Raw genomic sequence first — 144,179 nt, 5'->3', positions numbered from 1 at the left:
AAATTATTATGTATATATCTGAAACTATGTAGATATCTAAAAGTACAAAAAAATCAATTCACTCTTCCTTTCCATACCCATATATTCATTCAACATTGGTGAAGGGAGTACACAGTGATAATAATAAAAGAAGCCCTTTCATTGTTCAATGGCTCTTGTTAGATCAATAGTGTTTTCCATTTAGTATAATGTGATGTCTCATGACTTTTCATAGCAATGTGTATAATTGAAAGAGATTCAACTGATTAACGCAGAAGGATGGTAAATTCGATATGAGGCACCACAATGAGACACAGAAAAGTTTATGTTGATAATTTCTAACTGAAACAAGACCACCCTTCCAGTTATTTTGATGCTTACTGGTTTTCCTAGCTGATTATTTCAGTTATGAAACTCATACATTTCCATTTTCTTTCTCAGTTATAGGCAGACTCCTTTGCTCAACATTTTAAGCCCTGGATAAAATATAAATGAGCAACAGCTTTCTGCTAACCACAAATTCTCATTCTTGTTTTGCTTTGTCTAAATGTTCTTCTTGAATGCCCAGAGGACTTTCTCTTCTTGCTTGGCACAGTCCTAAATTAGTTTGAATCACATTATTCTTGCATTCAGTGTATGTACCTGCATGATGATTCCAAGGGTAATTTGTGTCCTTTAACCAGAGTGTGCTTATCATCAATGCTTCAAGGGATTACAATCTGGCCTTGATCTTGCTCAGTTCATCAAGGTTGCTTGGGGGTGGAGCTGGCACAATATTGGTTGCATACCATGACAACTCAGAAATCTATTTTTCCACCAAGACAGAGATTACTAACAGAGTTTTGTTTTATTCTAAATTGCATTTGCAATCTGGTTCTGATTTTTTAATGACTAAATCTATTTTTTCAAAGCAAACAATTTGTGTTATTGGCTTTTCTTGAACTTCTATCCTGACCTAAAAATCCAAACCATGAGCATCAGATTAAAGCCTACTTTTGTGTTTCTGTCTGTCTGGGTTTTTAAATTAGGTATGGGTTTAATTTGCAATGTCTCATTAAAAGATTAAGTAGTTTAATTGAAATACATAGATGATAGATTTGCCTTGTTTTTAGCTCATTCATGCTTTTATCTTCTCCAGGCTAAATTGCCCTCATGCTGGGTCAGTTGGTCTGCCAAAAAGATTGATTAAAAACCCTTTTATAAAATCTCCACTGTCTACAAAATATGATTCAGAAGTACTCATCCATGCCTGAACTACCAGAGTACTATTATGTATTTTGTGAATAAACAGAACTTGCTTAGGAAAGTATATGTGATTTATAAGTTTACTGTTATAAATGGATCCCAACAGTGCCTTATTTTTATTTCTGTGTCTTATCCCCATTGTTATCACCACTGCTCAGAACTATCATCACAAATGCAGGTATAATAGCACTGAAAGATAAGTAACATTCTCTTACAGTCCCTGAAATTCCCAGTCCATAGTACCTTGTCTTACATCTATGCAACCTCAGAAAACTAACTTATCTGGGAAAAAAAATCATTAAAGCTTTCATTTTGGAGTCATATGTGGGGAAATATTTTTATGAGTTCTACTTTGTGTATTCTAAATTCAGTCAAGTCAGTTTTGATGTGAAGACATCTCAAATAATAGATATTTTAATACAGAATGTATCAGTGGCTTTTGCAAACATGAAAGTAACAGAGCTTGGATTTGTATTCACGATATCAGTCATGGTTTTCATTGCATTAGAGCTCAACAGACCTGAACCCTAGGTCCAGCTTTGTCATTCCAACTAACCACATGATCTAAGAGCAGCTAGGCTGGTGGTTCCCTTTCTATAAAAATGAGGATCAACAGCTCTTTCTGGAACCTTGGAGTATGAAGTCCTGATTCTGTCATCAAATACAAGGTTCAAACCTTCAGCATACATCTTCTATCATAAACTGTGCAGCCAACAGTACAGCAGAGCGTGTGGCAGATGTGAAGTGTGTGGTGAGTGGTGGTGCATAGCAGGAGATAACGAGATGAAGAAGCAACCCCAGAGAAGATGATGAATGGGTTATTGTATAAGTCTCCCACCTGTGATACATCATTGCAATAAAGAAGAATGATTTTCCACCTAAAAACTGAGATATTCAACTCTAAACTTGGAGCTGTGTCATATGTCTTAAATTTTTCAAGATGCTATAGCAAACTACCACACAGTTGGTAACTTATTAATAACAAAAATGAATTTCTCATGATTCTGAAGATTAGGAAGTTCAAAACCCCAGGTCCTTACCTTTGGTGTCTGTTGAAAACCAGTTTCCTGGTACAGGGACATCACTTTCTGTGTCTCTCCCTGTTTATAAAGAGAGTAGCCATTCTCATGAGGCACCGATTTGATGGGCATCCTATACGAAAGCCCCATCTCCTAAATACTACCATATGACAGTTGGAATCTCAACATACAAATTAAGGTGGCATCAAAATACTCAGAACCTAGCACCATGTAGAAAATATAGTACAGTTTTTAAAGATAGATTATTTAATTTGTGAATGAACTATGAAGTAAAATGGTCACTTCACCACCACTTTCACTGGAAGATGGAGAGCCTTTCATGGTGCTTAGTAAATATTTACTAAGCCCAGATAACGACTAAATACCTTTCCAGAACACAGCCTCTGACTGGCAAGTAGCACCATTCCAGTGACAGAGGAAAGAGTGTTTTCAAGCAATCAGCATACTGTGTGTTTGTGATAAACTCTGAGGCTCTGAGGAATACACCTAAGAAGAAACTTGAGCAAAGGAAGTGACCTAGACCATTAGGAAAAAGGTAGGTTATACTATTATGTTTTGTAAGCATATCTCATTTTACTGAATTTTTGCTTTATTATTCTCTGCAGATAGAGAACAGTTTCTTTTAACAGCTGAAAGAGGTTTGATTTGATTTGATTTGATTTGATTCCTCTTTATCAGAAAAGTCAATGGGCACCATCAGCAAGCAGTTACCGTTCACTGAAGGCTCATATGATAACTACTGTTTTTACAATTAGGTATAATGCGAGGACATGCTTAATAAAATGCAATATAGCATAAACATTTTGTTGTGGGGCTTGAGTTCTGGGCCTGGGCACTTTCCTTGAGCTCTTCACTCTAAGCTGCCATCCTACGCCTTGAGCCACAGCCCCGCTTTCAGTTTTCTGGTAGTTAATTACAAATAAGAGTCCCATGGATTTGAGTGCCTGGCCTGGCTTTGAGCCACGCTTCTCAGATCTCAGTCTCCTGAGTAACTAGGATTACAGGCATGAGCCACCATGCAGTATAAACATTTTTCAGAACCCAATAAAGCAATTTATATAACTCACTCTGTTGAAATATTTACTTTAGCACAGAGATCAGAAAGTAAGCCCATAACACTAGTGAGTTATATCTGTATTGTACTTAAAGAAAAGGGAAAAGTTGCCTAAACTTGGAGAATTAGAAAGGTACACATATGTGAATATGTATATATTGGATGAGAGAGAGAGAGAGAGAGAGAGAGAGAGAGAGAGAGAGAGAGAGAGAGAGAGAGAGAGAGAGAGAGTGCAAATAGACAGAGACAAAGAGGAAACTGATAAAAGGGAGGCTGAAAGCATAGAAAGAAAGTAAGTTCTTATAGAAACAGAATCTGCATGTTATCTGACAGTGTTCAAGAATCCTTGTATTACACATGTGAAAGGGTATCAATATATGTGAGTTAATGCACCTTCTATGTGGCAAATATCATGTAACCCTTTTATTAATTACAATAAAAATATATAAAAAAGAATCCTTGTATTGTATTTTTATAGTATTTGTTTAAAATTTTATCCTTATTCTCTTATTTATGGCTACAACTACTTTCTAAGAGGGAGGTGAATGGAATGGAGGTGAATTTTATCTGTGATTGGGTGGGCGTGGTTGTATAAAAGGTTGGGATAAGGGTTAGCTGAATTGTTCTGAAATGTAGAAAAAAAGTTGAAGATGAGAAACAGAGACAAAGAAAAAGGACAACTTAAAGAGAAGCAAGAAATACATTCAGAAACAAGGTTAGAATATCCATGGTGTAAAGGAAAATGAAAGATATTTTAAGAACAATTAATTATCTTTCTGCTCCTTTTGAACTTATTTGCATTGCTAATGTTTAAAGTATTCTTCAGCTTTTCTCTGAACTCCCCAAGTCTGCCTAAGTTGTATTGATGTCAGTAGGAACTTTAGTGTTGTGAAAATCCAGGGGTGAGCTGAATTAGTGAACTATCACACAGTAGGGGAAGTAGGATACCAGAGGATGAAAGTGACATAATAATTTGATTTTTACAGGCATAGGTGAAATGTTTGGTGACAGCTTTGGTCATCAACAAGTCTACTAGGGAACAGGAAGAGGATTTTTTTTTTTTTGCCAATTTCATTTACAAGTCCTGTGTGGGGAGGTGGGTGGACTGGAGACACGTTTTTCAGTAAAGAATCAGCATAGCCAAATTCATTTTTAGACTGCTTACCAGGATGGCATTCGACGCAGGGAGAAACTGTATGAAGGGCAATCTTTTTTATTATTTATTTCTGTTTTGGTTTTTTGTTTTTTGCCAGTCCTGGGCTTGAGCTCAGGGCCTGAGCACTGTTTGTGGACTTTCTCAAGGCTAGAGCTCTACCACTCGAGTCTCAGCACCACTTCCAGCTTTTTTCTACGAATGCGGTACCAAGGAATTAAACCCCAGTCTTCGTGCATTCTAGGCAATCACTCTACCACTAGACCAAACTCCCGGCCCTATTTTTTATTTTTATTTGTTTTGCCAGTCCTGACCTTGAACTCAGGGCCTGGTCAGTGTCCTTGAGCTTTCTCAAGGCTAGTACTGTACCACTTGAGCCACAACACCATTTCTGGCTTTTTCTGTGTATTTGGTACCAAGGAATCAAACCCAGGGTTTCATTCATGCTATGTGAGCATTCTGCCTCTAGGACACACTCCCAGCCCCTGAAGTGCAATGTTGACATTGAATTAATAGAAAGTAGTATTAAATCCTTTAGTGCACTTATACATATTAACCTGGAAGATCTGGGAAATTTAGTTACTGTAGGGAGCACCAAGAGGCAAATAGGTAGGAAGAGAACTGATGAATGAGGTTTGGAATATGTTGACTTTGAAGTGATTGTGGTATGGGCTAAAGAGAAATGCCCATTAGGAGAGAGTGAAATGACCAAAGCCTGTTTGTTATCAATAGTACTTGGTTTAATAAGATTAAAGCATAAATAGTATACTTATTTCCTCTTACTGAGTTATATATTTCTCTTTTTCTTTTATTTTTCAAAGCTTTTTCTTTCCTTGTTTCTTTTTCTTCTTTCTTTTTTTAAATTCTGTTGTTCTTGGAATTTGAACTCAGGGCCTACCCTAACCCTTTTTTTGCTTAAGGCTATTTATTGCTCTACCACTTGAACCACAGCTCCACTTCTGGCTTTTGGGATGCTTAATTGGAGATAAAAGTTATGAACTTTCTTGAAGGAGCTGGCTTTGACCCAGGATCTTCAGATCTCAGCCTCCCGAGTAGCTAGGATTATAGGACTTCGCTACCTTTGACCTGCTACCTTTGTTCTTTCATCCTTCCTTCTTTACTTCCTCTAGCTCCTCTTTTTTCCTGCTTCCCTCTTTACTCCTTCAGAAAACATAGCTACTAGAGAAAATGATTGTTCTCTATCATTTGCATTTTTTAAAAATTTTGGTGTGTGTGTGTGTGTGTGTGTGTGTGTGTGTGTGTGTGCTCAAATCAACTCAGAGATTTTTTTCCTGGCAAGGTAAACATTCTTAAATTGAACTACACACTCAGCAAAAACAAAAGCAAAAATACTATTTTTATTTTACCCATGAAATTTATGTGACTTAGTGAAAACATTTGCACTCAGATATGCCAGATGAGTTAATTGTAATAGTTTTTAAGTGACAATATCTTTTGTCATTTTATAAGTATTGTGCTTCTATCATTTCTGACATAAATATTTTATAAACAACATATTTTTATAATTTTGTTCTTACAAGGAAAATTGTTCTTAAAGCTCTTCTTCTGTTATTGTCTACGAACATGATTTTCTTTTCTTTTCTTTTCTTTTTTTTTCTTTAACCAGTCCTGGGCTTAAGCTCAGGGCCAGAGGACTGTCCTTGGATTTTTCTCAAGACTAGAACTCTAACACTTGATCCTCAGCAACACTTCCGGCTTTTTTCTATCTATGTGGTACCGAGGAATCAAACCCCGGTCTTCATGCATGCTAGGCAAGCACTCTACCACTAGGCCAAACTCCCGGCCCTATGATTTTCTTTTCTTAAAACCTCTTTTTCTCTTCCTCTTCCTATTTGATCTTCTCATATTAATTAGTGATTTTCCAGGTCCTCTTACTTCAAACTATCAAACTGTAAATAGATGATGGGATGATGTCACTGTGCATTTATGAAGCTTTAATTACTTTTTGGCTCTGTTATCATCATTCTAAGGTTATGTAAATGTTCCATTAAAATCATTTAAAATTCAATTTATTAAGCATGTCATTTTTCCTTAGTTAGAAATGAAAAAGCTTGTGGTTCCCACCATCACAATGATATATACAACATTAACATTGTTTCTTGTTTAAATGAAGCAAAAACCAAAGCTGAGCCTAGCATGTTAATTAAAATGTTCATTGGGAAGTATTTGAATCTGGAAAATAATTAGAAATTAAATTTAAAATTACCTTTTATTAAAGAGGAAATTTTAAAATGTAGCTTTTTCATATGTTTCATATACTTACTGATAAAGTAATAAATATATGAAATTATGAGTAAGTAAAGGTTAATACTTGCATAAAATAATCACATTTTAGTGAAAAGATCAAAAGTATAGAAATTGGTGGCAGATGATAGGGATTACATTGAATTTATAAAAGTGATATTCCAGCCACGCGCGGTGGCTCACACCTATAATCCTAGCTACACAGGAGGCTGAGATCTGAGGATTGAGGTTCAAATCCAACCTGGGCACAGAAGACCGTGAGACTCATCTCCAGTTAATCACTAGAAAACAGAAAGTGGGTTGTGGCTCTAGGAGTAAGGTGGAAGTCCTGAGCTGAAGAGCTCAGGGACAAGGCCTAGGTCCAGAGTTCCAGCCTCATGACCCACGGAAAAAAAAAAAAGTGATATCTGTCTCATTGGGTCCACCATTAATGGACCCAATGAGACAGATATTATCTCCACAGAGATGACACCATATTTCCCTTCAGCAAATCCATTCCTAAAAATGTATTCTAATACATATAATACCAACAAATTACACTGATTGAATTTTAAAATTAGGAGAAAAACATTTTTTTGGGGGGGTTGACAATATAGGATTTAAACTCAGAGCCTTGTGTTCTAACACTTGAGTCACTCTTCTACCTTTTTCTGCTCATTTTTGCTCCACACCAGCCTGCACTGTGGCTATTCTATTTTACACTTTCCAGTCAGCCAGTAAAACTGGCACACATATACCTATACCCACTGGTTGAGATGAAATCTTAGAAATTTTCTGTCTAGGTTGACCTTTTCTTCTGTCTCAGCCTCCCTATTATCAAGAATTATGATGAGTCATAGAGATGCGGCATGCATTCTATATACAACATATGAATAAACAATTGCATATTAAAATGAGATTCAGAATAGTTATAGATAAAATAAAAGCCAGGGGCCAGGAGTTTGGCCTAGTGGTAGATTCCTTGCCTAGCATTCACAAAGACCAGGGTTCGATTCCTCCATACCACATACATAGAAAAGCCAGAAGTGGTACTATGGCTCGAGGGTCAGAGTGCTAGCTTTGAGGAAAAGCCCCTGGGCAGTGCTCAGGCCTTGAGGTCAAGGACTGGCCAAAAAAATAAAATAAAATAAAGTAATAAATTATTTTTGCCGTTTAAGTACCTTCATATAATTTCCTCTGAGTGTCCTTTGAAGCCAGTAATCAAAGTGTGGTGGTGGTATAGCGCTTGCCTAGTATGCACTAAGTCCTGGGTTCAGTTCCTCATTACCACATACACAAAAAGCAGAAGTGGTGCTGTGGTTCAAGTAGTAGAGCCTAGCCTTGAGAAAGCTCAAGGCCAGTGCCCATGTTATGGATTCATGCCCCAGCAATGGCAATTAGATGACAACAAAAAAGAAAAGATGCAGTGGTTCAGTATTTCCACAAATGATACCAATGACATGTAAGGGTACCCAAAGTGCTTTCCTTTAGGAGACCGGAATGAAGTGTTCATTCATTTGTTAGTAGCAAGCTGAAATAGTCTAACCAGTAGCTCTCCCACAAATTGTTCATGGAGATCTCATTGTCACTGGAACTCACCCTTCTCTTTCCCTTGCTACGTATATGTGTCCCTTAGCATGGAAAGCCACTGAGAACTTCTAAGATCCCATTGTGAACTCTGCTTAGTGATTATCAGGATGTGAGGATTCTAGCAAGTCATATCTGTAAGCCTGCCTGTGTTTTTTTTTTTCAGCCTCAAGATGTCATTACCTCTAAAATTAGCTTGGGGAAAGTCTTAAAACTGTACCCTGACAGTTATACAGCCACAGAGTTCTCAATACCGACTACCTGTGGTACTGCTTTAATGAATTCCACGTGTTTATTTAGGTCTGTCAATCCAAGAAAAATTGCTAAAAAAAAAAAAGAAGCCAAAAAAATTTTTTGCTTTTGCTTTTAGTTTTTCTCAACTATGAAGATCTGGAGGCATTAAGATGTGTTGGTTTGCATCCTAACTGAAAAACACAAATTTACAGAGCCTTCTAACATCTTCTGTTGTTTTCTTCTCCCTGCCCCAAGAAATTATCATATTTGGCAAGATGAAGTTCAATTCCACTTAGAATGATGAAATTAAATAGTCGGCTCATAGAATGTGTAGAATCTATATACTCTTAGAAGCATAGTTAAATTTAATTAGATATTAGACCATAAAACTAATAGTTCTACATTTGGAACCCAACAGATTTTTGAATTTCATTTGATATTTAAAGAGGAAGTTAACATAAATATGTAGTAGAACATCAGGCTGATTAAACCAAAATATTTATTGATAACATTTTATGGTTTTACAGTAATGTAAATTTCTGGAAACAAAATAAAGAAAGCATATGGATAATGTGAAGAAATGATTACACCATCAATAAAAATTTGCTACTAATGAATTAAAGACAATCCATGGAGTTTTCAGTGGATACTGTAGTGAGTCTTTTGGTCCACTAACCATCCCTTAAATTTCAAGAAGAGAATTCAGATGTTATCTTACAAGGTTTTAACAAATAGGATAGATAGGTATATACCTATCTATTGAAGTGGACTATATCTTTCATTCTTTCTAAATGAATGTAACATGTATTACCAACTTCTGATTCTTATTCTCATTCCTTACCTATGTCTTTAAGTATCCTATTTGTTTTGGGGGAAGAGCTGTCTCTATTTGAATATTACCTCCACTACTCCAATGTTGGAGGCCTGTTACTGGATGCAATCTTTTTGACAATTTAAATATTTTTCAAAAAATGACTGCACATTTCTAAAACACAATTATCCTCAAACCAGTACATTAAGAGTTTCTTGTCAACTTTGATAAATGAACTTAAAATTTGAAGGCAATTTGTCTTACCTGGGTTTTCTTTTTTTTTTAGTTTTTCTCTCATTTTCAAGAATTAGAATCTAATATTAACCTTGTTGGTTGAAACATCACCATTCATAGCTTTTTTTTTTTTTTTTTTTGCCAATCCTGGGCTTGAGCTCAGGGCCTGAGCACTGGACTTGGACTTTCTCAAGGCTAGAGCTCTACCACTTGAGCCTCAGCACCACTTTTGGCTTTTTTCTATGTATGTGGTACCGAGGAATCGAGCCCGGGTCTTCATGCATGCTAGGCAAGCACTTTAACCACTAGGCCAAACTCCCGGCCCCCATTCATGGCTTTTTTCAGAGGAAAAAGAATTGTGTTTTCAATCTCCCATCAACTGAGTAGGGACACTTAAACTCTAACTTCCCAAATATGGTGGCACTATTAAGGGAAACATATTCATAACATCACAGTTTTGGTTTTGACATGGACTTTCACGTTTTCTGCATGCTTTGGCATGGAATGTACCTTTGGCAGTCTGATAGGGCCTCATTTTATCTAAAAGCATTTGTGTTCATTAAGGTAACTTGGAGGGAATTCAGCAGAAGACAGGCCATCAGTTATAAAGAGATGAGCAATATAACAAGAGATGAAATAGATGTCACAAAATCACATAGTCAAAAGTTTTTGTATCTAGGAGAATCATTAGTGGTGATGTTCTTCAAATGTCTTATCAATTATGAAAAACTTATAAACTTTATACAAATACACATACATAAATAATCCTTGGGGAACGATGAACCGCTTATGTTCATTTCATAGACAAAGAAACTGAGATTCTGAAAGATAAAAGACTTACATTGTCACATAACTATACCAAGACAGGCCAAGAGTTATGAAAAGTACAAGACATGATTTCTAAAGGCAACAGGCAATAGTAATATAACTTTCTATAAAATAAAATTATATATGTTGGCACAATTTGTCAGCCTTTTGTTGACAATCTTTCCTAACTCAAACTGATTTATGATAAATTGCTGGCAAAGCTTTCACTTCTGTCCTTCTAGTTTCAGATTTTCATGTGTTTAGCATTAAATACTAGTTTGTTCTAATTGTATGAAATCAATACTAGGTGTATAATAGAGTATAAATTTCTAAATCAATCCGCAACTTCGGTAGATGCCTGTTATGAAAATACTGATAAGCCAAGAAGAGATAAACAACAGAGAGAAGGAGGATTAGATTCCGGGATTCTCTCTAACTTGAACAGAGTATCCATGGTTGTATATCTTCTTATTCCTATATTTTAGTACATTTAGTACATTTAGTATATTTCTCTCATTAACTATTCTCTAAATATTTAAGAAATTGATTAATTTATTAAATGAGGCACTAAATTACTATTTCACGTTTTGTTGTTTTAATCTCTGATAATCTTGTTGTTTGAATTACTATGTAGCATAGGTTGGCCTAGAACTGAACAGCTTTGCTTTCTCAGTTTGTTATTCGGCATTCTTTTTTTTTTTTTTTTTGCCAGTCCTGGGCTTGGGCTCAGGGCTTGAGCACTGTCCTTGGGCTTTCTCAAGGCTAGAGCTCTACCACTTGAGCCTCAGCACCACTTCCGGCTTTTTGCTATGTATGTGGGGTACCGAGGTATTGAACCCGGGTCTTCGTGCATGCTAGGCAAGCACTCTACCACTAGGCCAAACTCCCAGCCCTATTCGGCATTCTTTATCAATATATTGCTAAGCAAAAACCTCTCTTACGATGTAGGTGCTAGACCTGATAGCTTTCAATTTAGTGCTTCCCATTAATTTTCATATACAGAAGTATAAGTTCTTTTCTAAGTGAGCAGAGGAAAGAAAAGTTTTTGTAAGCCTGATTTTAGAATTATGTTTTAATGAGCCATCTCAATTAAAGACTACCACCCATCCATCTGCAAACTTGTATTCAAATTTGACCATCACATTATGTGCAAACAGTTAGACTAAAATTTCAAAAATAAAAGAGAACCATCTGGATATCTGAGATAACACCAAAAAACAGTTTTTATGATACAATGTTTGCGTTCAGTTTCTTCTTATTTATTCATTTTTGTACCTTTGTATCCAGAAAAAGTTGTGATTTTGCATAATTTTGGCACCACCAAAAAATGACTCATTTTGCAAACCAGAATTACCTTTATCTCATTCCTTAAAATACAATGGCTTATACAAATGTTCATCCAAGCTTTGTTTGTAATATACTTACACTTAAGACAAATGTCCTTCAACTGCTAAGAGGTTCAACTCTAATGAATCTAGGATGGAATACTACCTGGAAAGGAGAGTGAGGGAGAATTCCTGATAACACACAACTTGGATGTGTGTTAGGGGGTCTCATGATTAGTGAAAAATATTCAGTCTTAAGAGATTACATAATGCTACTAATGAATAGAAATAAGGATGGGGGACTGGCTATCAAGAATTAACCTGAAGCCAGATGCTGATTGCTCATGCTACTCAGGAAGCTGAGAACTGAGGATTAGGGTTCAAAGCCATCTGGGGCATGAAAATCCATGAGACTTTTACCACCAATTAATCATCAGGAACTGGAAGTGGAGCTGTGACCCAACATGGTAGAGCTCTAATCTTCAGTGAAAAGGCTCAGGGACAGTGCCACAGCCCTGATTTCAAGCCCCATGACTGACAGAAAATAAACAAACAAGCAAACAAATAAATAAATCTAAAGAAAATCTTTTGTGATGGGCTGGTTCTCTACCCCACAGTGGTGGTGTAGTTTACATGAATATTTGCTTAAAGTCAAACTTTATATATGATATACACATACATATGCACATACATATGTGCACACATACATTTGGTTGCATATAAAAATGGTGGAAAATGAACAAGGACCATAGTCTTCTAACAAGTTATATTTTTCCCCCATTTTACTTTTGTAGGCAATAGAGGAGGGGGCCACCAGGGTACAAACTAATCAGCAGTTCTGTTTTATTTCAGAGTTAAATTTAAAGGTGTATCAGAATCCTCACCCATATTCTTTTTTCTATTGAGACCATCCTTCCACTGTTATAAGATTAACTTTGCTTCCCACTGTTACATATTTTTCATTGTTTAGGCTAACCAAAAGGATTATTAGGTAACTCTATTGAAGTAGTTTGTAAAGGCACTGATTTTCATTCATGACTGCATTCTAGCACTTGAAAAACTTCTTAAAACACATAGGTCCCTTGTCAGTATTTGTTGAAATTAGAATGCAGAATGACGCAACACATAAAAATGAATTTTTGTAAATCATAACTAGCCAAATTTAGTCCGACTAAAAAGATGAGATCACGGGGAATGTCAGTCTACAGCTGAGAAGTTATACATCACATTTTTTATGGATGTCTATAACCATAGAAAGTATTAGTAGTCATTCACATCATGCAAGAAAGTTCATTTAAACTTCAGCAGTTTGGGTCATTTGATCATTTCCATCTTGTAAGGAAGTATATTTTGACTATTTTATTGGGTGGGAAGAAAATCCAGACAGACACCAGTGGTTCATGCCTATAATCCTATCACTCAGGAGGTTGAGATCTGAGGGTCACAGTTCAAAGACAGCCCAGGAAGGAAAGTTTGTGAGACTCCTATCTCCAGTTAATCATCAAACCATGGAAAGTGGAGCTGTGGCTCAAGTGGTAGATTTACAGCCTAAGATGGAAAAAGCAAAGTGACAGTGCCCAGTGCCCAGGCCCTAAGTCCAACCACAGCACCAGCTCCAAAAAAAAAAAAAAAAGAAAGAAAGAAAGAAAGAAAGAAAAAAAAAAATCAATCAATATCTATCCATTTTATCTATTCAGTAAGATATTTCCTCAACAAAATGAATTAGGGTAACTCCTGGTTATGAGAACGTAATAGATAAAAGTACAAAGAACTTTGCTGTTCCATGACTTTCAAAGATCTTGCTGCTCCTGAAGCTTGAATAAAACACTGAAAATACTATTGATGATATCAACACTATTGAGACCTTTCATTTCAACCCTCATGTATAGTTATAAGTCAGATGTCTGTCTCGGTCTCTCTGTCTCTCTCTCTGTCTCTCTCTCTGTCTCTCTCTCTCTGTCTCTCTCTCTCTGTCTCTCTCTCTCTGTCTCTCTCTCTCTGTCTCTCTCTCTGTCTCTCTCTCTGTCTCTCTGTCTCTGTCTCTCTCTCTCTGTCTCTCTCTCTCTCTGTCTCTCTCTCTCTCTCTCTCTCTCTCTCTCTCTCTCTCTCTCTCTCTCTCTCCTCTCTCTCTCTCTCTCTCTCCCTCTCTCCTTCTCTCATTCTATCTCTCTCAGAGCTTCATCTTCCTTTTCTGGTATCTCCAACAAATCTCCAGTTCTGGTATACCCATAAGAGGAGAGAATTGCACTATACAGATTAAAGTAAGGAGGAAACACAATCCCTTCAATAGTGCAGAGAGTTTTTAGAGCAGTGGTAGCAAGCAGGCATTTCATCCTGATCACGGTTCCCATTTCCTCATCAGACTCTGCAAGCATAAGAAGCTCATTTCTGAAATGTTTCCAATGCCCAAAGTCTAAATCAAAGGAAACGTGTAGGAAACATCTGGACACCTAAAACTTTGCAGTGCTAATGTGTATGTTCTGGAAGTAAGTACATAGAGATAGGATAAGATCCCAGTCTCTTTCACAAAATTAGTTCAGAGATATAAAATGAGGATGTCTAGTAGCAAAACCCAGATGCCAAGCAGCTCTACAAAAAATTTTATAGAAAGCCATAGATGACACTCCAATATTTCTAAAAACTAGTTCTTACATAAGTAAACTTGATTTTACTATATTGGCAGTCTAGTGAAGAAGCTAGATGTCTGTGGACATTTTTTCCTTTTCTTTTCTCGGATATTATTTTTAAATATCATAAGTGGAGTGCTTTGATTTTTTTCGGTTTGCATCTGCAAAGCATACAATATTTTCATTTTCCAATACTGAATCATCATGTCAGGTAGTGATCAATACAGGTCAAATCTAACTTTGGAGTAACAACCCTGTTAATCAATAGGAAAGAAACAAAATCAAATTAATTTGTTAAGCAGAATTTTCAGACAATTTGTTTTTATCTGGAATAACAAGTCTTTATTTTTATCTAAATTTCATTGTTTTAAGGACAATCCATAGTTTTTAGTATAATGCTTGTGCTGGTTTACATTCCCACCTGCCACTTGCAATAGTTCCCGTAGTTTCCATATGCCCACATCCTCTTCAACAGGTGTTCACCTTTTGTCTTTTTAATTATAGGCATCCTAATTGAAGTGAGATATCTAATATTGTTTTAATTTACATTTCTCTGATAACAATGCATGTCATTTTTCCATTCACCTCTAGTCCAGTTTTCTATGCATATCCTTTGCCTATTAAGTCTTTTGTTTTTTCACCTCTGTATTTGGCGTTTTTCTGTTTCATAAAACAATGACCATAATTTTTTCTTTTACTCATCAGTTTTGATCACATGCAAACTTATTTACTCCAATTTCAGGTCTTGTACTATAGCTAGAGAATTCATTGATATTCAATCATAAATCACCTGCCTGTCCTCTTTGTTCTCTTTTAAGACATTTTTGTAACACATTTTTGAAAATAATATTATTAGCTTTAACCTATATAAAAACTGTCCAGAAAAGAAATGAGTCCAACAAATATAAAGAACATATTGTCATTTATTCTATTATATTCATACACTTATTGTCAGAAACAGAAAATTATTATAAAAATAATAAGACTGTAAACTCCATCAGGAAAATGAATTGTGCTCCCACATGTTATTTGTAAGCAAGTTGTTTAGAACACTGACACCTATAATAGAATGATATTCTATAGCATCATTATGGCCCTCAGGCATTCTATATATGCCTGTTTAGTCTTCCTAGAACAAACTATGAGAATTATATTGCATAAATGTATTCTTGGTCCCCAAAGAAGAGAAGAAAGGACAGTTAAAGGATAAATGTATTATCAACTGTGTTGCAAGCCTAAACTCATTATTAAAATAAGACATCTTAGAACCATGGCATTCTCTCACCTCCCCTGTGGTATTCCTTGTCTGCATTTGGTACCTTTACTTTCCAGTTAATACTTCACCTTTATCATTCCTTAATACTACATCATAGAAACTATATTTTTTCATGAACCATGTGTTCCATGGTAAAAAAAATGAATTAAAAATATCATTTGTTATCTCTTTCAGGTAACATCTACTCACTGCCATATCCCGTGCATGTAGAAAAATGCTTGTCTTACATTAGTTTCTCCATAAATATCTGTTGACCTAATAAATAAACTATATCTGCTAGGAACCCCAAGTACAAGAGGAATTTTTCAATTTCAGAAAACCCATATTTGTTTTGGTTTGGAGGTCTTAGCTTGGTTTAATTCATCCAGAATTCATTTTGATCTTACTGAACTGTAGGGAAGTTGTATAACCGAGTAGTTTTCTTGAATATATTCATAATAATAGTTACAGGTACAGTAAATAAGAACATGTACAGTATTATTATTTTTTTAGCTCCTTTAACCATCTCTTCAAACCTAGAGGTATGTGTCAATAGCATTCCCATTTTAGACATAAGCAAGTGGAAGCAGAGTATTAATGACATTGAGAATGTCACACAGCATATCTATCAGCTACATTCATTTGCTGCCTTATGGAGATCTGTTTTTTCTATTTACAACCTTTCGATCTTCATGTAAAAGTTTCTTAATGAGAAGGATCATTCATACAAATCTATCTGGGACAATGGTGTGTAGTGAAGAAGTCTCCACTCCAGGTCAATTCATCCTAAAAAAAGAAAAGACAGCAATCATGTGCAAAAAGGATTCAGAGGGCTCTTCAGATTTCTCAGCAGTATTCTAAACATTAGGAAGAATTAACAATTTTTTTCCTTTAGAAGTTGACAATTGAGCCAGATGCTGGCTGGCTCATGCCTGTAACCCTAGCTACTCAGAAGACTGACAGCAGAGGATTGAGGATTGAAGCCAGTCCAGGTAGGGAAAGTCCATGAGACTCTTATCTCCAATAAACTCTCCTGAAAAAAAAATTGACACTAGGTCAGGAAATAGGAATGTGTTCTTTTTAAATGATATTTTTACTATTACTTATTTCTGTCATCAAAGAAGGCAGGCAGCTTTACATGAGTATTTTCCTGTTCTACTTCAATCTCCATTCTAGGACTAACATTGAGATCATTGGTTAACTTTGGACTCAGTAGTCAAAATCAAAGCTAAACTCTTAGGTAAAATTTCCATGTGTTTTTTAGCATAATTTTTCAGCTGTTTTAATTTATGTCTAAGCATTCTAAGGTTTCAGTTCTCCTACTGTGTTTCTCCATGTCAGCGTAGTTGATACTCACACCACTGTGTTTGTAGATAACAGGCATCTAACACTTCACCCAACCCAGTGGTTGAGATGAAGTCTTCTAACAACAAGTAAACCTGCTTGTGCCTAGACTTGCTTTGAACCATGATCTCCCACTCTACTCAAGTAGCTAGGATTACAGGCTTGAGTCACTACACAGGAATAAAAATACATTTTTTGCTACTTAAAAAAGTTACTAGTCTTTCATTTGAAGATTTAATCTATTAGTCTAACACTTCGCTTTAGTGTTTGTTCATTGATATTTTTAAAAACCACAACCTAACTTTATATGTTTCATTCTCTCCGGAGTGATTTGTACCAGTCTTCTTTTTTTTTTTTTGCCAGTCCTGGGCTTGAGCTCAGGGCCTGAGCACTGTCCTTGGACTTTCTCAAGGCTAGAGCTCTACCACTTGAGCCTCAGCACCACTTCCGGCTTTTTTCTACATGTGGTACCGAGGAATCGAACCCGGGTCTTCATGCATGCTAGGCAAGCACTTTAACCACTAGGCCAGACTCCCGGCCTGTACCAGTCTTCTGATTTTATTTTCTAGAGAATATTTTAATATATATTATGAAATAAGTCATCTTTTGGACCTTTAAAGAATCCTACATTCATAAGAGCAATAATATCTGTTCATAAATTTTGAACCCAGATTCACAGACCTGAAAACTGTAACTGATTGCATAAGTTCTTACTGGATTCTGAACCACAGGATGCCTCTTATTTATATGCGAGTTATTCAGACACTAGTAGAATATTTCATTTGGGCCATGCAGTTCATATTTATCATTCCTTCTTGTTAGTCTAATATGAAAATCAAAGGCTGTCATAAACATCTTCTAGAACACAAACAAGAAAGGGAAGCACATGCTAAGATAAGGAAAAGAAAAAGTTTCTCATACCCTACATCCATTATTTTCTGCTTCTTAAAGGCAAGGGATAATAAAGAATTTATTTTCAACATTAAAGTCTAAGCCTACAACTGAATATAGTACAATATAGATATGCAATATTTTAGATGACTCATTGAATTAGTTTAGATACAGAACCCATATGAATTTATTGGCTCTTGGCAAGGATATTTATCTCTAGATATTTTCACAATTTCCATCTTATGAAGAAGCCATTAAAGAATTCAACCCCTCAATAAGTGGGAGGTTCACATAATGGGTTTTTCTACCTTATTCTACAGACTCATGGATTTTTGAGCCTTTCTTGGGTGGTTCTTAGCAGACAGCAGTTTTTTCCCATTAGTATTCTGAGAATCGTCATTTATTGAATAGCTACAACAATGCGTGGGGCTGTAGATTAATCCACATGTGGACTGAACACAATATGAGGCATCTAAGGAAGAGTTTACCAATGAACAATTGATAACTGTTTGACTAGACAAGTGAAAGTGCAAGGTACCTCTCTTTTTACTTTTGTCTCCTTTCTTCTCTTTCTTTCTTTTCTTTTCTTGTGATACTAGGGTCTGAGCTCAGAACCTTGCTAAGCTGTCCACTACTGAGCCATACCTCCAAGCTCTTCTTTTTGCTTTGATTGTTTTTGTGGTAGGGTCTTTCTTCTTGCCCAAGCAAGTGCCTGGAATATGACTCACTTATTTTAGGCTTCCTATTACAGATGGTTGACAATCTTGGGAGACCATGCCAGCTTCTTTCTGCTGAGGTAGATTGTTACAGACTTTTCTGACCAGGGTGACCTGAAATAGAGAGGCTCCAATTCTCAGCTTCTCTTGTAGCACAAGATGACATCATCTTCTGCTATGGGCTGAGAAGGGGACTTGCAAACTTTCTTCCCAAGTTGGCCTCAAACTATAATTCTCCAATTCTGAGCCTCCAAAGTTCTTAGGATTACAGGGGTGAGCCACTGGTATCTGGTTTCAGTGCATGATTCGTTGGCACCATTCACTGTTGGGCCTGCCTCAAGATAGAGTGATAACAGAGTGACATGTATGGTAATTATTCTAGCATTTAAACTTTGCAGTAAAGCCAAAATGCATGACCTATCTGTTTCTAAAAAGTGATTCCAAAATAAACAGAATTTTTAAACCAAATTGGAAATTCTGTCACTAAAGGATTATTTTGGAAAGAGCTGGAACTCAAATAAAGATGTCAGATCTTTAACTGGGTGTAAATTCTGGATGTTATAACAAGGTACTGTGTTTTTATTGTAACCACGTGGGTAACAGTCCTAAGCTGTTGGCTTGGACTTTGACCCAGTCCCCTGGAGACTCAATGCAGGACTCTTAAAGTTCAAGATTAAAAGCAAAACATTTCACATGCAAGTAAGAAACATTGAGCATTAAACAAAAGAGGCATTTCCCCCCTCCACCATTATCTAGAGTTGTACTTCTGATGAATTTCTAAAGTTACATTTTTTTCTCTCATTGCTGTCTTATGTCATAAGAGTGAAAACAAATACTCTTTTCTCTTAAGACAGAAAATAAATTTAGCCTCTTCCTTTGCTAATTCTGAACCTGTCAACATGCTGCTTTAAAACAAATGTTTTAGTGTCAATGAATGCTCACTAAATCATAACAAAAAGTTACAAGAATTCATAAATTCCACATTAAATGCTAAAAATTAAACCAGAGGTCTGAAGGCTATGAATTCAGTCAGGCTGATAATAACATTTTATGAGATTGCATCTCAAACTAGTAGCTGGTGTGGAGATGCTATACAGAGAAACATAAGAAAGAAGACTGCAGTTCAAGCCAGCCCAAGCATAAAGCAATAGTCCCCTACCTCTAACATAACCAACATAAAAAGGGGTTGCAGGCCTAGTTCAAATGGTAGAGTACATGCCAAGTGATAAGAGTGATGCCCTCCCTTAGTTAAATTTCCAATCATATAAATTATTTTAAAGTTAAAAGTCAGCTGACTTTGCCTTGACAATGTTTATAATTGTTGATATATACACATAATAAATCTCTACTTCTCTCTGCTGGGTTTTAATTCTTAGACCTGATTATAACTTTGGACAATTTAGAAGTATCAAACATATTCTTTTTCTGATTCATTTCTCCTTGAATTCCATGTTTCTACTCTTGAATCATAAAATGGAGAAGATGAATGTGAAGTCTGATTAAGATAGAACACAAAAGTCTCCTTAAATTGGTTTTTGTAAAACGCATCTTACTAATTGTTTTATGCTGAAATTTACTTGTAAAATTTTTTATACTACAGTGTTATATCTAAACCATTTCCACTGACATTTTGGACCAATCTCCTCTAATATAAGTCACCAGGCAGACATTTGATCCTGACAAAGCCAGTCACATAGGCCTGAAGCAAGAGATTTCATCACGTGTCTAAGTGTTATAAATGAGTGCTGCTGCTTGCATGATAGAGCTCCACAGATTTGTGGAGCCCAAACAGTCCTTAGCCTATGGCTGTCAGGTCAGCACATGCCTAAGGGAACCTGCCAAGGGTGTGAATAGTGGTGAAAGCTCGTCCACATTTCATTACTCAAATGTCAACCCACAAGACCAGATGTCTTTCTCTACTTCATCCAACCAGGCGATTCTCCTTTCTTCTAAGAGTCTGTGCACCAGTCACAGTTGAGATCTTTAGTAACACACCTGCAACCATCCAACACAGCTAATCAATCATGCTTAGCTCAGTTTACGTGGCTCTTTTGATGTTTTCTTGATTCATGTTGGTCAATCAGAACATCTCAAACTCCACTCTGTTTGCAAAGACTCTATGTATAGGGATTGGTTTAGCATTGTTTATCTTAGCGAACACTACCAATTACAAAGAAAGAGCAAGAAACACATTTAAAAAAGAAATAGTCTTAGTGTATAAAAAGAAATATCCTGTGTGAAAAAGTTGAATGTATCAACCATCAAATCACACCATAATATATTACATAGCCATTGTTTTATCTATTTTTTTTGTTTTCTTCCCTTTCTACAATTTTCTTTTCAGTATGTTTTTATTTTATTTTATTATCAGAGTGATGTATAGAGGGGTTACAGTTATAGTTATAAGATAGTGAGTACATTACTTCTTGAACATTGCTTACCCATTTCCCCTATTTTTCTCCCACTTTCCTTCCTCCCAAGTGATTATGATATTTTAATAATGATTTATTCTTTTACTTTCTTCTCAGTTTGGGAGAATTTGGAAAGGAAAAATAGGTCTTGTTTCATATCCATTTTGGAGATAGTAGAAGTTTAGAGAAAATTACTTGGGAATTATATGTGGCTATTATGCACAAATATTATTCTGAAAGTACTTAGCCTACACTTTTGATGTTCAATGGAAGTCTTTTTAATTTACCTATATTTCAGGGAGCAAAAGCTTCGGGGTTCAGCACTCTCTGCTGGGTGTGATTTGATCATAAGTGAGGTGATTAGCTAATTTGGCAAATTGCTGTTTGAGCTTATTTTTATCTGAACTTCTGCTGAAGGAAGAAAGAACACACAGGCGAGCAGAGACCATACTATATGCATCACGGAAACTTATTGCTTATCTTTATTGCATTTAAGTAAATGCTCTTTTTTTGTGTTGCCAAGTAAGTCATCATATTTTAGTTCTGCACTGAATCCCTCAGTGGGAGACAAGATTTGAATAGATCCAAAGCACAGGAAATAAAAAGCCTGCACACCAGCCTAAAATGTTCCTGTTCCCAGGCTCTTTTCCACCTCCTTCCCTGGGGATCTGCACAATTTTTACTAAGGATATTATACTAATCGATATTTTAGAGATATGATATTGGAGTTTTAAGTTAATAAAAAATCTTTTTTTCTTCCATTAAAAATAATTGAGAAAAAAATGAGGGGAGAGGGTGAGAGAGGGAAATGGGGACAAAACATAAGAAGGGATATCAATGTGTGAGAAGTAATGCACCCTCTATCTGGTGAATATAACTGTAACCCCTCTATACATTGAAATTTTAAAAAATCTCCCCCCAAATAATTGAATTTTGGGTTTAAAAAATACAGAAATATATCAGAAAAAGGAGTAATATTTATTTCAAGTTTTACCTTTCAGAAACTCTCTACTATCTAACTAATCATCTCTCGACATCTATACCTTTGTACATCTATCTATGTGCTATTATTTAAATAAAATAATTCCAACATGACATATTTTGTTGAATGAAAATGCTATTTTCCTACATTATTTACCTTCTTTCCCTTTCCTTCTTCCGTTGACATCTTTAAACAAATATTTGTAAATGCATGTAAAGAACTTGACTTGTCTAATAGTTGCCTGTATATTGATTTCCTATCTAACTACCTGTTGCTAAAAACATTCGAGGGACAACATTAATTTATTCGGGTTGAGAACAACCCTAATTCAAATGTTCCACAGTGTATTCAATAATTTCCTACTTACAAATATTTAAGATTTTTTTTCAACTTTATTGCTATCACAAGCAATGATTCTGTAAATACCTCTGGTTAGTTTACTCTGTTAATAAACAAAAATATCTTCATGTAGGATGTTCAGCCAGAAGTACATGTGTATTTATAAGCACATATATATTTGATGTTGTATAATGCCTAAGTACTTCACAAGGTAGTTTAGACAGTTCACGTGTCATATTTATTTTTTCGGTTGTTCTTGAGTCATGAACTCAGGGTCTGGATGCTGCCCCTGAACTTTTTCATTAAAGGCTACTGATCTACTGCTTTAAGCCACAACACCACTTTCATTTTCTGGTGTTTAATTGGAGATAAGAGTCTCATGGACTTTTCTGCCCCTGCTGGCTTTGAAGCATGATCCTCAGATCTCAGCTTCCTAAGTAGCTAAGACTACAGAAATGCGCCATGGGTACCTGGATTCACATGTCTTTAGTAATGCGCAATCCCACAACCCCAAACAGCAGTTGAAGAGAACCTGGATTGTGTGTGTGTGTGTGTGTGTGTGTGTGGTGTGTGTATACACTCTGATGAGTCAGGAACCCTATCTAATTGTCACTTTGCTTTCCACTTCTCTTACTTCTAGTTAGGTTGAGGAAGAACAACTTCACTGTCCTCACTGGTGACCCTGTTATGTGATCACTCATTTCCCTATTTCACATAGCCATTAAAACTCATAGTGATGGGTATTTAAAAGATCTCCACATTTGTCTTTCCTGGCATTGCTTCGTGTTCTCATCTTTCCTTTTTGGTATCATCAAGACTTGGTGATCCAAGACTTGGTATCACCCAAAACTGCTCTCTCTTTCATCATATTTACTTGATTGTGCAGCATCTGAATACCCTATCTTTGAGGCAACTTATTTGGAAAAATTGTTTGTTCTGTCCTTGGCTTTGGAGAATTCTGCTTTGCGGCAATTATTCTCAATAGATTATAACAATTATTTTGTGAACAAATAGGATTATGTGCTCTATTTGTCACTCTATCTCTTAGATGTCCAGTTATTTATTTACTGTACAATAAGAAATTAATGTATTTTCTCACTGTCCTAGAATTAACAGTATTTACTCGATCCATCCCCAGTCTGAGCTAGTGGTCCTCTGTGCTGTTCGTTGCAAATAGGCTTCATAGAGGATATTACTTGACCCAGTTTTTTTAAAAATCTATTCCAGGTCATTGCTAACCAGATAAACACAAGTTGTGTAGAAGGTTTAGTTTTTGTGTAGGCATGGGTTCTGTATCAAGTCTGAAGCTTTGAAAGCATTAAGTATTTTAACAAAGTAGATAAAGGTTTGAGAGTTTGTGGGCAACAGAAATATGTGTATATTTAGCTCTGTTTGTTCTGGCAAACTTCAGAGATCTGACTGGGTCATCTCAGCTCCTAGCATTGTGTGGCTGGACTTTTCCTATGTCTCTGATCATATTTGACTTTTCACTATGTAGCAGCTGTTTCATTTTCATCTACTTCATGCAAGATGGGTCTTATACTACCCAGTTCATAAGTGACAGTACCCATTTAGTGGCTGGCTAAACCTCCAGAGGAGATGCCAGCTTCCAAACAATATAGCCAAAGCAAGTACGTCAGAACTGGAAACATAATATGTTCCCTCATTCTCAGTACTCTCTTCTAAAAGGTAGTACACACAGATGCTGACAGCAGAGCAACTTTTTAAGGAACTCAGAGCCCTGCACAAGAAACAAAATGAGACTCTTTTCTCAAAGGCATTCAGGTATGCATTCCCAGATATGTGCTGCACGGCACCGGAATTGTGAAGCTTTTCTAATTTACTCATAAATCTTGCACTTTCTTGAAGCCATTCTTTCCCTTGAAGGGATCTTTTAATTACCATCCTCTGAACTAACCACCCAAGCTGCAAAAGCCTTAAAGCAGCTGAAAGTCCTCCTTCCACCGCTGTCATGCAGCCTCAGCAGGTTTCCCTGCCTATGGAAGCAATTTCTATCAGCCACTTCCTGCCAAAGCACGGAACTGAATGAAGTGAGTTGTTTCAGATGCCACTTCATTATCGAGAAGAACAAAAAACTTTAAAAGGAGTATTATCAGAATGTGAAAATGGACATAAGGCTTTTATTTAAAACTAAACAAAAGATACCAGAGGCCTTTTGGGGTTAATAATAATATCACTTTCTCTTGAAAGAGGAAAACTGTTAATATTTTTCTCTAGTGTGGTGTGATGTTACTATAGGAAAAGCCACAATGTGACTTACTCTGCAGAAACAACCATGAATTTGCCCTCTTATAATACTTTTTTTTGCTGTGTGATTCTCCAATGTAAAGATGTAACACCATCATAAAAGACAGTGAAAGACAGTAATACTATCTATTATTAAACTTGTGTTTATTAGCACTTTTCTCTTATCATCTGAGCTACAATTACATTGCTGCTGAATGTAGACAAAAAAACTGTAAATGAGTTTGAATTGTGAGGATTATTTTTGTCCATAGTTTTTTTTTTTTTTTTTTTTTTTTTTTTTGCCAGTCCTGGGCTTGGGCTCAGGGCCTGAGCACTGTCCTTGGACTTTCTCAAGGCTAGCACTCTACCACTTGAGCCTCAGCACCACTTCCAGCTTTTTGCTATGTATGTGGTACCGAGGAATTGAACCTGGGTCTTCGTGCATGCTAGGCAAGCACTCTACCACTAGGCCAAACTCCTGGCCCTGTCCATAGTTTTGTAGGAGACATTTTTAACACAAAACGCTATCACCAAACAATGAGATACAGTCTACTGGATTCAAGCTTCATATCTCCATACAGAGATTGAGGCTAGGTAAAAGGTTATGATCCGTGTGTAATAAGATGAGTCATTGCATCAAACTTACTCATGAAATAATAGAACTTCAAGAAGCTTGTAGACAAACTCCTGTTTTTCTGTCTACCCTCAGGTTAATGAAACCATCTAAAAGCTATATTTTTGAAAGTATATCTCCTAAAGCCCAAGCTAAGTAATATACTTAGCCAGAAGAAGAAATTATTTATTACAGTACAATCTAGTGTTTTACAAAAAAAAAATAAACTACAGAACCTTGTTGAAAATAAGAGCCCTGCTGAGATTCCCATGGAATTAGTTACATAGATCAAATTGAGCCATGTTAATCAAATGATTTTAATGACTAGAAGGATGTCAAAGAAAATTTAAGCAGTCCATCAGAGAGCTATGTTAGTTCTTCCTGGGTTTAAGTGAAATCTTCCTTTCAGTAAGAGATCAGTATCCATGGGTAGTGGATATATTACTTTGTACACTCACCTGTGATATGTGAGCCTTGGGATAGGATAGATAGCTTTAAATACTGACTGTAGGGTTGTGAGTGGAAGAAAAAGCAGGGATACAAAACTTCACTTGGGTCTCAGACTATACTGACCAACACAAGTGAAAGTGGATTCTATCCTGAAATTCTCACTTGGTCGCTTTTATCTGTTCTCATTTTGGTTCTGGAATTTTTAGAGCCGGAAGTGAGGAAGGAAAATAATTAATTGGCTTGCTCAATCCCCAGTACCTATTATCCTTATGATACCCCTTCATCAGTTGAAAATGATTATGAGGTCACCCTGCAGCAATTTCTTCTCCAGCTCAAATAATTCCAAGTTCTTTTCCCTTTTGTTCCCCACAGGTCTATTTGCCAACACTAATTATTTTTGTTGCTCTTCCCTGGTTCATATCCAAGTTTCCAAATCACTTAAAAAAATATAGAGCCCCAAATGGGACAAAGCCTTCTATGTGCCTGGCTTCATTTGAGCTTCTAGATGGTTTGTTGGCTATTGCAGTATTTTATGCTTTTTGGTAGATGCAAGTTCATCCTCATGGTATATCAGCTTTTCATAACCATGTACTCACACCACACCCCTCACTGTGGCTGACTATTAAGTTGAACCAACTGCTCTGTGTGGATAATTAATAGCCATGGTGTTGAGATTGTGGCTGCAGCTATGTATTTCTTAATAAGAAGGGTTGATATTGCTCACTTTTCTATTGCTTTGTTTGATATTGTATGCTATTCTTATTGGATTTTACAGGATTTCTTTTTTAAGGTATCTCAGATACTCCCTGCTTTGACATTTCTCGGTGCTCAAGGCTAAGAAAATTTGTTCATTTTAGAATCTACAAAATAGCCTAATGTCATGTTCAGCTCCTATCTATTACATTGTTCTGCTAATACACCCTTAATGCATAAAGCTTTGCACACATAAATAATGCTTTATAGCACTTTGCAGTTGGCAAATTGGTTCATGGTATACATTCTAATTTATCCATTCCCTGGACAAATATTGATAATAACTCAGAAGTTTGGCTGGGTACTAGTGGGATAAAGAAAAATAAAACATTATAACTGACCCCAAGAGTCTTAAAGTCTAGGAGAGTAAATGATAAAAAGTGATTGAAACACCACGTGGTAAGTGCCCTGACACAGGGCCCAAGCGTTTACATGGGTTGGTTTGACAGTTTGTAGAAAAAATAGAAAGTAAATGGGGATCACAGAAGAGATTATTCAATATGCTGGAGAAAGAAAGGGGTAGAAGAAAAGAAAGTTTAAAACATACAGTGGGCACAGATTTTAAATGACTTCATATTCCAGGTGTTAATCCGATGCACTAACTCATTAGGGAGATAGTGTATTATCACTCAGTTTTACAGATGACAAATCTGGGAACTTGGAAACCACAAAAAATAAGTTAGAAGAAAGCCAATTTGAATCTTTTGACTTATTCAGCAGTTTGCTTTCTGCATGAAATCTCTGTTGTAAAAGTAAATGGAAGACTGCAAAACTGTTTACAATTCTAGCGTCCAATTTTTTTCCTGAACTTTTTTATTATGGAAATTAAAACATGTTTATTGTAGGACATTTACAAAATAGAAATGAGTGAAGAACAAATAAAAATCATAAGGTAATAACATTTTAAACTATTCACTCTGTCATTTGTATATATAAACTTGCATACATATTTTATAAAATTGGCACTATTATATATCTACCACTTTATAGCCTGCTCTTGAACAAAATGTATTGTGAATATTTTCCTTATGCATGTTAATAAACGTACTCCACCGGTATGAATGTCAATGGCTGCAACATATTCTATTTTTAAATGGTTGTAGAATATTCCATTGTAGGGATACAATGACGATTTGTCTATATCATCATAGTTAGAGATTTAAGCTGTTTCTAGTAGTTTATTTTGTGACTAACACTGCTGTTAACATTTTCTTTTTTTTTTTTTTTTTTTGCCAGTCCTGGGCTTGAGCTCAGGGTCTGAGCACTGTCCTTGGACTTTCTCAAGGCTAGAGCTCTACCACTTGAGCCTCAGCACCACTTCTGGCTTTTTTCTATGTATGTGATACCGAGGAATCGAACCCGGGTCTTCATGCATGCTAGGCAAGCACTTTAACCACTAGGCCAAACTCCCGGCCCCTGCTGTTAACATTTTCTCTGTTGTGTTCTTTACCAGAAGGAAACATTGCATTAAAAAATACAGTGCTTTATAGGCTCATGAAAGTTATTAGCAAATTGCCCAGTTTCACAATCATTGCCATACCATATAAGTACAGATATATAACATTATGTAAATATATATATATTACACATTTGTGTATGTAGCATATTACACATATACTTGCCTTGGGTGGATCTGCAGATGTAGAGCCCATGAATCGAGTGGGCTACCTGTACTCTTCTGGTCACCACTCAAATATAACAAATAATAATACTTTACCAAAGATATTTTACTTCTTAAATGTTAAGAGATACTATTGCCCTTCATATCATTTCTGATTCTTTTCTCATCCTTTTCCCACTCATTCACTTATTCATTTGCTCCTTAGTTACAGCTGCTGTCCTGAAGGAGATATCTTTAGTAATCATTTTATTATAAAAGATAGCACCTTATAAATAAGGTATATAAACAATATATTTACATACCATGTAAATATAAACAATATACTGAAAAACAATCTATCCTCCTCTCTCTCTCTCTCTCTCACTCACTCAAGTGAATATTTGTAGACTGATGTTCAAAGCACAGGTACTAATTTATTGTTGTCCTGTGGTGTTTAAAAAATGTCCTCTTTTTGTGTTTCCTCCCAGATTTGTATAACAAAACCCTACATTACATTACAGGGGCCTGGAGTTTGGCCTAGGGTAAGAATATTTGCCTAGCATGCACAAAGACCTGGGTTTGATTCCTTGGTACCGCATACATAGGAAAAGCCAGAAGATGTGCTGTGGTTCAAGTGGTAGAGCACTAGATCTCGAGAAAGCCCAAGGCTTTTTTTTGCTTAGGCAAAAAAATTATAAATATACATACATGCATGTCACATGTCTACATGCTGAGTTTTTTTAAGGGATGTAAAAATCAGTGTTAATAAAATCTTTTAATAAAAAAGGAAACTAACAAATTACATATGTAATATGAAAATATACATGCATATTCAAATATGAAAATCTTTAAAATAGGATGGAAATACAGATATGTGCATGTACTTGTGTGTATACATTTATCTATGAGAAAACAGGATAAAACACCAAGGTTGCCGGGGCCAGCCGGCAGCGAATGGGGATTCCTGATTTAGGGGGTAAGGACTTGCAAAAGCAGAAGACAAGAAAAAGATTGGGTCGGGAGGTCTACAGCTCAAATCAGCTGCCCAAGAAGGCTGTGAGCTTAAGACTGTAGCCCCATGTATTTCTTTGTTCCAATCTTACTTTTCTTAAAACCAAGAAACTGCCAGGTGTTGCATTTGTACAAAACAGCAATCAAGTCTCAAATATGTTAAACAAGAAGAGATTAACATAGCCCAAAGTCATGCTAATAGCTCATTTCCTTGTGTACTCAGCTGTGCGAGTCAAAGGTCACTCTGACCCCACACTAGGCCACCAACACAAGGTCAAGATATATAACTTAATAGTGGAGCACTTGCCTTTTGTGCATAAGTCTCCAGTTTCTCTCTGATTTTTATGTAGAAATATAGACCATTCTCTAAGTATCTAAACATGTGTGTGTGTGTAAGAAAATAATACAGACAGGTTGACTATTTGAATGTAATTTTGCAATTTTGCATTCCTTTAGCAGTTTGAGAAGAAAGCAGCTTATATGAGATCCGAAATACATACTTTGAAGCCACAAAATCTGGAAAACATAAATGAATGGAGGCAAAGTGAACCTTTGTACTGAATTTGCATGAAGAAAGAAGACTCCAGTGTAGGCAAAACAGCTAATTTTGAAATTTCAATGGTCTTTTCATTGAATCAGGTTGGATAAGTTATTAATATGATCAACTGAAGACACCTAAATGATCAAGATGTCAGAGGAAGAGCGAGATTCAGATAAAAGTAATTGATCCAGTGTCAACCTGCAGACAGAATCAATTTTAATATCAAGCTAATGAGAAAGTCAGAGCAAATACTTGTTTTATAGAATTTATTCAAATATGCCTAAGACCAAACATAGATTGTTCTAGCTTTTCAGAACAGCAATTATTTGAATTGCTAGTGAAATAAAGCCACAAAACCAGTCAAAAGAGGAACTATAATATAATTTTGACCAGTTTTTTTAATTTCATGTCTTCAGCTTTGAACTGTTAAAGATTGTTCTCCCTTATGAGTACTTAACATCTTTCCTTCCTTTCTCCTTTCTTTCACCCTATAACAGTAGCGCGTGCACAGTGGAGTCCAAAATGCGATGTTTGCAAAGAATTTCCTGTGAGAGTGGGGGAAGGGAAGCTATTGGTCTATATTCTTTTGCTTTTATGGCTACTGCAGGAATTTTTTTTCACAAAATTTTAATTTCTGTCCGCATTAAGGTGAAATTTGGGTTAATTCAAACTGACTAGGTAATTATCCTATAATGAAATTCTGGTTGCAAGTCATAATAAAACTTATGTCACCCTTGGGTAAGAATGAAATGTCTCAATCAAAGAATTGTATATAATATTTATATTTATATATTACATATATAAAGATATTATCATCATGTGACTTGCCCAGATTATGGCCAGAATTTCCTAAATCTCAATCTACTCCTTTCACACCACCACCCCCATACACACCAAGCAAACAACAAAACATGATTCTCCTAAAGAATTCTTTAGAAGATCCTTCTTCTCAGTTTGTGTACAAAATCCAAGACAAGCCAAGTGGACATTAATGTCAAGTGGACACTGCATCACATCTGGTTCTAATAGTGCTGAAATCTGTCCAAATGCTTTTCGAATAAGAATATATCTTGGCTGTCTAATCTACATTATAACTGACCAGTACAAATTAGTTTGTGAGACAGGTGAATATTATCGTGTTGAGAGAGAGAGAGCTCTTCAATTTCAATTGCTTTCAAAAAGACTTCTTTAGTATTGGAGTCTACCATAAAATTGGTGATTATTGTATGTCATTATAGCAGGCAACCTCTTATGTGAAAGATCTATTTTGCTGATTGCTGAAGGACTTTTTTGTGTGTCATTGGGTCACATATAGCATATATGCAATCTATTATTTTAGAGGTAGTTAAAAGTTTCTCTTTTCACAGTAATAGTAGCAATCAATGAAGCTTTGAAGAAAGATTTTTTTCAAAAATAATGACTCATTGCTTCTAGGGGTTTTTTTCCTCCCTACTGAGATGGAGAAAGTTTGATCATGGGGAAAAGTGATCAAACATGCTTTCATTTTTTCCAGAAAGGTGGATGATTTTGCATTCTGAAATGATAATATACAGCAATAGTTTCTAATAACAAAGACTACAAAGAAATTTGGAGATAACCTGACAGATGTCAATAATAATACTGACATTGAAAAAATGGGCATTCTTTTTCCAGGAAATTTCATCTCTTTTATCTTACTGGAACAATAGGATAATTTTAAGCTAGAGCGTGGTCAATTATCTTGCCAGGTAAAGACTCAGTATTGAGTATTTGGGAATTTCGTTTCAGGTCAAATTCTTATGTATTGAGGAACAATACTGAGAAACAATTTTAACTTTAGTCTCATCGCAAGAAAAAGATTTTTCTAACTTACATTTGCATTTATGAAATGTACAGGTTTGCTAAAGGAAATAGTTAACTTCATAGATCATTAACTTTTTACTTTCTGTTTGTGCTTAAATTAAATAATTTATCAAGTCTGTAGACCTGTTCCTTAGTCTACACATGCAATTTTCCCTAGCAGTGTTTTCTCTTGAAAAGGTTGAAAGATTTACATCCCTTTGTTGACATAGACAATACCTAAATGAACTACTTGTTTAACCATCTCTTACAAACTTGTTAGAGCATCATTACCCACTGTGCCTATGACCCAGTGAACCTTGCTGGCCTGCTTTGTCCTTACTTTTTCCCATTCTCCAAGAACAATCTGTGAAGATGTAGCCAACATTCATGCCTGGCAGCTAGGAACTGTGGCACTAGAGTACCAGTTTAAAATTTGGAAATTTCAAACTGCACGAACTGCTTTGAATAGAAGTAGCTAAATTAGAATCCTTTATATGCATATGTCCAATCTAAGGGCATGAGAGAATGAGAATTAAGTCAGGTCCTGTTTCATACTTCATTACACCCCAAGTGGAGAAGAAAACCAAAGGATGTACATGTTATGGAGAAAAGCTAGAAGGAAGCTATGTCTACATTTGACCTGCGTTGACTTAGTCATGTGGACCTAGTGTTTAGATAATGCTTTAAAGACTACAGGTAGGGAACTCTGAAAGCACAAATGATGTGCATCACGATGGGTCTATAAAAATATTGTTATTTATAAGTCCCTCTTAGCAGGAATATCAAAGTTACATGAATAAGGCTAGTTAGTGAAAACGTATTCAATCCCATAGCAGCCCTTTTGAAAATAAGAGAATACTCTATTTGCCCTATCTGTAGCATTAACTTTTGATGTCCCTACATACATAGACCTCATACATAACACCTCATTTTCTGCCTTTATACCTTAATTGTTATGATGTGAATAATCTAGTTCATGCATGATCGTTTAGCATTAGAACAAGTAGGTAACTAACTCTTTTATGCCAGTGTTTCCTGACCTTCCACCAAGACTGGGGCTCATACCACTGTTGCATCATGACTGAGGAAGTGTCCATGCTTGCCTCTCTAGAAACTAATTCCCATCTAAAATCATCATGGTTTATAGAATAGGAAATCTTGACAGTCCATTTGAGGTTCCAGTCAAATCCCTAAAGAAGTAATAAGAAGATTCCTTAATACTGTTGGTTAGGAGAGTCGAGATAGTCAAAACATAGTATAAGATGGTAATATTCTTCAAATCCTTCAACACCAAGCAGATACAAGCTCTCACAAACTAGCAAATCTTAGTAGAGAAGCCATTTTCCTAAACACTCCTGGAACTTGGGGACCTTCAGACCTACTCAACTAGACCCTGTATCAACTAACCAAGACCACACATAGAAATGCCTGATCAGTACCTAACCAAGACATTACCCAGGATCTTTCTCATACTTCACAGGATCCCTATTATCTCAGAAAAGCGGCAGCATATCCCAGCAGAACCATTAACAATAGCTCCTTATTCTAGGCATGTCCTGGATTCCTGCCCAAGCCCTGATCTATTGCTCTGCTCTTTGTCTCTCTGGCTCCATTTTCTAGCTTTAGTATCTGTAACCCTTATCATTTGGCAGCTTTCCTTTTGGCATTTTGGGCCTTAGGTTCATTCCTACTGTAGAAAAATGAAGGAAAGAAATCAAAAGCAAAAATAATCCCAGTTGTCTTTTAAGAGATAATCTGTTACTATCTGCACCACATATGACTTTCCATTTATGTACTTATGTAAAAGTATATGCATATGAGATAACACAGGAAAGGCACATGTATCAGTGACTTGAACACAGAAAATTTTCAGTGAACATGATCTGTTATTGTACTTTTGATTTGTAACTTGATTTCATCACTTGGCTACATATGTTAAATATGTTTGCTCTATATTGCTAAAACAAAAAAATCTTTATCGTAATTGTTAGTTGATACATATGTCCTACTATATTTTAATACTTTTGTTAAACATAGGTTGTTTACATTATTTTGTTATAAACACAGCTATAATAACCACTATTATAGCTAAAATTTTATTTTCTCAGATAAATTCCTGATGAGGAATTTCTGGTTCAAAGAATTTGCATAATTTATATTTTTGAAATAAAGGTGATAAACTCATTTATAGATAATTTTATACTTGTTGATACCTTCCCATACATCCATAATAGCATGTCACTTACATATCATTTTTTTTTTCAGAATTATAAGTGCTAGAGGTATTTGGGAGATCAAATGTATAAGATTCTTTCTCTCTGGATATGCATTTCAAAAGGAAAAAGAATAAACGCATTAAATATCACCATGATTAATTACAAAATGTCATGACTATAAAATAAGCTATTAGATATGTACTGATTATATATATTAGTATTACCCAAAAGCATAATAACTTAAAGCTACAATAACATCCTGTCTTTTGAATGAGTCAGAAACAAGGTACAATTTATCCATGTGTTTTGGAAAGATTTAACATACCTATTTAAAGAACAATTTGGGAGTCAACACCATGGTAGCCTTTAGTGTAGGTTATGCTCTTGTCACTTTACTTGGTGGGTTTTTTGTTTGTTTTAGTGTGTTTTGAAATTTTTCACATATTCTTTTGCATATGATAGCTATTCTAACTCCTGGAAGTTACTTCCACACCTATTACCATTTTTGTTTTTTGAATTGCCCATGCTTGGGTATAAATGGCAGAAAGTTGAATGAGCTCCTTAGTGTTCTTTATTTAGACAATACTTAAAAATCTTATGCTGAAATAATTCTACATAGGGGCAGATAATATTTTTGAGTGGGTCACAAAAAAGAAAAGCTCATGCTTGTTAGTAGTTAGAGTGCATCAATGTGAGAGCACTAGAAGTGAAGTGAAAAATAATAAATTAAACTTATGGAAACTACTCATTTTAATCACCACACTAAATGTTTTTTCATAAAGCCATTTTCATATGTGCAATTAACAATAACAAATAAATTTGAGTTTTGCTTTCCTTTTATGACCATGCTCATTGGAGCTGTTAATGAGTAGGAAATGATTAAGTGGCAGGTGGCAGAGGAGCCAGCGTTATGAATCAAAGGGTATAGATACAGTACAAGCTCAATAGCAAGTAGTAAATAATTGTTACATGGATGTATATAGTACACAAGTAGAATATATTAATACACAGAAAGGTTTCAGGTTGTCAGAAATCATTTACTAATAATGATTGTTTTAATATTGCTGCAACAGTATATGTTTGAGAAAGCATACACTAAAATGAATTCTACTAGAGGCCTTTTGGTATACTTATCATATCCAGTTGATAAAATAGCCAGCAGATAACAAGAGCATTAAATTGTAAAATCTCTCATATATTTATTTAAGCAAAACCGTAAGATATACCTATTATAAGTATAATATAATTTTGAAACTTATATCTGCATATGATATTAAACTCAAAAGATAGATGAGATATACAGGGAAATAAATCTTTATCTCCCAGCTTCTCAGTTATTTTAAGTATCCTATTATAGACAAAGAATTTGCAAATACAAGTAATCTAGAAATATACATGTGTTATTATATTTGTACCTAGAAATATCTTACTAATATATATTAACACTTATGAATACTTATTAACATTTATTAATATTATTAAAACTTATTAATGCATACTAATAATTTCCAATGGTTTAGTTACTAACAAAGTAGTTAATATCTAATTTATCCAATTTTAATCTTTAGAAAAAAACTGCACTTACTATGATAGTCAACATAAAATAGCTCGGCACTGGTGACCCATGCCTATAATCCTAGCTACCAGGAGGCTGAGAGCTAAGGATCACAGCTGAAAGCCGAAAAATCTCTATGAGACTCTTATGTCCATTCAACCACTCAAAAACTAACTGGCACTGTGGTAGAGTGTTAGCCTTGAGCACAAAGAGGCTCAGGGCCAAACCCCAGGCCCTGAGTTCAAGCATTACAACCAACAACAACACAAAAAATCATAAAATAATTAAACCAAAAGGCCATTTGATCGATAAACACATTAAAAGAAATTTAAATTTCAAACTAAGCAAGAATTATTACCTATCAGAAGTAAATAATAATAACATCTATAATGCTTATAATCAATAGCTTAAGCCCAAAACCTAAAATTATTTCTGATTCCTGATTCCCTTTCTAGTTTTGTGTGTGTGTGTGTGTGTGTGTGTGTGTGTGTGTGTGTGTGTGTGTGTGGTATGCCAGAACTGAACTCAGGTCCTGGTGTTCTTTTTCATTTGGGTTTTTGCCTCATGATTCATTCCCTACCACATGAGCCATAACTCCAATTCTACCTTTTGCTGGTTAATTGAAGATAAGATTTATCCGCCCAGGATGACTTTGAACCTTAATCCTCCGATCTCAACCTGCTTGGGGGCTATGATTACAGTTGGATCCACACCCAGTGAGGGCCTTCCCTGTTTCTTCCACATTTAAACTATTATTGAAAGAAACAGGGAACAAAAAATTATCCTTAATATGAATACACAGAATGGATAATATAAAATGGCGCTACAGTGCACATCTGTTTGTTAGTAGGTACCTAATATTTGATCACCCTATTTTGTAATTTTTTCTCCATTTACCTATGTGGAATATCTATGCTTTTTTCCCATCTCAGTTCTTGGAGTCTCTGGAGAAAATTCTACTCTGACTCCCAAGGTGGTATATGACTCAGACAAATCTACATCATATATTCCTGGCAACAAGATTCAGTTCCTAGTGACCTCATAGTAGAAGTCAGGCCATTCAGAGCCAATAACAATGATTTGGGAAAATTTATTACTTGAGAAAAATAGAGAAATAAATTATACACACAGACATATATATAACTATGTATATGTATATATATGTACATATGTCTGTATATATGTTTATATATATTGTATTGGGCTAGGAATTTGGGGAACTAAAATCAGGAGAGAGTTCTACTTTTATTTCCTCTGTGATTATAACAAACTTGACAAGGGTGGAACCACTGATCTGAAAGCAAATGTGACCTGCATAGAAGTACATCAGCTCTTGCTTAAAGCAGACATGCATGGACTTGTGACTGTACTATTGCATTTCTGAAGTACCTGATATAATCCATTTTTTAAACTCCTTTAGTCAATTTAGACTGAGTTTTCATTGAACAGAGAAATGTCCTAATAAGTAGGATTTGATCATGAGTGATAGAAACATGACCTCAGTTTTGTTTTGTTTTTAACCATCATAACAATAGACAAGGGGCTGGGATAATATGTTACAAAGATGGTTTTCTAGTCATTTCTTTGGAAGACCTCACCTTAACTCTGGTGGTAAATAATTGTTAGTGTCTTTATTTTCAAAACTTGGCCAAGTGGTAGATTCCACCTATTTCTTTACCATCCCTAAGAAAATAGCTGCCACTGGCTTCCCTAAATTTTAATAAAGGGAAAATATTGATGTGAAAGAGTGTAGATATGAGAGTGAGTGAACAAAATGTGAACCAAATTAAAGTTAGTGGCCATTCAAAGAGATGGAGCAATGAAATTCATAAAAGGAAATGGGAGAAATAGAAACAGTTCTCCCATCCCCAACAGAATAGAAATCTCTTTGAACCTGGCAGGATAAGGGATGCTTGGAAAACATGATAAATTCTACTGTGGCATTGAAAGTTGCTGATCTGTAACACTTTGCTTCGATCACACTTTGAAATCATCATCCCAGACTTGAACTCTTAGGCAAAGTTGAACAAGATCAAAAATTCTGAGTCACTAGTGTGATAGCTCAATGCCAGGAAGCAATGACCTCTTTGAAAAACCGGGACAGTGACATCAGTTTGCATAGGGTCACTAAATATTGCTCAGGGTGGCAAGTTTTTGTGCACTGTCCTGTAAGATGCTTCTTACATGAAATATGAGACTTCTGATTCTAACAATATTATAAACAAACCTATGCAATTAAGGCCTAGGCCGTGACTGGAAGCAGTGATAAGCTAATAAGATTATGAGAGAACTAAATAGATCCTGAGACCATATGATGATATCATGAAATTTTAGAAGATACAGCTGGCTCTCCATGATATTTTTGCAACTGGAAATATGTGGCATCTGGCACTTTCTTATCATTCTTTGCTGAAATAGTCTTCATTTTAAGTGTCTTTTATCATGTAGATGCGTTACATTTAAAAATAATATTGAAAAAATCCGATGGAACATGTCATCCAATTTCAAATGAAAATAAGCAAAAATCAGTTACTGTTTCATAAACAAAATACAAGGATAGGGAGTAGCCTGAATTCTTGTACTGTCATTAACTAGGTTTGTACGTCTGAAGAAACATTGAACTACAGAATGACTGTCTCCTAGAATAGAACATTCTTTCATTCATTCTTACATTTTCTCAATAGAAGGAGGCAGTATATATATAGGTTAAGAACTCTGGCATTTTGGTCAAATCCCAGTTCTACTAGCTACCAAGTTAGTAACATTAAGTGAGTTATTTACTCTCAAGTTCTGATTTACCTACTCATTAAATAGAAAGAGTAGTAACTAGTATTAAATAACACGATATTTATAGTTTGCACCAAGTCTGACATATACAAACCCTAAGTAAATATGATTTAGTATTAGTCCTTCAGTTAACCAATATTTACTGAAGCTTATAAGTATCCTGGGTACTATGCTAATTAATCCCTGACAATACTTGACTAAGGAGAGAGAAACAGCCTCTCAACAATGACCTAGTATAAAGGACATTCTCTGACATCCTTGTTTGATACCAAGCTGCTCCTGATCCCCAACTAAGTAGATTCTTAAGAAACTATTTTCCTAGTGGTAAGAATGGAGGAAATTCAACCAGAAAAATAATGGTTGAATTTAGTCTAGCTGGGTGCAGTGGCTCATACCTATAATCCTAGCTATTCAAGAGTCTGAAATCCGAGGATGGCTGTTGAAAGCTAACCAGGGCAGGAAAGTCTGTGAAACTCTCATCTCCATTTAACGACCGGAAAACCGGAAGTGGCACTTCAACTCACTATGTTAGAGCAGTAGCATTGAGGAAAAGATCTCAAGGACAGCTCTCAGGCCCTAGTTTTGATCAAGCCCCATGCTTCCCCCGACTGACCCCAACCCCCAGCCCCACATGCCAGCAAATACATCTGAATCTATTTCTAGTGGAGGGACTGCTGCTCTGACTCATCTTCTCTTGCATCTTGTCTGTTTGTTCATGTTCTGTCACTGGTGGGGCCTCTGGCAGTGATGCGTTTTAGGACAGCTTCTCCCACTTTGCCATCTCAACTGTTGTTTCTTTAGCTGCTTCCAGATCAGTCACTATCACTGCCTTCCAAGAGCTTCCAACCTAACAGAACAAAGAGAATATGGAAATAAAGTAAGCATAAAAGAAGAAGTATACGGGACATACAATTCAGGAAGGAAAGTATCTTACAAAAAGAGGGTTATGTGAACTTACATTCTAAGTAGAAAGAGATTTTTAGAGGCAAGGAAAAATAGAAGACCATTTCAGACTAGGATAATGGCAATTGCTGCCAAAAGGTCATCATTCTTCTATTGTTCTAATAGTACAAAAACCTGAAAGCAACAAAGGCTTTCAACACAATATTCTGCCTGGTTATGTTAACTGGAAGGGCATATATAGGGCAGTTGTTTCAACTATACATGTGAGAGTGAATCTGTTTTACAGAGTACAAGAAGATCAAAGTATAGCTTTTTAAAATTTTCTTTATGTCCACTAGTTACTTGGCTAATTTGATGTGAGTGGTAGATGCTAACACAAAGCAAAGTTTAAACAGTAATTTACTAATTTGAAAACTGTAAATTTTAAATAAAATAGTAGAATATTGTTGATAAACTTGAAGTCATTTCTGTCATACACTGTTAGTATCTACTGGATTGACTTAGTTTTCCATGCCAGAAAACGGTATTTTCACATGAACTACCATAGGCTAATTCAAAGAGATTTACACAGTGTTTGAACACTAATTACCAACTTTTATTTTGATGGCTTGATTACTATTGATGACTCGATTATTATTATTATTCCATATCCTCATTTTTCACCTGAGCTTTATGACCACATTCATTTGATCCAGAAGATATATAGAGATAGGACATGATGGAGTACGACAGTTCAGGCTCATGGCATTTAGATGTGGCAATGAGAAAACTCTAATACGATCACAATAACATTTCTTATCTCTCTTCACCAGAGTAAGACACAACAGAGCATGAGGAATGCATATGCCCAGGTTTCAACCAAGATCTCATTACCATATTAGACTTAGCTGTGCTCAGTTAACTCTGAAGGCTCAAAAAACAAGCAAATGATCCAAGGAGTGCACTTTATTGCCCAATGTTGTCCAAATGAAAGATATTATTTTAGCAAATGTTTCATTTGCATTTGACTTAGCAGATAAGCCGCTGTTTTCCCTGTGAACAAATCAAAATGGAGAAGGCAACAGATGCAGTTTGATAGTTTTCAAATCTATACTAAAATTTCTCCCACCAGCAAATACATTCCCTTAAAGGTGATATTAAGAATTCTTATGCTCAAATTATATAACTCAGTTCACTTCAGAGCGTTCTTGCTATTTTATGTGAATTCTTTTTCACACATCATTCAAATAGGATTGAATTATACATGCTTTAAACATACAATGTGTTCAAGAAATGAAAATCTGCCTGGCTTCCTGGATAGATTAATTAAGTGCATCAGCTCTTTCCTGGGTAGAAAGAGCTATAAATTTGTTCTTTTGACATAGGTTTGAGAAACATTCTCCAGAATGGGCTTGGAAAAGTACTACTCAAAAGTAGGGTTATCTTCAAATCAGAATATCCTGTTCATACTAAATTGTTGAAGAAACTATTTTAAAATTTGGGCTCAGGAAAAAAAAAACACTTCATTGTCTTTAGAGTGCATGAAATTTCTACTTCTTAATTTATTTGTTATGAATTTTCAATGGACTCTAGTTAGTACTCTAATAGAGTAACTTGCCAACTTACTAATAAGAGTTAATGTGTCTGAGCCACTGCCATACCTATAAAATCAAAGTGATTTTATATTTGTTTAATAAATGAAACTCAAGCAAAATGTTGCTATATTGAATTAAAAATGTTTTCTCTAAGTGTGGTACTTTATGAAACAAGGTGCTAGTTTCATCAAATGTTAGAAGCAATAAGAATGTTTAAAGGAAATTAGATAAAAGTTTAACTTAGAAAAATTACCTGTTAGTCAATTTTAATCTTCTGCAAATTGGGAGATGATGACTATTATTTGATTTTTAATAAGAAGAAAAAAATTAGACATCAGTGCTTTCTGGAATATAATGAAATTGTTTTTATTATTTGAGACATTGAGAATTAGACTATGGATCTCTGTATAGCTAAGAAATATAATGAGAAATTTCCAATATGGCAGGAAAAGCCATTGAATTATGAATGAAATTCTCCAGTATTACTAAGGATAGTTCCATAGTTTTGTGTCTTTGGACCAAGTTCCTTTCATTTTGAGGCATGCAGTACTTCATTTATGAACATTAGAATCTACATCTACCTGACATAATATTATTATGACTAAAGAGATACAATACATTAATCCTCTGGAAGTGATCAAATGATGCCACTTGTTCATGTTTGATTCTATGTCATGACAAATAGATATTTGGATATTTTGACATCTCTGAAATGGGACATGCCATATTCATTTGATTGTGGGGTTATTTGGCATATATCTACATCAAACTATATCCCAAACTATGATATACACTGGTCATCATTGTCATCTTGTTCAGGAACTTAGGAAAAATCAACTCCAGAAACTACGGTACAGCACTGTTAAGAAATATTGTATCAACCCAAGCATTATTTGACGGTAAAAAGAACTTCACTATGCTTAAGAAAATCCAAACATTGATGACTACATCAAAAATTGATTCTTGATATGATAATGTTTTAGTTACCTTTAAGAGTATATTTGAAATAGGGAGGAAGGGTGGGCAAATAGAATGATAGTATTCAATGTACATATATGATAATGGGACTGGATGAGTAAAGGGCATGTGTGGGGTTAGGACAGATGGAGGAGAATGATGAAAGCAACGACATTGACCAAGATACATTCTACTCATAAACTGACATGTTGAATTGAAATCCTTTAGTACAATCACTTAAAGGTCATAAAAACAATAAAAGATAATATATTTTACTTATATTGCCTTCTTATTTGTATGTAAAGTGATATTAGACTAAAAATCTATATAAAATAAATTTAAGAAAGCTATTCCAGCAGGTATAAAATTATGCTTCTATATGACAAGAAAGCACTTTGCCATTGTTTAATTGGTTAAATCTTCTTTTTTAGGAGTCTATAAAATGATGATAATATGTCAGGGCCAAGAATATGTGGCCTATAAAAATGCAATGTTGCTATGGAGTTATTGGACATCAAAACAATGTCATATTAAAAGTCATTTTCAAAAGAACATATATTGATATTAAATGTAAGTTCAAATACTCCACAACTTTAAGGCTAGCCTTGACATCAAGGAAAAGATCAAGAAAATAACCACAACTAGTAAGGGAACCTGGAAAGTTTTGAGATGTGTGTAACACATAGGATTATTACCAAAAAGGAAAAAAAATGTAATGGGAGGTTTCTAAATCTGCTGTTATATAATAAAATATTATTAAGACAAATAGATTGGCACATCGTGAATCAATAAAGATCCTGGTAGAGGAGAAGCCCCTGAAAAACATGACTAGATAACAATGTGTTATGATGAGTATATAAAATAAAATGGCCACAGAATAAAGCCTGTTTGCAAATCATCATTTATGATTTTCTTCCAAAATCACTTCTTCAAAGGGTAAAAATATTCATTGAATTCTTAAAATATGAACTGGTATATTCCTTGTAATAGCTAACTAAATTATGCCTTTATTTTTTTAAAGTTCATCTAGCTAAATATTTCCTCCTCCTCTGGGAACCACAAATGAAGTCACCATGATTTGTTTATTTGTTATCAAGAAACTTGAAATAATATACAGCAGGGTACTTAGTACACAGGATGTAAAGAACTGGTAAAATAATAAAAACATGAAACTTATTTTTACATAAGACACATGCATTAATTATAAGCAGACTTTATGTAAGATTGCTTTTTAGAATGCTATAAGTTTTAATTTATGTGATATAAAAGATAATGATTGTTAAAGACAACTTATTGATCTACCATGCGTATTTCACTCTTCTAGCTTTATCAGCTCTGTGATCAGGCATGGGAATATTAATCCTTTGAACAAAGTGAATTCTCCTTCATCTCTGTTGCCTATGGCTATTTAGACCAGGGTGTGTACCTGTCTGTAAAAGAAGTAGTGCATTACTGTGCAATAATTAATCAATGTGATATATTGTATGCACATACAGAAACATCACATTTGAACCTCTTACCATGTATCATCAATGTAAACTTAAAAAGTACTAGGTAACAATAAAAGTAGGCAGGTGTCTATTTTAATACATTTAGTAATTTATTATTAATAAATTTAATAATAAAAATATTTTTTGCCAGTCTTGGAGATTTTCAGGGTCTGGGAACTGTCCGTGAGCTTCTTTTGCTCAAGAATATCACTCTACCACTTGAGTCATAGGGCTCCTTCCAACTTTTTCTGTGTATGTGATACTGTGGTATCAAACCTAGGGTTTCATGCATGCTAGGCAAGCACTCTACCACTGAGCTATGTTCCCAGCCCAATAAATTTATTTATCATTGGTAATCATTGCAATCAAATAAGATGATTTTCCCAGTTGAGCGTAAAAACTTTGTGTATGTTACTATAATGAGGTTACTTATCAGTAAAAGTAGCTAACTACCAATCCATGCAAAAGAATAAATACATTCTAAATATATATTGTTACCATTTACAAAAGTCTACTGTAATCCCTCTATATATCACCCTGACAATGAAATAAAATTAAAGCAAATAAAATAAAAACAGTCTAAAATTTAAAAAAAATTAATCAAATTTTCTTTTTGGAGAATTGGACCAATGTGCAAGGCTGGTGAATAATGGGGGAACATTAATAACTGAGAATCTTGAAAAGTGGTGATACAGCTTTTTTCTTTTTCTTTCTTTCTTTCTTGCCTTCTTTCTTTCTGCCTTTCTTCTTTTTTCTTCCTTTTTTATCGACTCCTTTTTGGAACTTGAATTCTGGGCTTGGGAGTTGTCCCTGAGCTCTTCAGCTCAAGGCTACCACCCTACACCTTGAGTCACAGTGCCACTTCTGGTTTCTGTAATTAATTGGAGATAAGAGTCTCACAGACTCTTTAGTGCCAGAGCTGGCTTTGAACCAAAATCCTCAAATCCCAGACTCCTGAGTAGCTAGGTTTGCATGCATGAGCTCCTGCACCTGATTTCAGCTTTCTATACATTTCACAACTTGTCTTAAATTTTTCTTTTCTGAAGCAAGAGGGGTAATTCATAAATGAATATGATCAAAGTACTTTATATTCGTCCATGAAATTTTCTCAATGAAGCCCATTATTTTGCACAATTGGTATGCACCACTACTAATAATAGTAAAATTAATTTCTTCTTGATAAGTTAATTTGCATAGGTATCACTTATAATCAAAGGAATCCTATTGAAGAGTAAGTATACATATTTGTATCCCCATAAGAGCATTATAAAATGTATTGATCAACAGTAGTCATCCAACTTTCTGAGACCTAGAATGTAATGAACTATAAATGCAAAATGTACCTAAACTTAATGAGTGTTGGATGAGTTATTATTCATTTTATGATCTAAAATACTCACACACTTCAGAAACTTTGTCTTGATCTTTCTACCAAAGAGATGAATTTTCATTCTCCCTTAATTGTGACTTGTGTTCACTCCTGAATGAGACTGTATATTGACCACCATGCAAATATGATCCTTGGTCTCAGCTCCACTCTATACTCAATATTACTATTACCAGCTCCACTATGGGGTCTCACACCATGTTCCACTCCTGTGTTTTTACTGGGAAGAGTTAGGGGCAAAGGGAAATCCCTTTTTAGTATAGAAAACTGTGGGAGTGAGCGATGCAGGTATTGATTCATCTGCACAAGGAAACACATACACACACATACATATATAAGTAATTTTTAGAATATTATTAGTGGCTTTAAAACAGAAACAGAAAAGCTACAACAGCAACCACACAGGTCTTGATTTATGTGGTGTAAAAGATAATGACTCTCTGAGAAAAATTAGTTTATTGATCTTTTATACCCATTTTACTCTTCTAGTTTTACCAGTTAGAAGAAAAATAAAGCTGGTAAAAAGGGGGAACTAGTGAGTCAGTATAATGTGTTTATTAATTTTACTATACAGGGCCTTATGATGATCCTCAACCTTGACAATGTTAAATTATAATTAAAATTCAGAAATAAACATGAGGTCATGGATTGACACTGCAGAAAAATACACTGAGAAATATTCTAATAGCTTGCTAGAGTACTCTCTGATTCCCATTACATGCAGTTCACAAACTTAAACGAAAATAAGGTTTTATATCCTTCCTGATTTCCATCAACTGAAGGTATAAACAAGATAATACATGGAAGATGGAAATACATGTTACAAGGCAGGATGTAAAGTGCTATTTGGCAGGTGAGGTGGGTAAAGCCAAGTGCTTGGTTCTATATGCTGAAGTAGAGGTACTAGTATATAGCTAGATCTGGAATGTTCTTCCAAGGCTCTGGCGTTGAGGCTGATAGTGTAATTGAAGGTGGGAGAAATGGTGGAAATGAGGCTTATTTGATGAAAGTCGGGGAGTGGCCCTTGAGAGGTATATTGGGTCCCAGGTCCATCCTCTCTGTCTCTCTACTTTCAGATTGGTGAGCATCTTTGCTCTACCCTGTGATTCTGTCACGTTGTTCTTCCTCATTGTAGACTCTGAATAACAGGGCCAAGTAACCATGGATTTCAATCTCGAAAACCATTAGCCAAAATATGTCTTTCATTCCTTATGAAGGTTACCCTATGTGTTTTGTCACTGTAGTAGAAAGCTGAATGATATATAATTCTAAGTGACTTATGATATGGTTGGGCAGAGCTTCTACTTGGTAGACTTAGAAGTATCACTGATTTAAGGGGAACAGTTTGGCAATATACAATGAAAGTCCACCTACAACATGGCAAGGAGTGAAATGATTGGCTGGTTTTTACTTGCTTATCTTTGAAAAGTAGGCTGTTTGCTGATAGAGGCTTTAACATGAAAGAAGATGGTATGAAAACTTTACAGTATTGTCAGATAATGATTCATATTTGTCATTTGCAGTTGAATGAGATAAACTAAGCTTATAGCTAACTATTCTGGAGGTCCAAATCAAGCGATTTGGACCTTGCCGTGTTAAAAGTTATCTGTTCTGTACCTAAAATTGAAGAAACTTTCAGCTGTGACCACGAAACTGCAGGCTTAGCAGGAGGTAAGAGGCTTGCTGTGATATTGCTGGCAAGGGGTGATAAATTGTATTTTCTCCCCACCTAAGCCTATTATTTCAGGTACTCTCAAGGTAGCCACCATTAATTTAAAAGGAAAGGCAGAGCCTAAATAAAAGCTGAGAATCTGTGGTGTTGAAAAACCATGCCTGGCAAGATGTTGGGCTGTGATAGCTTGTACACCGAGTGGAATGGAAACAAACCAAACTTACTACACATTTAAAAGAATTGACTTCCCAAAGAGATCCCAAACTTTTGCCATAACTCTGAGATGATTAAAATTTAAACTTGGGTCACAATATTAGAAAACCCATGCCATCTTCAAGAAGATTGTGCTACTCTGTGCCTAACTCATGTATATTGATTGAGGGGGGTGTTTACACATATGAACATCCCAAGGGCAGTTTCCAGGAATAAGAGAAGAGAAGGCAACAGAACATTTGAGATAATCTGGTGTGAACAGGCTGGTAAACTGTGAAAGTTTCTGCTGTTGTAGAACAAGGCTATTGGCTATTCTTGCTCGGTAGATTTTGAAAATTATTGTGGAATGGTGACTTGTGCTCCCTTTTCCTAATACACAATAGAGTGATTCTGTTCCTTTCTTGCCATTGGAAACTTAAATGGACTGGTAGCCTAATATGTCTTTAGTTTATTAGTTGGTCTCCTTCAAGAGGCCCTGATCCAAGAGAATGTTATACATCCTTCAAAAATCTTGGGCAGTGGATTTGATACTCTACCAGGAAAATACTTAGATCGTTTTCTCCTAAGGAAACAGGGAACCTGTTACACGTATGGAAACAAGGTTGTGAATGTTCATTTGGAAACATCAAAGAGATCAGCCATGACAAAAATAAAACCTTGCCAACAGCGTACTGCAGTGGTTTTAAACACATGTTCAAAAATTATTTGATAACCTTACTTTCAAGATGACTTTCCCCTTGAATGTGGAATGTGTGACTCACTTCTAATTAGAATACAATGAAAATAATCAGGCATGAATTAGAACCTGGTCAGGTCACAGCACAGTATGACTTTATTATTTTTTCTCTTGGATCTCTGCTTTATCTGTGATGTTGTTCAAGCAATCTGTGGAGACTGTTCTGGAGCATTTTTTTCACACTAGAATCTTTATGGTAGTAAAGTGTTTAGTCTTTAATCCACTAAATTTTGAGGAGATTTGTTATTCTTCAACAAAGAATAGTTGAAGGTTCCAATTACTCTACATTCTCACCAGTGGCTTGTTTACTTATTGCATCATTATGATCACCATTACTATTATAGCCATTTGTACTGAATGTAAAGTTGTATCACACTATAGTTTTGATTTATATTTTCCTGATGGTTAAATAAATATGTGGAACAGCTTCTCATGTGATCAATGTACATCTTATTTGGGGAGAGTTAGTTTTTTGTATATGATGGGAAGATGGATTCTAACTTTTTTTTTTTTTTGCCAGTCCTGGGCTTCAACTCAGGGCCTGAGCACTGTCCTTGGACTTTCTCAAGGCTAGAGCTCTACCATTTGAGCCTCAGCACCACTTCCAGCTTTTTTCTATGTATGTGGTACCAAGGAATCGAACCTGGGTCTTCGTGCATGCTAGGCAAGCACTCTACCACTAGGCCAAACTCTCGGCCCCTCTTTCTTTTTTTTTTTTTTGTATACACAGTTCTCTTAGTCCCTCAGTAATTATTCTTCGCCCATTGAAGTATGTGAAATCTTAAAAGCGTTTATGTGTGTGTGTATATGTGCATGAGTATGTATCTGTATGTGTGAGAGACAGAGAGACAGACAGAGCTAAAGAGACAAAGACAATGCATGCTTGAAAGTAAACATTTAAAATTTTAATATCTTGAAGGTAATGATAATTTTGACTTGGCCTTATGAAAAGTAAACTATATATAAGATATTTTACATTTTCAACCTAAACAAGTTAGAAACAGGTCTACTTCAGTTTCTTTAGTGAGTCAAACAACTGCATAAATAGCAAACGGATAGACAGATAGATAGATAGAGATAGACATGCTTTCTTTCTAGCTTTCTTTCCTACAGAATCCTGAGTAATTGTGAAAACATACTTTGTTTTAGTTGAATGCTGAGTAAATTTCTAAAACTTTGGATCTTTTTACAGTAATTAAGATTTATCATGTGTTTTGTAATATATGGTCACATATGATTGTAAAATCCTGTAAATAAAATTTTCCATTCATGGGTGACAAGGCTGTTAATAAGAGTTCTAGGATCCATTTCTACACAGAAGGCAAAGAGTTGAGTAATACTTTCCCTTGTTTATACAAATTGAACTGATACATCATCCCACCTGATAGAGTCTTCTTGCTTCTCTGGAATGACTTAGCTTTCTGGTCCAATGAGCTATCTTACATATTCTCTTATTTTGGAAGAAATGACAAGGCATCCTAAACATTTGCATTTTACTGAACCATGTGTCCTTTTCTGGTTTTGCCAGTTGTTGGCACTCAAGTAAAAGTACTCCAATCCCATTAGGGAAAACGCATTTTACTGAACCATGTGTCCTTTTCTGGTTTTGCCAGTTGTTGGCACTCAAGTAAAAGTACTCCAATCCCATTAGGGAAAACGGCACAGAAAGCTGAAGCCAAGATGTCTAAATATCTTCATTTTAATTCTTAGGATTTTCCTCAGTATTCAAGGAACCAAATATTCTTACTGCTGCAACTGAGATAGATGACTGCCCAAAATAAAGACAGGGCTGGAATCTGAAGGCCACGAGTAAGTGGGCATGGAAGAATTAAAACGCAACTCCCTGATGTACAGCTGGAAGATACTTGACAGTAAATGGAATAGAGGCAGTTTCTTGTTCTAAGGAAGAATTTTCTAAAGCTTATTCAGCCCACAATTTATAGCATTTTATTTCTGCCATAAAGCAGTTTACATTCCACCCACCAGAGTTAATAGACATTGGCGTGATTGTAACCACAGTATGGTTAATGAAGACACAGTGCATAAAATGGAAAGTTTGCTGATTGTCTAATTGGTGTAAAAGTCTAGATGTACAAAAGTGGGCTTTATGAGATAGTATTATTAAAAACCAGTGATCAATACAAATAAAATCTTAAACTTTACAAGATTCAGATTTTCATTGTAAGAAAAAAGAGCCTTCCTTAACTATACCACTAAATATTTTATACAGTTTCCAGATTGTCTGAAGTTATGTTACACAGTACTGCAGACAGTAGCTACTCATTATCTGCCAAACACTTGAAATACAGTTTAAAATGAGATTTGGGGTGTGTGTGTGTGTGTGTGTGTGTGTGTGTGTGTGTGTGTGACTGTGTGGCTGTGAAAGGCACTGGAATTTGAAGGCTTCATCTTCAAACGAATAAAATATAACATATTTAACTATCTTTATGTGGTACACACACTGAAATATCTTGATACAGAAAAATTATTCAAATTAACACTACCTGTTTCTCTGTTCTCTTTGAATGTGGTGACAAAGAATTTTTAAATTATGCATTTACCTTACATTCGATCACTTCATGTTACTGTGTGCCTGTGATCTCATAAAAAATATGAATTAAAAGGAGAGTAGCCTTATTGTCCCAGGGTTCTATTTGTATATGATCAATTCTCTACTCCCTCCCATATGTCCTCATTCAATCTGGTGTGTTAATGGGGCACGCTTTTCAGGACATATGTTTCTTTTCTTATACCTCTTTGGTGTTCAACCGCCTGCCTGAGAATCCCTTTTTTATTTTGCTCATTAGGCAAACTTTTAATAGCCATGAGAGTCATGTTTCTCACTGTAAAAATATTCTTTGGACTCCTCCAACTATACACCATCCATACGTCAAGCAGAAAATAAACACTATGCTGGAGGATGACATTATCTTGGTTGACAACTACTGAGTGGCTTCTGTGCATTGAGCATAGGGACAGGGGCATAAAATCATCAAGGAAGGTACCGTGTATCTGTACTATATGCAAGTAGGACATCAATGAGTACATACTCAGACATGAAATATTTTGGAAAATGCTGTCCATGAGAGATTTAGCGAACAGATCAAAAACCTATCTTTGTAGAGTCTTAGTAGCAGGCATATATGTGTAGCCTAAACTATAGCATCAGATTCCACAAGAATGATGACCCTAGGGTAATACGATATGGAATGGCATATTTCCCTGTCACAAATCATTCAGTGAAAGTTGCCTGCAAACTATAAGTTACTGTACAGACATTTTTGTTTTAATTCTATGCCCTAATATTGCAGTGACACTCTTAGCCTGGCAACATGTTTATTGATTTTTTTAATAAACAAAGAACAACAACAAAATAATCTCTACATAATTAGCACGATTAGGTTAAAATGAATTCTACAAGAGGTGTGCAATTCATTTAACACTAATCCACCATCAAATGGAGTACAGGATTTCAAGGACTCTATTTCTGTGGGGTTGAAAAGATAAATTAGTAAGAATTGAGTAGCTTCTTCAGGAAGTCATTTAACATATGTCAATAGATTTTGAACATTTAGGAATGCAATGCCAATGTCTGGCTTGCTGTACAATCTCATTTTGAAATAACATTTAAACAATTCAAATATGCATCTGCCTTACTCTTTGGTAAACATATCACTTTTTTACCTAGACCCTATTCAGTTATACTTTAGACAGACTTGTAACAAGCTAAGCTCTCAAAGATCCCCGACTCAAAGATGCCAATCAGAAGAGGAATCAATGTTAGATGTACCAATGCTAGAAACAGGGACAAGAAAATACATTATCAGCCTATGGAGAGATATTACCAAGTGTGGAGATAATCAAGCAGTCAGAACATAGCATAGTCACAGACAGAAAATAGAAGTAAATATTTTAACATTTCCCCATTTCCCTATATATCTATCTCTTGCCTTTTTATAACAGGTCTTGATATGTAACTCGCACTAGCCATAAACTTGCTATATAACCTAGGCCTCTAACTTGCTTTCTCATCACTTGAGTGCTGAAAATATGATGCCTGACTCTCTCTATATATAGCTAATAGACAGATATAGGTATATATATTTATATATTTCTTTTTGTTTCTTTGTTGGCAGTACTGAAGTTTAAACCTAGGGTCTTTTCCCTTGCTTGGCTTGCTTACTCCGTTGGTTTTCTACCCCTGGTGCCATACCTCCACCTCTGATTTTCGATGTCTATTTTAGAGATGTAAACTCACAGGCTATTCTGTTCAGGTTAGCTTTGAATGTAATTTTTTTAAACCTTGGCCTCCAGTGACTACTTAATATCACTGGGCTCCTATCTGGAAAGCATTTCTTGAATTCACTACCATTATACTCATTACTTTCAATACCATTGGCACTGGACTTCCTAAATAAAAAGAGCAAAATGAAGCCCAAGAAATACTTGAGAAAGCAGACATATATTTTAGAAAGTCTTTGTATTACAATAGTTTAAAGAAATTTGACCCCCTTAGACGGCCAAGCTCTGATCTTACTGATTATTTATATAGAGATATAGATATCTTTATATAATACATACTTTAATATTATATTGGTCCACTCAGTATTCTTGCTGATTATTATTTAATTGGAATATTTACTTCGTATCAATTTTGGATAAATGATACAACATAGAAAAAGAATCTTTACTATCTTACCTTTTGAGGATTCTGAACTGTAACAAATGTAAACAGTACATTGTTTAATATATGGGGACTACACTATATTACATGGCAATGGATTCCATAATTGAATGTTTTAAAATTGACCATTGCATTAGGCAAAAACGTTGCTAATCGGTGTCCAGAACTATTCTAGGACTTAGATTTACTAAGAATCAATTACACTTCCCAGATTGAGAAGGTGTTCCAGAATTCATTCACATTTTCAAAGGTTCAATTTTGAATGCACAACACAGTGATTGCATAACAGGCATAGAATACAGTTTTAGAAGTCGGGTGTTTTGCTGTGTTTCAAAGTGAACTAACAACTTTTTTTGTTTCTGAATGCGATCAAATTCTTTAGGATATGAAAACCTACGGAGGAGGAGCGAGCGCTTCATGCACGCTTCATGCGCTCATTCATCTCTCTAGTAAATGTTTTCACATAGGCATGCCATCTCAGAGCACAGGGTGAGACGGAGCCTTACACTTCAGCGTTTCTGTGTCAAGCTGAAACCATTTCTGCAACAACAAGCTCTCATTTTCCCCCTGGCACTTGTATTTTCTATTTTTTTTTTTTTCACGGCGAGTTACCAAATGCTAGATGCAAAAGTCAGAAAGAAAGCTGGCGTCTGGGGAGGTGTTGAGGGGGCGTTCATGGTTCTAGAGGGATGTTTGGGGCCCGTGGAGAATATGACGATTTTGAAAAGCAGCACATACAAGAAGCGGGGTAGCTGGGGCTACGGTTTCCTACCACTCTTCCTCCTTCTACTTTCTTCCTTCACCAATCTGTACCCCTTTCTTCTTCATCCCCCCCCCCCCACACCATTCAGAGGCGGGGTTCAGCAGCTCGACTCAGCTGAAAGAGAATTAAGAAGGTTTCACAGTACTGCCTCCCGGGGCCTCGTGATGTAATTGTTATTTATTCAGAAACGGAGCCCAGCAGAACTGTCCAAGAAGTCACAGCCCCGGCTCCCCCGTGCCTGGTCTTGGGGGTCAGATTTCCCTCCACTGGGCAGAGAGGAGATGGGCCTAGAGACTTCCTAGGGACAAAGCAGCTGGACTTGAAATCCAGCCTGGGGAGGGGGGGTGGTGGAGAGTGGAGTGAGGGGCGGGGTGGGGGGACACCCCCACTCCTCAGGTCTCCTTTCCCGGGGGTGGGGTGGGGAGAGTGTCTGAACATCGATTACCCGCTGCGGCCTCTCAGGTGCTGCGGCTGGACGTGGGGTGCTAGGGGTCCCCCTGGGTCATTCCCATCCACCCCAGATGACAGCAGGACACAGATGACAAGGTGGACACTGAGGGTGGCTGGAGAGAGAAGCCAAGGAGACGCGTGTGTATGTGTGTGTGAGTGTGTGTGTGCGCGCGCGGGGGGAGGGTAGGTATGGGAGGAGGGGACACATTTCAGGCGCCAGCATCCAGGCAGGGTCCCCTGGGGAGGACAGGACACCCCGATCCCTTACTGTGACACTCCCCCAACCCTTCCGCTCCACCCAGCGGGGCGCCTTTAAGCCTGGTCACTAAAAGTGTCTCCTGTCCCCCCATCCCCCCCTCCTCCGCCACATTTCCCCCCCCCCCACCGGGAGGATCTGTCCAGGCAGGGGAGGGGGGATGAGAGACACCCCCCCTTCCTCGGGAATCTTGAGTACTCACATTTCCTAGTTTGTACCCCCAAACCCCCCATTCCCGGGGAGGGGTGGGGGAGGCCCTGAGGTCCCAGCCAGGTGACCTGGATGACGGGGACCAGAAAACAATTAAAAGATAAAAAGCCCTCCCCCTGTCCCCCACCCCACCCCCACCAGCCAGGCTCTGGACCCGAGCGCGCCCTCCCGCCCGGGTGACAATGGGCGGAGGGGGAGGAAAAGGGTTAAGAAACTTGGCTGAGGAGCTGAATGGCGTGGGGCGGCGAGGGGAGGGACCGGGCCGCGGCGGCGGCGGCGGCGGCGGCGGCGGCGGCGGCGGAGTCGCGGGCGGGCGGAGGGAGGAGCGCGGCCGCGGGCGGGCGGGCGGCGAGCGAGGCGCTCAAAGTCAGCCTCGCAGACATTGCAGCAGAGCCCCGAACTCGGGAGGCGGCGGAGGCAGCGCCGGCGGCCGAGGCGGCGGGGAAGGAAGGCGGCGGGGAAGGAAGGCGGCGGCCCAGGCGGAGGCGGCGGCCCAGGCGGAGGCACAAGACCCAGCCGCGCGCACCCGGCCCGGGGCCTCGCGGGTCCTCCGTGTGGCTGCGCGCTCGGCGGCGCTGCGGCTCGGGAGGCACCGGCGACCGGAGCGGCCGGGAAGGACCGGACGGGGCGGCGGGGCGCGGTGGGGGACGCCTCGGTGGAGCGAGTCTGACTGGAGCCCGGAGAGACCGAGAGCCTCGGAGCCCGGCGGGCCTCGGGTGAGTGGCGATCGCGGTCTCCCCCGGGGGTGGGGAAGCTCCGTGGAGCCTCCGCCGGCGGCGGCTGCGCCGGAAACGAGCCGGGAGCGCGGCCCGCGGCGGAGGCGGCGGTGGCCGGCAGGGCCGCGGGGGCGTCGGGGCGGCCCGGGCGCGGCGATCGCGGGCGGCGGCTGAGGAGCTTGGCCGCGGGCAGGGACGGCGTATCGGAGCAGGGTAGGCGTGGGGGGGGGGAGCCGAGGAGGAGCGGGGGGGAAGAATCGTGCTTCTCCACCGGCTTCCGAAGCTCCTTCTCGGAACTCGGGGTAGGTGAGCGGTACCCGGGGAAGGCAGCGGGGCTGGCAAGTTGTGGAGTTCCACCTCTGTCCGTCCGTCCGTCCTTCGGTGCCCAGCCCTGGGTCGTGGCGCGGCTGCCGTGGCGCCCTGAGCCACCGGGGGTTGGAGATGGTGGTGGTGGTGGGGAGGACCAACAAGCGGGGCTGGGGTCGGGTCTTTCCCCCCCCACTTCGCCCCCCTCCCCATGTCCCGCCGGCCTTTCGAGCACCTCGAGTCCCGGGCTACCCTGCCGCGCGCGTCCTGGGTGGCGCTGGGCATCGCTCCCCCCGCCGCCTTCCGCCCGGGCGCCTCCCTGCCCTGGGCTCGCGCGATTCCCCGGCCTGGAAGAGTCGGATCTCAGACTCTGACCGGGCCTGTCCGCGCCTGGCCCCCCTAGGGCCGGGTCCCTGGGAGCCCACCCCCACCTTACCCACCCTCTCCTAGGCCGGTCGGGGGTTTCACCCCTGGGACGGGGGTTGGGGGGGGGTCGGGCTCGCAGTTTAGCCCTGGCAGGCTGCGTCGCCCACTTTTCTGACGGTCTGCTCCTGACTCCTGCGATCCAATGATTGGTTAGTTCCAGGAAGGGTTTCTGTGGGTTACCTCGGGCCGGAGACCCTTCCCGCCCTAACCCAAAGTTAGTTTCCCCAATTTTAACCCCCACCGAGTTTGGTGTTGGGGCTAAAAGAACAAAGGGAATGGCCGGGGTTGGAGAGGCGGACGCGTCGGGAGTCTGTGACACATGTTGATCTCGGGAGCGGTCTGGGAGTTCCTCCCTGCTGGCAGGAATATCGTCCGATGCTGAAGAAGGGCGCAATGATAGGTACTTTACAAAAAAATGCTTTTTTAAAAATAAGACATTTTATTTGAGGAAAACTTGAGGTGATTTTAGGTGCAGGAACTTTTAATTCAGCTGGTGGAACTTAAGTTCGGCTTTGGTAAAGTAAATAAATGGATTAAGTGTGATATAGTGAGGCCATGTCTACTGATGGCCAAAGTACACATATATTTAGGTAATCTATATGTATATGTGGTAAATATTTTTTTCTTTGCTTCTCAGGGGAATTCGTAAAGCAGAGGGTTTAAGTAATTCATTCTTTTAAAGTTATGAATTGAATGGAACCTGCTTATTAGTGAATCACAGGCTTAGCAAGTGGGTGGCATCTTCCAGATGTGATTATGCAGTGTTTAATCATCAGTTAGTTACCTTTGTTGAAGAGACAGTGAAATCAGTTGACTTTTTAAACAAATGGTGCTTCATCTGCCTGGCCCCTAAGTGTAGGTTTGCTGTCTGCAGTATGTTGAAATGTTTTTCAACTTCCAAGTGAGTTGCTCCAGTTTTTCCCAAGTGAATTCTCTGGTTTTTGACTGTTCAATGGAACAGTGTCTCCATCACTCATGGTAACTTTCTCTGCCTATGTTCCTAGAGACAAAGGAAGGAGCCAGTCGATGGAGCAAGCACTACTCTAGGCTTTCCATAGCTCTGGTGTGGAAAAACTTCTTTCCAAACTTACGCTTAAAAGTCCTTTAGAAAGGAAAGACGTTACATTTAAAATAGAAAAGGGGAACATCCCACACTGAATTTTACTTATAAAAGGCCTTGAAAGTAGTAGAAATCAGTTGAGTGCACATAAGAAGACCTAACTTAGAATCATGTCTTACTTGTACCCTGAAATGCTAAAACTTAGATCTTCCCTAATTTAAACACCCTGAAGTATTGTAAATAAAAAAAAAGAAAAGAAAAAGAAAATATAAATGTGTATATAGGAGGCAAAGGGCCTTCTGATTCCTGCAGTTTTAAGAGCAAAACATTGTGATAAAAAATAACTTATACCACCACCTAGAGTCTGTTTGTTAGTTTATTGCTCCTGAAGTTTGCTGAAATTGACATGCCTCTTGTGGTTCCAACATAGTAAAAAACCAAAAATGATTAAGAAGTTCAGGCTTTCAAGGCCATCCAAGGAACAGTTATTTAAGTAATAAATAGCAACTGCCAATTTGAATTATCTGTGCCACCTTTTGAGTAGAAAATTATTATGACATATCAAGTTGAGTGGGCTATTCTCCAAAAGATACTACTTCAAAAGAATTTAAAAGAGGGAATTTTCTGTGTGTGCTCCAAGGTAGCTGTCTGTGAGTGTTTGAAGATTTTCTGTGATACTGGCTGCTCAAGAAACCTTACAAATAAAATGCTATTAGGGCTTGTTCAGTCCAGCAGAAGCAAAAACCATGAGTTCCTGAGAATTATACAAATTTCTGGAACTCAAAAGGTTAAGAGGAATGTAGGGAAGAGCAGAGGTGTGGTTCAGAGATGGGAGTCAGGTCAATGTGAGATAAAGTAATAATCCATTTTGTTTGTACTTTATATGTACTAAAGCAGAGTCTGTTACTGGAGACTTGAGGGAGGGAGATTTGCTGCCATGTGGCTTACTACTTTGTCCAAGGAGGAAGTGTTGTTCTGCCTTTAAATGGTGTAGCCCAAGAGAAAGATGGCCTCCAAGGTTGTTAATTAAATATCAGTTGAACAGAGAGAACTAGAGCACTGTATTAATTCTGTCAAACATCACTATTTTAGAACATTGAGGACAACTAAAAATGAATTAACTCATCTGAAAGCTGAGTTTTATGGGAGGTGACAGATGAGGCAAAATATGTCAATCTAATGGAACAAATAGGAAGATAAAGAGATGCCATCCTCAGCTTTATAGAAAGACGAGACTGAGGAAGGCTATTATTAATTGCACAGATTCCTTTGCAAACCAGCATTTAGGAGATTATGATGTAGAAGTAATTTGAAATCAGAGTGACTTAGGCTATATGAGGTTAAAGAAATACAGTCTTTATTTTTTTTTTAAACGAAAGATTGTGAGGCTCTTGTTTTTAAGAGGTCCATAAAAGTAATAGTATTTAGTGTATAATGTTAAAAAGGCAATTCTGATTAAAAACATATTTATAAAATATAATTCTTAATCAAGAAATAAAACAAAACAAAACTCCATTCACTTTGAATTGTGAAAAGGCTCACTTGTACTTTTCAAAGTTTAGATGGCCTGACTTAAGTTTTTAAAGTGTGGGTTCTTGGAGAAGATTTAATTTCTCTTTCTACCGTTATTTTTCTTTTCTAAAATAAAAAGATTCTGTAAGTTTTGATGTTTTCTTCTTTTCCCTGCCTTAAATTTGTAGCTTCTCAAATTTTATCTGAGGAGGTCAGGTCAAGTTTCTTCAGTACTATTTTAGGTGACTGATACACAACCAGGTATGGATTTTTTTTTTAAAATAATGTCTTACTATTTACATGCATGATGACTGAGGAAAAAGCATTTGCTGTCTTGATGCCTTATATGCTCAGTTCTTCCAACTAGAAAAAATAAGTATTAAAAATAAAAAAAGTTGGTGACTTGTGAAAAGTCAAATATTTTTAACAGGCCTAAGGGGTTGGGTGATTTTCAGGGTGTGGTTATTTAGATCTGTTAAATAAGATTCATTTCCTTAAGTAGTATTTTTGTTTTTTGTTTTTTGAGATTGTGGGAGTAAGGGATGAGCAAACTCATTCAGTAGTATTTAGGTAACACAACAATCAGAAATACATCAATAAGGTTTGAGGAAAGGTAAAAGCTAGGAGTCTCAGATAGTGAAGCAGAGCACTGGAAAGGATTTTATCCAGAGGGTGAAATGAAGAACAAAAAGTAAATGGAGGAGAGAGATCTTGTTTCTGTATCCTGTTTGCATCTGATGCTGAAGCAGAGACATGAATTGCTGATGGGAATGGATTCCCTTTTATGAGGCCAGCAATATTATATAAATAGTGGTTGTCTGAGGCAGAGGAAAAAAAAACAAAACAAGTTCCTCATTTGTGCATATGCACACTTTGCTTTTGAATACCTCTTAAATATATCTGAAGTAGATGTTCAAAATTAAGGACCAGCATGAAACCAGGAGTCAACGTTGCTTTGGAGAAAAAAAAAACACCATTAAGTTTCTTTTCTTCTTTATTCTTTGAAGATTTGGAGTTTGGAGTTTCACACGTATTCTTTGTCAGACAAGGTTCCATGTTGAAGTTTGGGTGTTGAAATGAAGAAATCTTTTATAGGATCTTTGATAGTGATGACTTGATATAAATATTTATAGAAGAATGCTTTCTTACTGTTCATGGAGAGGAGAAATGGATACCAAAGAGAGCTGAAGTCTTACCGGAATTTCCTTGCAAACTGTTAAATAGTTGCCTATTTTTTTTCTTCCTTGAGATTTAATGTTCAATTTGATAGATGTTGAATGTGCACCATTGTGAAGATTAGAACCAATTTCTCACTAATTGCCTCATGTTTTGCTACAGGTAGAAAAGGTTGTTATATGTTGCCATAATGAATATAGATTTAGAGATGAGTAGGATAGGACAGTAATGTGTATGACTTATACTAAATGCTTTGTATCATGAATCTTGAAATTCAAATTGACCCCACATTTCCCTGAAAATATTAATAAAACACTACAGAATTTGTGATACTTCAGAAAATCATTGCGCCAGAAACTTACTGTAGTTTTCCTTAAATTCATGAAGTAGAGAACAGTAATATAATTTTAAAATGGGGTAGGTTTACCATGGTATTAAGAATTTGTTTAAATTTAACCTTTGAATTATGCTGGAGATGAAAAGTTAGCCTAGAGCTCTGGGAGGAATAGAAGAAAAGCAAAGATGAAGAATGTAAGAAGGTTGGCAATTTAAAAATGTGGAGAAAAAAAGAGACTAATATCACTCTATTGAGTAACATTAGAAAAAAAGATCCTCAGTGGGTATACTTAGTAGTTTTAATTTTTTTAAGTTATACCAGTTTTTAAGATAATGGTATGAATAGTTATCTTTTAAAATATAATCTATTTTTTGGTAGAAATAATTAAAACACCATCATATGTTGAAATTTAATCTAGAAAGGTGATTGTGACATCTATCTATTATTCACCCATTCTCTCTTTTCGTCCTTTCCTTCCTCACTTTGAGTTACTAGGGCTGAGGCAAAAGGATTTTGTTCAGGAACTTGGAAGTAAACTTGCCTCTGACAGAGTTAATAGCTGTGTTTGAAACTATAAGCTATCATGGCTCAATCTCTTTAGAAAAATTTTAACTTCTTGCACCTGAAGCTCGAAGTTAAAATCCACCTTGCCTCTTTAACTTTGACAATGAAAGGAAGAAATCCTTATTTGCCCTGAATTCTCTGTGACTAAGCCCAGGGTTTCAAAAAATATTAAACTTGAAGCCTGTGAGGAATTTGAGTCATCAACTTAAGATACCACTGGGACAGGGCAACTCTGATTGACCTGATGTAGGTGTTTATTCAGAGCTTTGCTGGTAAGGAGTCTCTCATTCACTCTTAGACTCTTAATGAAGAAGGTCATTTCTCAGCCACTTGGTCAGAGTTAGTCTCGGCCACTGCTTATTTCAAAAGTGCAAGGTATTGATGACAACTCAATGGAGTTGGGAGCTTGTGTAGTTAGTGGTCTGGTTTGATTGGTTTACTTTCTATTGTTTACCAGCTAAGTGAAAGTTCTAGATAAAGATCTGATGATTAAGTCACATGGAGGGACTAAGCTAACTTCTTATACTTAGGTGCTTTTAATTGTGAAGTTTGTCTATAGGTAATGTATGAATATGTTAAATATGTGACTGCATTAAAAGTCAAAAGGTCATTTATTGTTGTATTAGTGAGAGAGGGGACTATGTTGATATACAGTCTTTCAGTGCTTAATGACACATGTAACAGCACATGTCTGAGAATTAGAGGTCCAGAATCAAATGTGACTGCTCTCTTGATGAATCAACAATTCACAAAGAAGAAATGCATAAAGGATGCTACTTGGCTTCTGAAAGTACCCTTTCTTGAATGGTTTGGCCCCTTAATTAAGAATTTATAATCATGTATAGTAGAGGAGTAGAATTATAATGGGGAAGAAGGATAGAAGGTAAGGTGAATCAACAAAGTATTTGGAGGTATATGAAAAACCCCAAATGGGAAAATAGTATCTATATGAATTAATCACCTTTGCCATGTTTGCCCTGAATGCACTATTTATTTACACAGTGGGTCATGTAAGCTCAGGTTTGATTTTTGAATACAATCTAGAAAAAAAATTCTCTTTTTAGTCAAATTCACTTTTTCTTTTAGGTTTCTCTACTAACTCAATAAATGGTACAAAAGATAGTAAGTTCTTGTTATCTCCGTAGATAATAATGACGTGTAGAGTCTGAAGTTTGGACTCATGTCAATATATGCTACTGTTGACTCTAAAAAGTAATGATTTCAAATGTATGGTTTTTCAAAGAAAGAGATGTGGAGTAGAAAGTTGTCCAAATGCTTGGTTTTTCTTTTTTTCTTTTTTTTCTTTTTCTTTTCTTTCTTTTTTCTTTTTTTTTTTTTTTGCTTTGGGGAGAGTCAGAAAAGGAAGAGAACTGTTCCTTTGAGGGCAAATATTTTGGGCCTGCCATTGTATGGCTCCTTTATATACATGTTCTCAATCCCTACAAACTCCCTGAACTACCTTTGCCATTTTTTCTGGTTTAAGAAATAATGTGAGTGGTGTTAGTAACTTGCCTGAGGCCATACAGCTAATTTCACTGATAATTTACCATCTTTTTTTTTTTTTTTTTTTTTTTTTTTTGGCCAGTCCTGGGCCAAAGCTCAGGGCCTGAGCACTGTCCTTGGACTTTCTCAAGGCTCGAGCTCTACCACTTGAGCCTCAGCACCACTTCTGGCTTTTTTCTGTGTATGTGGTACTGAGGACTCAAACCCAAATCTTCGTGGATGCTAGGCAAGCACTCTACCACTAGGCCAAACTCCTGGCCCTAATTTACCATCTTTTGAGCAGAATTTTCAGGCAGTCAGGCTCCCTACCTAACTTGTGACAGTAAAATTCAGGCTGGCCTCTTGGAAAGGCACATGTCTGTTGATCCCACACCTTCGTTCTCTCAGAGCTCATGTCCTGCTGCCTGTACCACGCATGTGAGAGCACAGAGAACCAGGGTACCCAAGGGCAGTGGCACCTTGCTCTCCTGAGCTAGCTCTTGAAGTGTACTACAGAATTACTGCCTTGCTCTTTGAGGCAGTGAAAGCAACTATGTTTCTTGATATAATTCATTAAAGTAGCTTGTCATGGTCTTAATCTCATTGTTCCCAAGGCTAATTATGTTTGTCCACTTCAAGGAGCAGTTGTAACAAATTCAAAGTGGTAGTTTTTCCTGGCTTGACTACCAAGGTTCTGTTAGTTTTATAAAAAATTATTATTATTATCTTGGCTTCCCCCATAATAATTGTGCTAAAGATGCTGCTAATGTTGATAATCTCTGCAATACAAACTAGAGTTTGTGAGTTGATTGGAAGTAGAGATACAGATGGTTGGTTTCATGGTGAGATTAGAACTTTGGAGGAAAAGATTTCTGTCTGCATTAGTCAGATTTGTGGTAAGTTCTGTATTTTTCAGCACACACCATGCTTGTGTATTTAGTGTTGAGCGGTGAGAAATGGAGCTCCATACCTCTCTACCTCTTTTTCTTTCCTCATTTAAAATTTATGGAATTTTGAACCCCAAACTACTCTAGCTGAGTAGTTCTCTATACGTTGAAAGGTACAAATTGAAACTATAATGGAGACGTAGGATGAGTAATAAGGCCCATACTTGTAATATTTTCTAGTGTGCTTTGGATGTTGAATTTCTGAGTAAATGTTGGGAAAACAAAGGATTTATATAAAGCTGAAAGGAATGCTTTGTTTCTCTTTTTTATGAGGAGAATATATTTTGGCCAACCAAGAGAAACTGTCAGTGTGAGGTACCTGAGAGACATGTTTTATTCAGCATTATATACTTGTATTATTCCTCTAAAGCATCCATGCCTCTTTGAGAAGAAAGAAAAAAAAAAAAAATCTCTGATTGAAATAGACTGAGTGTAGCTAATGCCAAATATGGGGTTGAAATAAGAGTCTTTAATTTATCATCCAGCTCTTTCCCAATGGCTGGATATTTGGTATTATATGAGTAAAACCCAAGGTAATGCTAGGCCCTAGGGCTGAAAAAAAATCTTTCACCTCTCCTGGCAATACTTGACTGATACGGATCAGTGTTATGTTTTATTCAAAACATTTTTTTCAGTGTTATATTTCTTTTGCCTGGACTTTAACAAGTTGAAGTAATTTCGTAGAGTACTGTGACCAAAAGTTATGGATGCTTATAAACTTCAGCACTCTTGCCTTAGAGGCACTTTTCCTATCTTCTCCATTATTACACAACCAGTTTATGGAGGCATCTTTTCTGTAGAAGGGCATGCGATAGAATTTATAAACCAAATAGTGTTAAAGTACTAAAGAATACTCAGCACATATGTGTCATTTTCTTTTTTGAACCTCTTTTCTCTCTCTTTTTTTTTGCTTCCTTTTATATTTCCCTTAATTTTGCAAATTGTTTTGTTTGTTTGTTTAATTGACCAGGATCCATATGATACATGTGGGTAAATATTTAATCTTTTAGTGGTTTCTGTTCTTATTAATTTACAGTTTCTAACAAATTATCATATGCATTTTACAGATCAAGAAATTGAACCCCTGAGGATTTAAATGGCTTTGGAATGTTTTTCAGGTGTCAATTAGACTGACCCAGAGTGAGAAGTCAGTTTTGGCTTACTTGACACAATTGATTTTTATTTAAGCAGTCTCAGGAAGAAAAGTTTGGAGCCAGGGTGAAGTCAAGAGTTAACCCATCTTTGTCAGTGGACCCAAGAATAAAGCCCAAACTAAGACCAAGATAGAATCTATAGTAATCTGTAGGGGTCCTGAAAAGGGGGATGTGAAAGGGTCAGTCATTACCTTGGATCTAGTACTTCCAGTCCTTGTGATCTTCAGAAGAAGTCCTGAGTCTATTTGATGATTTTGCTACTTCAATATAATTTGTAAGCTGAGAATTTTGAAGAGAGAAGTTGCATAGTACATCTGTGTATGAGCTCATAGGCATTTTGAGTTCTGTTTTTAAAGCAATCCGGGGGAAATGGGACTGGATGCTGGTGAATCACACCTGTAATCCTAGCTACTCAGGAGGCTGGGATCTGAGGATCACAGTTTGAAGCCAGCCTGAGCAAGAAAAAGCTGACTCTTAACTCCAATAACCACAGAAAACCAGAAGTAGAGCACAAGTGATAGAACCCTAGCCTTGAGCACAAAGAAACCAAGGATAGTACCCCGACTCAGCACACAAACACACAGTAGGGCAGCTTTCTTTTAGTAGACCAGCAGTCAGGCACCTTTAGTTGTCTGATGTAATCAGAACACTGGTCTTATTTATTACCTACAACTATCAGTGGAGGTGTTTTGAGTCTTTAGTTTAACTGGGCACATAACATGAAGGTTATGACCACATTCTTGCTTTCTGTTATAAGAAAATTATAAAGGAACATGCAAACAAGCAGTGATAATGTACCTTGCACATAGATGATCACACTTCTTGGAAGAAAGAAGAGAGTAACCCAACCAATAGCACTTTCTTCATATGGCCACATGCAAATTGCTCAGGGGACACTAGGCAAGAATATTTAAAGGATTATTGCATTTCCCAAGTCTGAGTCAATATTTTCCTCTGTGCACACTATTGTGTGTACCACAGTCAGATTTGTCAGTGTCTGCTTTCTCAGTAGACTCTAAGCAATACCAGCTTACTCATTGTTGTGTTGCCCATTCCCCTATGTGTTGCCAACCTACAAGGCTGTCTGGAAGCATTGGTGATTTGAGCGGTGCCCATCTCAACTAATGGTAAAATCTGGCTCATTTAGGTCAGGGGGTGGAATCTATATATTTCCAAGAAACAGCTCTTTATTATGTACAGCTTGCAAACAATAGTTTCACTATATTTTTTGGGGCTGTTTGATTTAGTCCTCTTTCAAGAATAACATTATAGTTTAAAAAAATGATCATCTAGGTTAGGAGTTTGGCCTAGTGGCAGAGTGCTTGCCTAGTATGCGTGAAGACTCTGGTTTGATTCTTTGGTTCTATACACATACAAAATTGCTGGAAGTGGTGCTGTGGCTTAAGTGAGAAAGTCCAAGGACAGTACTCAGGCTCTGAGTTCAAGCCCCAGGACTGGCAAAAAATGATCATCTTTCCAGTCATATTAATTTTAAAGAGGAAAAATGAAACTGCTGGTGACAGTGCAGTTGCCACTTGAAGCAATTTGCTACAATAATCTTGAATCTATTCAAAATAGCAACCTTGTAATACATTAGAAAACATGTTCAGCAAAATTTTAGAGGCAACATTTAATTTCTGTGTCCTTTTCATTGTTAAAGGAGTGAAGCAGAGTATTTTAAAGACTATTAGGTAATATCCTTAGGTCACTGTTAGGAGTCCAGAGAACCCACCAGCTTAACACATTTAATTATGTTATTGGTAACAACATGAAATCATCTTAAAATTTCCTGCCTGCAATTAATTTTTGTATTCAATAACCTTGAAAATTAGAGGCTGTCAAGAGTGACTGATGGTCCAGTGCCTGATAAAGTTGTGGGAATTAAGTAATAGATGAAACCCTTTTATTAGGTTTAAAAATATAGGATTTTATAACTATGAAAATATGGACTATTAAACAGAATAATAATCAGAACAATAGACACAGAATCTTGGATATTCTGACTATAGTGATATTATCATGCTCTTTAATGATTAATTATTGCTGATGAAAGGCAGAAAATAAAATTAAATTTAAATTGAGCTCAGAAATTCTAGATGAGAATTTTTTTCCCTCAAATCTTAAATAAAATGCATTGCCTGGATAAGTATTTATGGCATTGTTTTTAACAAGTGCTTTCAAAATAACTTTAACCTAGTTTTCTGCTTCTGGAAGACCAAGTTTTTTCACCAGAACTAACTTTTATCTATGCTTGGCAATGGATGTCTCTCAGCAAGTGTTTCTTTCGATTTGACCACTTACTTATTTGCATATTTTACATCTTAAACAGTGTTGTATTATACATGTTTCATTTAATAAAGTTTCTTTACATGTGTACAACTTAGGGTTGTAAAGGCAAAAAGATGACTGCAACCGTTAATATTGAGACTAGTTTGCAAAAATGGGCCCTTGGGCCATCCTCACAAAAGACAAAACGTTAAAATCTTCCCAGAATTTTAATGTATTAAATATTGTTTTTCGTGTTTACCATAGAATTTTAAATTTTAAGTCACTGATCTTCGGTTTATGTTACAAGGAAGGTGGGAAACAGTTTTGTCTAGTTATATGAAATGAGTGGGGGGAAAATAGTAGCACATATCACAGAGTGATAGAACCATTATGCTGGTGGAGAATACACGTGAAGTTACAGTGCTTTACTGTGAATTTTAAGGGGTTTTGTTTTTTTAGGATTGCTATGTGAACAGCATCTTTAGTGTGGAAGTGTGAAAAGTACTTGTCCTTAAACCTGTGAATTTGCCCAATCCTTGTGATCACTTGTGGCTAGTACTTCAATGAGTGTTGCAGGACTTAGCAATTCTCAGTGACCATGGTGTGTGAGAGGAGATAGGAAAAATATTGCTAGACTGTATTGAAGTCATTACTCATTTTGTTTTAGATTTGTCTTTAACATGTTCTGGAAGATACTGAGAGATAACGAAGTATGGTGAAAAATACTAATACCGTTAGAGTGCTGAATGGTTTACGTATTGATTACATATGTCATCATCATGATTAGCATCATTGTCATTGTACCCTATTTAAAATTTTCTGGTTGTGGCTTCTTTTGTAAAAAAAAAGGGGGGGGGGTGGAGGGGTGTTGGAGGAGTTGTACTAGAAGAACAGCAGTGTAGTCCTAACTCTGCAAGTGTCAGAATTACCTCGAAGGAACATGAGGTTTTATTTTTTGAATGCCTGGAGTATCAGGGTGCATAGAACTTAAGGCTAGGAGGATGTTCCTTTTGATTTTTGAACTTGACATTTAATATTTTACAGCAAAGTTTTTAGTTTAACATAATTGAACTTGTACTAGATAGGGTTAATAGGCTAGAACAAAAGGTCAAAGCATAAGGCATTAGGCTTAATTAAGGGAGAGCAGGAGTGGCAGGAGTGTGTGACAGTTAAATGGGTTTCCCACAGACTAATGTCGGTTACAGTGCAACCATGCCTCAACTTAAGTGGGTTATTTTGTGCAAAGGGCAGCCGTGATTAGCAGTTTGACATGCCAGACACTTCTGGCCAATCCCATCTGTTTTAGAGGTTAAAAAAGCACACCTTTATGAGCTGATGGATTGATTTGTGTGCCCGTCTGGTAAAGATTAGAAGTCCAAGGCCAATGGCAGTAAATGTCAGTTATAGAATATTGTACTTTCTTGGTTGGCTCATTGTTTTAACCGTCAACTGTTTTATAATGGGGGATAACTGCAGTTTATGGAGTTGAATGCAGGATGGGTGGGGGAACAGGTGAGGGAAGAAGAGAAATATTTCCTAGATTAAATTGAGTATTAACATATTCCATAGCAGGTGTTTCAAGGTTTATGAAGTGTTTTTGACCTGTCCCTTGCAGTTTGAGTTACACAGTCCAGGATTTAACTTGATATACAGAATTGAATTGCTAGTGTTTGGGTTTTTTTCTTTAAGTTACCTTCAGTTGGATCTTATATTTCTATATCATTATCTGTATTTTAAGAAGTGATCAGTTTGTTTATTTTGACATCCTGGTGAGGGAGAAAAGTAAAGAGGAAATGGAGATAGGTGTATGTACACATTCCCCTCCCCCCCCATACACACCCAGAGTTCTGTTCTTTGATGTGGTTAGTCAGGTGCAGTCTCAGAGGAGGAGACACCAGAGAAGTTCCTGAAAGTGGCTCTGACTAGACTTATGGGTCATTGGAGATATGGCATGCTATACAGGCAAAATGAGAGAATGGCAGCATTGATTAGTGCAGTGGGTAGAAGAGCCAGTAAAAAGTTCGATTGTAAGGCTTAGTGGAAAAGCAAGGCAGAACAGAGTAACCTTTAGGAGTTGTACCTGTTTGTGTTTTTGTGTATACTCAGGACCTGTGCTTTCCCTTTTCTTTTTCCTTCATGGCTTGTGCCACCCAAACCACATCTCCAGTCAGGCATTTTTGCTAGTTACTTTTAGATAAGCATCTCTTAGACTTTTCTTTCCTAGCTGATTTTAACCCTACTGTCCTCAGATCTCAGACTCCTGAATAGCTACATGTTTATAAGCATGATCCACAGGCACCAGTCTCCTGTGCTGTCTAATGGCTAATGAGTCTCACAACAGAGCAGATATTTTGAGTATCAGTCATGATGACAATTTCTGTAGAAAAGAACCGTAAATGGAAATTGTTTTGAGATCCAGCTCATCGTCCTCACAAATATGGCCACATGGCAATAAAAATGATGACATACTGAAAAAAAAAAAAAAAGCAGGCTAGCCCCCTAAAGGGCAGTGATAAAGGCCATTCAATTGTTGTTACATCATTCTTTACTGCAAGCAAAACTTATCAATATATGGATGGTACATGCATTTTTCCAGGGTTTTGCTGTAGTTACCCAAGATTGTATCTTATCCAAAACTTGAATTTTTAACTTTTTTCTTCATTGGAAGCTATGAGAGTGATGTTGGCATTCATATAATTTATTTTCAGTTCAAAATTGTCGCTCATTAAAAACTACACAGAAATTAAGTTGTGGTTATAAAAACAGGTTTCAGCTATTGTCCTCATACACAGTCTGCTAACAGCATAAAGTAAATCAGTCTTTTTGAGTGGGCAGAAAAAGTATTGCACTGTATCAGAGGATAATCTTCAGTCAGAGATGAGATTTCATTTTGGGGAAAAAAACTGAAAAGTAAACAGGAACAGGGCATTGTTAACTAGGTTCCTAGCTTCTAATTAACCTCAGGTACACTTACATTTACCAACAAGTGGGAACTAACAATTTCTTTTTGCATAGATAGGAAGTTGCCCCTTTGACCTTGAATTGCTTTTCTTACAGAAGGAAACAAAAACACCTAAAGATGTGGTAATTTCAAGTTACATGTACATAATGATAACAATTAAGATTTTCTGGTTATGTATGTATTTATATAAAAACAGCTTATCCACAGTGAAGTGGCTCAATTCATAGGTAGAAATTGAAGTATTATTTTGTTTCTTAAAAAGACAAAGTAATGACCATGGTATGGGGGTTTATTTAGGAGAAATCTCAAAGTAAACATGTATTCATCCTGTGTTCTTTGTATAGTAGGATAAGCTGGGATGACTTGGATGTATTATTATGTAATTTCATGGAACAGTTTTGTACTTCTTTGTAGGGAGAGAATGTACAGAAATATAAACTTTCCAATATCATTGCATCTCTTTCCCTAAGTCTTTTTTAAATTAAAAAAAATTCAGCTTCAATCATAGGAAAGTGCTTGGGTCACAAATTAAATATGAAAGATTTACCTCGTTTGATAATAGAAGCCTTTTAAATTAATGTTCTGGTGACTTTACATTAAACCTAATACAAACACTTGAGGCTCCACCTTTGTGCTAATATTATATATATATTTTAAAAGTGCTTTGGAGCTGCGGGTGGTGGCTCATCCCTGTAATTCTAGCTACTCAGGAGGCTGAGATCTGAGGATCCGGGTTCAAAGCCAGTCTGGGCACTAAAGACCTTGAGACTCTTATCTCCAATTAATCAACAGAAAACCAGAAGTGGCACAGTTGCTCAAGAGGAAGGGTGATAGCCTTGAGCTGAAGAGCTCAGGGTCAGCGTGCAGGCCTAGAGTCCAAGCCCTACCACTGACAAATAAAAGTGCTTTGTCCTAATTCTTTCAGTCTCCTTTCCTAATAAAATACCAATTATATGTAGCTTGTGTTAGGATTTCACTAAAGGTAGCCCTTTCAATCGAGTTGTTTTTGATGTGTTTTGATATATTCAAATTTATTTGACAGAATACATATTGTCCCCTGTAAGTTTATGATAGCTGTTTTTTGTCAGTCTTTTGTAATTTGTTTAGTTTTTAATGTGATATCATTGGATATGAAATATGTACCTCATACTCTTAAACAAATTAACAAATTAGCTGAATTAAGTTTTAAATAATGAAACTAGCAACTGTGAGTATAGTTAACATGCATTGTTTGCCAATATATTCCTAAAGGTATGGGTTTTGTTTTGTTTTGTTTTTGTTTTTGTCGGTTGTGGGGCTTGAACTCTGGGCCTGGGTGCTGTCCCTGAGCTCTTCAGCTCAAGACTACTGCCCTACCCCTTGAGCCACAGCCCTACTTCCAGTTTTTTAGTGGTTAATTGGAGATGAGTCTTATAGACTTTGTCTAGGGCTGGCTTTGAACCTTGATCTTCACATCTCAGCCTCCTGAGTAGCTAGGATTACAGGCATGAGCCACCATGCCCAGCTTCTAAAGGTATAGTTTCTTACCTTGGGTTTTATGTTTCTGAAATGCTTACTGAAAAAATAAGGAAAAAGAAATAAAGAACAGTCCTATTTTGTGCCTTAATTTAAGTGCTGATAGGCTCTAGATTAATTTTAATAAGAAAGCCATAATATGTGATGCACTTTTTTAAATATATATTCTTAATATGTTATATGCACTTATAAAATCAATGCATGTGTATGTATGCATGTGATTTATTTCAAGAAGAGATGGCAACACTTGTTGATTGTATTAAGCAGCTAATAATTCCTAATGAGATCTAAAGAAGGTGCTTCTACACTGAAAAGGATTGCTGTTCCTCAGTAGAATGTATATATTCTGCTTTTTTTGTATTCTGTGACCTTGCAATGACTTCAGCCCAGAATAGTTTCAAAGTCATGTAAATGAAGGCAATTAAGGTACTGCTTATCATCTTACATAGTTCAGATGGAACCTTATTGGATAGAGAGATCTGTTTGCTTTATGAGGAAGGTCAATATAAGGTTAAATTTTATTACATAAAATGATTTGGTTATGTTTTTCATTTAGCTGCTGAAAAAGTGTCCTAATAGAAAATGGTAATGTGTACTACCTTTCTTTCTCCCTCTTACCTCCTCCTCTCTCCCTTTGTCTTTATTTCTCCTATCACTTGGAGATTTTTTTAGGGTTTATTTATTTATTTTTTAAAATTTCTACCTGATTACAAACTTTTTAGGAGATATGGTCTATTTCTAAGATCTTAGAGACATTCTTGACTTAGATACAATTCCATCTGTAGTTTCTGTATACATGTAGGCAATATTGCTTGCTACTGGTAGAAGGAAGCATTAGTGTGACTAATGCATGTACTTTTACTAAGCCAATTGTTGCAGGATTTCAAACAGTAGAATTTGAAGTATCAAATAACCTGGGCAAATGGGAGAATCTATAACACAATATGACCAACCATAAGGGTTGGTATTGCACCAACATAGACATTAGAAATTTTACTCATGAAAAAATGGATGAATCGAAGAACTGAGTAAATGACTGTGGAAGTATATAGTAATAAACAGATAGGCAATGGCTTTTCATTGAAGTTGGTCCATATAGCCACTCCCTTTCCTTAATGTATTAATCGATCAGGTTTTAAGATTTGTGATTAATTCATCAGTGACAGTGAGGAAAGCATTAAGGAAAAGCAACCGTGAGAAAAATAGTGGTTGATGCTTGATTAAGAAATTTGGTGTCTATATGCTTTCAAGGAGAATGAAATGAAGTAATGGGGACAGGTAGCTAGTTTGGTGAGGCTAGATTTCGTGTGTGTGTGTGTGTGTGTGTGTGTGTGTGTGTGTGTGTGTAGATTTAATTATATTCAAGGCTATGATGTTGAGAATTGACCATAGGCTAGAAATTGAAGAGGCTAGCTGTGTCAGACAGATGTAAATGGCTGCTTTCAATGGGACCCTACTGTAGCGGAAGCAGAGCAGCTTTCGTAACTTCCTTTACTTACTACCTACTAGCTTCACTATTCATTAGCATGCTGACCAACTTAAAAGTTTATTTGTGCCATCGCCATCACAGAACTAAAGTGAGCCTGTCTCTTGCAGGCCAAAGATATTATTGATTCTTTTTTTTTTTCTTCTGAAAATATAAACTTGCTCATGTGTTTTTGTCGGTAGCAGGGTAAGGTTAATAATTTCTGTTCCTTCTGATCCTGGGGAAAAATGAGTCCTTTTTATCTTGGCACTAAACTTCTCACATCCCCAAGAAGAGGAGACAGTTTTTAAGCTAATGTAAAGACAAGATATGTAGTGTGATATTTTACATTTTTTCTTCTCTTTTTGTAAAAAAAATTTTATTGTTGGGTAATATATTGTAGTGTAATTTTTGTAAATAATTAAAAATTTTATTAAAGAATTTATTAACATTGATTTTTACATCATATTTCAAATGACGTGTTTAATAAACAAGAATTCAAGAAGGGAAATCTATACATTCACTGGCACTTAGATTTTAGAATATAATTAAAATTAGGCTGAGGGTTTGTATGTCATAGATACATATTAATCTATGTAATAAAACATGTCTAGAGTCATAAATTTTTCTGTCTATGTAGTTGTTTTGTAAATAATTTTGAAGCATAAATTGTCATCCGCAGTAGTCCTCTAGGGAAGCATGTATGAGAAGTTACAATCTTAACATCTTTTTAGCTAGTTTTTGAGATGACAGATTTTAGTCAGTAGTGGAAATACCATTTTAAAACACCACTGAAATATACTGAGAGTAGCTTAGAGTACTGAGTTGCACTTAGAGTAACACATATTTCTTTTAATTTTCAGGAAGTATTTGGATTGAGACCTTTCAAAACTGTTATCAGGTCGCGTTATTTTTGCATTTGGGAGACACAGAAGGTATTGTATTTCATCTTACCATTCTGCCTATTTTAATCACCCGAAACATTTATTTCCTTTACCGAAAATTTGTGGTTATTAGAGCTTAGCAGAATAGATCAGGAATAAGTTTAGTGGTTGCTACTAGGCAGTAGAGAATTCATATAAAGACTGCCTTGATTAGAAAATGAGACATATAAAGTCTCTGTTTATTCAAGACAACATGACATCTACACTGAACATTCAGGCAGGTAATCTCAGTCTTCCAGTCATCCCTGTCCACAACAGCTCTCCCCTCCAGCGTAGAGATCATCTGCCATCTGTATTTCTGTCAGCCTGTTGGCAGGGTCCATGGCCTTTTCTACCAGGCCACCTGGCTCTGCCTCTGAGCTTCCCACTTAGCATTTTCACCTTTCTTTCATTGATGTAGATTTGTAATTGATCTGCTTGTAGACCCAGTAATATGTGATGTGTTAATGAGAAAAAAGGATATTAAGATCATTAATTGGGAAACGTACCTGCATTTTCTTTGCTTCTCTTTTTAATTTTTTTCTCCCAAACCATGTGGGTAGTTATAACAAAATGGTATACAATGGATAGCTTTTAAAGAACAAGTTTATTTCTCAGTTGTGGAGGCTAGCATTCCTTGTTTGGTGAAGACTTTTTATCTTCATAGATGACCATCTTCTCACTGTAATTTTTCAGACCAGAAGTAGGCAGGGAATCGCCCAAGCCTCTTTTTCAGGGTATTAATTCCTTTTCATGGTGTCACTGCATCCAGGACTTACTCGCTTCTTAAATACCCATTCCTATGTATTTTCATCTATAAATCAGTTTCAGTGTATGATTCTGAGCGATACAAACATTTACTCTAGTATACCCCAAAGATTCCATGTGTATAGTTCAGATGATCTGGATAAAATCTGTGGTAAACAAACTCCTACTGGTATGCATCCAAGTGCTTTAGATACCTTTTCATCGCTGTGGCAAAACAACCTCAGATTTCTCTTTGGTAGTAATAGAGCTTGCACTCAAGGCCTCCCACTTGCTAGGCAAGTGCTCTTCTTGAGTCATCCTCCAAACCCTTTTTGCTACGTTTCAGGTTAGATTTTATTTTTCCTACAGCCTGGTCTCCTTTGTGATCTTCCAACTTGTTCTCCTGTGATGCTGAGATTATAGGTCTAAACCTCCATGTTCAGATTGTTGGTTGAGGTATGGCTTTATCTTCTGGCTGGCCTCAGACTGCAGTTTCTACCTCCAAAGTAGATTACTCCCGTGTGCTTACAACCAGGAGGAAATATTTGGTTCCTTTATTGGTTTTGGTTTTGACTGGCTGGCTGCATTGTTTCTGTGCCTGCAAAGAAGCCATAGATCATGGTGGCAGTAGGACATGATTTTGCAAAAATGTTCACCTCATGGTGGACAGGAAGCAGAGAAAGACAAGGAGAGAAAGATACAACCTTCAAGGCTACACCACCAGAGACATACATGCTCCAAGCAGGCCTCACACCTAGTAGTAGTAGCCCATTCACTTAGGAACTCGTCAGTTGATACAGGTTACACCTTCATCCTAATAAATAACCCTGTTGCAAACCAAACCACTCACACAGGAGCCTTTTTCAGGAATACTTTATATTCAGATCATAGCACCCTGGCTTCCTTCTACCTTTTTATTTGCCCTGTTGACTTGCATCTTTTCTGTAAAAAAAAAAAAAAAGTTTGGTGAAATACTGTAACAATATGAGATAACCAAGGGACAGCAAAAGAGATGAGAGATAACATTAAGGACAACAATCTCTTGATATATTGTATATATGCATATTTGTTTATTTGAAATAGAATAAGGAAGGGGGGAAAACAAGATGAGGAGTGGGGGTGGGGGGAGGGAAATGGGAACCAAGACATAAGAAAGGGTATCAATGTTTGTGAAGTAATGCACATTCTATCTGGTGAATATAATGTAACCCTTCTATTAATTACAATAAAAAATATAGGGAAAAAATAAAGACTCATCAGATTCAGCCTCCCAACCTTGGATTTACCAGCTTCCAGAAACTTTGATAAGTAAATGAATATTTTTTGTAAATTGTAAAAAAACAAAAAAAACTTTTGGTAGATCTCTCTTGGAATAGACACAGATGAAGGAAGGGTATATAAATACATTCAATAAAATAATATTTATGTTACACTAGCTGGGTATTCATGATTTCCATTCACATGAAATAACACAAACCACTTTTACACATTTTTCTGAAGCACTTGTCACTATGCATTTTTTGCGATTTGATGGAAGTAGTTTTTTTTTTTTTTTTTTCATGTAAAAAGGTGAATTTTTGGGGAAGTAGATGGTGAACTGACTGGCCAGGGACACAGTGCAGACTCGGGAGCTGACACTGTGACCCTGAGTGGCTCTCATGCTGGGTTTTTAAGGGTAAAACCCATGTGGTCGAACCTGACCACACAGGTGACCAGTGGGATAGTTACATACACAGAGGGACCATAGTCAGCTCCAGCCACACACAGGTAGCCAATAGGGTTATAGCACAGGGTTTGAATTTACCTATCACCTTAGTTGGAGTTGGCGCACAAATTGGGAAGGTCTCCACACAAAGCAGGCCCACCCCCACCCAAGCGGGTATCCATCCTCATGGCGGGGTGGGGAGAAGGTCAAGGTAGTTTTTTTTATGGAAATGAACATTTGAAAAAGTGTGTTCAAGCATATTCACTACTGGCAAAGAAGCATTTTTTTTCTTCTGCTTATCAGTCGCTTATATGCCTAGGTTAGATTGAATCTTTATCTTTCTATTACATTTCCAATTTTTTGTTCATTCAGTTAGGTTCTGGCAAATTTTTTGCTCAAATCTGACCTTAAAGCTTAATCCTCTATATATCAATCTCCTGAATAACAAGGATTAGGAGAGTGACCCAACTGGTCTTTGTTTATGTGCCAAACTTGTATGAAATGAATAGAGCTGATCTTCCTTAATCCATGAAAGGTACATTCTAAGACCCTCAATGGATCCCTAAGGCAATCACACTGATGATTTTCATATGGACAGTGTGTTCATTCCTAAGCATAAACATACAGTGCTGTGTAGTTCCCAACTGTAGCTTGATATATGGCAGCAAAGGTAACATATTTATTTTTTCTTCTTAATCATTTTATGGATAGATTGTCCTTATCTCAGCAGTTTATTAAGTGGGAAACTTTTTCATTTAAAAGTATGTTTTTTATTTTTTATTTTTTTGCGTATTCAAAGAGTTTCACTCTTGGGCTTTGTACTCCTAGTAAGTAAAATAAATGTTACTTGAAGACCTGTACTGTGAGAGGAGGGTTACTACGTAACTGATGGGAAGTAATGAAGAACAGAATGGATACCCTGGACCAAGAGGTGATTCTCTTTGTGGATGTAGAATGAAATTCCATCACGGCTCATAACGTGTAAAGACTGGTGCATTATTTATTTCTGAAATTTTCTATTTAATATGTTTGGCTCATAGTTGATCTCAGAATAATAATGAGTGCGAAGTGAAGCTTTGGATGGGGGGCAAAAATCTATTCCAGACATTAGAAATAACATTTTCTGAATTTCCATTATAAAACATGGTGGTACATCAGAGTCAGTATAATAATATTTATTATTTTTCCCCAAAGGCAAATAATTTCCAAAAAAAAGAAACAATTAGTAAAATCCTACATAGACTTGGTTTTTCTCCCATTATATTGGAGTTACAAGTTTTCTTCTCAAATATGCAGGTTAAAAAAAAGTTTTCAATATAAGGTCTGTGTTTGGTAGTGACTCACTACTATTTGAATTTTTATAGGTTTGTATTTTGCTGAGTATAAGAAAATAAAAGGCCAGTACCAGTCTTACTGGGTCAAGATTTATTTTAAAATACAAACATTCCCCATGAAGATGCTTGATTTTAAAATCCGAATATATTTAATAAATGTCTCTACATTTTACTTGGATAAAAAAACTGATAGTTTTATCTTGTGTGTAAATGTTATTCATTTCACATAAACATTAAAGATAACTTCTAGAAAATAAAAAAAAATGCCAATATTTCCTCAGCTTTTGATACTTAAAAAGTTCTGGAGGAAAGAAACAAATTTAATAGAATTTCTCCTACTAAGGAAAATCCAGTGTTTATGCACTGGTAATAGGAGAAGTAGAGTTGGTGAGTTTGCCAGAAGCTAGACTTCGGAATGTTGTTTTATTCTGTGTAGCAGGGTCTGCAATGATTGTAGTAATATTTGTGCCTTTTGCAGAGTTCTAGACATGGAATGTTTGACCAGTAATTTATAAACAGTGTCAGTCTCTCAGGAAATGATCAAGACATGGCTGACTAAGGCATTTATAATTCTTTAGAACTTTATTAGATGGCATTTGTGAAACATTACAAAACAGACTGGCTTGGGTTTGAATGCTCATTCTGTCTCTTACCTGCAAACAATTCATCTTTACTGATGATTACGTGAGCTAGTATTTGACTTCAGTAGTAGTAAAGATAGTTGGTATTTCCTTGCATCTGCTTTGCAAAAGCTAAACATAATAACCATGAATAACTCGTTAGACAGTTGCTTAAAAATTTATATTCCATGATGAGAGGAGAGTGTAGGACTAATTTCTTCCCAGATATCTAGGTTCAGAAAAAGGTGTTCAAATCTGCTTGAGATTGAAGTGAACACTATAATGGTTTCACAGAGGAATTGCAACCCTGCTGTTTGTGTTGACGTTCTGTTCTATGAAATAGGGATAACTTGATAGTGTTGTTTTGGGAAATACGAAAATGAAAGCCTTATGCATAATGCTGTTGTTATTGGCACAGAGTTGTAGAGAAAGTTCTAATATATTTATTTATTTTTATGGCTGTGTGAGTTTCTCTACTTATGGGGAATATAGTTCTGATTTCTTTGATGCAGCCATTCATGTTAAAGTTTGACGATTAAATGTTTTCTTATTTCATTTGAATACTGCTTATCTCTTTGATTTATGTTGATATAAGGTACTTCAAAGAGGATTATTTTCAGCTTCCTTTGTCTCATTATCTGAACCATATTCTGATTCTCTGTCGTCTCAAACTATTTTACAAAGATTTTTTTTAATATCACATACATTGTTTTTTTCACTTGACTTTTAATCCTGCTGTTCCTTCTGCTTAATTTCCTTTATATTTTGTGCCCAAAGAAAGAACAAATGAGAATGGGAGAAAAGACTGTAGCTAAGGTCAATATGTTATTAATCTTACGATAAATATATATCTATCCTCTCTAAAGTCCTCAGTTGAATTAGTTCAGTGAAGATAAGTTGCATTTCTTTTGTTTGATTGTTAGATTATTTGGTTGGTTTTCAGTATTTTTGTGCTGATACTTGGGCATGAATACAGAGACTTGCAGTAATGCTTAGCTTTTTTTCTTCCGCTTTTTGCTGATTTGTTGGCGATAAGAGTCACTGGGATTTGTCTGCCCAGTTGGCTTTGAACTTCCATCCTCAGGTTTTAGCCTCCTGACTACTAGGATAATAGGTGTGAAATACCAATACCCCGCTTAGTCACTGTGTTTGTTGTAATCTACCAAACCGATAATTTCGTAGGTCTAGAGAATATAGTTTAAACTTTTAAAGGAAATCTCTTACTTTTAGTGGTTTTATGTGTATTTTTTTCTGAGACATGATTTATCTAAATATTTCAAAACTGACAGCCAATTATAGATGGTATTTATACAGTTTAGATTTATTCCGATATATATATATATGTTTCTTTTTTTTAGATTTATTCCGTTTTATATATATATATATTTCTTTTTAGTCATGGGGCTTGAACTCTGGGCCTGGGTACTGTCCCTGAGCTCTTCAGCTCAAGACTACTGCCCTACCCCTTGAGACTTAGCACCACTTCCTGTCTTCTAGTGGTTAATTGGAGATAAGAATCTCACAGACTTTAGTGTCTGGGCTAGCTTTGATCCTCCATCTTCAGATCTCAGCCTTGATCTTCAGATTACAGGCATGAGCCACCGTGCTTGGTTTCCATAGTAAATTTTTAAAATCTTCTATTTGAGTTCCATCTAATATTGTATGAACAGACATTGTGACATGTTACATTGTAAAACTTGATGATTTCTAGGTTTAACTAAAGTTTTAGAATGGCTACTAATATTTTAGAGCTTTTGTTGTTGCTGTTTATTTGTTTGTTTCTTGTGGGATTCTGGGGCTTGAATTCAGTGCGTGGGCTCTATACGTGAGCTTTATTTGCTCAAGGCTAGCTCTCTGCCATTGGAGCCACAACTCCACTTCTAGCTTTTTGTTGGTTACATGGAGATAAGAGCGTTCACAGACTTTAACCAGATTTCACCAGACTTTCTAGTCTGGTTTCATGAGTAGCTAGGGTTACAGGTGTGAACCACGAGTATCCTGCTACAAGTTTAGCTTTGGGATTAGAAATAAAAGCTCTTTAACTCAAAATTAGCCCTGTGATTCAATCCATTATTGACCTTCTCCTGAGCCCACCTCTAATGCAGGACTGCTTGAAGGATGGATGACCTGAGAACATCTCACCTGAAAGCTTCTCCACTTTACTCCTACAAAGCATATAAACAGTGTTATTTCCCTTTGTTTCCAGTGTATCTTTGCATCCTTTGTTGAATTCATCTCCTGAGTGTATTTGGCCTTGGGACTTTCCTCCTCCTTCCAATGATTACATTGCCTCTCCTTCCCATTTTCTTTCCTTTGGACAAGCACTTACAGTTCTGCAGAATATCATTAGGCAGATAGTGATGTGTGGAGCATGATTCTACCATTTTAGTTATTTTAAATAATATACTTGGAAAGCCTTTGCTTTGACGTATATTTATTTTCAATTTAATCAGGAACAGCCAGATATTATGCCGATGTTTATAAGGTTCCCAAGAGAAAATGTGACTCAAATTGAAATGTCTTTTTCCCTCAGGTAAATAAACCACTTAAATCTTAATTTAGTGTAGCATGTTGCACGAAATTGTGTGAATAGTTGGAAAAATATTTTTAACATGAGTAAGTGATAGAAGATAACTTACACAGACAGTAGCATCTCCGCTCACTCACCAGAATGATCAAAGTACCAATAGGTAGTTGATCTAAAGATGTTATCAATGACCATTCCATCCAGTGCTTCTTCTCTGCCCTGTCATCTTCAGCATCCACAGTGGCAGTGTTCATAGCTGCAGTTGACATTTTCCTCTGTTGTTTGAAGTGCAAAAGACATCTCCCCTAAGTTCCACTGGGCAAATTTGCATCATATGCTTAAGCCTGTGCCCCTTATTATTGGAGTAAACATTACTTGTCACAAGTAGGTTGGCCTAATTAGGATTTATCTCCTAAGGGAAAAAGGGTGAGCTCTGCCAGCAAGTAAGGAAGCAACCATGTACATTTGAGGCCATAGTGTTTTCAAATCTAGTGAAGATTTTAGGTTCCCTCCCCCTCAACTTTCCTCTGAGATCACAAAGTGCAGTGAGGCCTATTGAGTGCCTACTTAATGAATTAATTATTCTAGGTGCTGAGCCTTAGCACACAACTAAGGGGAAAAAAAGCCCCTTTTTGTCCTCATGAACATTGTTGGTAAATAGACAAAGCCATTCCATTTTCTGGTGATTTTTCTTGTTGATGTCCCCCACCCCCCACCCCACTCTTTGCATTACTGTGGCTTGAATTTAAGACCTTGTACTTGCTAGGCAGTCACTCTCAGTGAGCCATTCTGCCAGTGTTTTGCTTCTGTTTTTTTTTCAGATAGGTTTTGCTTCCTGTTCCCCTCCTCCTTCTTCCAGCTGGTCTCCTCCTATTTGCACTACTCAAGTAGCTGGGATTACACATATGAGCCACCACATCTGGTCTGTTTTTTGAGACAGGAACTCTAATATTTTGTTTAGTTGGTCTTGAAAAGCAGTCTTCTTGTTTCAGCCTCCCAAGCAGCTTAGTTTACATGTATACAACCCCAGAGGCCCTTAGAGTGTAGTACATGCTAAATAAAGTAGAAGCAAAGAAGGTAGAATGTCAGATCTGAGAGAAGGAATATGACCTTTTAGATTATGTCTTTCAAGTCCTCACTTAGATGATTATTTCTGTAAAGACTGTGATAGCAGGCTAACATTAATTTTGGAATGAATATTCCTATCAATAACAGATGCTGGCAAGGATGCAGCTTTAGAGAACCCTAATACACTATTGGTGGGACTATAACTTGTTTAACAACTTTGGAAAGCAATGTAGAGGTTCTTCAGAAAATGATCCAGTAGTTCAACTTCTGGGCATTTGCCCAAAAGATTACAAACCAGAATACAGCAAAGCTACTAGTACAACCTTGTTTATTGTACCACTATTCACAGCCCTGGTATCAGCCATGGAATCAGACCAGATACCCCTCAAGGGATGAGAGGATCAAGAAACTGTGGTATATGTGTACATTGAAATTTAACTCATCCATTAGAAAGAATGATATAGTGCCATTTGTAAAGAAATGGAAAGACTTGGAAAAATTATGTTGAGTGAATTAACTCAGGCCCAGAGAGACTTAAGGATGCTTGTTTTCCTTTAAAGGTGGAAGCTAGCTGTAGCAAGTGTATCCAAATGTATTAACTGCACTATGGTAGATTAAAGGAGATTTCAAGTAGTATTATTCCTTAGCCAAAATCAAAATTCAGGAAAAGAAAACACCTGGAAGCCTGTACTTGAAAGGGGTGTGGTTGGATCAAGGGGGAAAGGAGAGACAAATGAAGAGGAAAAGGGGAAAATGTAGACAGGAATCCAGAAGGATGGTGAGAAAGTTGGAAGGGGTGACATTAATCAAGATATTTTCATAGATTGCAACTCCTTTTTACAACTACTTAAAGATAATTTTTTAAAAATGATTTAAAAAGAAAAAGGAACTTGCTTTTTGCAGGTTCTTGTAGGTAAGTGAACTTGACCTAGTATGTGCTTGTCAAGCACTGTACCACTTGAGTAATACCCTGGTCTTTTTACTTTTAGGGTTTTTTTGTTTTGTTTTTTTTTCTGGTTTTTGTTTTCTCGGCATCTTATACTTTTGACCTGGCTACCTTAACTATGACCTGCCTACCCCTTCTTCCCAAGTACTTGGAATTATAGGCATGTATGACCATACCTTCTGGGAGTAAACCATTTTTTGTTGTTGTTGGTGATCATTGGGCTTCAACTCAGGGCCTGGGTGCTGTCCCTTTGTATTTCTGCCCAAGGCTAGCATTCTACCACTTTGAAGCACAGTTCCATTTCTGATTTTTGAGTGGTTAACTGGAAATATGAGATTCTGGCTCAGAATCTCTCTGTGCTCAGATAAGAGAATTCTGGGCTCTGAGATTAAGATCTCAGCCTCCTGAGTAGCTAGGAGTACAGGTGTAAGACACTGGCACCTGGCATTGTACACTTATTGAAATTATAGCTGGGTGTATAATTGTAAATATTCTATCTGATAAATTTTAGTGAGTTTATTTAGATGTGAAATCATTACTACAGGCCAGTTTTAGAACATTTTGATTGCCACTAATAATTTCTTAATATTCATCCATGTCTCCCGCCTCTTTGTCCTCTTCAAGAGGTAAATTTTTTTTAAATATAGATTTAGTAGTGCTGGACATTTCAGACATAAAATCAATAATATAAATATTCTTTGCATCTAGCATTTCCCACTAAGCATTAGGTGCTGCAATTTGTGCTTTTCTGGTGAATTGTCAGTTCATTGCATTTGCCATTGTATTAAATCTTTCTACTAATTGGTGCATGATTTAAATTGGTTTACAATTTTGGCTTTTATGATTGACACTTATCATTATTTGTTTAATGTCTGAGTTTTAAATTGTTGGCCATTGAAAAATGTGTGTATGTGATATGTGCAACTCTAAGAAACTGCCAAACTGTTTTCCAAAGCAGCTAGCCTGTTTTATATTCTTACTAGCATTGTAAGAGGAAGCAGTTTCTCTCTATTTTCCTCAATGATTACATTTATTTGATCAGTTTTTTAAAATTATAGCACTATTAGTAGGATTTTGTGGTTTTACATGCCTTTCTCTATTGAGAAATGAATGGTATCGAGCATCTCATTCTGTGTTAACCGAATATTCATATGTTCTTTTTGTTTTGGGTGAAGTGCCTTTATGTCTTTTCCCCATTTAAAAAAATACTGGCTAGACATGAGAAAGTGTATCAAAGTATGTGAAGTGATACACCTTCTATCTGGTGCATATAATATAACCCTTCTATTAATTATAATAAAAATATATGGCAAAATACTGGCTAAATGATTAATGTATTTTATTTGTGAGTTCTCTGAGTAAATTATAATTATTAATTCTTTTTCTGCTTGTGAGTTGCAAGCGTTTTCTCCCTCTATCGGATTTGCTTTTTACCTAACTTAAGTCCTTTCAAGATTTTTGCTGTATTTCAGTTTTTGAAAAATGCATTGTGCTTCACATGTTCTATTTAAGCAATCATCCTAGCTTAAGTTTGCAAGCTTTCTCCCTGTTCCTTCTTTCTGGAGGTCTTATTGCCTTGCTTGATTCAAATATGACCCAAATTGTTTCTGTTATGAAGATTTACACTTACTAACTTAGCTATTCACTTTTACACATAGCTATGCAAGTATCTCAACACCATCTATTAAAAGGACAAACTTGTTTTCATTAAATGCCTCTAATACTTATGAAAAATAAATGACACAAATGTGCATTTATTCTTCTGGACACTTACTCTGTTTTCCTATTGAGCTTTGATGCTAGGTAACCTAAAATCTGTAACTTTAACATTAGAAAAAATCAGTTTGGGCAGTTGAATAATCAAGTTGCTTGTCTTACAGTCAATCAGTTAAATCTTCTTGTCTCATCAAGAGGAACATGGAGGTTTATCATTATATGTTTAGATCTTTAATTTCTATCTCCAGTGTTTTGTAGTTTTGAATATGCAGGATTTGTCCTTTAGTTAAACTTATTAATAAGTCATCTTTTTAGCTATGCTGTGAATGAATGAATTCATTTTTAGAATAGATAATGGCATTCCTAGCATATAAATGAAATGCAGATGGATTTTGGTTTGGGGGATCTTGTTTACATTTCTAAACATTATTATTAATTTTAATAAGGGTTTCTTTTGAGCAGATTTCTTGCAGTTACCAACACACAAAATCATAAGAACTCATTTTTGAACTTTTTTTGTCAATTCATTTATCTTCATATTTCTTTCTTTATTGCACTGTGTAGTTATCATTGTTTACATGTCCTTGCCTTTTTCATGACCTTACAGAAAAATTCATTGGGTCTTTTATACTTGCATGATGCTTGTTGTGTAATTCCCACTCAGACTAGAAGAGTTGTTTTTAACATTGAGACAATTAATATAATATGCATTATGAATAGATAAAAGGCCCAAATCTCTTGATTGTCTTAGTAGATGCAGAAAAAGCTTTTGATAACATCCTGCAAATGATTCAACTCAAACTATAAGTAGAGAAGGCAACAACAACAACAAAAATCCTACAGCTAATGTTCATTTGTAGAGAAAAGCTGACTTTTCTCCCTTAAAAATTGGGAGCAGATATTTGGTTATTTGAAATAGAATAGGGAAGGGGGGAAAACAAGATGAGGGGCGGGGGTGGGAGGAGGAAAATGGGGACCAAGACATGAGAAAAGGTAACAATTTTTGTGAAGTAATGCACCTTCTATCTGGTGAATATAATGTAACCCTTCTATTAATTACAATAACAAATATATGAGAAAAAAAAGTTGGGAGCAGAGTCCTACTTTAGTTCCACATTGGAGTGTAAATTCTAGACATAGTTTTTTCTTTTTTTTTTTTTCCTGCTGTAATGTTTATACAACTAATTGTTGAGCAAGTAGAAAGCATGAACCAAAACTGAGACTAGAAATAAAGTCTCACTTTCTACACTTACACTTAACCTTGTTTATTTTGTGCTTCTTACTCAGCTCTCATTTCTCTTATCCCTCCTGTCATCTTCAAGTTGAAGTAAATAAGTCCTGTTTCCTTTTTGGCTTATGGAAAATCTCTTGGTTATTTATATTTCTTTTTTGTAATGATTAGGGCTTCAGGATATTTGCATATCATAGCATTGTTTCCTCAAAGAAGCAGCTCCTTATAGCTTTTCTTAAAGCAGCTTTCTCTCTTTCCTCAGTTTGAGTACTTCAGTTATTTTGTTTTGATTCCATATTTGTCTTACTCAAGTAGTACTTCTACCACAGAGTGTTGGGCTAAGTTATGTGACAGTTTGTGTATATCAAATGAATAGGATCTTGCTTTTTCAGAATATTGTATTGTGATGATTTGATCCACCCTTTAATAACATTCCTGCAAAGTATTTACTATTACCTTTATCTATAGTTCATAGTTTTTCTTTATAGAGTAAGTCTGGATACTGCTTCTCTTGTGGGTACGTCTACTAAAAAAAAAAGAGTAAGGTAAAAAGATAGAATTTCAAAATCCCATCAAGTTGAATCATTTGACATCAATTTGTAGATTACCACTGACAGAATTCTTAAGTATAGTCATGGTTAATTTCTTGTTCTAACTTTAAAATAGAAGGTAATAATATGTTTCAAGAAGAAGAGGAACTGAGAGTGGAACAATTAAATTCTGCTAGAATTTCATTGATTTGCTACCTAATGTTGACAAAGTGTGCCTTGGGTATATTATACAAGACTGGAGATTTTAATGTTAGAAAATTCCTGAAATTCTCAACACTGTAATAATTATTACAGTAAGTTTTGGTGTTTTAAAATACATGTGCAGAGCAATGATGCAATATTCGTATACCCAATGCTATGGACATTGTATTGGAAATATAAACACAACTATATACACAAAAATTTATCACTATAGACATAATGATTTATTACACAGATTAATATGTATCTATGACATCGAACTCTCAGCCTAATTTTAATTATGTTCTAAAATCTAAGTGCCAGTGATTGTATGTAGATATTCCCTTCTTGAATACTTGTTTGTTAAAAATGTCATTTGAAATATGATGTAAAAATCAATGTTAATAAATTCTTTAATAAAAAAGACATGTGCAAGTACCTTTTTTTTCTAGCTATAAATGAATAGGATCTTGTTTCTTTTTATTTATTTATTTATTTTTATTGTAATTATTAGAAGGGTTACATATATTCACCAGATAGAATGTACATTACTTCACAAACATTGATACCCTTTCTCATGTCTTGGTCCCCATTTCCCTCCCCCCACCCCTACCCCTCTTCTTGTTTTTCCCCCTTCCCTATCCTATTTCAAATAACCAAATAAGTGTGTATACAGTATATCAGATAACAAGGTAAAATACTGTAACAATATGAGATAACCAAGGGACAACAAAAGAGATGAGATATAACATAGTACATTAATGACAACGATCACTCATTATATGGCTTTTGTTTCTATATCCTGGAGGTCCTTTCATTTAGCCTCATGTATCTAGGTTTTGTTCTATTGTAAATCTCTGCTAGGAGAGCCCGAGGTTTCTACTGGTTATGACAAATGAGGGAAACCATTGGGCCTATGTTCCTTTCAGTCTGGCTTACTTCACTTAATATGATTTTTTTCTAAGTCTTTCCATTGCTATACAAATGGGGCATTGTTGTTCTTTCTGATGGCAGCATATAATTGCATTGTGTATGAATACCACATTTTGTTGATCCACTCATCAACTGAGGGACATCTAGGTTGGTTCCATATCTTTGCTATAGTAAATAGTGCTGCAATGAACATTGTTGTGCTAGTGGATTTAGTATGTCCTTGTTTCTGGACGGTTGGGTATATGCCAAGTAGTGGACTTGCTGGGTTTAGTCTTTTGAGGAACTGCCATACTGCTTTCCATAGTGATTGAACGAGTTTGCACTCCCACCAACAGTATAGTAGTGATCCCTCCTGGCCATATCCCCGCCAGCATCTGTTGTTAGATTTCTTGATCATGGCCATTCTAACTGGAGTGAGGTGGAATCTTAGAGTTGTTTTGATTTGCATTTCTTTTATGGCCAGATATGTCCAGCATTTCTTCATGTGTCTATAGGCCATTCTTATTTCTTCTTCAGAGAAGACTCTCTCTTTAAGTCTTTGGCCCATCTTTTAATGGGATGGTTGTTACTTTGGAGATTAGTTTTGGAGTGATTCAATTTTTTGAGCTATTGATATATTTTAGATATGAGATCTTTGTTATATGGTTAGTGAACATCTACTACAGGATCTTGTTTCTTTTAGAGAATCTTATTGTGAATAAGATTCAGGTCTATCCTTTAATAACATTCCTCTACAATGTCTAGTATTACTCTTATCTATAGTTGGTATATGATCAAGGAACATTATTGTTTTTTGCTCCTCTGAAAACTTTTATTAGAATTAAAATCAAGGCCTGAATTGATTCCACCATATATTTTTGCAGTTCTATGGGATATCTGATACCACTCTCAAATCTAAACATTTCTCTGAAGTAGAAGATCCAATAACATCTTGCCTGTGTAGGAGATTTGTAGCCAATTGGTGAAGCATGTGACTGTCCTAATGACTATCTTCCATTTTTCCTTCTTCTGTCCTTTTATTTAGTGGAGATGAAAAACCTGAAATGGGTAGTCCCTCTTAGAATTGTTATTTTATACTTCTACTATGGAATGTGTAGTTTTAAATTGTGCCTATTTTTCTTTTAATCTTCATTGCAAAATATATATATATATATATATATATATATATATATGTTTGTTTGTTTTTTCCAGTCCTGGTACATGAACTCAGGGACTGAGCACTGCCCTTGGCTTTTTCCTCAAGGCTAGTGCCCTGCCACTTAAGTCACAACACTACTTCCAGCTTTTCTATGTATGTGGTACCAAGGAATCGAACCTGGGTCTTTGTGTATGCTAGGCAAGCACTCTACCACTAGGCCCAAAGCTATATTTGTAAATATAGAGAATTAAAATAAATTAGAAGAAAGAGAAAATAATGCTCTCAAATGCTAGAATAATTGCTATATTTATTTTTGTAAAATTTTCAGTTTGGACAAAAGCTTGTTTTTTCACTTTATAGCATTCATTATATCTAATAATATTCATACATAATATTTTAGAGACTACATAGATCCCAGAGGCATAATAATATACTACACCATACTATTTTTTTTTCCCGTTTAGTAGACATTTCTAACGTTCTGGTATTTGAAATAATGTATAATGTGAATAACCTTATAGATAAATATATGTACATGTCCTCCACAGCTATTTTATTTTCTAATCAGAATAAATTCTAGGCTTGGAACTGCTACCTCTAAGAAAATTAGACATGTGTCTCATACACACACACACACACACACACACACACACACGTGACATACAACACACGCACGCGCGAGTGCACACACACACGCACAAACACACACACACACACTTTATAATTCCCTGTCAAAGGATTCCTTCTGCATTGCACTTGAAGAAGAAAAGATACCACATCTATTGAATTTCACTAAAGATAAGCTTGCAACTTGCATGGACTTGTTACCAAACTATCTTTTCCCTCTTGTTACGATGCACAGCTGACTGAGAGAGGAGGAGAGAATCTGAAGACTGCAGATGACACCAGAGCTACTTTTCAGCAGCCTTCTCAAGTTCCCTTCTCAGAAAGCAAGAGGCTCAAACCTTGGAAACAGAGGGTGAGAATATTTTTCCTGAGTTCTTTGGGCTTAATCATTGTAGCTTTAATATATTTCAGACAATTCTTTCTCAGTTGTAAATTATCTTATAATCCCAAATATATATTCTGTGCTTTACCTGTGTGAATTTTTTCACTACGTAATGTGGTTAAAAAAATAAAGGAGAGTACCTCCTACCTTGAAGGAATTTATAAGTAAATTAAACACAATAAAAAGGTTAAATAGAAAAACAAACATTCTTGAGAGTATAATGAACAGGCTACTTCTGTAGAGGTATTAGGAAGCTTCCCATAATAGTATTTGTGCTGATGTTACTTTATTAGTTTTTAACAAAACAACAAAGAGACACAGGAAATAAAAAGTTAATATAAAATCTGAAATGGCAATGTGACTTCAAATAAAAAGTTAATTATTATTTTGAAGAAAAATAGCAACATATATTGTTATTGTGGTTTAATTATGGTATAGGTCACTGATTACTTTCGGAATTCTGCAAAATTGTTACCATTTTCAAGGCATTTCTCAGAAATGGTAGACTAATTGGATTATATTAACATAAGTAGGTGAGCAGTGAACAAAACAGATGGTTGAGTAGTTCATTGTAGTTGAATTAACCCTAATGTTTTTTAGTTTATCTATCACATAAATGCATTTTCCATGTCTTAAGTTTTTAGACCTATGCTATTTATTTCTGGGCAGGTACAAGACATGTACACTGGGAAAAGCTCCCTTGTAGTTTGTGGGACTCCATATATTGTTTGTGCCTTTTCTCATTTCAGTGTTTAATATTTATCTTCTAATTTTTATAGAAATGTTGGTCAGACAAAGTATTGAATCTCCTGAATAGAATTAGATAATTGATTGAACCAGTTTAGGTTACATATTTGAATGTACTATTCTATCATGTAATGGGATTTTTTATTGTTATGTGTTATTTTTCATTGGAACAATTCTTTATTGTGCTTTTTTATTAATGTGTGACTGAATTGTTGATGACTTGCCATAAATGCATTGAGTTTCTGTGTTACTTTTATGTTACGTGTGGAGCCATCTGTATAATGATACAAAAATAGCCACTGATTCAGCTAGTTATGACAGGTTGAGTTGCCAGATTGTTAAAAATGCCTTGTTGATGTAATATCAGTAAGAACAGCAGCTTCCCCGCCTTATCCATAGTCTTCAGTTAGATGTCTGAAGCCACAGGTACTTAGAGTCTTCTGTCTGTACAGTACCACAATTTTTTCTATACATACTTACCTGGAATAGTTGAACTTAGGAATTAGGCACAACAGAAGAATAATAACTAGTAATAAAATACAGCAATTGTAACACTATAATAACATGAGAAGGAAGTTGCTTTCTCTTTCTCAAATATATCTTATTGTATTGTACTGATGAAAATGAATCCCAGGTGATTAAAACTGTAGAAAACAAAACCACAGATAAGAAAAAATAATAGTTTGCAAAAAGTATTAAAACATCTCCCCCAAGCAAATATGTTACTGGCAAAACAGGATCAATATATAGTCTGAGTTAAGTTATTTTATGAACAATTAATTGCCATATAACAATATGGCTGTAGTTGCCATTAACCAATTTGGCTGTCTCATTGGCATTTCCTTGGCTTCATGGACAACTCTGGTAAGAAAATCTGATTGCTTGGCTCAGATGAAGTGTTGTTACTTTTCAACATTGCTTCCATTCACTCTAATTTCCTTTCTCACAGCCAAACATCTCATTTCAGTCTTATCATTTCCTCTTTACCAATGTCCTGTCTCATTTTCTCAGCTGCCAGAGCTTCCTAAAATATGCCAATTTATGTCACTTCTCTATGAAAAAATAGCTTAGTGATTCCTTTAGCATAATGATCAACCTTAATTTGCTATTACAGTAGAAAATGTTATAATTAACACAGTTTCTAAACAATATCTTTAAAATAGGGCATGTCTTATGTCTCTTATTTAGTCCTTTCATGGATAGAGGGACATCCTTACTGTACTAAACCCCTATATGAATTCTTTCCTCTGTGAAGTATTTTTTTGAAAAATTTTTAAATTATTTTTAAGTAGTTGAAATAAATAAAAATAAAATAATTTAAAAATCTGTTGAGGGCACTGCCATTTCACTTGGTCTTTTTCACTTGAGTTAACTGTGGTGAACCTGATATTCTCCTTGATTCTCTACACATTTGCCCTTCAACCTTGTGGTCTGTGGTTTGCACATCTGAATTTGGTGTCATTTCTAAGAGTTTTTTATTATACATTTTATCCAACTAGAACCTTCCATTTCTAGATAAGTGATAAACTAGTAATTTTCAAACTATATTGATTTTTTTGTAATATGCAAGACAGTTTTTATTGCTGATCTGCTATGCTTCTGTTGTGAAGCTGATCTCCAGCTGTTGCCAGTCCTCTCTGCGCCCTTCCTGCCTATTGTAGACTGACCTCTAAGCTGGAACTTTGCAGAGTATCTTTGGTGATGGTCCAGTTCTTGTTTGTGTGTTTTCATTTTATTTTAATTTTTGAGTAACTCAGTTTTAGTATATCTGTAAAAGGCTTAGGCCCATGTCAACTTGAAAAGATAGAAAACAAGTCCAGATCTTCATCTTTAGTCTCAGTGGGCATGGGGTTGTATTCTACAAAAGTTACCCAGTTATTAGCAATTTCTGTTCTTTGAGGACATTTATTTCTGTCTTTCTCTCCCTCCTTCAAGTCCCCCCTTCCCCTTATCCTTTATGATATTGGTGCTTAAACTCAGGTCCTTACATCCTCATTCAGCTTTCTTGTTGGTGGCTGCCATTCAGCTGTTAACACATGGCAGCCTCTTTACAAACATTAGTGAGTTTTTGGGTTTGTTACTTTTGCATAATAAATTAAGAATGATATTGAGATGTTTCAAGTCATCCTTAGTCTACTGTTCTTCTTTATGAAAAGATCTAGGCCCATGTATGCATTCTTTAAACCATTATTTATCTGGATTCTTACTGGAGACATTCTTGGAATTAGAAAGTAGGTATTTTGTTTGAAGACAGTCAAGATTGTCATTCTTTTACTTCAGTAGCACATAAGTAGTCCTCCAACTTTGTGTTCTTAGGATCCCTTTAGATTCTGAAAACCATTCAGGATCCAAATGGTGGGAGGCATATGTCATGATACCTGCCATATTCAAAATTGATTAAAAACACAAAAATATTCATCAATACCCTTCATTAGTCAATAGAGCAGTGACTTAGCCTCCAGACAATGCCACTGTATACTTAAGAGAATATTACCAAAAAAGCAGCTAGTATTTTAGTCTTATACTTGGCCTCCTGTGCCTACTAAATACTCAGGTCAGCAGTATTCTCTCGAGTCCTGGATCACACTTTGAAAACTGCTATCTTTCTTTTCAATACTATATTTTATTCTAGTACTATAACCTAACTTTCATGTTTGTAGGTTAGGTTTTTGTTTTTTGTTTTTTGTTTTTTTTTAGTATCTTCAAGACCTCTCATATTACCCTCTCTTCTATTAATGTCTAGACATAGAATGTTCTGGAACTGATTACCAGTGTTAGCTTGGCAGTCATAAGACAAGAGATGCTTACTCAAGGAGAAGTCATTTTATTTGTGGATACTGTTAAGGTCGTTTCTAGTTATGCCCTGTCATTAACCCTGGCTTTTAAGTGAGTTGTGAACTTTCAAGTACTTCTCAAAATGATTCTCCTTAAAATGATTTTTCTTACTTCTGAAGTTTTGGGGTTTTGGTAATTTTCTTAATGAGATCACTGAATGCAGTTGATGTCTTCTTTGGTGGCAGTGATAAACTTCTTTTTAAGTCTTTCCTTCATCTCTCCTCTGTTTGACCTTCTCCTCCACTTGCCTTAACCTGATCCCTGATGCTGGAAACTCCTTTTCTGAGAGTACAGTCTGCTCTCTGGCAGATATTTACTTGGCTCTACTGGTTCCTGTTCTTTTTCCCTCTCTACTCTCTTACTTTGGCTGATACACTGTTAAATTCTTTCTGAGGTCTTAGCAGGACAGTCAGTCTCCAGAGTATTTTAACGACTCTTCAAATTACATAGGTACAGGGTCTTCCCTGAGAGTTCTGGGAATGCACTATGTACCTTTCATTTGGATGGCAATACAAAATGGTTGCTAGTCAGACTCTTGATTTCTTAACACCTCTTTTAACTCATGGTCTTTTTACTATATGATGATGTCATGATTTGACTGGAATTTGGGGACTTAATACCATTATGAGTGATAATCTGGAAGCCACAGTCCACATAATGTTGGGAGTTTTTGTCTATCAATTTTATGTCCTAAACATAGTAGGTGTAAATAGTAAATACTTTGTCCAGTTAATTTTTTTCTTATTAGTGTTAGATGAAACTACTAGCTCCAACAATAACTTGACCAAATAATTTAATCCAAACAATCTCTCACTCCCCATCAGAGCCAAAGGAAATATGTCTTCAGATTATTTTGAAAAGGTACATATATATCTCTTAACAAGAGCCCTTACCTAATACTTAGAGAAGATTGGTATTCAAAATGTATAAAATTCAGATTCCAAACAAGAGCCATTGCTGACTATAAAAAACAAAAACAAAAACTCAAGGAAATTTTGTTCCTTGAAACTTTACATAAATCACATGAACACAATTTTCTAGATACGTTGGGTTTGAAATATTGTAGTTATTTATATATATATATATATATATGTGTGTATGTATTTTTTTTTTTTTTTTTTGCCAGTCCTGGGCTTGAGCACTGTCCTTGGACTTTCTCAAGGCTAGAGGTCTACCACTTGAGCCTCAGCACCACTTCCGGCTTTTTTCTATATGTGGTACCGAGGAATTGAACCCGGGTCTTCATGCATGCTAGGTAAGCACTTTAACCACTAGGCCAAACTCCCGGCCAGTTATTTATATTTTTATCTTTTGCTGTTAACTATCTCCTATTTTATATGATAGAAAGTGCCTTCTAAATACTTAAACCATCCGTCATTGTTTTCTGAGCTTTTTTTTTTTTACTTTTTTTCTTATTGTTTTCCTCATTTTGACTATGATTTCTCTGCACTAGCTGCTCTACAAATATTTCTTTTCTCCTCTCTAACCTATCAACAATCCCACAGCTTCTGTTTTTGTTTTAAAATACATATTTAATCATATCACTGCCTATAAACCTTCCACTTGCCCAGCAGATAAAGGCCAGCAGTTCCTTGGCATGGCCTTGAATCTAGTCCTTGAATCTAGTCCTTGGTATAGTAGCATTTCCAACCTAATCTCCAGTCACAATGGGCAGTCCTCTTTCCTGTCACAATCAGTTCTTCCTTGACTTTTCAAGTGTATTTATTTATGCTGCCTAGAAAAGCTGCCATTCTCTGTCAGACTAGCCCTTATTTCTTTAACCATCATCATTTGCACATACAGATAGGAATAAAAAACCTGGTGTGTTTGTAGCATACCTTGTGTTCCTAGATTACTTTTACATACTTCAGTCATAGCAGTTAGTGCAGTCAATGTCTACTCTGCATAGTGACTAAGGAGGGATTCCTGTGTAAGTGCAGTCCCTGTGTAAGTGCAGTGTTGTGTACTCAGGTCACGCTGCCCTTCTATAACTTTGAGAAGGTGTCTCTGAATGAATTGGAGTGCAGCTGTTATTCAACACAATCTTGGATTTATTGTTTGTTTGTTTGTTTGTTTTCAAAGAGAATAAACTGCATCTTCTTAAACAGTGAGAAACTCCTTACATTAATCCCTCATTAGAACTAATCACAATCCCTGGGGCCCTGGTGGTGACTCACACTTGTAATCCTAGCTACTCAGGAGGCTGAGATCTGAGGATCAAGGTTCAAGGCCAGCCCACACACAAAAGAACCTGAGACTCTTATCTCCAGTTAACCTCTAGAAAATGGGAAGTGGGGCTTGGCTCAAGGGTAGGGTGGTAGCCTTGAGCTGAAGAGCTCAGGGACAAATGAGCAGGCCCAGGGACAGGGTGGTAGTCTTGAGCTGAAGAGCTCAGGGACAGTGCCCAGGCCGAGTTCAAGCCCAGTGACCCACATAAAGAAGAGAAAGGAAGGAAGGAAGGAAGGAAGGAAGGAAGGAAGGAAGGAAGGAAGGAAGGAAGGAAGGAAGGAAGGAAGGAAAAGAAAGAGAAAGAAAGAAAAGAATCATGATGTATCTTGTACCTGAACCAGACAATGGTGAGTTAACATGGTAAATGTTACTATGAGGATTATAGGTTAATGCATCTTAAGTACTAGAATCAGAGTCATTTGTTTCATTGGACTTTTGATTTTTGAGAGCTAGGACTTTCATGTTTTTTGATGTCTGGGGGCATTGCCAGGGGAAAATCAAACACACTTGTCTTGATCTGTTTTCTGTTGCTATACAAAATACCTGAGACTAATTAATAAAGAATATGGAATTATTTACTCATGATTGTAGAGACTGAGAATATAGTACTTATCTCTGCTTGGCATTGGTGAGGTCTTCTTGCTGCAGCACAACTTGGCAGAGGTTGACTTGTGGCAGGATTCAAACCTTCTAAGCTAAGTAGTTCTTCCTCCCCTCTATGACCTTATCTAATCCCAGTTATCTCCCAAAGGCCTCATGTGCAAATACCATTGACATTGGCTCCTGAATTTGGAGATGAAGTGTATAAAGCATGAATTTTGGAGGGACCCATTCTGAGTCAACTCACTACTATGACAAATACTTTCACCATATGTACTATAAAGGTTAAAAGCAATTAAGAGCAAAAAGCCAATCTTTCTTACAAGACTGACATTGCTTTACCTATGTGCATTTTGGATATTCTGATTTTCTCCCTCTTTCTTCATATACATCAAATTAGGAATAAGAAATCTATTAACTGTATAGTGTAGTTTTATTCTTCGTAATTTTAGTAACCCATATGCAATATGCATGAAGTTTGTGGTTTAACCAATTAAAAGCTTACTCTTTTAAATATGAAAATTCTAGAGATTAATGTCAGTGGAAATATTTCTGCTCTGCTAATTTGTGTGTGTGCTATAAATCTAAAAGTACACAAAGGGCTTTTAGTTATTACACTAAAATATGTACAAGAAAAAAAATCCAAGGAGAGTTTATTAGTAAACACAATGCAAGGGTTGTTTACTCTTTTTTAAGTACTATTAGCTGTCCCATCTTTTGTGATGGCTTGCTTACATAATTTGTTATGAAAGCTTCTAGGTAAACCCTTTTCTGGAATGCTGGTGATTTGTTCTTTTCTGCTTAGGAAGGGTTAAGAGGAGACAACATCCTGTCAGAGACCTTGTTTTTAATTTTGCTTCTCACACTGGCTCAGATCCTGCTAAGAGCAGCCCAGATTAGTTCGGAAAACCTTTGAAGAGATTTAAGATGTCCTTCAGCCAGTTTGAAGGTTTTTGTCTTGCAAATCCAGTACAAGGGCGCCTGCAGGCATCTCGACCCTTGCTGTGCTGCTGATGCAGCTCAAGGTCACACTAACCCGCCCTGTGACATTCAACAACAACAACAAAAAATTATGCGGTGAAACTGCTTAAGCGTGCAGCCATCCAACAACTTCCTTTAGTGTGGAACTGAGGAAGAAATCTGTTTTTCTTCTCTCTTCTTTTTTTTGGGGGGGGGGGAGGGACGCTCTGTGATTTTTTTTTTTTTTTTTTTTTTTTTTTTTTTTTTGCTGTAGGAAATAATCCCGGATTTCTGGTATGTGTGATGACAAGGTCATTTCTTAATTAGAACACATGTAAAGAACAAAGCTAAATGGCTTCAAAACAGCTTTGTAGTTGATGGAAAGGATTTAAATTATTTAAAGAGATAGTCACCCATGTATGATGGAAATGGAATTCTAAAGGCTTTAACTCCTTCATTGCTCTCTCTTGGTCCTTTCTTTGAATTCTGTATGTTTAACTTTAAAGGTCTGTGTTCCAAAATTAAATACATATATATATATATGAAAATTATATATATATATAATATGTAAGGGGAAGGAAGAAAGCTCTGTTTTATAGGATTACATGTAATTTTTAACTCACATTCTGATTAACTTTTAGTGCAGAAGTTTGTTTTTCTCCGCCATGACATTCATCTGCTTCTAGTTGGAAATGGCTTGACTTAGGAACTAGGAATTAGAGACTGACTTGACTCTTTGGCAGATTTGGTTCAATTGTACTGTGGTGTATGTGTGCGTATGTGTGCGTGTGCGTGTGTGTGTGTGTGTGTGTGTGTGTGTGTGCGCGTGCATGTGTACTTTATCCAGACACCTCTTCTTTTTATGCATCTGAGCCTTGCACACTTCATGGAGCATTGACCTGTCTCTTTAGAAATCACAGCCCCTATCTTTCAGTTTCTCCTTTCATTGGATGAGTGTAGGGATGCAGACTTTTTTCCTGAGGGGATAACACTTAATTTTAGTTTCAAATGGACTTTACAACAGTTGTTTCTGAACATACTTGAATCTTTAGGGCATGATGGCACCATGCTCATAAACACTCAGTAGCCACATTGAATTCCTTCTCTCCTGTGGGGCTCCTCTTCCTTCCTCTTCCCTTGCCAGCTAATGGTAATGCCAAGTATGTTAGCAAAATAGACTCCATGTATATTGCTTTACTATGCTTTCGACATAATGCATATCACCTTCATAGGTTGGGAACCAAGTAATCCAAGATAGTAATTTTATGGTTGATATTTTATATATAAAAGTACATCTTTCAGTTCTTGGCATATATAAGATCATATTCCTGTAGAGAAATTTTACTTCAACCTTAAAATCACAGCAGAAAAAAAATATTTTTCAGAATTCATACTGTTTGCTTTCTCCAATCCATGCTTTTCTTTTAAGTGTGAATTAAGTAGAATTAAGGCTACTTAGTGAAGATACATAGTGCTTATATTAGTAAGTTTATTGGAACTGATTCTGTGTGTGTGTGTGTGTGTGTGTGTGTGTAGTGGCCCTATTCAAAAATTTAACTTTGAGGGGGTAACATGATGGATTGTATAAGAACAATTTAGAATTGATTACATTTATTATTCTGAAGAATTTCCTCCTGTCAAGAAACACTTTCTTTGGGCCTCTAAAAAGAAAAGAAAGATCAACAATATAACAATACATATTTTTAGGTATGGCTATTTTAAAAGGAGTTCAGATTTGCAGAAAGAAAACATTGGAGGGCAGATCTGTATGTAAAGAATTGGTTAGTGTGGCTGGCATCTTGTCCTTGCCTGGAGTCTGCTATGCCCTAAACGTCATGTATGACCCAAGCTCACCTGCAAGTAATTTCTAATTTACTGTCCTAATTCATCGATTTGTTATCGCTAATTGTTCTTCATTTACTTCTGTGTAGTTTCCAGTACCTAAAGGGTTGAAAGGTTGCTGTAATTGGCACCCGCAGCTGCTCTTTCTTTTGACAGGGGATAATTTTGCAGCCTATGCTTTGTGTGACAGCTGCCTAATTGGGCATTCTCCCCTTGTAGCAAGCCTGCCTCCTCTAGCCTCCCTGCTGACAAATGGTGGTGGATTATAGATGAGGACACGCCGACCCATTCGACCTTGCTGAGACAGCGGGGAGGGGCCTCCTGCTACTTGAGGGAAGCTTTAGGTCATTTAGAGGACAAGGTCATGAGCCAGGTGGAGAAATGACATGATATCACATGACAGTAGCCTGATGACATGGTCACCATGTCAAGGACAAATGCATCAGCATCGATTAAGCATGATTGCCATACCTTATTGGATTCCCTAGCATTCTTTAATCAGCTCTACCGGTTTTTGTTTTAAGAAAATAAGAATTTAGAATATGATAGTGTATTTTAACAGTGGCAATGCAGTTCTTTACAAAATCTTTGAGTTGATTTAGAAAGTCTTCTAATAAGTTTCTTATTTAGAGTACTTGGTCCTAAGTTACTGCTTAGTTTTCAGCCCCTTGACTATCTTTACAAGAGTTATTTGAAAATTATAGCAAAGTGAAGTACTTAGTTTAATGATTAATGTCTGTCAATGATTGACATGCCCTTTTATATTCTGAATAAAGCAAAAATAAGCCAAATGAAAGAACCTAATTAAAAATAAATGTTACAACTCTAGATTTATTATATCCACTATGCCACTGTGCTACCATGATTATAAAAGTGTGAAAGGTAATTCTTTAAATTGTAGCTGACACCTGAAAATATTATTGAAGTAGTTTTGGATTATCTTGAAACTTCAAGGTAAATGGAATGCTTTTGGATCCCTTTTTGTTATTAGTAGTGCACTTTCTTTGGCTAACAAGCTATTGCTCAAGTTTTAACAGTATGTTTGACGAAGTGTAAAATTGTAAGATTCCAAGCTGAGTCTGTGAACTCTATGTCAATACTTAAAAGTAAAAGTCCAGAAGAAATGTATTGACCAGTACAACTTCTAAAAAAATAAAACATATTGTTTTAAAAAAACAGTGAACCATTGAATGTAGAGAATACCGACCATGATTCTTATTTCTGAGAAAACAGTTGTTGTTGGACATAAGCCTTTACTTCAACAGAAGGTAATTTCATGTCACACACACACACACACACACACACACACACGTATATAAAAGAAGAATGAGGAATGATAAAGCATGATGAATTAGTTTATGAAAGTATATGCATTTGTATGTTTAAAGCATGCTCATAGGAGAGCCGGGGGTTTGGAAGAGAGAATGTGAATGTGTATGCATGAGTGTGTGTGTGTGTGTGTGTGTAATTTTGACTGTGCTGTGTATGTGCTTAGCTGCTCTCAAACCCTGACTCAAGCTTGGTGGAGGTTTAATCCTGTGCCCTTGTACACGTATGCTTGATTAGTAGTTGTGGTTATCTCAGCAGAAGACATACCGCCCTCCTCCTTGTATTGGTCGGGACCAGGGCATTGGGGAGTCAAGGCAAAGGAGAAAGAAAAGAGGCTTTGCATTAGTATTCCATGAAAGCCTTACTGTCTGCAGAACAAATTGATTGCTTCGGTGTACCTGTGCTTGGCACCACTGCTATGAAAGAAAGGTAGGGCTGTAATCTGTTTTATTGTATTACATATTGTGACACTCCAGGAATATTTAACATGCACTTTTCCTGTGACACGTGCTGTAAGTCTAAGTAAAGAAAAAGGAAAGAAATGAATGAAAAGTATATGAGAGCAGTAGGCTGCAGCTTTGTTTACTTCAGTCAGTCCATGAGTTCATTCAAATAAGATCGTTTTTGCTAAAAGCGTCACTGGGAACATAAACTGATTGATATCGAAACCCTGGAAAGTGTTCTGAGACACGAATGTGTTTTCCTGTTGGAAATATGTCAGGGGAAGATGCAAGTCAAGCTGATGTTATAAGATTTTGACTACAAATTGGGAGATAACATGGAGGCTGTTACTGACATAATTAGTTTAGGAAATTATTTTAAGTTCATTTCGGTACATCATATTCTCAGTTGTCGTATGTGGTAGAAAGAATGGGAGAGACTTTCATTAAAAAAAAAAAAGATGTGATGGCTTCTGCACTTCCTTAAACTATTACTAAGAAATACGTTATTTAGTTTTGTGTTCATTTATTTATATTAACATTAACTGATTATTTTGGAGGTAAGGAAATTTCATCATTTTCTTTCTCAGAATTTTTTTTTTAATGTCAGTGTTTTCCAGATATAGACTTATGCAGTACAATTTGGGATTGCCTACTCTGAACTGAGTAACTGTTTTAACATTTTACTCCAATGATTAAATTACCTGTGATTCAAGTTGGATCTCTTGCCATTACTAGGATTTTTGAAATGTGGCTGTAGTGTTACATTTTAGGTTGTGTATAGATCTGTGCAGTGAAAGGGAGGAAGGTATTTCTCCAGTCCAAGCTGCCGGCCACATGTGAACTGCAGGCGCCCTTTGCCTCTGCCCCCTTCCTAACGCTCTCATTGCACTCACAGCACTTGATTGAAGAGAAAGGAAGCACAGATGCTCAGTCATTTTTTTCATTATTCACCTTTGTAGTCTTGAAATTGATATGTAGCCTTACATGTCATTGATTAAAGAGACACTGCTATGTATGTGGTGGACATGGATGTAGACCTGCTTACAGATTTTTTTTTAAATGGGCAACTAGAAATGTATTTGCATTAGAGTAGATGCATTAGTGTGAATAGGAATTCATTCATTAAACCCAGATACAAGTATATAAATTATGACATAAACAATGACAGATATGAACTATTTCAGGTCATGTTATCTATAAGTGAAATGGAATATTGTCAAAGAACTTCTGAGCTCCATGGCAAAAGTAAAAGTATCAAATTGTTTTCATTTGAATGCAATCATCAAACTTTTTAAACACCTAGTTTTGTTGGGAGTTTTACTTACTGGCCACACACACACACACACACACACACACACACACACACACACACACATATATCAGCAAATTGGAAGGAAAATGAACCACAAAACAAGAATCATATTTTATTTTTCAGGATGAAAAACTGTCCTTCAAAGCTCTTACTCATTTTAATTTTCTAGTTACATAAAAGAAATTGGAATTTTCGCTTTACATACATAGCATGTATGGCAGGAAATACTTACTATGCATATATGTGTGTGTTTATATATGTTTGTATATATAATATAACCAAAAATAATTATGAATGTTATGTACCTATAAACACATACTGTAATTAGTTGTAGAAGATAAAAAAATGGAAGAGTGAAATACTAACCAAAGAGAAAATTGATGTTTATGTTTTATTGTCCTTACTCTTACTGTTAGTTAATAGGGAAGGACTATATTTTGTTTACCAAACTGTCCATAGTGTGTAATTATTTGCCTGGCATACTATAGATGCTCAGTAAATATTTGGTGGAAAAAATGACAAAGAATACTCAAGTAGCAACCTCCACTTCTCTCTTGTCTGCTTATAATTTTAATTCTACTATATCCACAGAAGTAAAATGTTAATATTTGTTTGTCTTCTGAATGTATTCTGATTAAAGGAACAATGTTCAATTCTTTTTAAACCAATCCAATAACTTCATTTTCTTCCTCCAAATATGTGCTGAAGTGTTCTGAAGCATTTGTCACCTCACATTACCTCTACTCTTTTTGTTCTTATAATACCCTACTGTGATGTTAAATTTTTAAAGCTGTTTTCTTAAAGCTGTGAAACGATTTCTTACAGTGTTCTGTGAATTTGGCAGCATTATGTTTATTACCAATACCAACAAGTTATTTCTAAACAAAATCTGTTCATTTTGGTCATGGCTGTCTAGGAGCATTAAGTTATAGACAAAACAAAAAAAATGGACATCCGATTATAGCTATTAAGTAAAGCCATGAAAGGACAATTGTTATAAGAGCAACTGTATATGGGTGACATTTCTGAACCCGCTACAGAAGCAAATATTTTTATTGTTTAGTGTCCATTTTTATCTACACTTTGCCAGGAGATAAAAAGAAGAACTTTAGAAAATAGTATGAAGAGTTTGTGTAATTGATGAGAACACAGACCTTTGTACAAATTGTCTCTTAGTCATCATTATAAAATTCCTTAGTACCAAGACATGAGAAAGGGTATCAATGTATGTGAATTAATGCACCTTCTATCTGGCGAATTTAATGTAACCCTTCTGTTAATTACAATAAAAAATATATGAAAAAATGCCTTAGTATTTAGGGCTAAATATAACTTGCGTAGCTTTTTAAGAAGTTATATTTTTAACATATCATGTCTGTTTAATTTCCTTTGTCTTTAAAATAATGTTACTATTAGCCAAATTTTATACCTGTATCCAAAATAAATTTTAATTTACAACCAAACAGAACATAAAGCAAATAGACATTAATGCATGTTACATACATGTGCATGTGCACACAAACACATACACAGAATTGTGGTCTGCTTTCTATGGGTATAGACCCAGTATACATTTATGCTAAGAACAGCTGTCAGAATATTGGGTATTACAAAGAAAAATGAAAATTTTAAAGAAAATTATATATACAGTTAGATTATCACAGATCTGAGGATATGCCTCTAGTGGTAGAAAGTTTGCCTAACTTCCATAGTACTTAATACATTTAGAATAATATAATAAAAAATAAATGCATATTGTCTAATATTTAAAGTTTGGGTGTTGGGGACCGACTGTGGGGTCAATGACCTTGGACCTGACCTTGGACCCGACCTTGGACCTACACAACTGTATACACAAGGAAGTAACTCTTATCAGGATAACTTTAAGCAATGTCAATCAGTTCTTATCAGGATAACTTTAAGCAATGTCAATCAGTTCTTATCAGGATGACTTTAAGCAATGTTAATCCTTTCTCATTTATCCTATATGTGACTTGTTTACTATTTTGTATGAATGTAGCCTCTGGCAGTTCCCTAGTTTTAAGAAGAGTATTTAAGGTCGGAACTTAAAATAAACAGGACAGTCTTAGGCGGCAGTCTGGAGCTCACAGCCTTCTTGGACTGCTGACTTGGGCTGTAGTCCTCCCGAACTCCATCTGTTTGTTTCTCTTTTAATTTTTCCTAGTCCTTGCCCCTATTTCAGGAATCTCAATCTGCGAACCCTGGTTTGCTGCCGGCTGGCCCCGGCAACTGGCGCCCGAACAGGGACTCTGAAAATCTGGGATGAAGGTGAAGGACCCTCCCTGTGGTGAGTAACGTCGTAGGACTATTAAGACAGGATTCTAAGAGAGTGTATAGTCAGGAGTAAAAATTATGGGTCAAACTCATAGCCATAGGTTATATGTACCGATCTTAACAGGTCTACTTGAAGCCCACGGAACGTGGGTGGAAAAAGGGGTGCGTCAGAGCTTCCTACAGTTTGTCAAAGAGGCATGCCTGAGGTCTATAGAGGAGGAATTCCTAAAAACCTGGCCGTGGATAGGAAAAGGAATTCAAGATTATTATAATGTATATGGCCCCGAAAAGACCTCAGTAGAGGCTATTACTGTATGGAATTTAGTAAGTGAATGCATAGATCCTCAACATGAGAGTGCTGAACTTAATCTTGAATTAAGGGAAATTTATGAATTAAAAGACCCTTCTGAAAAACCTGAGGCTGAGCCATATGCCGCAGCCCAAGAGAGTCTAAGTGAGATCTTGAAAAGAGAAACAAACGGATGGAGTTCGGGAGGACTACAGCCCAAGTCAGCAGTCCAAGAAGGCTGTGAGCTCCAGACTGCCGCCTAAGACTGTCCTGTTTAAGTTCCGACCTTAAATACTCTTCTTAAAACTAGGGAACTGCCAGAGGCTACATTCATACAAAATAGTAAACAAGTCACATATAGGATAAATGAGAAAGGATTAACATTGCTTAAAGTCATCCTGATAAGAACTGATTGACATTGCTTCAAGTTATCCTGATAAGAGTTACTTCCTTGTATATACAGTTGTGTAGGTCCAAGGTCAGGTCCAAGGTCATTGACCCCACAGTCGGTCCCCAACATCTCCTCCCGAACTCTGTTTGTTTCTCTTTTAATTTTTCCTAGTCCTTGCCCCTATTTCAGGAATCCCAATCTGTGAACCCTGGTTTGCTGCCGGCTGGCCCTGGCATTTGGGGGCAATGTTTTCTTTAATACTGTAGTCATGACTAAGCTAAGAAATGAAGAAGCCAGTAGATTGTTCCTTAAGGGGAGCTACAGAGTGTGGAATCTTTCAAGGATAAGTAAATGCTGAATTGTTCAATTCAAGAAAGATTCTCATTCAGATTGCTTATGAACAGGTTAGACCTCCAAGGAAGAGTGAAGGGATTGTAGCTAAGTCACACAGGATAAACAGCAAAGTATCCAGGAAAATTCATCCAAAAATCAGGTGCCTAGTTCACGAGGCTGACAAACCTAGGTAAGGCCCCCGTCCATTATTCGTGAGTTTATATCCAGCGAAGAAGCAGACAAAGAACTAGAGACACATTTAGTCATACTGACCAAACATGGAGGCAATGAGGAAATGAGTCCGCAGTAGAGGTGTAGTTTGAGGGCTTGACTTGTTTCATGTTCACAATTAAGTTTATAAGCATATAAATCAAGGGAAATGGAATAGGAATGATTTAAGTGCTTTTAATACTCTCAAACCCTTTTGTAGAAAAGTAATTTCTAGAAATGTCCTTTTAGTTCAACAGTTTGTCCTCTTTATAAGCAAATTAACCTCTCGAACTATTATTTTCCACCTGTGAAATGAGGATTGTTATAGTTTCTACTTCTGTAAGTTATGAGGATTAAATTAGAGGACACACACACACACACACACACACAGGATGTTTTTGTGTGTTCACATTTGTGAATATAAGACAGTAATGTTCTATACCGGTGTGAAGTGGGTTTTTTGTTTTTTTTGTGTTTCTCTTTCTAATTAATAGTAGAGGATTTGATTATGATACCCTCATAGGATGTAGATACCTCTTTGGATATTTTTAAATTGTCACTAGCTAGGCACCAGTGGCTCACGCCTGTAATCTTAGCTACTCAGAAGGCTGAGATCTAAGGATTGCGTTTCAAAGCCAGCCTGGGCACAAAAGTCTGTAGGACTTTTATCTCCAATTAACCACCAGGAAAAAAAAATGGTTATAAACTTTCCAGATACTGTTTACAGTGTAATGAAGCTGCATTTAAACTCTTCTCTTCGATAATTGTTTTTTTTTTATTTTAACCTAAAAAATGATGTTACTTTAATGTAATTCTTAATGTGATCCTTGTTTAATGATGTGATTTTATTTGATTTAACTGCATTACTTTCGATTTGATTTATTAAAATATGCATTAAAATTGTACTTTCAGTGATTATTTTTTCCACCTGGAAGTATAAAGTACCTAAATGAATTTTTAAACCTAAAGTGAACAGCTTTGAAAAATGAGAAACGAGATCCGGAAGATAAAATGTTTATTTTTTTTTAAATTTAACTAAATTCTGTCTTCTATCAAATGCTATACATAGTTTTCAGATTTTCTCTTTTATTTTTTTTTGTGTGGATTTTTGTTTGTTTCCAGTCCTGGGATTTGAACTCAGGCCTTGTGCACTGTCCCTGAGCTTCTTTTGCTCAATACTGGCACTCTACCAATTGAGCCACAGTACCACATCTAGCTTTTTCTGTGTGGTACTGAGCAATCAACCCAAGGCTTCATGCATACTAGGCAAGCACTCTTACCACTAAGCCACATTCCCATCCCTATTTGTGGAAATTTCTTAGCAATTGTTGTTGCTATTGCTTATCAAGTTTTAGGGAACTGGAGTGATCTGTCTTTACAAGATCAAATGCCAAATACAGTAAGTAATAACAACGTATTCCTCTCTGAAAGGCAAGAGAAAGAATGAATTACATATACCTTGTAAGTTGAGGTGAATTTAAATAATGTGTTTTACTTTTTCATTAGATAGCCCTTATGTCTCTAAATGAAATGATTATTCCTTTTGATCCTCATAAAAGCATACAACTTGAAAATAAGAAAAGTCTTTATGCTGTGCCCTAAACACATCTTTGGTTTACATGATAATTTAAATAATTGTGTATATTTATTTATATTTTTTCTCTCTGCATGTAAATTATATTGCCAGTTGCTTCCTAGGATTGTATATTTATATAAGAGGTCGGTCAGACTTTAGAACATGAGGGACATGCATTTATTCTGCATAATTAGTTTCTCAAAGTTGCCCATGGTTAAAAGAATAAAAGTAGTCCTTGTCTTTGTGGAACAGTAAGTACAGTTTAGTGGCGAAAGATAGGTGGTAAAAAAAGCAAAGAAAGCAAGGCAAAAAACAGTTACAAAATGAAAAATAGTTGTAAAAATAGTTCTTATATTATTTACTTTAAATTGTCAGGGCTAATGTAATGAATCAGTTAAATTATTAAGACTGATACCTGTGTATCAAGCCTACATAATTAATGCTGTGAAATAGTTTGTGAAATCAAGTGTAGGAGTTTTGTTGTTGTTGTTTTGTTTTGTTGTTGTTGTTATTTTTGCCAGTCCTGGGCTTGAGCTCAGGGCCTGAGCACTGTCCTTGGACTTTCTCAAGGCTAGAAGAAGCTCTATCACTTGAGCCACAGAACCATTGCTGGCTTTTTCTATGTATATGTGGTATCAAGGAATCAAACCCTGGTCTTTGTGCATGCTAGGCAAGCACTCTACCACTAGACCAAACAATCGATCCCATCCAGTCTTAGTTTTTTGGTATTGGTCTTGGTTACTTTTTATTATTTCCAGTGTTTTATCTTTAGACTCATCAATAACATACAAAGATAAACAAAGTGGTGAAACACAAGGATTGTCTTCTGTAGTTTTGGTAGAAATATTTTTCTTGTTGATATCCTCATAATGAAAAACAGATTATTTAACAGATACTTTAAGTTTTAGCCATTCCTTTTTTCCCCCTCTGTCATAATTATAAGGTTCAATAACTATCAGGTGTCTGCCCTCTTTTAGCTCCATAGTTAAAAGTAGAAAATTTTTAGCAATAAGCAGATTTTAGTATATTATATTATATAATACTTGGCACTAACATTGTCAATGAATTATTGCTCCCTCAAAGCTGCATTTATACACAAAATTTACAAATGAAACACTGGTGTTAACACAGTAGGATTCTTGTGTCTCACCACAGTCTTCTGATGACCTCTGTGCATTCCTTATCCTCAGCATGTAAATTTTTTGTGTTTGATCTTATAATTTTAATATTTCATTGTTTTAATCTTCTATGTTTGTTGTTTCTTTTTGCTAATTATGCAGAATTCCACTTATCCTTTTTATTCTGAACCTGTGGTCTAAGAAGTTTACCTTCATGTTTTTGTTACTAAATAATATATTTAGAAGAAAAATACTGCAAAATGTAGGGAGTTTTTATTAACATGTTTTGTTCTGCCAGTTAAGTTAGGATTCCTGCAATGAGAGGAGCATCATCTTACTTGATAAATAACTTTCCTAAATAATCTCTGGTGTAATCCACATTTGCAACTAGACTTTTGAGAACAATTGTGAATTTTTTCATGTGTGCCAGTTCTGCAGGGCTTGAACCTAGGCCCTGAACACTGTCCCTGAGCTTTTTTGCTGAAGGCCAGTGCTCTCACTGGAGCCACAGGCTCTGCTTCTGGCTTTTTGGTGGTTAATTGGAGAGAAGAGTCTCATGGACTTTTGCTTGTCAAGGTTGGCTTCCAATCCTCAGATCTTAGCCTTCTAAGTAGCTATGATTACAGGTGGGAGCACTCATGCCTTACTATAATAGTAATTTTCTTTATTCTGCATTAAATAATATGTTTAAGTGATATTCCTATCTCTAGACAGTTTCTTAAAGCTCTCTGAGCTATTCCAAACACTGATCTTTTACAGAAGTAAAAGAAAGGCTTGAATCCCGGAATGGGGGGTGTCCCTGACTACGTGAGCCACAGCTCCACACTTCTGTATTTCTCTCTCTCTCTCTCTCTCTCTCTCTCTCTCTCTCTCTCTCTCGCTCTCTCGCTCTCTCGCTCTCTCGCTCTCTCGCTCTCTCGCTCTCTCGCTCTCTCGCTCTCTCGCTCTCTCGCTCTCTCGCTCTCTCGCTCTCTCGCTCTCTCGCTCTCTCGCTCTCTCGCTCTCTCGCTCTCTCGCTCTCTCGCTCTCTCGCTCTCTCTCGCTCTTGCTCTCTTTCTCTCGCTCTCTCTCTCTCTATATATATATTATATATATGTATATATATATTGTAGTTAATTGGAGATAAGAGTGTTGCAGAGTTTCTTGTCCAGGTTGGTTACAAACTGATCCTCAGATCTCAGCCTCCTGAGTAGCTAGGATTACAGGTGTAAACCACCAGGGCCCGGCTTTATTCATCTTTTAATTTCATGCTATGAGTATCTTGTCAAATGCTCGGCCTCCAGCATGGTTGTAAGGAAACAAATGGAGCAGTCACTACCTGTGTTCTTTTTTCTAAGAGAATATATTTGTGTTATTGTTTACTTTTTGTAACCATCCTGTCGTTTATACACATGTTTATTTTCTTTTGGTATTCTTGGCTAGTCTGTTTAAAGATTAACTACCAGGAGTGACATCCCCAACTTCCACCAGTATTAGGGCTTGAACTCAGGGCCTCCCACATGACTGGCTCTGTACCATTTGAGCCACACCATAAATTCCAGCTTTTTTTTTTTTTTTTCTTTGCTAATTAATCACTCCAAACAGCAACTCTCAGTTCTCAGCCTCCTGAGCAGTTAAGATTCTGGAAAGGAAGGTGAAGATTAGTGATAGGAACTCTTCACTTAAGATCCTTGACTTTGATCACAGCGTAAGGATTTCTGGACAAGTCACCATGTAAGAAAACTTGGCAGGGCTTTTTATTCAGTAAGTATACAAACAGACAAACTGATGGGCAGAGGATCACTAACACAGTGAGGGTGTCCTCCCAAGGAGATATAGGCACACGGAGCTCCTTTGGCTGAGGTATTTATAAGGTAAAGGTAGGGGTATGGCTTCAAAGTTATACAAAGATAAGTGTTTTGTTTTTGCTCTAATCAGCTGGTGTTACTTTCTGAGTTTGTTGGGGGCGGGAAGCTTTTTTTCTCAGGAATGCATACATCTTGTCAGACTAGTGTACTTGGGGTAAGCTATGCCTCCTTCAGGAAGGAATACATCCGATTGTCCCTCTTGGAAGCAAAGATGGGACTTCTGTGTTTATAAATACCATATTTTCAACCAGGACTCAGTTTCCTTAAGTTATCCCATTTCATTTTCCCCTACAGTACTTTGGTTCTTTCATTTTAATGGAAGCACATGAAGAAATATCACCTGTATTTGCTGTAAGCTGACCATACTTCATTTTCCCCTAGCCTGTCCAGCTTCATTTCCAAAGAAAGTCTCCTATTTATGGGTAAGAAGATGAAGTAGATATTTCATTTCATTTAGAGCACTTGTGTCTACTTGGGACTGGAAGGAACATCAGTCCTAAAAGGTAGAACAGAGAAGTGGAGGTCAGGTTTAGGTATATGTGGCCTTTAAAATAAGGGGAACATCCAGAGAACATGCAGAGCACAGGGACAGGTAACACAATCTTAATGAAGAGCTTGCTAACTTCCCACTTTTAAATGGAGAAAGTGAAGCATCTTATATTTGGTATTTTCTTCAGTACCTCTTAGAGCCCAGAGTTGGTCCTCATGGCAAATTCTGTCTCCTTGCTGTTGATCGTTCCTGCCTGTTAATAATAAGAGAAGGTTACATGATAGGAAGTCATAGACAAAGGAATATTTGGAGAACTACAGCAGTGGAACCTACCTGCCTCTTTTTTCATGGTTATTTCACTTTGGGATAATTATAATTTCTGACTCCTTTTAAAAGAAAAACATAATCAAAATGTTTGGGCTAAGGCTATAAGCTTGGCCCACACTACCAACGATTAAAAAGAATGGAGACTCATATGTTCAAACTGACTAGTTTATAGCAGCAAAGAAACAAGAGAAGCAGCTAGAACTAAGCTGGAGCTATCCTTATCTGACCTAGGGTAAAACTTCTTTCTATGTAGCTTTTTGGATGAACTTTTACTATAACCACAGTATGAAGGCTGTTTACTATTAGATACCCCACTTTTCATTGGAAATAGGGGTTTATTTTGTTTGAGATATGTTGGATGAATCAAAGACCAACTTACATAAAATGCTGCAATTTATGCTTCCGAGGAAGGACCTTCTTATCTTCATCTTCATTTTATGTCAGCATAAACATTCATTCGGTTTCTATTTGGGTTTCACATTTGATTTTCCTTTTTGCCCACATATACAGCTTGAGTACTAGTCATCTCAAAATTTAATCACCTCCTCTCTGGTTTTTATATTTACTTCCTGACATGCTACCTTACTCTCTTACAATTCGTAGACATAGTAACTGACTGCTCTCGTTTGGTAAAGACATTTTCTCTGAGCCGGGTGTGGTGGCTCATGCCTGTAATCCTAGCTACTTAGGAGGCTGAGATCTGAGGATTAGATTCAAAGCCAGCCCTGGCACAGAGAGACCTGAGACTCTTATCTCCAATTAACCTCTAGAAAATGGGAAGTGGGGCTTGGCTCAAGGGTAGGGTGGTAGCCTTGAGCTGAAGATCTCAGGGACAGGGCCCAGGCCAAATTCAAGCCCCATGATCCTCAAAAAACAAACAAACAAAAAAACACATTCTCTCTGTAATTGCCTTTCTTTCACCCATTTATTTTCCAGTTTTTTTTTTAAGGACTCAGTACTCACCTTTGGGACTTAGACAGTCTTCTTACACACAGTTGGGCATTAATACTTGGATTATTTAAGAGAAACTAACCCCACCCCACCGTAGTATAGCATTCCTAAGAAAAAGAATCTGACTTTTATGGCACTATGAGGATCCTTTATGGTGATGAATTCCAGGAATGTAAGACTTGGGAAATTAAAAGTGGGGAAAAAAGGGGGAAAAAAAAGGAGTAAACCATATAAGAGGTAGGTGAGGGCAGGGAGCCAGGACGGATAAGAGGAAAAAAGTTTGTGCTTACTGGAAGCCTGGCTCTGAGGCTAGTACACTGGGGGAAAAAAAAAACACTTGATGTATGTACATCTATTTCTAAGGTATTCGGCAGTATTGTTGGGGTTATTTCGTTTGTGTGTTTTAGGCTGTATTCTTTAATTCAAGAAACCAGCTTTTTTGTCATTTAGCAAATGTACACAGCAGGAAGGGTAACAGAAATGGCTGAGGTAGCAGGGTATATGTCCTCTCGTGGCTCCATTTTACTTAGATCAATGGGAAGACCATTTTACTCTGGGAGGGGGAGTTGGGTGGAACACAAATCTTTATGCTCATACACCCGATGTTCTACCATTTGAGTCATGCCTCCATCCCTTACTTTGCTCGTAATTTTGGAAATGAAGTCTTGTAGATTGTAGTGCCTAGAACAGCTCTGAACTGTGATTCTCTGAATCTCAGACTCTTTAGTAGCTTGGGTTGTAAGTATGAAACAGACTTCATTACTAGCCAAAGTCTGCTTTGCCATCATTTTGGATAGAAGTCTTTTTTTTAGCTTATATTTTTATAAGAAGTCATTTTTAACATTAAAAAAAATTCAGACTTCATCTCACCCTTGCCTGCACAGGCACGCACGCGTGCGCGCACACACACACACACAATGTTAATGTTTCTGTAGCTACAATAACTTTACAATCAATGAAACTACCTAGCTCCCATTAAGAAAAAACAAAACAAAACAATCATTCTACTTTTAAATCTAATAGAGTAGATGGGAAAAAGCGAAGTAATTTAAACTGTAAAGTTCTTCAACATCAGTTAAGTTTTACACAGCTGCAGGGATGACTTGAGGAAAGGATATGTTCAGCCAGATGGCCTGTGCTGGCCTCCTTCCCATTCCTGCAAAAGATATGTTATTCACTCCCAGGGTAGCTAAGGGAAAGAACTGATTATGGAATTAAAGTAACCAATGTCCAATTAACCCCTGTTTTGGTCAATGTTTCCTATACTGTTTGGCTAATTGGCATAGTTTAGATCTGTCAAGAGAAACAGCTGGTTTATTGGTTAGTGCAGGCCCCTGGGAATAAGAAATAGAAGGAGTTCTGTTATCATCTCTGCCCCTACAAATTCTAAATGTGACCTTGGTTACCTTCTTTACCTCTTTGTGTCATTAGCTTTTCTCATTTGAAGATCAGAACTAGCTATTACTCTCTTCACCGTACTAATGGTGAAGTTGCCCTAAGAAGAGTAAGGAGGGAACAAGAACATTTATATTTATTTGTGGAGTTTTTAAGGGTCATGGACAAAAAGTGCCATTTGTCTTAGACCATACTGGTGCAGTGTCATAGTGATAGAACATGTGTCTTCTCCACAAAGCTAAGTACAGGAGAATTTATTGGAGATATGAAGCTGGATCTTCAGGAACTCCTTGCAGGAGTGTTGTGTACCACCTTCGAAACAGGAAAGGCAGTTGACCACCAGCTCCTTGCTGATCTTGTCTTTCTTCGGTTTTGCCCTTTTCATCTCTTTCTCATTGTGTCATGTGTCAGCATACTAACCCGGTAATGTATCTGAAATGTGGCCTTGTTAAAGTTACCTACCCCTGGGGCCAGGAGTTTGGCGTAGTGGTAGAGTGCTTGCTTAGCATGCACAAAGACCCAGGAATGATTCCTTGGTATTACATATGTAGAAAAAGCTGTAAGTCGTGCTGTGGCTCAAGTGATAGAGCTCTAGCCTTGAGAAAGCCCAAGGACAGTGCTCAGACTCTGAGTTCAAGGCCTGGGACTGGCAAAAAAAGAAAAAAAGTTACCTACCCTTAATGAAACTTGCTCTCTATAAATTCTAGATACAAGGAGAGATCAATCGATGCTTTTCAGTTAAGCACTAAAGGTTTACTCATCCCTACAAGGTTTGTGTCAGGAACAAGATTTTATTAAAAAAAAAAAAAACAAACGAAAAAATCTGTAAGCCTGGTGTGATGGCTCATACCAGTAATCCTAACTACTCAGGGGGCTGAGATCTGAGGATCTCGGATCAAAGCCAGCCCAGGAACTAAAGACCCAGAGACTCTTATCTCCAATTAACCACTAGGAAACAGGAAGTGGGGCTGTGGCTCAAGGGGTAGGGTAGTAAGTAGTCTTGAGCTGCAGAGCTCAGAGACAGCACCCAGGCCCAGAGTTCAAGCCCCATGACCTACAAAATGAGAGAGAGAGAGAGAGAGAGAGAGAGAGAGAGAGAGAGAGAGAGAGAGAGAGAATATGAAAGCTGTAGCAAAGTAGAGTGGATCCACGGAATTGGTCTTTTTCATTAGTGGATCAGTGTTATCTGATTAAGAAATTTAAAAATTAGCTAGGTTGGGTAAATTATTGCATATGTTTAAATACTTTTAGATTTTCAACACACAGAATGTGCTCAAACATAATTTCCAGTACCTGTGAAGTTCCAGAAATCCATTGGCATTAAGGAACTTTATACATAGCAAGTAACAAACAAGTGGAGAAAAAGTGAGAAAGTTCTCTGGTCTGTTTTTCTAGTTACCAATAACCGAAAGGATTTGTCAAATGCTTAGAAAATTAGAATACATTTAATTCACTTACTATATCAGCTTTATGTGATAGACACAATTACTACATTTCTTCAGCTAAAGAAACAGAATCTAATAATGGAGAAGTAAGTAGATTCACCCAAATCACCCAGTACTGAATCACATAGTCAGGAACCTAGAAACTAATTTCTTAATTATTGGACTTTGCGTTTTCTCATCAAAACAAGACTTAAAGTAGCAGAGACAAGATTTTAGGGTAAGAAAAATAACCCCCAGTTCTCTTAATGCTGCAGAAGTGTTTCCTTTATCAAATGTTTCCAGATTCATTTTCACTGTTGTTTGTGAATTTCATAGAAAAGGCTAGAAATCCAGAATACCTTGTTTTGGTTTTGGGTCAACCACTTTCAGACAACCAAACACTTAGTTTATCTGAGTTATTGTGTCTTTGTTTGGTAAAATGTGGATGATGACCGATGACCACATGAAGAAAATGAAAGAAAATATACTGTGATATTTCATTTGATAAGGGGAGAATAGCTTTTTAAAGTTTTGAAAAACCAGAGCTTTGAAAATGTGTAGTATATTTAGTAGCAGTCAACGGTCTATGGCAGAGCTCCCTGGAGGTTTTTTGTACTATTTTGGCCAGTTAAAGTTTTGTAAAGAATTGTTCCTTTGCAACATTGAAGGATTAGCCTTGTGTTCTGATGCTCCAGAGAAGCAACGATCAGACTACAAAGATAGGTGATAGCTCACAATGAGGAAGAAATTTGTACTATTACATTTGTACCAACTCAGAAAATTTGCCCAGGCAATGTGAGGTTGGTCACATTCATTCCTCATGATGGTTGTGCATTAGTTTTTTGCCTTCATAAATTAGTTTCAAGAGTGATAAAACAGTTGGTAAATGGCAGCTCCAAAAATTGTACCATTGGGGCTGGGAGTTTGGACTAGTGGTTTAAGTGCTTACCTAGCATGCATGAAGACCCTCAGTACCACATACATAGAAAAAAAATATATGTATACAAATTCAAAAAGGTAAACAAATTTAGGAAATAAATGATTTAAAAAAATTGTACCATCATAGAAGACAGGCAGTGGTCACTAGAGGTTTATAGAAAGAAACTGAGCACACAGTTGTTTAACAGGTAAGTTCTGAATTGAATTAGGCGTTTAACTATCTTCTAACCTAGATATTCTGTGAGTCTGTCATGTTTAGAGGATTGCTTTGGTAATCATACTACCAAAAATAAATCTGGTGATAGAATTATTAGAGGGAAAAAAACAGATCTAACTATTAACTGTTCTTGTAATTTCCTACAAATTCCATGAATCTGAATACGTAGCACTGCATAAAATAGAGCATTTGTATCGTTAGCTTTAAAAAGGAGTCATTGGCTTTTAAGATACAATAAGATGTGTGTTATTTTGTTTCTAGTACAAATTAAATTATATTTTATTAGCTTTCTTACATCGGAGGAAATTTTAAGGTTTAATGCCATTCCAGAAAGCAAAACTACCCGAACTACATCTCTTTAACATGTAGGGTCTTGATGTAATATTTCTACTAGTAGTGTCTTAATAGTTTAGTAAGAACTAGGATACACATTACAGTGGTATTTTGAATCACATCTTTATCAGTATCCAAGTCAGACTTACTGAGATAACTTCTTTGTTGAACTGGCTTTTAGTTTATTGAATTATCTTTACAGGATAATTTGATTACTTTTATATATTCCTACTTCAGTTTTAAGATAATATTTTTTATTGAACAAACTAATGTTTGCTCTTAATGAACTCTAGCCAGCATGGGTTCAGATGAGAAAGAGGATACCCCAAGAATAGCTTTGACCAATTTGATTTAATATTTAGCACAGTTTTAAAAAATTAAAGTCACTGATTATTAAACATAATATCTAAAATGAATGTAGAGAAATAGTTTCTCAATTGTGCTTGTTACAGTAAAATTAAAAATTAATTTACATGTTTCACTATAGTAGAATATATTTTGGTATGTTTGGCTTCTAGGATTGACTAGAGTAATGCTTATTTCTTTGTTTGCTGGTTATTTTGGAGACAGACCCAAGCTAATTTTTTCTGTATCTGTTGGCCTCCAACCACCATCCTTCAGAGTAACTAGAATTAAAATATGAGCTGCTAGTGCCCAGTGAAAAAGTTGTATTTCAATGTTTAATGAGTTTCATTCATCTTTCTATAAGGGGAGTAATTAGAGAAGGGAAAATGATGAGGAATGTAATGATATCAGCATGTTGAAACATAAGTTCAGCCTTGATGTGATTGATTTTACATTGAGTCTTTTAATCCTATCTGGAGAAAATAATGATTAAAGTAACTAAATGATCTGTTGTTATAAAGAAATGTTAAAGGTCGACTTCATAGTTTTCTAAAGTGTGTGTGTGTGTGTGTGTGTGTGCGCGCGCACATGTGCACACATATGCATGTGACAGTGTCAGGACTTGAACTCAGGGCCAGAATACTGTCCCTTAGCTTTTTTGTGCTCAAGCTAGAGCTCTACCACTTGAGCCACAGCTCCATTTCTGGATTTTGGATTTTGGGTAGTTAATTGGAGATAACTGTCTCATGGACTTTCTTCCTGGACTGGCTTTGTTCTGGACTCGCTTTGAACCACCATCTTTGGAGTAGCTTGCATTACAGGAATGAGCCATCAGCACCCAGCTAAGTGTGTGGTTTTCAAATGCTTATTATTATTATTTTTTTGGGCGGGGGTGGGTTGTGGGTCTTAAACTCTGGGTCTGGGTGCTATCCATGAGTTCTTCAGCTCAAGTCTACCCTCCTACCCCTTGAGCAACAGCACCATTTCCGGTTTTCTGGTGGTTAGATGATACCAGTCTCATGGACTTTAGTGCTTTGAACCATGATCCTCAGATCTTAGCCTCCTGAGTAGCTAGGATTATAGGCATGAGTCACCATGCCCTACTCAAATGCTTTAATTTTTTAAAATTGTCCTTCAGCAGTTGCACAAAGGGAGTTCCAATTTAACAATGCAGTTTATGAATACAGTGCATCGTGAATAATGTCACCCCCTTAAATATCCTTACTTACCCCTCCCTTACCCACTTTGATCTTCGGATTTTTATAGAATATACATTGAACTCTTGACTGGATTTTGCCCCCTTTCTCCTCTCCTCTCCAGTTCTTTACTCCTTCCTTCTTGATCCCACTCCACTACTTGTAAGTCCCAGTTTCCTGGTGTTTATTTTGTTGAACTTTGACCTTGCTTTTCTAAGGAATGACACTATCTGAATTCTCTCTTGAATCTACCATATTTTAGTTAATACACCTATATACACTTGGATACCATTCAACATATTTACTTATAGGCTAATAAACGAATTCTGGTTTTTACATAAAAAGTAAACTGTGCACCCTTTGTCTCTCAGGACCTGAGTTACTTCATTTAGCATATTTTTTTTCCAGGTGTTTCCATTTCTTTACAAAAGATATAATACATTCTTTCTAATGGATGAATGAGTGTATGTATGCCACCAGAATACTAGTTACTCATATTTTTCAAGCCCGCTGAAATTCTATGTAGAATAATAATAAATAAAACTTCATTGGTTTTTAATTGTCATTTTGATAGCTTATATTTAGAAGATGTTCTCATTTTGAAGCTAGACATTGGCAATAACATCCCATTTTAAAACACCTTACAACCATGATAACACATCTTTCTTTTTTCAGACTGAGTCTCGAGGAGGTAGGCTTGGTGTATATGCTCCTTGGAAGGCTACACCTGCCCAGCCCTGGGACATAAGGATGACAAGGATAAGATAACTCCTACTCGTGCACAGTTCACACTCGGCTGAGGAGCTGGACATACATTAACAAAATACACTTTTGTAAGTAAAGTGATTGAACATTTCTCTGAGTGCTTCAGAGTTACAGGGATGAGTTCTAGAGTTCAGGAAAGGCTGTCTATATGATTATCTCTTTGTTTTTAAAATGATAAAGGTCATCAGATGATGATAATGATAGGGATCAGATGGACAAATGAGGGAAAAGGCACTAAGCAGAAACCATATTCTTTCTCCTCTATCCTACTGTCATTTCCTGATTTTTTATTTTACTCAAATGTCATAATTGAAAGCACAATAGAGATCAGAACATAAAAAGAAAGCATGAATAGCTAGACATGTTGGCATAGAATATGCACATGCCATATATGTATGTATGGTTGCACATATCAGTCTATCTCAAGAAACAAACAAACAGAAAAATAATGGGTGATTTCTACCAAGTTGAAGTGCTCTTTGATTTCCTTAAACTATGCCAATAGTAGACAATAAATAGTTATTTTTGATGATGTTAGTGCTAAGGGAAAATTATGAAATACTGTTCAATCTGTAGTGCAGGAAAAGCCTGATCCATCGTTGCCTAGGATATTGCTCTCCCCAATTCTCCTCCAGCTCATGGGAGTCGTTTGTAACACCTCCCTATTGCTCCTGCCTCAATCCATCTCTATCACCCAGTGGTGGAGGGCCAAGACAGGGAACATGTGCAGGTTAAAAGTGTTTAGACCTCATAGCGGTGAAGCTGGGTCTGAGCTTAGCAGTGATCAGTTGCAGTTACTGAGATCATTTCTGCAAACACTGGGTCATATGCACACATGAACCAAAGAGTGATCAAGGAAAGGTACATAGGGAAATAAACATGAAATGATTCTTATTCTGGGCCAATACTAGCAAAACTGATGTCACATAGAAATCAAAGTTCATGGTCCATCCCCATCAAGTCAGCACTTTTGCTCAGATATCACATAAGTATTTATTAACAGAGAAATGATTCATCTAAAAAAACCTTGATACTGTATACTTTAAGGAAATCATTTTTTAAAAAGAATATATCTATAGAGTTTTGGGACAAAGTATGTGAGATTCATCCATTAACTGTAACTTTGTTATACTGACAGTTTATGTCTGCCAAATAAAGGAAGTTTCATTTTTAATGATATGTAATTTGGTAAGTTAATAACATTTTCCCCCTTACGTTTTTCAAGAACATTTTCATGTACCATAAATAACTTAGAGATTATATGAAGCTATAGCAGGTAGTACTTGATTTAATAAGGAAAAATTTATACTGTAAATTTGTCTCAATAGCATTATATGCCCTTAAAAAGAATTTCTTAAGAATGGAGTTGGAGGAGGATGCTTGTCTAACATATATGAGGCCCTGGATTTAATCAGTACAAGGAAGGAAGGAAGGAAGGAAGGAAGGAAGGAAGGAAGGAAGGAAGGAAGGAAGGAAGACAGGCAGGCAGGCAGGCAGGCAGGCAGGCAGACTTCTTGATTAAATACTTTAGTAGGAACTATTATCATGTAACTCATGCTTTCATAAATACATTTTTTAAAAAATTCATTATCTTGTTTGAACAATGAAACACTGGTTTTGTTGGATAGGGGTTTCTTTGGCCTTTTAATTTTTTAAAAAAATTGCTTTATTATTTTCGAAAGGTGATGAACAGATGGGTTATAATTATATGAGTTAGGTAATAAGTACATTTCCTTTTTCATACTGTCTTCCATTCTCTCCCTCTACCTATATTATGACTCAAAAATTGTCAAGGAAAACTGTGGCTACATTATTGTACATTCCTGGCTGATCCAATACTTAACAAAGATTTACTAGGATTGAGGCAAAGCTCAAGTAGTTTGAAACCTGCTAATGAGCAAAAGTGTCAAATACCGAGTTCAAATCCCGGTCTTGGACAAAAATAAACAAATATAAGGTTTACTAATACTTTAAAAATCTATATATGGGTTAGTATTCTTTTCAGCCTCTGATAGGGAGATTTATCAGAGTGTAGTCCAATTCAATTTACATGTTAAGTTAGTTACAAAAGTTTCATGACAAAGACCAGTTTTAACAGAAATTTGGGCATAGATCCATAAATATACACATATACATATGTTAAAAATGCACGTTTCTGTAACACAAACAGTATGATCTAATGCAATATATGCTTTAGACTGTGCTATATAATAAAAACTATAGGAAGATCTTTTCCTCAAGATGGGAGGAACATTTTTAAAATAGAGTGTACCCCATGAGTAAATGCAGAATGTCTGCTAAGTGTACTAAAAACCCTAGGCGCTTTGATCAAGTGCCAGCTATTACATCAGTTCTGTTGGTAATCGTTCTTGCTGATCTGTGACCTCGACCTTGTCATTCTGTCTGTGTGTCAAGTCTATTTTAGGGATGGGGAAACCATAGTTGAGTTTAATAAGATTTATGCACCAACCTTAAAGGATGCTCTTGTATATTCACTACCAACATTCGAACAATTCCAGAAAAAAAGTCGACTTTCCATTATACTTCTTATTTTGACAGTATGGAAAATACTGTTCTTTTTGATAAGTGGTAGAAAGCTCTTGCAACTTTGAAGAGCTGTCAGGATAGGTGAAGAAACTCTTGTCTTTTGGTTAGTTTTAGATTCTCTCCTTAGTTCTTCTTCTTTTTTTTTTTTTTTCTTGTAGCAATGAAGTATTGGGTTGTGTTCTAAAAATTTCTTTTTAAAGGAAAGTAGAAAAGAAGCCATATGTGCAAGGCTAGCTCAAGTACACAAGGAGACTCTGTCCAAAATAAAAAAGAAAAGAAAAAAATACCAGCTAATGAATAGACCTAGTACTAATAATAACTTTTGTGTATATATTTTGTGTGTATAGAAATATTGCATAATCATTAGTTTTTTTCCTAGATTTAAAAATTACACTTTTTACAAGAGCGAGGACTCAATATTTGCATACCCAATGCTAAGGACATGGTATTGGAAATATAAACACAACTACATAGACATAAAAACCTATGATTCTATAGATATAATGTTTTATTTCATAAATTAATATGTATCTATGATATACAAACCCTTAGCCTAATTTTGATTGTTCTAAAAACTAAGTGTCAGTGATTGTATATAGATTCCCTTCTTGAACACTTGTTTGTTAAGCATGTCATTTGAAATATGATGTAAAAATCAATGTTAATAAATTTTTTAATAAAAAAATTTAAAAATAGAAAAAAATTACAGTTTTTGTATTTTCAAGATAATAGCATTTTACAATAAAAATTGTTTAGGCTTTCCTATATGTCCTTTGAATTCTCTGCTTTTATTTTTAATTAAAATCCCTTAACTTTTCGTTTTACTTTTTTTTTTTTTTTGCCAGTCCTGGGCTTGAGCTCAGGGCCTGAGTCCTGTCCTTGGATTTTCTCAAGGCTACAGCTCTACCACTTGAGCCTCAGCACCACTTCCGGCTTTTTGCTATGTATGTGGTACCGAGGAATCGAACCTGGGTCTTCGTGCATGCCAGGCAAGCACTTTAACCACTAGGCCAAACTCCCGGCCTCGTTTTACTTTTTTGTTTAGATAAATTATACAGTCAGAGTAAAGTTAATAGTTAACTTTTACTATATGGCCAGCATAGTTTTGTTGAATCTGAGTCAGATATGCAACTGTTCTGAGGGTAATTTGGAACCCCCCCCAAAAAAAAAACCCTCTATTATTTTGCTGTATTAGTTATAGAGTCATTTATTTCTGTCACCAGGACAATTATGTCATCTGTAACATTCAATTGTGTCCTCATGGATCCTATTAATACGTTTATATTTTATTTACTATAAAGACTATGAAATGAGCAAATTTCTTGTTTAAAAATCAATTCGTATTTAAATAAGAATGTGCTTGAAATTTTGTGATCCTGCTGAAAAAAAGATAGTGCATGGTAAATAATCTGGAGTTTGGTAGGTTGGGTGAGGTGTATGGCCATTTCAAAACCTTTAATTTCCACTAGAATTCACTAACAAGGGCACAAAACATATTTAACAGGGCAATTTGTACCAGTCTGTAATAGCATATCATATTTCTGTTTAAAATGCTTGCCATTTTTATCAACTACAGTTTGACAGATTGTTTGGAATCAGAAAGGAAGATCTCATACACTCTTTGGTTGAACACTAGAGTTAGTCATGAGGTAATGTTTCCAGTCTTTTTTATAAGAGGGAATATAAGTGACACGATTTTAGTACTGTGAAGCAGCTGACAAGTTAAGGATGATGGACCTGGAAGTTTGGAGTAAATTTGGCCTTGGGCAAAAATATGTTAAGTCCCTCAGGTTGCAATAGAGAACATTTTGGGCAGCTCTTCCACTTGGTACAGTGTCAGTGCTTTCTGTGTGCTACCTGTCTCTGAAGCATATTCATATCTAAAATGAGAGAATCTATAAAAAGGTAATTGTAAATGGTAGAACTCTCAGTTGAGCAAAAATGTTTTAAAATAGATTCAATTCTTTAGTGTTGTGCCTGTTAAATTGTATAACTATACAAATGTCTTTTGATAAAGATTTCTTCAAAAGAAAGTTGCTATCTTGAGATATAAACGTTCTCAAAAAGATACATGCTGATTTTGGTTCATTTTGCAAGAAATTAGAAATGGATGCTAATATATAAAATTTCAAACTTACTCTTTTAGTTGGTTTTTATTTTCTGTTGTACCCTAACAACACTTCAGTATTTTCCTTATTTGTCTTGTTTTACTCCCAGCAGCTTTCTAACATTTGATTTGTAATAAAGGAAGAATGTAGTCTTCATTTTTGTTTTCTTCACTAAACACAAAGTCTTCACATTTTATTGAAGCTTTAGGATCCTTCTCTAAAATGATACCTTTTCTTTTTTGTTCTATGAGATGAAGCATTGGATTTTATTGCTCTTAATTTACAATTGGCTCTTGTCTTGGAATGCTGTGTCATACATTTGGATGGAATACTTGTTATTACGTCCCGATTTTTAAATTATTCTTGGGTTTGTGCTTCCTATTTAATTTTTTTCTTTTTATTTAATTAAAGAATTTATTAACGTTGATTTTTACATCATAACAAGTTCAAGGAGGAATCTATAATCACTGGGACTTAGTTTTTAGAACTAAGGCTAAGGGTTTGTATGTCATAGAAACTTATTAATTTATGAAGTAAAACATTATGTCTATAGAGTCATAGGTTTTTATGTCTATATAGTTATGTTTATATTTCCATTACCATGTCCATAGCTTTGGGTATGCAGTTATTGAGTCCTCGCTCTTGTACTCTTTGGATTGAATAGCCACATATTAAGGACACCATGCGCCTTTTGTTCCTTAGGTCTTGACTTGTCTCACTCAACATGATTTGCTCTAGATTCACCCACTTCTCTATGAATGCCATTATTTTATCTTGTCTGTTGGCTATGTAGAATTACATTGTGTATATATACCACATTTTCTGTATCCAATCGTCTGCAGTAGGGCATCTGGATGGTTTCCATTGCCTGGCTATTGTGAATAGATGAACATAGCTGAGCAGGTGTCCTTATAATATCTTGGGTCATGATGTTCAGGAAAGATGCCCAGAAGTGGTATGGCGGGATCAGAGGGAAGGTCTACTTTAAGTTCTTTAAGAAACCTCACACTGCTTTCCAGAGTGGCTGAACTAGTGTACATTCCCACCAGCAATGTTGTGTAGGGTTCCTTTTTCTCCACAACCCCGCCAGCAACTGTCATTGTCTGAGTTCAAAATCTTGGCCATTCTTGTTGGGGTAAGGTAGTATCTTAGGGTTGTTTTTATTTGCATTTCCTTTATGACCATAGATGTTGAACATTTTCTCATATGCTTTTCTGCCATTTTAATCTCTTCTTCTGATAAGTCTCTCTTTAGTTCCCTTGCCCATTTAGTGAATGGTTTATTGGGTTGGGGGGGGCGGGGATTAGTTTGTTGAGTTCCCTGTAGATACTGGATATTAAGCATTTGTCAGATGTATTGTTGGTGAATATCTTTTCCCAGTTGGCTCTCTCTCTTCTTTTGCGACTATGTTTCAATACAAATGATTCAATACAAATGACTTTGACATAATCTTAATGCTTAGATATCTTTCTACCAATATACATGACAAAACATCTGAGTGTCTTTCTTAGCCTTTTATAGAAAAAGCACCCATGAAACCACCCAAATGGAACTTTATATATTGTTTTCCAGGAAGACTTTTTAAATGACAAAATTAAGATTTATTTCAGTTACTTTTATGTGTTTAGGAGCTACTTAATAATTCAAGTGCTTTTAACAGCTTCATTTCAGAAATTCCTTTATATTTAACAGCTGGTTTTACTTGGTAATTCAGATGATGTTGGGGACAGATTTCATGGAAACTGTTGGAAGTCATTAGATATTTTGTCTCATAGCTTCTGGGGTCCATCACTTTGGGAAGATGTAGGACAGAACTTGCATTTTGACAGCCAGTTAGCAGGGTCACAGAAGGCAGGCATTCTCTTATACTTGACCTTCTTTTTGCTTGTCTTCATTCCATCCTGGTCCCCAGCTCATGCACTGGTGACATTCGTCCACATTCAGGGCTGATCTTTCCTAGTCCTGTTTACAGATCTCTCACAGACATACCTCGGATGTGCTTTCCTAGTTCTTGAAAACAGCATCAACAGGATTATACTGAAAAACATTAACATTTTTACATTTAAGATGTCTATTAGGTGATAATAGTTATAAGTGATCTGCACTATATCCAACTATCATACCTCTTTTTAGTGTTTTTCAGTTTTATTTTGTACCTTAAAAGTGAAAAACCATGATATGTAAATGTGAACAAGATTGATCATGACTTCTTTAATTGTGTAAGGTGTTAAAACAAATAAGAAGTTATATGAAGAAAGTTGGTTCATTCTACTCCTGAAAAAACTTGCAATTTATAATCTCATTGAATCCAGACCTTACTTAATTTCAAACCACCTGATGATACCTTGAACATTTCATTTTCTGGAAGGGTGGTAGTGTCTATTGGCCCTGGGTATAACTTCAAGCAGCCTCTCCAAATAACCACAGCCTTTGGTTTATTAATTCATGTTATTAAAAAAATAGTTCTCATGACAAATCCATTTACCTCTACTGCTTCATAAAGCCAATGCTTTTTATAGGATTTATATTCAAAGTAATCATGAAAACTAATAACTTTGACTTTAGCAAATTTTATTATTCTTTTTCTCATCAGATTTGTTCAAAATTTTCTTTCCTGTCCATTTTTCTAAAAACTATACAAATTTAGTGTATATGTACAGTTACCATTATAGTATGTAATCACATTGACTTTTAAAATTTATTTGTATTTATTAAAATAAAAATGCCATCTGAAAAGAAATAACATGGTTGGGGGAAAGAAATCATTTATATTAGGAATAGTCTAGAAACTTTGGAAATAGATTTGCCTACTAAATCATCTCCATTTTCTTCATAACATCTCCCCTAGTTCTTAAACTGACATAGTTCTCTAGTCCTTGAAAGAGATTGCCAAGAAGATTGGGAATCCAGTGGCTTCTCTTGTATTGATTTACATAAGATTAGGAAATTAAATATTTAGTATGGCCGTTGTCCTCCCATTCCTTTGGCTAACCTTGATGTGCTGATGTTACTTACTTTAGGTTCATACTCAGCCGTATTTTCAGAAGAGGAGCTCATTATGTATCCAAGTATAAAAATGTAATATTACCTTCTGTTACAATTTGAATGTGTTACACTGTACAGATGATTATCAAGGCCATACATCCAAGATACCTAATGTTCTTAAAAGTTGTTTTGTGTGCTGGGTACAGGTGGCTCACATCTGTAACCCTAGCTATTCAGGAGGTTGAGATCTGAGGATGGCAGTTCTTGGGCAGGAAAGTCTCTCATTAACCATCAGTGCTGTGGCTCAAGTAGTTCAGCACTAGTCTTGAACTGAAGAGCTACAATGCAGCACCCACCACTGAGAAAAGAAAGACATTTTTTGTTCCTGAGAAGAATTTTATTCATCTGCCTTGTGTTTTTTTTTTCCCATTAATGCAGTAAATAAATGGTAAGATAGATGAATAAGTGGTAAAGTGCTACACTGGGGGCCTCATTGCAAAAAGCTATGCTAAGTCCCTATTAAAATTAAATCTCCAGGTATTCTTTGTAAATTAAAAAAATACTCATTTTTTTAAAAATAAATAAGCATTATATTGAAGCTTGGGGATTAAATTATTGTGAGTAATAGAGATATTTTAAGATATATTAATATGTTTAACCCAAAAGTGCTCCAGTGATTTTATTCTTTTGTTTCAATTTAAATTTTGTCTTGTTTTGTCACAATAGAGTTTAAACTCCAGGCCTGGTATGTATTAGTCAGGTGCTTCACTACTTGAGCCATACTCCCAGGCCTTTTTGACTTTTGTTATTTTTTAACTAGATTCTCATGCTTTTTTTGCCTAGGACCACAGTCCTTTTTTTACATCCCAAATAATTGGAATTTTAAGTGTGACTTATTCAAATGTGATCCCACTCTTTACCCAGCTTTGACTTGAACTGTAAACCTCCTGAATTACATTTTCTGAGTTGCTGGAATTATAAGCAAGAGTTAGGATATGTGGCCCTACTCTCAAAAACATACCAATAGACAAAGACTGTTATACTTTACATAGGTCCCCATGTTAATCTTACTCTACTCTTAGTTCTTCCATTTATTTAATGCAATATTATTAAATATTTTGTGTATAGTTATGTCTGAGGTGAATGTGTTCTGTTACATCTTCTTACATTATGCTATATCTTTTTATTGTCCTTTTTTCAGCACATTTTCTTCTCTTTCTTCTTAAGCACCCAGTAATGTGAAGAAACAAATTTTAGTTCCTTTATAAAGGCAGATAACTGTAAAGCAAAGTTGACAGTCATATTACTTCACAGAAAGGATTTCATTATTTTCTCTTCTCTGAATTAGTTGATCTTTTAGAGTATGAGTTAACTCATAGGACTTCCATGGTAATAGGAATTCCATAGTAAATTACTTAAGTGGTGATTGATGTGTATACATGTGTATTGCATATATGTATATAAATTAGTAAATCTGCATTCTTTTGCTCACTGATACAGCATGATCATTCTTCTTAAGTTCCTTAACTATTTTCATTTTTATTTTTAGAATACTGCGATTTGAAGAAGAATTAAGAATGAAGAAAGAAAACCAGTATATTCGCTAAGACACCTGCTTGTACTGCATATCTACATACTACAGGATTCCTCTGCTTCTAACTGGTCACACAGTCGGTTAACATTGTGGTCAGAGTACGCTCAAGTTTACTTTCTTGGTGTCTTTCTATTGCTAGAGGAACTTTTGGTCAGAATGTAACAGCAAAGTTCTGTCTAACTGCTATGGAAAGTGATAAACTGTCTCTTGTTTTCTGAAGTTACATCTTGTTCACCACCACCACCAACAACAACCAAAACAAACAACAAAACAAAAAAACCATTCTTTGAAGTGACTAGAAGCCAAGCCCCTGTGAACACTCCTATTGAACATGACTCATGGAGAAGAGCTTGGCTCTGATGTGCATCAGGATTCTATAGTTTTAACTTACCTAGAAGGATTACTAATGCATCAGGCAGCGGGGGGATCAGGTACCACCATCGACAAAAAGTCTGCTGGACACAATGAAGATGATCAGAACTTTAACATTTCTGGCGGTGCATTTCCCACCTCTCAAAGTAACAGTCCAGTTCCCAGTACACATACATACCAGGGATCTGGCATGCTGCATCTCAAAAAAGCCAGATTGTTGCAGTCTTCAGAGGACTGGAATGCAGCAAAGCGGAAGAGGCTGTCTGATTCCATCGTAAATTTAAATGTAAAGAAGGAAGCTTTGCTAGCTGACATGGTTGACAATGTGCCTAAAGGCAAACAGGATAGCACATTACTGGCCTCTTTGCTTCAGTCATTCAGCTCTAGGCTGCAGACTGTTGCTCTGTCACAACAAATTAGGCAGAGCCTCAAGGAACAAGGATATGCCCTCAATCATGATTCTCTAAAAGTAGAGAAGGATTTAAGGTGCTATGGTGTTGCCTCCAGTCACTTAAAAACTTTGTTGAAGAAAAGTAAAGCGAAGGATCAAAAGCCTGATACCAGTCTTCCTGATGTGGCTCAAAACCTCATCAGAGACAGGTTTGTAGAGTCGCCTCACCAAGGAGGTCAGAGTGGAACAAAAGTCCTGAGTGAACCCTTGTCATGTGCTGCACGGCTGCAGGCCGTCGCAAGCATGGTAGAGAAAAGGGCTAGTCCTGCCACATCACCTAAGCCTAGTGTTGCTTGTAGTCAGCTAGCATTACTCCTTTCCAGCGAAGCCCATCTGCAGCAGTATTCTCGTGAACATGCTTTAAAAACACAAAATGCAAATCAAGCAGCAAGTGAAAGGCTTGCTGCCATGGCCAGATTGCAAGAAAATGGCCAGAAGGGTGTCAGCAGTTTCCAGATCTCCAAAGGAATGTCAAGCCATCTTAATGGTCAGGCGAGAACGTCTTCTAGCAAGGTGATGGGTAGCAAAATCAGTGCTGCGCCATTTCAAAACCCAATGGGTACAGTTCCTTCTTCCCCTAAAAATTCAGGGTATAAGAACTCTGTGGAAAAAAACAATATAAAGCAAGCTGCTAACAATAGTTTGCTTTTACATCTCCTGAAAAGCCAGACCATACCCAAGCCAATGAATGGACACAGCCAAAACGAAAGAGGAAGCATTTTTGAGGATAGTAGTACACCTACAACTATGGATGAATATTCAGATAACAACCCAAGTTTCACAGATGACAGCAGTGGTGATGAAAGTTCATATTCCAACTGTGTTCCCATAGACTTGTCCTGTAAACACCGGATAGAAAAACCTGAATCTGACCAACCTATTTCTTTTGATAATCTAACTCAGTCCTTGCTAAACACTTGGGATCCAAAAGTCCCAGAAGTGGATATCAAAGAGCAAGATACCGCAAAGAATTCTAAACTAAATTCCCACCAGAAGGTAACACTGCTTCAGTTGCTTCTTGGCCATAAGAATGAAGAAAATGTAGAAAAAACCACCAGCCCTCAGGGAATACACAGCGATGTGACAAAATTCAGTACACAAAATTATACAAGGACTTCGGTGATAGAAAGCCCCAGTTTACACAGGACTACTCCAGTGAGCACTCCACCATTGCACACACTGACCAAAGCAGACTCTCCCATCAATCTTTCTCAACACTCTCTGGTCATCAAGTGGAATTCCCCACCATATGTCTGTAGTACTCCATCTGAAAACCTGACAAATACTGCATCTAACCATTTGATAGACCTCTCAAAAAGCAAAGAGTCACAAGGAGAAAAACTGGCTCCGAATGAAAGTGCACAGAATTCTGCAACCTTCAGTGCCAGCAAACTGTTACAGAATTTGGCACAGTGTGGAATGCAGTCTTCCATGCCAGTTGAAGAGCCACGACCCAGCAAACCAATATTAAGTGTAAACACAGACAAAACTGTAGGTATGATTGACAGACTAAATAGCCCTCTGCTCTCCAATAAAACACATGCAGTTGAAGAAAATAAGTCTTTCACTAGCCAACCAGCTGGTCCTGAAGCAGGACTTGCTGGTTCAGAAATAGAAAATCTGCTAGAGAGACGCACTGTCCTCCAGTTGCTTCTGGGAAATCCCAACAAAGGGAAGAGTGAAAAGAAAGAGAAACCTTTACCTCTGAGAGAGGAGAGCACTCAGGAACAGAGAGAGAGAGCTTTCAATGAACAAATACTGATGGTGAAGATAAAATCTGAACCCAACGATGACTTAAATATTCATAACACCAACATGCACTTGAGCCAAGATGTCAAGACCTCCCCACTGTTAGGGAGGACTTCCACCATCCAGAAAAGCGCAACTGCCTTACCTGTGTCAGAGGACTTCAAGTCAGAGCCCGGTTCACCTCAGGACTTTTCTTTCTCCAAGAATGGTCTATTGAGTCGATTGCTGAGACAGAACCAAGAGAGTTATGCAGGCGATGAGACAGACAAGAGTCATAGAAATAGTGACCTGACACCTCCAGAATCAAAGAACCTTTGCACTGTTCCTAAGAAAAGGAAGCTTTATACTGAGCCATTGGAAAGCCCTTTTAAGAAGATGAAAAACAACATGGTTGATGCTGGAACTAATCACAGTGCTGCAGAAGTACTCTATGGGCCCTTGGTTAACCAGGAGGATCTAAAACTAAGCAGAAATGATCTTGAGTTTAAATATTCTTCTGGTCATGCTTCCACCAGCGAAAATGAACATCGGAGTTGGGCAAGAGAGAGCAAAAGCTTCAATGTTCTAAAACAGCTGCTTCTCTCAGAAAACTGTGTGCGAGATCTGTCCCCACACAGGAGTAACTCTGTCATGGACAGCAAAAAAAAGGGGCACAAAAATCATGTGACCAGTAGCAAACCTGAATTTAGCATTTCTTCTCTAAATGGACTGATGTACAGCTCTGCTCAGCCCAACAGTTGTGTGGATAGCAGGACATTTTCCTACCCAGGAGTGGTTAAAACTCCTGTGAGCCCTCCTTTCCCTGAGCACTTGGGCTGTCCAGGGTCTAGGCTTGAACCCGGGCTTTTGAATGGGTGTTCCATGACCAGTGAGAAGGGGCCCATTAAATGGGTTATCACAGATGTGGAAAAGAATGAGTATGAAAAAGACTCTCCAAGACTGACCAAAACAAATCCAATACTGTATTACATGCTCCAGAAAGGAGGCACTTCTGTTACCAGTCAAGAGACACAGGAAAAAGACATCTGGAGGGAGTCTTCTTCTGCTCAAAGTGTCTCACAAGTTACAATCAAGGAAGAGTTACTTCCTGCTGCAGAAACGAAAGCTTCTTTCTTTAATTTAAGAAGCCCTTACAATAGCCATATGGGAAATAATGCTTCTCGCCCACACAGCGCCAATGGAGAAGTTTATGGACTTCTGGGAAACGTGCTAACAATAAAAAAGGAATCAGAATAAAATGTAGCTGCCATCATCCAGCTGTGGATCTTCTTTAAACTAATTAGTATGAACATGAGATCTGTATAAATAAGAGCATGATTTGAGACAAGCATGGTATAATTGAAACTTTTTTTTTCATTTTGAAAAGTACTGGTTACTGGTGATGTTTAAATATGCATACTAATTTTTGCTTACCATTAGATGTCATGAGGAAACTATTTGAACTAGCAGTTGGTTGTTTAACACTTCTGTATGCATCAGAGAACGACTGTGAGTAGCCTATGGATGAAATTCTTTCGTTTGTAATAATGAATAAGAGGCATAAATTGAAATATAAAACTCCATCCTAGTGGATCAATGCATTTTGCTGCCCTTATTAGGGTACTATGATTTGCATCTCAGAAGTCAGTCTACATACATTTTTAATGTCCAAACTGTTAACTCTTTAAAGGATAATTATTAAATTATGAAAAAAGAGTTCTGATTCACCTCTCATTTTCAACTCAAGAATAAGAAAAAAAACATACATTTTTCACTTTTGCTAAAAAACAAAACAAAACAAAAAAAAAGCACATTTATTTTTAACTCTTGGAGGTGGTTTTGTGGTTCTCAATGTGTCTGTCCCACCCCAGACTTTTCAATATATATTTCTTTAAACCTTGTACTATTTAGTAAAAAATTGATTACAATAGAAGGCAGTTTGATAGATCCTTAAAAAAAATAAAAAGGCAGATTTCCATTTTTGTATTTTAACTACTTTACTAAATTAATAGTCCTCTTTTACAGAATTTGGGAAGTTAACCTTTATCTTCAGGTGGTTTCCTGAATTGTTGACTATTTATGAAATTATTTTTAATAAAAGCAAAATGGCTTTTCTTTGGACAATGCACCATCTCTTGTAAAAGTTAATTCTCACCATTACTATGGTACCTTGTGAGTCTTATGAGCAGGATTTCTTAAAGCTGGACTCAGACCATCTATCTGTGTTAGAATCATCTGGAGCACTTGCTTTAAAATGCAGATTCATAGGCAGCATCTCAGAGCTACAGCAGGAGGCTGCTCTCTGTGGACCTGGGAATCTTCTATCTGCATCTTAGCATGTTCCCTAGGTGTTTCTTCTACACACTGATGTTTGAAAACCATTGCTTATGACGTTTCTCAGAACATGGGACTGTAAAACTGTTTAATACCAATATTTTCCCCAGTAAAGCCACACATAATTCAAAACTTGCAATATTGTACTTCCTATATTCCTGTTTGTTTTTGTCTTTGGAAATTGGTTCAGAATACTTTTTATGACAAAATAAATTTTGGGTGGAGGGGATAACTTTCATATCTGGCTCAACATCTCAGGAAAATCTGTGATTCTAATGAGTAACATCTACTTAATTAGCCTTAGGGATGGAATAACAGGGCCAATTACCAATCTCAGGTGATTCCAGGATGGTTTGGAAATTTCTCCTGAATACATCCTTATCTTCTATCAAAACCGTTGTCCTATGAACAATGCTGACAAAGATTAGAAACATTTAGTTCAAACGCAAGAAAGGCACTAAAATTCAGATTGACTAAAGCAAAAGAACAAAGAGCACTTATCCATGACAGAATGTACAGTCAAAATGTACAGTCACTCCCCTGGACCTATTCCTTCTAAACAATGATGAGAAGAAAACATTGATAGTGTTGTGGAAGAACTTAACACATTATTGAGCCAAATGGGATTTCAATGCAGAAATAAATATTTTTCAGTTGAGGTTTTACAATCCATAGTTCATACACACACACACCCAGATACACACACAATATTTTTGTTTACAATTGTGAACCAGGTAAGCAACTGATCTATCAAAAACTATTGTATAATTGACTATTAATTAGTAGGACATTTAAAGTTGTTCTTGAAGTTGTTTCTAAGATTTTTATATTAAAAATGGACATTATTTCCTAATATGACCTGAAACTAAATATTTTTTTCTCAAAATGATTTGTAAATAGTTATTGGATATCTTATAATAGTCAGGAGTGTATCTGATGCTACATCATAGGGAAGTGAAGCCACATGCTTGTTCTGACAGGAAAATTCCACTGGCCAGTGAATTTATTATCTTCCATGTCTTCACCGTGACAATCTCAGTGTCTACACAGTATAAACAAGCTTTGAGCTTTGAAGTAAATCCTTTTTTTTTTTTTTTTTTTTGTCCCTGTGAAAGGTGTAGAGCCTTAGAAGTATGTCAGAAACTATTATTTCTCGGGAGATTTTTTTTTTTTTTAACAAGGGAGTGACGTTCAGGTAGAAGACAAGCAACCAGAGCCAGCAATGCTATTTTGTTTACTTGTTGGTTTGTTTTAGTTGGTTATTTTTGTTAACAGTTAAAGGAATGAGGATATGTAATATAAAAATAAATATGACTGCAGAAAATGCTGTTCTGATTTACTACACAATATTCCCAATGTAAATGTAGAGTGATTTTGAAGAAGAGCATTGAGCGAAGGCATACATCCACAGATCCACTTTGTTTATACATATGTAGATACAAGAATGCACATATACACATTTTCAAGGACTATTTTAGATATCTAGCTAATTTCTTCCTAATAAAGTCATTTGTGAAAGGGTACTACAGCTTTCATTGACATCAGTATGGTAGCATAACCTGTTTATTCTCTGCTACTACATATAGAAGAGTAAACTGGTGAGAGTATATATTTTATATATATATATAATATGTATATATATATTGACTTGTTACATGAAGATGTTAAAATTGGTTTTTAAAGGTGATGTACATAGTGATTTCCTTAATGAGAAATACATATTTTGTATTGTTCTAATGCAACAGAAAAGCCTTTTAATCCTTTTGGTTTCTGTATATTCCATGTATAAGTGTAAATATAATCAGACAGGTTTAAAAATTGTGCATGTATGTATACAGTTGCAAGTCTGGACAAATGTATAGAATAAACCTTTTATTTAAGTTGTGATGACCTGCTGCATGAAAAGTGCATGGGGAACCCCTGTGCATCTGTGCATTTGGCAAAATGTCTTAACAAGTCAGATCAGATGTTCATCCCAACATGACAGTATTCCATTTCTGGATATGACTTCTGTGGCTTAAGTTTGTGAAAGAATGTGTTTGAATCCAAGGGTCTTAATTTTTTTTTTCAAATTATCCACTTTGACAATTCACTTTCACGATTTCTTTAAGTCCTGTTGGAAACGTGATATTCTATCAGGAGTATTCTAGCATTAGCAAACACTGGAATACAGGCACATTACCATTCATGGTAAGAAATCTGGGGTTTACAAAGTCAGTTTTGATGCGATCTGCTCAGTAATATAATTTGTCATTTTTATTAGGAATTTAATTTCTTCATGTGATGTCTTGAAACTGTACATACTGCAGTGTGAATTTTTGTTTTGTTTTTTAATCTTTTAGTGTCTACTTCCTGCAGTGAATTTGAATAAATGAGAGAACAAAAAAAACCACTCAAAAACTGCATTGCCTCTAGTTTGAAATGACTTATTTTGTGAGATTCCTCTGGTATTTATATTGTCCATAAACCTACAAGTCCAGGTTGCGAAAATAAATCTTCAATGATATTTTGAAAAAATAAAAGGAAAGCTAGCTAGCAAGTTATTACACTTAAAAGCAGGATAATTAAAGTGTAGCTCAAAGCAGCAATCAGTCTAGAATTTCACTTTCATGGTTAATTGGTGATTCAGTGGGCACTGAATTTTTTTTAATGAAAAGCATTTGTACTGTCCACTGTTTTGGTGTTTTATTTTTGTTGGTGTTGTTTTTTTTTTTTTTTCCTCCAGTCCTAAGCTTGACCTCAGGGCCTGTGCATTGTCCTTGGACTTCCTCAAGTTAGAACTCTACCACTTGAGTGAATGCACAGCTTCTGACTTTTTTCAATGTATGTGGTACTGAGGAATCAAACCCAAGTCTTGCTGCATGCTAAGCAAGCAATCAACCACTAGGCAAAACTCCCAGCCTCTGTGCTGTGCACTGTTTTTAAATGCAATTGATTTCCTGTATATACAAAGACTGCTTTAGAGCTTTTATGAAATCTCCATCAGTGTTGTTTATTTTTTTTAAAGAAGAAAAAATTCTTTGATCATTCAAAAGTGAATGTTGTGCCTGGCCACACAGTTTATATGTGCAATTGTATTCTGTATCTGTAGGTAGCGAATGGTTAAACATAATATACATATAAATAATATTCATTTTCTTTTTCAGTGAGAATCTTTTACCATTATGATCCTATGGTCCTAGTGTTGTAAACAAATACATTAGTTTGACTTGGGAAAATGCATTTTTCTAAAAAGAGCTCCATTTTGTAGACTAGATTGCATATATCAAAATCTTAGGTTCTGTAAATAAGTGTGTAGACTAAAAAAAAAAGAAAACTGGGTTAATGGTAGCTCAGTGAGTACTGGCCTAGCATGTGCAGGGCCTAGGTTCTGTCTATCCATAGGGCCAGCCCAGATATAACAAAAGTAAGTAAATAAAAATGTTCAGAAACTGGAAATACATCCTGCTTTTTTACATTATTAGTGAGTAGAAAATCTGCACTTTCTTACATTCTGCTACCAGCAGTATGAAAGGTGTATAGCCATGATTTATTACATTATATGGTAAAAAAAACATGGCCAATAGGTAAAGTAACAAATTGAGGAATTTTAAAGAAGAGAACCATTAGAATTCTTAGTATGAGGTACCGCTTATTATTTTACATATAATGTGTCTTTAAAATCAACTCCTTAGGATTAGTTGTCTGTGTAAAGTTTAATTTCCAGCTTGTCAATGAGGAAATAACTTTAAAAAATTTTCCTACACAACAATAACTAAACTGACACGTTAGATGACAGGAAATGGTTGTAAATGTTTTGTTATTGAGGCTACCTGTATTTTTTTGTTTGGTCTGTAAAACATGTAGGTAGAGAATTCAATGCTGTGAAATGTTTTCAGAGTTGATAATTTACTAGAATTAAGTATTAATTTAATATTCCAGTTCTGTAAAAATATGGTTAATACAAATAATATGCCATTTTCATCAGGCCATCATCATTACGTTTAAGACTGCCTGCTCTAAATCCCAAAGTTAGTGTACTCTCAAGTAGTAAATAATTGGAAGGGAACTTAAAAATCTCATAAATGGAGCCACATTTTTGGCTCTTGGAATGCCTGCAAGTAAATGTCCAAGTCTTTCCTGGAGTAACTCAGTGTACTTCCACAGTATATATTTTTTTTAATATTCCACCTAAGTGTTTTGCAGTTTATATTTTGCTCATTTTTACTAATAAACATATCCGTGGGGATTGCATGTAGAAAAGAAAATGGCCTATCAGTTTATGGGTGGCAGACCTATGTTTTAGAAAGGGTGTGAACTCTACCCCAGAGCAGAGCCACAGTGTGCACACAACTTAGCCTTAGACTATGCTTTTCCTCCGTTAATTGATCCAAAGGTAACATTGGGTGATTTCCTTACAACTAGAAAACTAGTGTTGTCTAAGGGCTATTGCTTTTCCTGTGGCAGGCATTAAGATGAATCTTTCCATGGGCAAGATGAAATCTTGTGAAGATACTAACACCCCACTGGGTATACCAGCTAGCCTTGCTGTATCTTTAGAGCACCACACCTGCCACATTTCTTCCCTAGCCTTGTCAATTTTATATTTTTCCATTGGATATACTATGGCACCTTTGAATCTGTGGAGTTTTTTAGATGAATTCTCCTTTCTACCTGGAAAATACACACACATACACATGCACACACACTTCAAAAGATTTGAAATTACAGTGCTAATCCAAACCTTAGCTAAGTTCTCAAGTTCTAAACTGAATTTCCCTTTCAGTCACCTTTGATTTTTCTGTTGTCAGGAAATAGAGCATTAAGATCCAAATATGGATAAAAAGAAAGCTCAATAACAAGACTAAAACAGACAACACCAGCTGAATGCTGTACGATTGGTTATGTATTATGGATTTCTAGCTAAGACCATTTTCTCCTATTCCCTAATTGTTTCTCTATTACTAGTAAGCACTATCGTAAGACTATGGCTTCAGAGTTGTTACCTACCTTCACATCACCTAGCCCTCTTCACCTATACAAAGTGCTTCTTCCCTAAAGATAGAGTGGTCTTACTTACGTTCATACAGATCTGGGCATTTATTAATAGGACAATTTGCTTTTTTCTGCTTGACAACAAAAGGGAGAAAGCAGCTTTTTGTACTCTCTACTCACAATAGCCTGCGCAGAGATTTCTATCCCATAAGTTGTCTAAAAATAGGGACTCATAACTAAATTCTAGGGGTAGTCCAAGAAGAAGATTCAGTAAGTTAGGGCTTAATGTGCTCTGACATCATTACTTGATCTTGTACACACTATCATCTCTGTAATCAAATATACTAATGTCCCACTTTACTTAGTTTTCTGCTAATAAAGGTAATCATGGCAATCTTTTCAACATGTAGAGCAAGTGTGTCCTCTCAGATCCCACTGGAGTTGCTTGTAACCCAGGAAATGACATGCCCTACCTGTCAGATCAGTTTTTCCTGCCAAGTAGACCTCTGAAGATGAGATTTCTTGTAGTTCATTCTGGAATTGTGTGCTTGGTGGATACCAAGATGCTCAAGAGTAGAATTCTTGATCTATTTCACCTTGTGTTATGCCAGAAGGTATATAACAAGACTAAATGTCCAGAACTATCCCTTTATTTAATCTGTGGAATTGAACTGATTGCTTATGATTTCCTTTTTCTGATTCCAAGAAAGTGGTATAATAAATAGTTTTTTTTAATTTTTTTATTGTAATTAGTAAAAGGGTTACATGATATTTGCCAGATAGAAGGTGCATTAATTCACATACATTGATACCCTTTCACATGTCTTGGTACCCATTTCCCTCCCCCCCCACCCCCCACCTGTCTTGGTTTTCCCCCCTTCCCTATCAAATTTCAAATATCCAAATACAAATAAATTCAATATATCAGATAACAAAGTGAGATACTATACCAATATGAGATAACCAAGGGACAGCAAAGGAGATGAGAGACAACATAGTACATTAAGGACAATCATTCATTGTATGGCTTTTGTTTCAATATCCTGGAGGTCCTTTCAATTAGCTCAATAAATAGTTTTTAAATGAAACACTTTCTTTACCCAGAAAAAAAATTACTTGTTTATTATCCTTACCTCCTAAAAGAAGAAATAAGGTTTTGGCTGAAATCACCCTGGATGCATTTGGAATCTTTGTGCTGGCACTGAAGATTTTAAATTTACAGTACTAGGATGAGGAGATTGATTTTTCAATGACAAGTGAATAGACAGCTTTCTCTAGGCATGAAGTATTAATAAACATGGCTCAGTATGATTTCTACCCAGTATGATTTCTTCTAGCAAAGAAATAGAAACCTCTGGCTTCATTTCTGTTAAATGGAAACTCCTTTGTACAAGTATTTAAAAATAAAAATAAAATACAAAGAAAACACTGACTCAAATAAAAGGAGTATTTCCAATAGAGAACTTATATAATTAGAAATATCTGAAGTCAGGAAAGTGTACGTAGAAGGACAAAGTAGTTTTATGTACAATGTCACTAGCTATCATATATGTTGAGCAAACTCTCCCTATTTTGTTTTATTAATTTTTTTCCCTGTCTGTAAGAAGGAATGTAGCTTACTGATGAGTGCTTGCCTAGCTTGCTCAAAACTCTGGTATTGATCAACAAACATTGTGCAATCTTTTAAAGTCCTTTGCTTGCTATCTTTAGAAAAAAGACTGTAGTTGTAAGTATTTAAAGGATAACCATACTTTTATTTTCACATCTCAGGAGTTTGCTCGACTTAAAATCAGATTTCTTTCCATTATCTCTTCACCTTAAGGAAAATGTGTAGACCTAAAGTAATGTGATATAAAACATGGATTACAGATGGAATGGACACTGACTTTATTGCTATAGTGTGGATCTGGAAAGTGCCCCCTAAATGCCTAGGTATTAAAACCCAAAGCTTGGCCCTGCTGGGATGTGGTAGAACATTTAAGAGCTGGGGCTTGATGAGAGGTTTCCAAGCCAATGGAAGCCTTTGAGGCCCTAGTCTCTTCCTTCTACTCTTCATGGCCCTGAGATAAATAGTTTTCTTCACTACTTATTCCCTAACCATCGAGATCAAATAACCATAGACAGAAAAATCAAACACTGTGAAACAAAAAGAAACCTTTCCTATTTACGGGCGGATAGTCTCAGGTATTTGGTTTCAGCACCACTTTGGAATCTAGAAAAAATGTGTGTGTGTGTGTGTGTGTGTGTGTGTGTGTGTGTGCGCGTGCGTGCGTGTGTGTGTGTGTGTCTGTGTGTATTGGCTTCCAGAAAACCTGAATAGAAAAAAGATTTCTCGTATACCTTCAATTTTCCCTTTTATGAGAACTCAATTCATAATTTGTGCTGGAATTCATGTATATGAAATTTCAATTTATGAAATCTACCCACCCACTATAGAGTATCATATGGGATGGTTAGTGCCCTAAAATTACTCTGTGCTTCCTTTGCCTCTTACTTCAAGGCTCTGGCAATCATTGCTCTTGTTGAAGGATTTTTTTTTAAGCCAGAAATGCATGTAATTGGAATTCATCAGTATGTAGCCTTTTTAGAGTTGCATCTTTGACTTACTGATATATATTTGAAGCTTTTTCCATCTCATTTGATATCTAGATAGTTCAGTGGTTATTGTTTTCCTTTTCTTTTTTCTTTTTCCTTTCTGGTAATCGGGCTTGAACTCAAGGTCTGGGTGCTATACCTGAGCTTTTTTGTTCGAAGTTAACACTCTATTCCTTGAGCCATAGCTGCACTTCTGGCATTTGTGCTACTTAATTGGAGCTAAGAACTTCAGAGACTTTCCTGCCCTGTCGGGTTTTGAACTGAAATCCTCAGATCTCAGTGTCCTGAGAGCTAGGATTATAAGCATGAACCACTGGCACTTGGCTAGCTATTAGCCTTTTATTGTTTGATAGTAATTCATTCTAGATTATTTTGTTTATCTTGGATTTCCCCCCAAGAGTTTGGCAATAAGGCATCAGCTGCTATAAATATTAAAATGTGAGCATTTCTATGGCCCTCAGTCTTTTTTCCTTTGTCTATTAATTTCACATTAAGTACAGCCTTCCAGTAATTTGAGTTTCTCACCATTCCTGTGCTTAAGAAATGTTTAATCACCAATGCTGGTCCATCAGCATCATTGGATATGTCATTCCGAGTGGGAATATCAATATCATGTAATCCTCTGATAAGATTCTCACTAAGAACCAAAAAATGTTATTTCATATTTTTGAGTATTACATATCTTGAGTTGCCAGGGGCTATGTTACACCTCATCTCATTCTTCAGACCAAGAGAATGAAGCTTTCATTATCTAGAAATGTCATTGGTTATCATGGTAGAGGGGAACTTATTCTCATATTTCACCAAAAGGCATTTATCTGATCACTTTAAATAGATAAGAAGTATAATTATATAGTAAAACTAGAGAAGGAGACCTGAAGTACTGAGCATTTGTTAATGCCTTTTCTGTAATGTTTGATTTTTAAATTTAACTATTCTTAAATGCTTGTATTCATTCTTCAGTAGGTTAGAAGCTTAAAAGAATAAGCCTTAAGGATTCAAAACAAAAATCAGTAATCCAAAGGCAAAGATTTATTTTATGAGATAAGCTCTACAACTTTACAGGAAGGGAGGTGAGCAGAAGTTCTAATAACTCTAGTTTTCAAGATTTGCTTACAATTTTTGATCTGCCAGAGAGCACCTTTATTTATGTATTAACAGGCTCTGCAAACAGATACTTTTACTTTCACTATTTCTTTCCTGAATGGTAACCTTCAGGAAAGTCATCTCTGCTTCTTTCTCATCTCTACTATCAGGATTACTTCAGTCAAGAGCGAGCATGGCTAGTCATTAATTCATCTGTGTTCTTGCTTACATTGGTTAAGCCAGAAATTTCTGTCTCAAACTTCTGTGTTTTTCATTTTGCTTTCTCTCAGTATAGCTTTTAATCCTCTTTTCCCAACACCTGTCTTTAAAGAAAAGACATGCTGGAAGTAGAATGATCATTCTGTGACTACAACAACCAGAAATAGTAATGTTAAGATGAGTATTTATAGATTGGGTGATTATTGTCAAAATATAGGCAGTTAATAATTGCAATCAATTGTCTTCTTATACTAGAAGAGTGGTGGGGTAAATTCACATAGCCAGAGGAGAGGATAATGTGAAATAGAGGTGAAGTATTAGTGTTAGGGGCCACACGAAGCTGATAGGGCCAAAGAATTGATTCTTCTATAGAGCCTTTGGAGCAAGTGTAGTCATGCTTACATCTCAGTTTTGGTTAGTGAAATTCATTTTGTGTATCTGGTTTCCAGAAGAATGCAAAAATAAATTTCAGTTGCTTTAAGCCACATTAAAATTCTCATTTCTCTTATTTATGTTAGTTTGTTCCAGAAATCCTAAGAATCTAATATACCATTGCTACTACATAGGAAATGAATAAAATGCAGAGGAGTCAATTTTAGTACACCAAATTCTGTACCTATAATATCTTTGTTGGATAGGTACAGGTTCCAGTATATAGGCACAAAGTAGATTGGAGAAAATTTTTTTAAGGATGTGTGTGTGTGTGTGTGTGTGTGTGTGTGAAAATGTGTTAAATATCAAGTGCTTGCTGTCCTGTGAAGAAAAATAAAGCCATGATGAGATTCAGGTGCTTGAGATATTTGTATTTTAAGTTGAGATTCTCAGGAATTCATGAGAACACTCATTCATATAAACAGCTTGAGCACGTACAGAGTCCTGTGTTTCTTCCATATCCTTCTTCAGGTATACACTTAAAATGGGTAGAAATTCAGAGCACGTAGATGTGACAGTGAAGTTGGGCTCTTGGAGATATAATTGCAGCTGTGAAATGGCAAATAAGGAGTCTGTGATAACAGAACTCCAAAGATTCTAAAGAAATAGGCTAAACTCTCTGTGGATCCTAGCATGTCATACATATCCGTGTGAACTGGCTTCCCATTTCTTTCTTTGTTTAAAACCGTTCCTTTATTGTCAAGGTCTAAAAAAAGGCAAGACAGAATGAGTGAATCTGCAGTGATGTTTGAAAAATATGCCCTGACATATTTGGAACATACCCACTGTTCAAAATCTGCCAGCCAGGAGAAGCTGATTAGAAACCCTGATGGTTCATGAGGAACCCTGTGCAGGTGCCTGTTACCTGCTGCCGTCAGCCCTGCCTTGAGCCAGCATGGAATCAGAGGATCATCCAGTGGCTTCTCATCTTTTTTACACACATCTGACCAGGAGCCCGTGACTGTTGTTGATATAAACATGAAGAGAAGGTTGTGCTGGCTAAACAATATGACAAGATCCTCTCTTAGCCTCAGCCTTAAGTTGTGCCTTTTCAGTGAAGGATCATCATCCCTTCTATGTCAATAACTTCCTTGAAATGCAGAGAGAGGAGAGACTTAAAATGATCATCTCTGCTGGTGGGTGGATTTAAAATAGAAAAAAAATAATAACCTCAGTTTGGCCAAGAGACCTGTTTTCTATCACCACATGGTGGATTTTAAATATATTTATACCTCCATTTCCTTCCTGAGGTTGAACATAAAAACCTGCCAGATTTCATTTAGTGTGTAACATTTTTATACTACAATACATTTGGAGCTAAATCTTTAATATGATTATAAATTATAAAACATACAACGAGTTCTCTAGGAATGAAATGAGTCAAAATGGAACAATTGATGGTGTAAGATGAAGCAGCCATGAGGTATGGTATGGAGAAATTCTAGTGAGAGTAGAAGCAATTCATACATGTATTCATTCATTTTACAAAATATTTGTTAGTATCACCTCTATAAAAGCCCTGAATAAGGTCCTAGAAATGCGAAATTGAATAAGACAGATCTGGTATCTATCTTAGAATTTAAGTGCAATGAATGACTCACAGGCAAGAAAAATTACAAAGACTGATGAGTGTTCTCACAAAGTACAACAGGAAAGCCTTGCATCCAACCTCAAGGCTAGTCAGGCTTTGCTGAGGACATAATACTTTGCACAGAACTTACAGAATGAAAATAGAATGAACAATGCTTAGGAAGCAAAAGAAAACTAGAAACCTTTGAAAGCCTCTGAAATAGTATCCAAAAGGCTGAGCTATGAAGTTGTAAAGGTAATGCTCAATTTCATACTATTGAATTAGGGCACACCCAAGCTAGGTTGCAGGGAACATATCCAGCAAAGAGTTGAATGGTCAAGTTACTGCACGAGAGCAAAATTTAGCCAAAGTTATAGATGCGGGAGTTGTCCATATACAATGTTTATGGAAACCATAGAGCCTTAGAGATTGCTCAGGAGCTTTACAAGCAGGATGATAGAACTATCTTGAACAGTGTGGTGTTTTAATGATTGAGAAGGTAATCTTGTGAAAGAGCTAAGAGAAAAGCAAAACTAATTTAAGTGTCAAGAAACTTAAAACAGTAGTATAAAAAAAGAACATTATTTAATATACAGGAGATTATCAAGAAAGTGTAGCTTATATAAAATAGAATTTTACTCATCCTTCAGAAGGAATAATACGATGTCATTTACAATGAAATAAATGGTAAATCTGAATTCTACACATACCGGAAAATCTATACAGGGTCATATGCATAGACAAAAAAGTCAGTAAAATATGGTATAAGCAGAGAATTCCAGTGGTAGTTCCTCTGGACAATTTTTGAACAGTTTAATAAATACCAGAAAAGTAAAAGGTGTTTTACTGGGGACAGGAGAGGATCAAGGGGAGAGAGGGTAGATAAATGGAAAGAGAAAGGATGGGAAAATATTATCCTTAATGCATATGTGAAAGTGGAATCATGTAACTTAAGAGTATGTATAAGGTTGAGAAGGATGGAAGAAAATGATGGAAAGAATGATATTAACCAAGATGCATTGTACTTATATTCTGATTTGTTATATCTAAATCCTTTAGAGCAGCTACTTAAAGATAATATAATAAAAAAGAATGGTGATAATAAAATAATTTTAAAAATAAAAGAGAAAGGAGGAATGGCCCACATTATCATCTTGATTAAAGTATATGTAATATATACTATTTACATAAACTTGCATGTATTTGCATATTATTATATCTCAATATAGTATTATATGTTATATGATATAAACATATATAATTTATATACATTTTAGATTATAACATATAAAATATATAAATGTATATACATATATAGAGATTTCTATATGTATATTATATATAATATATTTAACACCAAGAGTAGATTCTTTCTGTCACATCATGAAATTTTTTCAGTAATCATCATGGCTAAATCAGTTATCATCTTCATTTCCATGATTTGTCTTTTTTTATTGTGATGTACAGAGGGCTCATTCACCAGAGGGTACATCACTACTTTGACACTGCTCTCATGTTTTTGTCCCCATTTGCCCCCCCCCCACCCCCTGATTTGTCTTTTTTTATAAACAGATACAATTTCAAAGGAATGAATGCCAATTTAAAGATTTTATTCAAATTTGGTAAACAGTTTCAAGTATAAATAGAAATTGATATCAACCAAGTCAATAAATAACATCTCCCAGTCTGCAGTCCTTTGTCATTTAAAATGTTAAGTTCGAATAAAAACTCCTGTGGTAATATCAAATGATAGAAACAAAGTAATTTCTCTATCTTTGTACTGTTATTGTTTACCTTGAAGCTACTGATTACACATAGGATGCTGACTACAGGGTGTACAGGGTTAGAGACAAACTGTGCCCAAAGGCGACTTCAATGACTGAATCATTGTGAATTTACTTTTGAAATGATTGTGTGTAGCTGAGTTCATAGGTGTCTTCAGTGGACTGCGTAAGTGCCAAGTCCTGAAATTAACAGAGAGAAATTGTAATAGCTTCTCCTACATTATGAAAGGATTTTTGACCACAGTGTAGGTAGTTGAAGTTTGTATATATACACATCTCTATATAGGACCTGTGATACCATATACACATAATGATGATATATTATTAAGATGCAATCGTAATTGTAAGGTTGAGAAATCAATGTTTCAGGGAGGAGAGTTAGTTTTATTAATAGTATTTAGAATCTCTGGGGTATTGGCATCACAAATGGCTAACCAAGAAATTTTTTTTTTTAGTTTTTTTAAATTATTTTTGTAAGTTCTGCAACAGTCTCTCTCTCTCTCTGTTTCTCTCTCTGTGTGTGTCTGTGTCTGCCTGTCTCTGTCTGTCGGTCTGTCTGTCTGCTCTCTCTCTCTCTTTCTCTCTGTTGCTCTCTGCCTCTCTATTTGAGAAGACTACACTCACCACCTAATCTTTTTTTTTTTTTTTTTTTTTTTTTGCCAGTCCTGGGCTTGAGCTCAGGGCCTGAGCACTGTCCTTGGACTTTCTCAAGGCTAGAGCTCTACCACTTGAGCCTCAGCACCACTTCCGGCTTTTTTCTATATATGTGGTACCGAGGAATCGAACCTGGGTCTTCATGCATGCTAGGCAAGCACTTTAACCACTAGGCCAAACTCCCGGCCCCTCACCACCTAATCTTTAATACAGTGATGGACTAGATGATAAGCAAAAATGAATTCTGAAAATCCCCCATATAGACTTCATAATATCATCAGTTACCTTGACAAGGACAGTTTCAGAGTCATGGTAAAGGTGAA

General features: G+C 36.3%; 1 protein-coding gene across 2 annotated transcripts; it reads left to right on the top strand.

The window, feature by feature from the left end:
• Positions 1–53,801: 53,801 nt before the first annotated feature.
• On the top strand, positions 53,802–133,236 carry Nrip1 (nuclear receptor interacting protein 1). Of its 2 annotated transcripts, none has more exons than XM_090347942.1 (3): positions 53,802–53,883; positions 87,539–87,655; positions 125,613–133,236. In XM_090347942.1, the coding sequence occupies exon 3, from the start codon at positions 125,989–125,991 to the stop codon at positions 129,463–129,465; it is 3,477 nt and encodes a 1,158-aa protein (XP_090204068.1). In that variant the 5' UTR covers positions 53,802–53,883; positions 87,539–87,655; positions 125,613–125,988; the 3' UTR covers positions 129,466–133,236. The 2 variants fall into 2 exon arrangements, with proteins under 2 accessions (XP_090204068.1, XP_090204076.1); XM_090347950.1 differs by lacking the exon at positions 53,802–53,883 and adding an exon at positions 54,754–55,015.
• The last annotated feature ends 10,943 nt before the right edge of the window (positions 133,237–144,179 follow it).

The sequence above is a fragment of the Megascapheus bottae genome, chromosome 1 (genome assembly GCF_031878675.1).
Source record: "Megascapheus bottae isolate mThoBot1 chromosome 1, mThoBot2.hap1, whole genome shotgun sequence".
Taxonomy (NCBI): Eukaryota; Metazoa; Chordata; class Mammalia; order Rodentia; family Geomyidae; genus Megascapheus; species Megascapheus bottae.
The sequence above is the reverse complement of the archived record's forward strand: the minus strand, read 5'-3'. Positions and strand labels throughout refer to the sequence as shown.

Coding starts and splice junctions, on each gene's coding strand:
- Nrip1 (XM_090347942.1), top strand. CDS start 125,989: ATGACTCATGGAGAAGAGCTTGGCTCTGATGTGCATCAGGATTCTATA.